We start from the raw sequence: 121,030 nt of genomic DNA, 5'->3' as shown, positions 1-121,030 counted from the left end.
TTATCAAGTTGTAGAACAAAAATGTGAACCTAGCTTTGTTTCACTTTATTTCATACTATTTCTGCAATTTACAAAAATACCCTAAGATAACAGGCACACCAAACTATCTGAAGGTTGGTTAAGGAAGACTTTGTATGTTGAGGTGGTAGAATCTGAGGGCAAACTAGAGTCCATATTGGTAGGAGGCAAGGGTATCTGTGAAGAACGAGCAGCAAATGTGAAGGCTTGAAAACACTTAATATGTTTGTATTACACTGATGACCACAGGAGCCACTAGATATTTTAAACAGAGGCGATATCCCATCTGCATCCAAGGTTGGTCTTCGTTTTTAAAGAATAAAGTGAATAAAAATTGAAAGAGATTTGTAGTAAATGCAGTGAGGAAGTCCAGTGAGAAAACTGGTGTCCACTAGATTTGAGACAAACATTTTATGATTTGTGAGAGAGAAAACACATTCATATGTTGTATGAACAATGTCATGGAAGAAATGCTGCAGTCTGAATCTAAAAATGTAGGCCAAGACTTCATGTGCCTTTTTGGGGGAAGACCATCCATAGCTTTTATCAAATGCTTTTAAGTATGTCACAATCGAGGAAGGGGACATTTAAACCTACATATGTACCAAGAATATTCAGGGAACAAACATTTAAAGACTCATGGGTGGGAAGTGAGAAATAACCACAACTGAAGAAGTAAAAACAAGCAACTGGGAAATTCTTTTTTCAGATAGGTAGTCAAAGAGGTCAAATACGGAAAACTGAACAACAGTTGAGTATGGGTGAGAGGTGACAAAAAGAGTTGCTATTCTATGAAATTTAGCTGGAGACATTTAATTGTAGTTATATAAACAGATGTTAGCACTTAGTTTACTAATGGAACTCACTGGAGAGACAGACTGAAGACAGAAATGATGGAGACCAGACTCAGCTGGAAAGAGATGTGGCAGACTAGCACAAGAAGACGTAGAATGGAGGAGGGACAGTATTTCTTTTAGATGTTCACAGGTATCTGCAGGTGAAGTTGAAAATTCAGTTCCTAGTTTTTGATGTAGATGTCAGGTAGTGACTTAGAAGGATGACCCTTCAATTTGGCTGTGCATTAGAATCATGGTGAATGCTAAGAAGAGACTGCTTACCTCCAGTCTTATTTAGTAGATTCTCAGAGACACCTCTCACGTAAAAAGCTCCAGTTACACCAAAACCAATGTTCTATGTCAATTACATCCCCATTAAAAAGCTGTATAGTTAATTCTAGTAAACAGCCAGATCTGACAACTGATCTAGAAATCAGCAGCACCTACTTTTTTGCCTGTTAAGAAAATGGGAGAGTTAACACATACCATTACGAACTAGAACCATTACTCTACACGAGAGTATAGCAAGGAAAGCTAAAGGAGGCCCCAGGGAAGATGGAATATTGTCTTTTTTTTTTGGTCTTGACTCACAGCATGCAGGGTGTTAGTTTCCTGATCAGAGATGGAACTTGTGCCCCTGCAATGGAAGTATAGAGTCTTAACCACTGGACTGCCAGGGAAGTTCCTGGAGTACTGTCTTTTGAAGTAAGAGTTGGAAGTTTGTGAGAATAAATAAAAGGAATATTTCACTGTTTATACCCTCTTTACAATATCCTCTGATTTTAACATAAGTTACTTACTTTTAACTTCCAACTTTCATTTTCTGTAAAATACTACAAAGTAATCTGTTATTCAGCTAACAATAAGCTTTGGGGAGAAAAATAAGGACCTCATTATATATTAAAAATGTAACAAAATACTGAATGATATCAAGTGTGCCAAATCTAAAACTAGTAAACAACAAAAACGATTTACAAATATAGAACTAGTAGTTACCAGTGGGGAAGTGGGAAGGAGAAACAGCAAGGTTAACAGTAAGGGATTCAGAGGTACACCACCTATGTATACAGTAAACTGCAAGCAAACGGTATACAGCACAAGGAATATGGCCAACCAACACTGATAACTGTAAATGAAATAAAGCCCTTACCACAAAAACTGTGCATCACTGTTGTACATCTAACACTGAATGTCAAATATACCTTAATTAAAAACAAAACAAAGGTTCTCATAGAATAGTTCAACCTAAAATAGACAATTTTAGATTTTCATTATATTTTCCTGGATGGCTTTATTCAGAATAATCAGAAAGACAGAATAAGGCATCTAGGCATTGTCTGCAAATGGAAAGATCTAGCTGACTAAACAGGCAGTCTGGAGGTGGAGATGGAAAATCAGGTTACTGTCAAGAACAGCCTGACCTATTGTAGGTGTAGGAATTTTCCTCACTCCTATATGGGGTCAGCTCTCTGAAATAATGGGCACTGCTGGGCAGGTGGGGAAGGAGAAGTTACAGAATAAGACCAAAAAAGCACCCATGGGGCAGCCCAGTGAGAGTTTAGAGGGGAGCACCAACGGGAAGCCTACAGGGTGTAAAGGCAGAAAGCAGAGATGGTTTCCAAAACCCACTTAATTCTTGTCCTGGGGTTGGCCCTACTCCCTCCTGTAGAACTGTATGGAAAGAGTTAGTTTACAGAGGATTAGAGGAACAACCTGCTTTATCACCCCACTTTGCAAAAAATGAGATAGCCAATTTTACTTTTAACCACAAATTTCCTACTTACAAAGGGTTCTGATTCTCTGGAATGCTGATACCCACTTCAGTGTTCTGAAATGTGTTTCACTTGAGAAACTTCCTTCAGTTAGTCCCTCACTTACCTTGAAATCCTGTAGTTTTATACAGCTGGCCTACTTCATTAAAATTGCTCTCCTGAATATTATCAACGACTCCTTGCTAAAAACAGCATCTTAATCATTCTTAGCTCATATACTTCTTAAAAGTTTGCTTTATATAAGAGTGCATGTTTTCCTGTGCTTCCTTATTTAGGAATATCTAAAAAATAAAAAATTGATACCAGACAAAAATAGTTTCTTTTCATATCTTATTCTATAAAGTAGCCACTGAGTTAACAATTTAGATCTTTACCAAACTTTGGAAAATTCTACAAAGTAATTTTTAGAAATTAGATGAGATCACATACATATTGTTTTGCCTCCTTTTTCATTTACTGTCTTACAACTATTTTCATTTTGATTAATGCATGGAGAGCTGCATTTCTCCTCACGTAATATTTCATTATATGAATATAACATAATCTATCCAGCCATTCTTTCCCTGATGTATATTCAAGTTTCTAATTTACAAAGTACTGCAACGGCTACTCAATATCTGGGTCAGGAAGATCCCTTGGAGAAGGGAATGGCTCCCTACTCCAGTATTCTTGCCTGGAAAATTCCATGGGCAGAGGGGCCTGGCAGGCTTATAGTCCACTGGGTCCTAAAGAGTTGGACAACACTGAGTGACTGAGCACACACACAAATAATTCACTTGTTTTCAAAGTCCCTCATATCTGTAATATGTTCTCCTTGTTCCCGTTTTCTTTCCTTTTCTTCCTCAGATTTGCTATTTGTTCTTTTCAAACACCAGCTACTATTATGATCAATTTTATTTCATTAATTTCTGCTTTTATCTTTAATTCCTTTTAAGTTTATTTTGGGAGATTTTACTTTTTCTGCTTCTCTGTTTGTTTTCTTTCCTGATTCTTTCCACCAAATGTATATCCTTTAAGAGTGTGCTGCCTTATTCCCTCAGTGTGTTTACCCATATGTGGCTACAAACATTGTATTAATTTGGAGTCAGTCATAGTGGGTTCTAACTCCCTATCACCTAGCTATGTGATCTTGGCCAAATGTTGGTTTCTTCACCTGTAAAAATAGAAATAATAATACAGATTAAGACTATTTACAAATCATTTAGCGTTAAGAGCTGCCCCATATTAATAACTCAATAGATGTCTGATAAGACAAAGGCCTCAGTTACTCCATTTACAAAAATGAGAGGACTAGGCTGACTAATCTCAAATTCCCTACCAACTGAAAAAACTTTTTTCTTTCTTTTTGGCTTCGCTGAGCAAATAGGATCTTAGTCCCCCAACCAGGGTTCAAACCGGTACCCTCTGCAGGGGAAGCACAGAATCTTAACCACTGGACTGTTAGGGAAGTCCCTGAAAAATTTTATTTTCAATCTGCTAGGTCATTTACCGGACAATCAACCAAACATCAACTCACTCATTCACCCAAACAACAGTTAGAAAGCACTTCCCTTGAACTAGGTATTCTAGATGTTAGGAATACCATGATGAACTAACCATATAGTTCCTACCTTCCAGGTCAGAGTCCCTAGCGGGTAGGAGTGAGCACCAACTGTTAAAAGGTAACTAATACAAGGTGCTACTTGGTCTAATAAAGACTGAAATAAAGACTGTGGGAATTCAGAGACTTTGAGGAGTATGCACAGCAAAATCCAGACAGGTTGGATACCTCATGTGGGGACTCACTACTTACTAGCTGTGTGTGCTGTGCTGTGCTTAGTCCCTCAGTTGGGTCCGACTCTTTGCGACCGCATGGACTGTAGCCCGCTAGGCTCCTCTGTCCATGAGATTCTCCAGGCAAGCACACTGGAGTGGATTGCCATGCCCTCCTCCAGGGGATCTTCCCAACCAAGGGATCAAACCCAGGTCTCCCGCACTGCAGGCGGATTCTTTACCGTCGGAGCCTGTGTACCCTCAAAAATTAACTTTGGCGTTAAACTTCTCTGTAGAAAGGAACAGTAATACCAACCTGGTAGGCTATATTAAACAACACATCATACGAACTCAACGAATGGAGGTTATTATTATTACAAGAGGCGATGAAAGGTAAAGAAAGGCATTTACTCTATTTCAAGAGAGGAAAGGCAGGGTTAGGGCAATTTCCCAATTGTGTTCACAAAACAAAACCTATGGCAAGGCAGCTAAGGATGGGGCGCCGTGGGGGGGGGAGGGGCTAAAAAAAAATTTCTGTATTTTCAGATGCTAGCACAACACCTGACCTGTGTTTGCTATAAACACGAATGGAAGAACACACGTCAAGCAACTGGACTGCAGAGAAAGACCTGGGCCAAATGTTCAAAGAAACCATTTTACAGTGAAACGAAATCTTGGGAGTCAGGAGATCTGGTGCAGTCTTTTGACTAACGACCTCTCTTTTCACACTGGCTTTGCAACTTACCTGCTGTATGGCCTTAACAAATTACTTATACCTCGAATCTCCTCATCTGTAAAACGGGGATAACACCTACCTTACAAAATTAGTGTGAGAAATAGTACCAAGCGATTATCAATGAGGCTGGCGGTGGGCACACTCAATAATGGGACAGCGCTGCAGCCGTTTAATTTCTCCATTAGGTCTTTTGTCCGTACTTATGACAGGGTAAGAATATATTTTCTCCAACGCTCCAACCGGCACCGAAAAAGGACACTAGGTTTCCAGAGGATGCAAGGCCCCGCCCGGTTCGCGGCACATATTCGGGCCACGGACGCCGACTGCAGTCCCGGAGCCTCTCCACCTGCGTCGCCGAGCCCTGGCGGGCGCAACCGATGCCAGGCCGTTATAGAGACGGGGCCGAGACAGGTTGGACGTGAGGCCGAGCGCCATTTCACCGAAACCCGTTCCACACCACCATGTCTAGAGGGGACGCCTCGAAAAACATGAGTACTTAAAAAAAAAAAGGGGCAAGGAAGCCGGAAGTGACGCACAGCAGCGAGGAACCGGAAATGACCGCACCACGCCGGAAGTTTACCCGTTTCCAGGGCGCCGGCTCCCCCCGCCCCCAGCTCCAACCAGGTAGCTGGTGGTCGGGACGCTGGAAAGCGACTCGGTGGAGCGGGTGCTCGCCGACGGCGGCCGCCGCCACAGCGAGTCGCGCGGAGTAGCAACCGAAGACGGCGGCCGCCGCACCAGCCAGCGCGTGTGGAGGATAAATGGCCGGCACGGTCGTCGCGGTGATCCGTCCGGGGAGAGAGTGAGCGAGGGCCAAGGCTCTCGTCTTAGCGAAGACAGACAAAGAATCCGCGAGGAGAGCGACCGCCGCTGCCGGGTACCGACGGGAAGAGGAAGTGAAGACGTCGGCTTCTCCCGCGATGACTCGAGAAGGGTCAGCGAAGACCTGGACCACGGCCGCAGCGTCTCTGAGGAGAGAGTCAGGGGAGCCTGCGGCCACCGTCCCGGCAACTCTTGGGAGAGACTGAGGGGAGGCCTCAGCAGCGACGCGAGCTTCAGTGAAGTCGGAAGCCACCCGACTAGTGACTCGGGGTCCGTCAGAGACGACCGTGGCCTCCGCCTCGGCGGGACTTGGGACGAAGTCCGGGAGGTTCGGGGCCCCCGAGCCAGCGACTCGGGCGAGAGGGGCAGTGACGACCGCCGCCGCCGCCGCCGCCGCCTCAGTGGCTCTTGGGAGGGCGCGAGTGTGGATGGCGGCCGCAGCCTCAGCAGTTCCTGGGAGGCGGTGAGTGAAGACCGCGGCTACTTGGCCAGCGACTCCTCCGCGGTGAGCGTCAGCGAAGACGCCAGCCGCCGCCGCTTCTGGGAGAGCGAAAGTGAGGGCGAAGGTTCCCGCTGCCGGGCCTCCTGGGGGAGGACGACGGAGGACGGCGGCCCCGGGCCTAGCGACGACGAGGGAGACAGCCGCTGCGGCAGTGGCTCGTGGGTGACAGCGAGCGAAGACCGCCGCAGCAGCGGGGGCCTGGACTCGACCCCGCCCCGGAGTCCGAGTCGCCGCACCATGCCCGGGGTGTCCGATTCGGGCCCGTCCAGCTCCTCCACGGAGACTGCGACCCCGTGTGAGTCGGACCGCTTCGCTGGCCCTTGTCTCTGCCACACTCCACTTTTCTCACTCCAGCCCCTTCTTGGCATTTCTCTTTCTCACCTGTCACTCATCTCTTTCCCCTTAATTGACCTATTTACAGTGGGTCCCAAAGCTCATCTGGTCATCTGGCCCCCATCTTTCCTCGTTTCGGCTTTCCTTACCTTTTTTTTTTTCTGGCTCCCATCTGCGCCCATTCCTGAGACTTCGTTCCTGTTGCTGCTGAGTCGCTTCAGTCGTGTCCGACTCTGTGCGACCCCGTAGACGGCAGCCCACCAGGCTCCCCCGTCCCTGGGATTCTCCAGGCAAGAACACTGGAGTGGGTTGCCATTTCCTTCTCCAATGCATGAAAGTGAAAGTGAAGTCGCTCAGTTGTGTCTGACTCTTAGCGACCCCATGGACTGCAGCCTAAAAGGCTCCTTCATCCATGGGATTTTCCAGGCAAGAGTACTGGAGTGGGGTGCCATTGCCTTTCCTAGGTGATAGCAATTCTTGTTAACATTTATGGACCCTTTTAAGTTCTTGGCGTCTCTGCGGCATTTGACTCTGTAAATAGTATTTGTTTGTTGTTATTTAGTCACTAAGTTGTGTCCAACTCTTTGCTACCCCATGGACTGTAGCCTGCCAGGCTCCTCTGCCCATGGGATTTCCCAGGACTCTGGAGTTGGTAGTCATTTCCTACTCCAGGGGATCTTCCCGAAGCAGATTATTGAACTCGAGTCTCCTGCCTTGGCCAGGCGGGTTTTTTTAATCTCTGAGCCACCATAGAAGCCCTGGAGATATTAGACTCACCTAATTTTCTTCTTTCGACTTTCCCAACTCTCCCTGTCTGTCTAGCTAGCTAGCTACTCACCCATCCATCCGTCCATCCTGGCTTTTCTTCTAGCCTCTCCATAAATGTTGCTTTTTTTTTCCTCTTGGATAGTGCCATCACTGATGCTTTTTGCCTTGTTATGTACTATGACTTCAACCCTACTGAGGATCTCCGAATCTGTTATTCAGTCATCCGGTAAATATTTATTGTCTACTGTGTGCTTTTTCTTAAGGATATGTGAGCAAAGAAGACAAACACATTCCTTCCTCCTAGTGGGGAAGATAAATACTGAGCAAGTAATTACTAGCGTAATGAGTTATAAGGAAGAATAGAGGGCCCCTGCCTTCAGTGTAGGGTAAAGTTGGGGATCAGAGAAAGCTGCCTACTACTGAGACACAGCTAACTGTGAGAGCTCAGCTCCAGACCTCTCCTTGGAGCTGCAGACTTACATGTACAGCTCCCCTTGTGGAACTCTTCCTTGGGCACCCCAAGATCAACACATTCAAAATATGATTTTGTATCATTATGTCCTCTCTGTCCTTTGGTGTTGGTTGTTTCAGTGGCACTGTACCCCTTGTGTAACTTAGTCATACACCTTGGAGTTGTCCTGTTATTCTTCCCTTATTTCACACACCAAATCCCTCCAAGTTCATTTCATCCTGTTTGCATAATATATGTTGAATCTGTTTCCTTTTCTGTTCCTACTGCCGTTCTCTTAGTTGAGGGTCTCAACCTCTCTGGTGGAGACTCCTGTAGATATCTTCCTATATGGTCTCCGTGAGTCTCTTCTCTTGCCGTTTTGCTCCCCAGTCCATTAATTCCCCTCACTGCAGCCAGCGTTACACATCTGATCATTCTTAGTCCTCTACTTAAAATCCTTTAATGACTCCCTGCTGTCTGTTCAGCTCTAACAAGTTCCAGCACAGCCTGCCTCTTGTCTAATTCTAGCCTCGTTTCCTTTCAACCTTATGCTTCCACAGTAGGGTGGGTATTTTTATAGTTTCTTGAACTGTCCAGGATGCCTTTCCCTGCATGCATTTCACCTGGCAAAGTCCTGCTAACCCTTGAAGATTCATCACAGGTGTTACCTTTTCTAGGAACCCTTTTCTGCTCTCCTTCCCTCCTATCCTAGCTGAGTTAGAAGTCTTCTGCTTCCATAAGTTCTTAGGAATATTTCTGTCGTTGCTCTTAACTACATTGTTTTGTAATTTGTATTTGTATATCTGTGAGTTCCTTGAGGATAGAGACCATGTCTTTTTAATCTTTTTATACTTATGATAGATGCCAGGTTAATGTTGAGTGGGTGGATGAGTGGATGAATGAATAAACTGCAATGGCATGTGGTGAGAAAAAAGGTTGTGAAATTAGATGGAGGCAAGTTATGGGAGGGCTTCCCAGGTGGTGCTAGTGGTAAAGAACCTACCTGCCAATGCAGGAGACATAATGAGATGCGGGATGGATCTCTGAGATGCAGGGGCAGGAGGGCATGAAAACCTGCTCCAGTATTCTTGCCTGGATAATCCCATGGACAGAGGAGCCTGGAGGGCTGCAACCATAGAGCCACAAAGTCAGACACAACTGAAGCGACTTAGCACGCAGCAAGTTATGGGAGGGCATAGACCGTCATACTGAGAGCCTCTAGATGAGCGCTGGATAACCAGAAGCAGTTTGGAGTGTGGAGGCATGCAGTGATCAGGATAGTGTCCTTGCATACGATGGATTAGAGTGTTCCTGTATAAAATGGATTAAAATGGATAGAATGTCATTTGTAGATCTTGCAGAACTTGTTTAAAGGAGAATAATGGAGATTTTGCTGGTGATCCAGTGGTTAAGGTGCTGCACTTTCACTGCAGGGGGCATGAATTTAGTCCCTGATCAGGCTGGTGGGCTGCAGTCCATGGGGTCGCTAAGAGTCGGACACGACTGAGCGACTTCACTTTCACTTTTCACTTTCATGCATTGGAGAAGGAAATGGCAACCCACTCCAGTGTTCTTGCCCGGAGAATCCCAGGGATGGGGGAGCCTGGTAGGCTGCCGTCTATGGGGTCGCACAGAGTTGGACACGACTGAAGCAACTTAGCAGCAGCAGCAGGGAACTAAGGCCCCACTGCTCATCTGGAGAACCAAACACAAACCTTTATGCCAAAGTTTAAAAGAAATAAATGAAGGAGAATAATGAAGGTCTGACTTAGGGGGATTAACATCATTAAACATCAAGTAGTTTGGTTTTTTGTGGGGTGCTTCCTTATTCCCTTGCCCGGATACATATATCTGAGTTGTTCTTCAGAGACTTGCTCCACTGTTTCCTCCTCTTCCTCCTTTATTTTACCTGTACTCTTACAATGTTACTGTCAGGTTTTTTGTTGTGTCGAATTTATCCCAATAGTTTTAAAAGCATCTGTGGAAAAAAAAAGTCTAAAATCCATGTCTGTTCATTGTATTATCATAGTGCCTGGCATATGGTAGAGGCTCTGAAAGGATTTTTGAGTAAAATGCATAGCATTTTGCTAACAGTTGGTGTAAGAAATGATTTCAGCTGTCAACTGATTTGAACTATTTACTTCCTTCTCCAACTACTGTCTGTTCATGCTTAGATACTTTTCGGTGCTTCTGGTTCACAATGCACGTTAAGATATTTCACGGGACAGTAAGGCTGACAATGCAGTCTTGATGTTTGGAACATGAAATTATAAAATATGACACTTCATGTATGAAGTAAAAGTTGTGACTTACCATCCCTTTCTTAGTGTAGGATATATGAGAAATATGAAAAACATTGATAAGATGTATCTGCCTATGTGAGATAAGGTTCTGGTTAAGTCTTTTCCACTGGAGAGTAGGCCTTTGTTACAGAGAATAGCTGGGCAGATTTCTAAATGGTCACTTCTCTCTTCCCTCTACCAAAGACATGAAGTGATTTTTTTTTTTGGTTTTTCACGGTGATAGCCTGGTGGAGTTTTGAAGGTAAAATGTATGAAAATGAGGAGGCCTCGTAAGACTGTGGCCCTGAGGAGTTTCTCACTCTTAGGCTAGTACATACCCGGCCCCCAACAGTTTGTCAAAATTACCACTTGAGTGCTTCTGGAAGTTTGTGGTTCCAGTGGCTTCTGCTCCAGGTGAGCTGAACTTGACCACATTTCTCTTGACCTGTCTCTCCAAATTCAGGGTGGCTGTTTGCCCTGAGACCAGAATTCTGATGAGTCTAAGAAAAGTTGATTTTCAGTTTGTTCAGCTTTTTTCCTGTATGAATGTAGGTGATGACTTCTGTGCTCTTTACATATTAGAGCTGAAAATGAAGTCTGATTAAGATGTTATTCATGAGTATCTTTGTAGTAAAATTATTTGGAAAGCCAAAGTGACTTTGTACTTCCGGTTCAATTGTTGGCTTTAGTCTTTTTTTATCTTAAATTTATTTTTTAATTGCAGGATAATTGCTTTACAGTGTTGTGCTGGTTTCTGCTGTACAACAATGGGAATGAGTCATACTTCTATTTATGTATATACCGCTACCTCTTAAACCTCCCTCCCGGCTCCAGGTCGGCACAAAACGCCGAGCTGGGTTCCCTGTGTTATAGAGCAGTTTTCTACTAGTTAGCTGCTTTACACGTGATAGATTATGTATGTCAATGCCTAGGCTTTTTTTAGTTTTGCAGTATGTTTTAAGCAATTTGGTTTTTCAGTAGGTGCCAGGAAGAAAGTGCATTTTGGCAGCATACACGATGCAGTGCGTGCTGGAGATGTAACGCAGCTTTCAGAAATCGTACGCCGTGGCGCCAGCATTAACGAAGTTGATACTCTCCATAAATTTACCCCTTTACATTGGGCAGCACATTCTGGCAGTTTGGAGGTAAGAAACTATAAATTATTAAACTGTGTAAGTTTGGAGCTGTTGGCAGCTTTGTAAATTTAGCAAACAGGACTGAGGTCTTAAGCTGGGCACCACAACTGTTTTTCTTTTTTAAAATTTTATTGAAGCATGGTTGATTTACAGTGTTAATTTCTGCTGCTTAGCAGAGTGATTCAGTTATACATATATACACAAATATTTTTCTTTTCAATTCACTGTAACATTTGGGTGTTCTGGTTAGCTTTGTAATAAATTGTATCCTAAAACTTCGTGGCATAAAATAACTATTTATTCTTAGGAGTCAATCAGGAATTTGGATGTCAGGGACACCTTTTCTCTGCCCTATGATGTTGGGGGCTCTAGCGAGAGGATTTAAAAGCTAGGGCTGGAATCTTCCAAAGGCTTGATCACACAGACATCTGGTAGTAGAGGCTGGCTGTGGGCCCTGGCCATCTTGATTCCTCTCCACACAGGCCTCTCTGTGGGGTCGCCACATGTGAACTAGTTTGTGATTCCTCTCAGTGTGGTGGCTGGATTCCAAAAGCAGCAAAGAAGGTGGCTTGCAGAGGACGACAGTGCACGCATAGCTCTATCAGATCCTGATATTCTTGCTGTAGTTGCTTCAGATTTTGGACAGAGATGGAATCTCATAGACGCATTTTAAGCCCCTGAGTGCCCCTCCCAGGTGTCATTCCTCTTCTTCCAACTGCAGAGGTAACTGTTGCTCTGAAGTGGGTGTTTATTATTACCATCTATGTTTTATGCTGTTATTACATATGATTAGATCATGGTTTTAAATGACAAGTTTTATGTGAATGTCATATTATTTGGATCATTCTGCAGCTTGCTTTTTTTTGTTTAACAATGTATTTTTGACTTAACGAGCTGGTTACATATATGTACTCTGCTGCTGCTGCTGAAACGCTTCAGTCTTGTCCGACTCTGTGCAACCCCATAGACGGCAGCCCACCAGGCTCCCCCGTCCCTGGGATTCTCCAGGCAAGAATACTGGAGTGGGTTGTCATGTCCTTCTCCCTATATGTACTCTAGTTAATTTCTTTCAGCCATGTTGTAGTAGTCTATTCTTAGGTAAATATCAGAATGTATTCATTTTTTGATTGATGGCTATTTCATTGGCTTTAGTTTCTCAATAGTACAAGCAGTGCTTAGTGAATATTTTAATGCATAAATTCCTTTCTTTATTGATATATCTTATCAAAGTATAGGTGATTTGCAATGTATTCATTTCTGCTGTGCAGCAGTGATTCAGTTATGCTTGTATATATACATTCTTTTCATTTCTTTCCCATTATGGTTTATCACAGGATATTGAATATAGTTCCCTGTGCTACACAGCAGGACCCTGTTGTTTATCCATTCTAAATGTGATAGTTTGCGTCTGTTAGTCCCTAACTCCGAATCCTTCCCTCCGCCCCGCCCCCTCTTGGCAAGGGTAAGTCTGTTCTCTGTGGCTGTGAGTCTATTTCTGTTTCATGTGCTGTGTGCCTAGTCACTCAGTTGTGTTCAACTCTTTGCAACCCCACGGACTGTAGCCCGCCAGGCTCCTCTGTCCATGGGATTTTCCAGGCAAGAATGCTGGAGTGGGTTGCCATGCACTCCTGCAGGGAATCTCCGCAGCCCAGGGATGGAACCCAGGTCTCCCGCATTGCAGGCAAATTCTATTTCGTAGATAAGTTTATTTGTATGCACAACTTTTTATTCTTGGGCTGTGTACAAAGCCAACTGGAATTTTTCTCATGATTCTCACTATTATGTGTGGGGAGCTTATTTTAGCTATTACATTTCCCTGTTGCCTATGCATCTCCTGCCACACAGTCTGCTTTCTATGAATATGGAGTCTCTGTGTGATTTCCTGTTTGTTTGGGCTTTTCTGTTTCTTGGAACCAAATATGGTCCAAAGAATCTCTCTCCACCAGGTTGTGTGCCCCACTTGAATTGTGGAGATTTCTCCTTTGCCTTTTAGCGGCTCCCTCTCACTTGGGAAGAATGTGCCTGATGGGTCTGTTTGTGCCTGCAGCCCTGAGTGGGGATTTTCTCTGCTGTTTCCTCCCACATCCCTGATTGATCCACACTTTGGCAGCTTTCCCATCTATTTTGTGGTTTCAGATGTCTCTTAGCTTCATCAACGATGGGATTTTCTTGCCTTTTTGTTAGAAATGATTTTGAAGAGAAGAGGAAATACTGATTTTAGTCTGCCAAATTAGTGGTTTTCTTTATGCCCTGCCAGTGGACTTCTCTCTTCTATGTTACACTTTCTCCCTAGGCCATTTTTAGACTTCCTTGTCTTGATCTTTTCTGTATAATAATTCACAGAAATGTTTTCTCTCCAGAATTTGAATTCTGGTTTCTGCATACAGTGCTTATCAGCAGCTCATGCATACCTGACTGGCATCTCAAATTCAGTTGGTTTAAAACTAAACCATTATTCTTTTCACTCCTTTTCTTAGCTTTCCAGGCTAATGTTCTTTGAATCATTATTGAGTTGTCTCAGGGTTTTACAGAAGCAAAACTCAGTATAAGCATTTGTCTAGATGAAGTGCTTCATGGTGCATATTGATGTAGTGAGAACTGATACTAAGAGGTTTGTTGGTTCTCTCCCATCTTTGACTCTCAGAATTGTCCTCTCCACCTTCATAGCCACTGCTTTAGAGCTACTTGATTTCCTTCTTTCTTGGCTCATCTACCTCTAGTTATAACTGACACACAAGATTACTGCTCTAAAACAGAAGCAGTAAACCTTTCTTAAAGAAAGTGGAAGTGTGAAAATGTTAATCACTCCGTCATGTCCGACTCTTTGTGACTCCGTGGACTGTAGCCCACCAGGCTCTTTTGTCCATGGAATTCTCCAGACAAGAATACTGAAGTGAGGTGCCATTTCCTTCTCCAGAAAACCTTCCTTAAGTCCCTGTAGTGCCTCTCTACTCTGCAGTATAAAGCTTGAGCTGTTTCATACAGTAGACTACCTCTTCAACCTCTACACCTGTCAGACTTGCTTTATGCTCCAGTGCAAGTGACTGTCATTTCCCAAACTAGTCTCCTGTTTCATTACTGTAGACTGTGTATGAGCCATTTCATTTGCCTGGTCTCACCTCTTCCCAGTTGAAATCCAGCTCAAGTAGCACCTACTTGGCAGAGCCTTCTGTGTGTTCCCCTTCAGTATCATCCAACTAGCAATGTTTCCCTCAATTTTATACACATTTGAAAAATTCTATTTATCATATGGAATTGTATTCTCTGTTAGATTTTGAACTCTTTGAAGGTACCATTTTTTCATTTGAGTTTTATTTATCTTTTTTTCCTCAGTATCTAGTATAGTGTCTGGCATATTGGAGTCACATTGTGGATTCCCAATGAATGTTGTATTGCTGAGTTTGTTGAATTAAATTTATATTTTTAGCGTCTAGCACAGTGTATAGCAACTGTTGAAGAAATGTTTGTTGAATTTTAACAAAATTAAATAAAAAAGTTTTGGTGCATTTCTTTGTTGCCATTTAAGGATCATCTCCTCCTTCTCTACTTCAGTGTTGCACTAATACCTTTACATTCTGTTATCCTTTTTGAGATTTCTTAAGGCTTGTGGGACTTATGTTGGTAGTGTAAAATGATAACTAAATTAATAACTGGTGAAAACTGTGCTTTATTAGACTTCATTTTTTTTCTTCTATCAGATGAAATCAGCTTTTGAGCCCCTGTAGTTCAGTTCAGCCGCTCAGTTGTGTCCGACTCTTTGTGACTCCATGTACTGTAGCCCACCAGGCTTCCCTGTCCATCACCAACTCTCAGAGCTTGCTCAAACTCATGTCCATCAAGTTGCCATCCAACCATCTCATCCTCTGTCATCCCCTTCTCCTCCTGTCTTCAGTCTTTCCCAGCATTTGGGTCTTTTCAAATGAGTCAGCTCTTGACATCAGGTGGCCAAAGTATTGGAGTTTCAGCTTCAACATCAGTCCTTCCAATGAGTATTCAGGACTGATTTCCTTTAGGATGGACTGGTTGGATCTCCTTGCAGTCCAGGGGAGTCTAAAGAGTCTTCTCCAACACCACACTTCAAAAGCACCAATTCTTCAGCACTCACCTTTCTTTAAAAGGTCCAACTTTCACATCCATACATGACTACTAGAAAACCATGGCCTTGACTAGATGGACCTTTGTAGGTAATGTCTTTGCTTTTTGATGTGCTGTCTAGGTTGGTCATAGCTTTTCTTCCAAAGAGCAGGCATCTTTTAATTTCATGGCTGCAATCACCATCTGCAGTGATTTTGGAACCCAAGAAAATAAAGCCTATCACTGTTTCCACTGTTTCCCCATCTATTTGCCATGAAGTGATGGGACTGGATGCCATGATTTTAAGTTTTTTGAATGTTGAGTTTTAAGCCAACTTTTTCACCCTCCTCTTTCACTTTTATCAAGAGGCTCTTTACTTCCTTTTCAGTTTCTGCCATAAAGTAAACTTTTAGTTCAGATATATTTTGCCCCTTCAGAATTTTCTTTTTTTAAAAGAGTTCTCTTTTTTTTTTTCTATTTGATGAATCATTGTTGTCATCATACTTTAATTTATTAAACATAAATTCTTTAAAAAATTTCTTTTCATTCTCTGAAGCTATTTATTACAGTTTTGAAGACTAAGTTGAGCATCTGTATCCTCTCAGAGAAAGTTTCTATTTACTTCATTTTCCTGCGTATATACTACACATTCTTGTTTTTTAATTAGATCCCATTTGTTTGTTTTTGCTTTTATTTCTTTTCCCTTGGGAGACTGACCTAAGATAAAACACTGATACCATTGATGTCATGGAATGTTTTCTCTGTGTTCTCTTGTGGCAGTTTTATGGTGTTATATCTTATTTTTTTAAGTCATTAAGCCATTTTGAGTTTATTTTTGTATATGGTGTGAGAGCGTGTTCTAACTTCATTGATTTAATGAGGCTGTCAAACTGTCAACATCACTTGTTGAAGAGATTGCCTTTTCCTCATTGCACGTTCTGGTGGATGCTCAAGGTTGTATATCGCAACACCTCTGGGTTCACATTCTACTTCCTGTATCCCTCTTCCCTGGGGTGCTTGTTCTGTGCTTGTATGTTGGTTTGCTTGGACTAATTTTGTGGAATCTGTTTCCCTCACAGTGTGTGTCCACTGTTCTTTTTTTTTTTTAATTCTTTTATTTTAAAATATTTATTTATTTAGTTTGGATGCGTGGCTTGAGAGATCTTAATAAGTAGTTTTCCAGCTGGAGATTGAATTTGTGCTCCCTGCAGTGAAAGAGCTGAGTCCTAACCAGTGGATCACCAGGAATTTCCCTCTTATTTTTATCTTTAAGTCTGGCTTCATAGGGGTCACCCCTGGGACAGCATAGCTTAGTGGTCAGCCAGTGATTAATCAGAGGCTGCACTTAAATACCTTGAGCAACTAAGGCGACCACCTTGCTAATGATTCTGTGTATGGCTTGTGGAGTGTCTTCAAAGTCCAAGCAGTTTACAAGTCAGCTTGCCTTTTTTTTTTTCCATGTGTTTTCAGGCCTTAGCCAGGAATGTCCAGCCAGCTTGGGACTTCTTCAATCTTTCCTGGCTATGAACGATGTTGTACATATACCCAACTTTTTAGGCCAGAAAGGATAAGTGGAATCTTAGCAAGGCCTTTGAATGTTGACTTTTAAGCCAGCTTTTTCACTCTCCTCTCACTTTCATCAACATTCAAAATCTTAGCAACTTAGGTTGTCTCATTTCTTGAAATTTTCTGTTAATTTTCTAGGAGGATTTTAGTTTTGTGTTTGCCCCAACCAGTGTCATGACTGGTTCTGATGTTGGCTTTCCTAGATTGTTGCCACTGAGGAGTAGATTTGTTTTTAAAATGTACCTGGGCAGGGACCTCTCAGTCTCTTTAGCAGGGCAGTGGAGCTGTCCACCTGGGTAGAACTCCTGTGTCATGAAGCTGGGGCTAAGGATGCTTGTAGTCCCAGGCTAATATGCCACAGGCTCCTCCTGTTTTTAGAATCAGCAGATATTTCTTGATACATGCTTCTCATTTCGTTATATGCCTTGCAGAGTCCTTAAATTTTTTTTTGGCCATGGCTGCTTGCCATGCAGAATCTTAGTTCCCCAACCAGGGATCCAACTCATGTCCACTGCAGTGGAAGTGCAGAGTCCTAACCACTCGGCTGCCAAATTGTTGTTTTTGACAGTTTTGTCGAGCTTTGTCATTTGTTTCTTGGGGAGGATTTACTAAGCTCCTCCCTTAGTCATTTCTGAAGTCCTGCTGATTGGTCAGTTGATTATTGATAGAGATGCAAATATAGTCCAGTAGAAAACAGTATTTTTATTAAATGGTGTTGGCACAACTGGACAGTCGTATGTAAGAAAGTGAACCTTAATGCATACTTGGTACTGTATATGAAAATGTACTGAGAACAGATCATAAACAAATGTGACACTTAACCTTAATAAAACTTCTAGATGAAAACATAGGAAATATTTGCAAATCATAAATATGACTAAGAACTTGTAGCCAAATGTATGATTCTCACAATTAAGTAGTAAAATAAAAAACCCAATTAAAAATGGGCAAATGGTTTCAGTAGACGCTTTCTCAAAGAGTATATATGACTGGTAATGAGCACATGAAAAAAGTGTTCAACATCATTAGCCAGTAGGAAAATGCTAATTAAAACCACAGTTAGATGCCACTGCCGTCTCTGGGATCGCACAGAGTCGGACACGACTGAAGCGACCTAGCAGCAGCAGCAGCAGCAGCAGTAGCAGCGCACCTATTAGAATGGCAAAACAAAAAGAAAAACATAACCCAGAAAAATGATAATACCAAATATGGACAAGGATATGGAGCAACGAGAAGTCTCGTACACTACTGGTAGAAGTGTAAACTGATACAGCCACTTTGGAGAACAGTTTGGCAGTTTCTTGTAAAGTGAAACAAATACTTATCTGTGTCCTAGCAATCTCACTTGTACATATTTACCCAGGATAGAGACCTTGTACCTGAATGTTTACAGTGGTTTTATTCTGCACTACCTATGCAGTGTTAGCATACACTCCATAAATATTTGTTGAGTAAAAACGGATGACTTACTGTGATTATTAGTGAGGTTGAGCACCTCCCTCATATTTTATCAGCCATTAATCTCCATGATAGACAGATGATACCTAAGTTACTACCCTTTCCAAAAAATGATATAATGACTGATGTGACAGTGTGTCTGAATGACACAAGAAAGAAACTTCTTGAAGGTAGACGACAAAGTTGAAAATATAAAGACAGTGACACCATGTGTGGCACAGACCTCTAGTACTCTATTTGTTGAGACTTAAGTTAATTTTAAAAGATCTTAAGACTTATTTGGCTCCCTCCCTTTGTTTAATATGCTACTTATTTTCTTTTGTTATTCAGTCACTAACTCATGTCTGACTCTTGGTGATCTCATCAACTGCAGCAAGCCAGGCTTCCCTGTCCTTCATTATCTCCTAGAGTTTGCTTACATTCATGTCCATTGAATTGGTGATGCTGTCTAACCATCTCATCCTCTGTTGTCCCCTTCTCCTGCCTTCAGTCTTTCCCAGCATCAGGGTCTTTTCAAATGAGTCAGCTCTTGACATCAGGTGGCCAAAGTATTGGAGTTTCAGCTTCAGCATCAGTCCTTCCAATGAATATTCAGGACTGATTTCCTTTAGGATGGACTGGTTAGATCTCCTTGCAGTCCAAGGGACTCTCAAGAGTCTTCTCCAACACCACAGTTTGAAAGCATCAGTTCTTTGGCACTCAGCTTCACAGTCCAACTTTCACATCCATACATGACTACTGGAAAAACCATAGCTTTGACTAGACAGCCCTTTTTTGGCAAAGTAATGTCTCTGCTTTTTAATAAGCTGCCTAGGTTGGTCATAACTTTTCTTCCAAGGAGCAAGCATCTTTTAATTTCGTGGCTGCAGTCCTCGTCCACAGTGATTTTGGAGCCCAAGAAAATAAAGTCAGCCACTGTTTCCCCATCTATTTGCCATGAAGTGATGGGACCAGATGCCATGATCTTTGTTTTCTGAATGCTGAGCTTTAAGCCAACTCTTTTACTCTCCTCTTTCACTTTCATCAAGAGGCTCTTTAGTTCTTCTGCCGTAAGGTGTCATCTGCATATCTGAGGTTATTGATATTTCTCCCGGCAGTCTTGATTCCAGCTTGTGCTTCCTCCAGCCCAGCATTTCTCATGATGTACTCTGCATAGAAGTTAAAGAAGCAGGGTGACAATATACAGCGTTGACATACTCCTTTCCTGATTTGGAACCAGTCTGTTGTTCCATGTCCATTTCTAACTGTTGCTTCCTGACCTGCTTACACATTTCTCAAGAGGCAGGTCAGGTGGTCTGGTATTCCCATATCTTTCAGAATTTTCCAGTTTGTTGTGATCCACACAGTCAAAGGCTTGGGCATAGTTAATAAAGTAGAAGTAGATGTTTTTGTGGAACTTTCTTGCTTTTTTGATGATCCAGTGGATGTTGGCAATTTGATCTCTGGTTCCTCTGCCTTTTCTAAATCCAGCTTGTACATCTGGAGTTTTCGGTTCCCTACTGCTGAAGCCTATTTGTGAAGGATTTTAAGCTACTAGCACATGAAACAGAGAAGGCAATGGCACCCCACTCCAGTACTCTTGCCTGGAAAATCCTATGGATGGAGGAGCCTGGTAGGCTGCAGACCATGGGGTCACTAAGAGTCAAGATACGACTGAGCGACTTCCCTTTCACTTTTCACTTTCATGCATTGGAGAAGGAAATGGCAGCCCACTTCAGTGTTTTTGCCTGGAGAATCCCAGGGATGGGGGAGCCTGGTGGGCTGCTGTCCGTGGGTTCGCACAGAGTCGGACATGACTGAAGTGACTTAGCAGTAGCAGCGGCACATGAAAGGAGCTCGATTTTTGTACAGTAGTTTGAACATTCTTTGGCATTGCCCTTCTTTGGGATTGGAATGATAACTAACCTTTTCCAGTCCTAGGGCCACTGCTCAGTTTTCCAAATGTGCTGATATATTGAATGCAGCACTTCACCAGCATCATCTTTAGCATTTGAAATAGCTCAGCTGAGATTCCATCACCTCCACTAGCTGTGTTTGTAATATTGCTTCCTAAGACCCACTTGACTTCGCACTCCAGGATATCTGGGTCTAAGTGAGTGACTACACTATTGTGGTTTTTGGGTTTAAGGCGTGTTTTGTAGTTCTGTGTATTCTTGCCACCTCCTCTTAATATCTTCTACTTCTGTTAGGTCCTTATCATTTCTGTCCATTATCATGCCTATCTTTGCATGAAATGCTTCCTTGATAGCTCCAGTTTTCTTGAAGAGATCTCTAATCTTCTCCATTCTATTGTTTTCCTCTCTTTCTTTGCATTGTTCATTTAAGAAGGCCTTCTTATCTCTCCTTACTATTCTCGGCAACTCTGCATTCAGTTGGGTGTATCTTTCCCTTTCTCCCTTGCCTGTCACTTTCTCTTTTTTTTTCAGCTGTTTGTAAACCCTTCGTAGACAATCACTTTGCCTTCTTGCATTTCTATTTCTTCTGGATGGTTTTTTGTCACTGCCTTCTCAGAATAACAGTGTTTGCTCTGATACAGAATTTTCTGGACCCATTTCGAAACCTATGGCAGAGGTTGTAAATTGGCAGCTGTTGAATGAATTTAACCACAGATATGTTTTGTTTGGCTTGTAAAGTATTGGTCAAACATAAGATTTGGACCAGCGTTTCATTCAGTGCAAAAACTGACTGGGATAGAGTAGCATTTCACCTTAAGGACAAGGAAGGTGGTCTCCAGTTTTCCCCATCTCCTACCACTCCGTATTGTTTACCCACCATGAGGCCAAATGTGGGCTACCGTATCATTGTGATTGTGCTTTTGTTTTCCTTCTACCTGCGCCCTCACTCACTTGCGATGCTTCTCAGGCTGTAGTATTTTATGATGGTAGACTAACTTGAATGATATAAAAATGTTAAATGCCTGCTAAAATGGTTAACATGGTTAACATGGTTGTTTTCTTAATGTAGTGTCTTCATTGGCTCCTCTGGCATGGAGCTGATGTCTCCCAAGTAACTGCGAGAGGCTGGACAGCAGCTCACATATCTGCTATCAGGGGACAGGATGCTTGCATGCAGGTAATAATAACTTGGTCACTTTTTCTGTTTTTCTTATAATTTTGTTTATTTATTTATGGCTGTTTTGGGTCTTCATTGCTGTATGTGCTTTTCTCTCGTGGTGAGTGGGGGCTACTCTGGTTGCGGCGTGCAGACTTCTCATTGACGTGGCCTCTCTTGTTGGGGGGCACAGGCTCTAGGGTGACCAGGCTTCGGCAGTTGGGGCTCCCAGGCTCTAGAGCACAGGCTTAGTAGTTGTGGCTCATGGGCTTAGTTGCTCCACGACACGTGGGATCTTCCTGGATCAGAGATCGAACCCATGTCTCCTGCATTGGCAGGCAGATTCTTTACCACTGAGCCACCAGGGAAACCCTTGGTTACTTTTTTTAAAAGTCAATACATTTAATTGCTTTAGAAATTACTTCCCTAGTGACTCAGTGGTAAAGAATCTACCGGTTAATGTAGGATATGCAGGTTCAATCCCTGGGTTAAGACAATCTTCTGGAGAAGAAATAGCAGCCCACTCCAGTGTTCTTACCTGGGAAATTCCATGGACAGAGAAGCCTGGCGGACTGTAGTTCATGGGGTAAAAGAGTCTGACAGGACTGAGCAATTAAACAACAACAAAACCAATCACTCAAACAGATTGTGTAAGATCCAAAATTATTTTATCTCTAAAGTAGTTGGCTATCTGTTTGGGTTGTTTTAAGGGCTGTTACAGTCATGTCCAGATTATCATGCCTAAAATTCCTCATTTAATGTGTTTCCTCAGCTAGAGTTACACATTAATATGTGTCAGGATCTAGTTTATTGGAGTAAGTAGATTGAATAAATGTAGTGAAATGGATTGAAATTTGGAGGAATACAAAATCTTATAAGCAAACAGTCCCTAACTGTAAGAAGCCTGAGATTCTATTTGCAGTGACAGGACCTTTACTCACTGAGTTACAAAACAGTACACATCATAGTCTTCAAGTAAGATTCTCATGAAAGTATAGATGAGAAAAACTGTAGAACTTGAGATAGAGGAATCATAAATGGAGGGAATGAAACTTCCAAATGAAACTAATCCTAAAAGATTGGGTTGATTTTAAGAAGATAAGTTGTGAAGAAGCATTATAGGTAGGGAATGTGAAAAGAAAAATAGTGATTAAATTTATCGAACACTTTTTGTCAATCACAGTTTCCCATGCATCACTTAATTTAATACAATGGTGTTTTGAGTTTCCTTTCATGTAGATTAGGAAACAGATTCAGAGTTAAGTATGTTGCCTATGTTAGTGAAAAAGCCAAAGTTTGAATTCAGACTTTGTCCTATTAATATCTATGCTATAATTCTGTGTGAAATCTTTGAATTGGAAAAGTGTGGTGTGTTCAAGGAATATACTGTTGTATGAGTTTGACTGAGTGTAGATGGTTTGTTATTTGAACTGTTCTGAACTAAGTTTAGATAAGCCAGATTTGTAAAATGTCTTAGTAATAGAATAAAGATTCATTTGTATAGGAAAGAGACTTTTATATGTGTGTATATATGTGTGCATATATATGGACATATACACATATGCCCATGGATATTAACAGGGAAATGTGGTAATGAAAACAGTATTTTAGGAAGTTATTTTAGCAAGATGCATCCAGGATTATCTAGAATGAATAGAGTTTGGAAGTAAGAAAATCAGAGACTTTGGGTCTAATCACTAACCATAGAGAATAAGATTAGTTGGTTGCAATGAGAAACAAACAAAATGATTTAAAACATCTTACAAAGCAAGCACTGACAAAGTATAGTGAGACTGTAAGGTTTTGAGTCAGAATGATGGATAATTATGGCACTATAGATATGGCACTATCTGAAAGGCAGGGGAGATTTGGGAGGAAGGATGTTGAGTTCAATTTGGCCCATGTTGAGTTTTAAGGTGCCTGTCGGTCATTCAGGTACAGATGGTCCAGGCAGTTGAAAAGGGCACTGGAGAGCAAGATTTCAGGAGAAATAAAGCTAGAGAAGAGTGTCTGGAGAATTGAGAATTGAGTTTTGAAACATGTTACTAGTAGGGATAGAAGCAAGTAGTGAAATGAGTAAAGAATTCAGAGGAGAAAGACAGAGAGCCAGGATGCATTGACTGCAAGTGAAGGAAGAAGCTGAAGAAGTCAGGTAGTGTATCAGTTACAGAATAAAACTAAGAGGAACAACACTTAAGGGAATGCCGTTGAGTTTGAGAACTCTATAGTGGGAGGTTGGCTATATTTCTGGAATGACAGAGATAGCATGCAGTTTGTAGGTGGACTTTACATTCAGGCATTGAGGTATTTAATTTGAAAAGTAGGCAATGAAAGGAAGGTACAAATACGGTAGTGACTTAAGGGAGTATCAGGGTCAAATGAAGGTTTACTTGATGCTTGCCTTCCTCTAAGCACTAGTTTAAGCCATTCTCTCTGCCTTGTTTGTCCTTTTCTTCCTCAAAGTGATCTGTTCATTCTTAGAGCTTTTGTGATGCTTTTGGGTACTGTGCTGTGCATTTGTTACTTACCAAGGACTGCTTTTCTAGTTGATCTTTGTCTCTACATATATCCTGATTCCCTAAGTTAGTACATCTTCGTATTCTTTGTAGTGATGTAGTAAGCCCTTGGTATGTGTTTTGTGATGATTATTGACTAGTTTGTTAACGAGAGTCAGCCAAAATCACGGAAACTATTCTTCTTAAAACTCTTGGTAGGAATTATGACTAAGTAAACTTTAGCTGAGATACTGGTAAATATAGGCTGGTTAGAAAAGAAAAAGGTCTGAGGGAGATAAAATTGAAAAATATTAGCTAATAATTTTTAAACTAATTACTCTGTATATTATATAGAGGGACATGTTGTGTATATTCTATAACCCATATATAGAAGCTGGGCCAAGTGTAAATTCATATGGAATCTCCTCAGATGCAGTTAGAAGTTTGATTTGGAGCTTAGAACTGGTCACTTTAATAGTGAAGTCCTTTTATTATATTAAAAACCTGTTAAAAGTTAATTAAAATAATAGATTAAATCTAAATAATAGATTAAAATCTATTAAAAGTTAATAAAAGATTCTGCTTTTGGAATAGAGAAAGTTTAAATTTCAGTTTTATTAGCTTAGCATTAAATTATTTAAGTTAGTGGTTCTTAATCTGTGCTCATGAAAAGTTTGTTTTATGAGTTATATGTACATACTCAAATCAAAATGTGAAATCGGTTATGAGTGTTTCCTGCTGCTGCTGCTAAGTTGCTTCACTTGTGTCCGACTCTGTGCGACCCCATACACAGCAGCCCACCAGGCTCCGCCGTCCCTGGGATTCTCCAGGCAAGAACACTGTCTCTTAGGTAATGTTAAAAAGGATTTCAAGCTTTTTCTTAGGACTTTCTGAGAATTCTTTAGACTTTGTGTGTAGCACACATGAAAAAAAGTTGTGTAATAGCTTAGCTATAGATTAATAAATTGCTTGCCTTTAAATCTGCATCTGCACGATTTAGCGTCTGTGTTCACATACATTCCTTCTTATTTCTCTGCCTTCAGGCTCTTATAATCAATGGAGCCAACCTGGCAGCTCAAGATGATCGTGGATGCACTCCTTTACACCTTGCTGCAACACACGGACATTCTTTCACTTTACAAATAATGCTCCGAAGTGGCGTGGTGAGATGTTCCTGTTAATATGTGAGAATGTATAATCATATAGATGGACTAACATTTGGTAGTCTGGTTATCTCTTTCTGACTTTTTATATCCTTCATAAGACTCTGGACGTAATTTGATCTCTCTCTTTAACGTTCCCATCTTTAAACATGGGAGGAATAATTTAATTAAATCTTCAGCAACGAAAAAAACAGCTTAGTGGTACAAAATATTTCAGAGGCCATCGGTCCTTCATATGAGTTCAAAGTTTACCAGGGAAGATTCTAAGGCTTCCAAACACATCTTAACCAGCAATTGTAACCTTTCTGAATTGGTATGTGTTTACCTGTTTCTTTTGTAACTCTTAGTTCATGAACTAATTTAAAAAGTGATTTATATCTCCAAAAATTTCATTGATTGTAATATTTATTTTTAAAATTACCCAGTGGTTATAAAAAATAACTACTTATAAGAATTAAATATTTTTCATTAACTCTTGGATTATGTTCCCAAGAAATGATTTGATCATTTGAATCCATCTTTCATTTTGTTGGTCAGGAACTTGTGACCTGTAAAATGACTAGTTAAGTACCTCTTTAGAAACAGTTTCTATGTGGCAAGTTATAATCTTTTAAAAAAATCTTTTATAATCTTTTAAAAAATATCATTAGTATTTTATTTTAGCTCATATGTTCAAATCAGTGGTTGCAATAAATATTTGTTATATTTAGTGTTTGCCTTGCAGTTTTAATAACAGCTTCTGGTTCTCATTTGTAGAATTAAGCTGCTAGACTTAGTGTTTTTGCTGCAAAATGGAAAGAAACTGAATCCTTGTGAATGTTACCTGTAGGATCCCAGTGTGACTGATAAGAGAGAGTGGAAACCTGTGCATTATGCAGCTTTTCATGGGCGGCTTGGCTGCTTGCAGCTTCTCGTGAAATGGGGATGTAGTGTAGAAGACGTGGACTACAACGGAAACCTTCCAGGTATTTGCAAAAGCAGACATTGTGACTTTTCATTAATATAAACTTGTCAAATGTTTGAATCATGTTTAAGACGTTTAAACTGTCATCATTCTAATAGTTCCTAACAAAACTGAAGTAGTAAAATATATTTGACGTGAACATTAAAAAAAATGTATTTATTTATTTGGTTTTAGTCATTCTTTTGAGTATATAGTAATATCTCTTTGTGGTTTTAATTTGTATTTTCCCTGATGACTAGGGATGTAGAACATCTTTTCATATGTTTAATGGCTATTTAGTTATTTTCTTCTGTGAAATACCAGTGTGAAACTTCTGCATTTTTTTTTTAATTTTATTAAACTGTCCATCCTTTTTGTAATTGAATTGTAGGGGTCTTTATATATGCTAGATACAAGCTCTTTGTCACAGGTGTTGCAACTATCTTTCCCATTTAACTATCTTTTCTATGTCTTGCCTTTTCATTCTTATAAGATATCTTTTGATGAATAGAAGTTTTAATTTTAATGTTTAATAAGCTCTTCCTTTATGGTTAGTGTTTTCTGAATCTTATTAAAAAGTCTTTTCCTACTATGTGGTCTTGAAGACACTCTTTTCTGTGTGTATGTGTGCGTGTGTGTGTAAAAGTTTTCCTCCCTTGGCCACACCGTGTGGCTTGAGGTATCTTAGTTCCCTGACGAGGGATTAAATCTGGACTCTGCAGTGAAAACATAGAGTCCTAACCACTGGATCATCAGGGAATTCCCAAGGACACTCTTATGTTATCTTCTAGGAGTTTTATTATTTCATTTTACATTTCAATCCCCAGCCCACCTATCACCGACCTTTCTGTAATGCAAGGTAAGAGGCGGTTTCATTTTTATTTAGTACTTTATTGAATTTGCCTGATCACTTTGTTTGTCTATTGTTGTCTGCTCATTGAAAAAACATTCACCTTTTATTTCTTTAAAACTATACATTCTAAAAGATCTATAGTTATTTTATAACCATTTATAGTATATTTTTAATAGTATAACATAGAGGTTAAGAATGTGGCCTCAGGACTATACTGCTTATATTCAGATCTCTCTCTTAAAAATTATTAATTCAAAATTTATTTTTAAAGCATCTGTGTGTCAGTCCGTAGGTGCTAGGGATATCACTGCAAATAAAACAGACAAAAGTCTCTGCCTTTGTGTGGTGGTAAGGGGGGAGATAGACCCTAATAATAATAATAAAAATGAATAAAGAAAGGCAATGCCAAAGAATGTTCAACTGCTAAACTAAGTCGCTTCTGTCGTGTCCGACTCTGTGTGAGCCATAGACGGCAGCCCACCAGGCTCTGCCATCCCTAGGATTCTCCAGGCAAGAGCGCTGGAGTGGGTTGCCATTGCCTTCTCCAATGCATGAAAGTGAAAAGTGAAAGTGAAGTCACTCAGTCGTGTCCAACTCTTAGCAACCCCATGGACTGCAGCCTACCAGGCTCCTCCGTCCATGGGATTTTCCAGGCAAGAGTACTGGAGTGGGTTGCCATTACCTTCTCTGAAGAATGCTCAAACTACTGCACAATTGCACTCATCTCACATGCTAGTAAAGTGATGCTTAAAATTCTCCAAGCCAGGCTTCAGCAATACGTGAACCGTGAACTTTCAGATGTTCAAGGTGGTTTTAGAAAAGGCAGAGGAACCAGAGATCAAATTGCCAACATCTGCTGGATCATGGAAAAAGCAAGAGAGTTCAGAAAAACATCTATTTCTGCTTTATTGACTTTGCCAAAGCCTTTGACTGTGTGGATCACAATAAACTGTGGAAAATTCTGAAAGAGATGGGAATACCAGACCACCTGACCTGCCTCTTGAGAAACCTGTATTCAGGTCAGGAAGCAACAGTTAGAACTGGACATGGAACAACAGACTGGTTCCAAATAGTAAAAGGAGTATGTCAAGGCTGTCACCCTGCTTATTTAACTTCTATGCAGAGTACATCATGAGAAATGCTGGGCTAGAAGAAGCACAAGCTGGAATCAAGATTGCTGGGAGAAATACCAACAACCTCAGGTATGCTGAGGACACTACCCTTATGGCAGAAAGTGAAGAAGAACTAAAAAGCCTCTTGATGACAGTGAAACAGGAGAGTGAAAAAGTTGGCTTAAAGCTCAGCATTCAGAAAACGAAGATCATGGCATCTGGTCCCATCACTTCATGGCAAATAGATGGGGAAACAGTGGAAACAGTGTCAGACTTTATTTTTCTGGGCTCCAAAATCACTGCAGATGGTGATTGCAGGCATGAAATTAAAAGACACTTACTCCTTGGAAGGAAAGTTATGACCAACCTAGATAGCATATTAAAAAGCAGAGACATTACTTTGCCAACAAAGGTCCATCTAGTCAAGGCTATGGTTTTTCCAGTAATCATGTATGGATGTGAGAGTTGGACTGTGAAGAAGGCTGAGCGCCAAAGAATTGGTGCTTTTGAACTGTGGTGTTGGAGAAGACTCTTGAGAGTCCCTTGGACTGCAAGGAGATCCAACCAGTCCATCCTAAAGGAGATCAGCCCTGGGTGTTCATTGGAAGGAATGACACTAAAGCTGAAACTCCAGTACTTTGGCCACTTGATGCAAAGAGCTGACTCATTTGAAAAGACCCTGATGCTGGGAAAGATTGAGGGCAGGAGGAGAAGGGGACGACAGAGGATAAGATAGTTGGATGGCATCACCGACTCAATGGACATGGGTTTGGGTGGACTCTGGGAGTTGGTGATGGACAGGAAGGCCTGGCATGCTGTGGTTCATGGGGTCCCAAAGAGTCAGACACGACTGAGTGACTGAACTGAACTGAATGAACAAAACATATATTAAATAAAGATATGTGTTTAGGTTAAATTGCAAAGGGAAGTAGACTGTTACAAGGGATGAAGTTAAAATAGGCTGGTGAGAGAAGCCTTCATGAAGAGTTGACAGTTGAGTGAAGACTTGGAGTTGAGAGAACAGGTCTTGATATCCTGGAGGAGAAACATTTTAGGAAGAACTTCAGCAAGTGTAAAGGTCTTGAGGCAGCGTCATGCCTGGGTGTATTTGTGTAACAGTGAGAAGTAACACCAAGTCAATGTAGTTCAAACAGAAGTGAGGAGGTTCGTAACAGATGATGAGGTTGAGAGGTGACAGGAGCCATTGAAGGATTTTTACATACAGGTGATCTGTTTAAGAACATCATTTTTGGCTATTATGTTCATAATACTAGATTGTAATGAGGATGCTCATTGGCATGAGCATTTAGGAGCTTGATGCTGTAATTTAGGCTACAATTTCTTAGCCAGAGTAAAGGCAGCAAAGATAGTGGAGGCAGCAAAGATCATGAGAAATAATTGGGGTTTGTGTATCTTTTAAAAATAGAGCCAATAATATTTGCTGATTGATTAGATGTGGGGAGTGACAGAAAGAGGACTCAGGGTTTTGGCCTGACCTTCACAGAAAGGAGAGCATTTCTAGTAACTGAGATGGGGAGAGTTGTGTATGTATGTAAAAAAGGGTAAGGAGTTCAGTTTTTGACCTGTAAAGTTAGAAATTCCCATAGTACATTTCAGTGTATACAGTGAGTAAGTAGTTAGAGGAATCTGAACTTTCAGGGGGAGTTTTCTAATGGGAGGTTCAGCTGAGAAATTTTATAGTGGCACGTGCCAGCGAAGTGTCTTTCGGATATTGTTACTTAATGGATTCTCCTGAGTTTTGCTGGTCACTTGGGCACTGCCCTATTTGTCCAGAGCCAAGATTTATACATGAATTGGACTGTTTCCCAATGTTCACTTCTCAAGAGGTGTAAAGCCTCTCCTGTTCTTTGTAATTATTGCCTCTAAGCTTGTAGTACTCCAGAACCACTCCCTATTTTTTGCAGATTTTGGGGGTATGGCTCTCCAGTCTAATTCATTATATTTTCTTTCAGGGATTCCCTAACATAAAAACATTTTTCAAAATTTATTTAGTTTTAGTTTATTTTCGTGGCGCTGAGTCTTCATTGCAGTGCGTGGGCTTCTTACTGTTGTAGAGCAGGGGCTGTAGGGTGGGTGGGCTTAGTTGCCTGGAGGCATGTGGGATCTTTCTAGACCAGGGATCAAAACTGATGTCCCCTGCATTGCAAGGCAGGTTCTTAACCACTGGGCCAGCAGGGAAGCACCCCCTGCCCCCTTAGCATTTCTTGTCTGTTCATGGTATTCTTGTCTGTTTTTCTTGTCATTATGGCTTTAAGAAGTGTCTTTCCTATTATTTTCAAGAATTTAAGAGAAGGAATGGGGGAGAATAGACTGCAGTTTTCATCCAGTTTTCTTGTTTATAATAAAAATAATGTTTATAGAAAAGTGACAAAATGCATAGTGATAAAAATAACATCACCCCTGTTTGCATAATGACTATTTTGGTTTATTTCTTCCACTTTTTCCCAAAATATTGAGATAACTCACCTATCACCTATATTACATAGAGGGCTTCCCTGGTAGAGGGAGAAGGGGATGACAGGATGAGATGGTTAGATGGCATCACTGACTCAAATGGACATGAGTTTGAGTAAACTACGGGAGCTGGTGATGGACAGGGAGGCCTGGTGTGCTGCAGTCCATGGGGTCGCAGAGTCGGACACGACTGATATTGTATACAAAGTGTTTTTTTTCATATAAGCTGCACAATTTCGATTTCACTTTCCATGAAAATTTTTTGAGATCTGCGCTTTGGTGACCCTAATTTAGCTTTTCTAGTATAACTAGTGTAACTGTTCAACCATTTAGCCTACTGCTGTGGCCTGACTTGGAGGCTAGCTAAGGATATGTATGCTGAAAAAACGGTCTGTTATCCTTGCATCCAGAGTACATCTCTGTTATATAAGAGTGTGTGTGTGTGCATGCTTAGGTGTCTGACTCTTTGCAACCCCATGGACTGTAGCCCACCAGGCTCCTCTGTCTATGAAATTTTTGAGGCAAGAATACTGGAGTGGGTTGCCATGCCCTTCTTTGGGGGATCTTCCCAACCCAGGGAAGGTGGTAGGTGGATTCTTTATCACTGCGCCACCTGGGAAGCCCCGTTATTTAGAGTAAAGATAGTCATTTCCCTAGGAGAACTAGAATTAATGTGTTGTTTCTTTTTTCAAGTTATTTTATTGTCAATCTAAAATTAAATTGGTATTTTTCCTCTCACCTCTAGTTCACTTAGCAGCCATGGAAGGCCACCTTCACTGTTTTAAATTTCTACTCAGTAGAATGAGCAGTGCCTCCCAAGGTTTGAAAGCCTTCAATGATAATGGAGAAAATGTATTGGACCTGGCCCAGAGGTTCTTCAAGCAGAACATTTTACAGTTTATCCGGGGGGCTGAGTATGAAGGAAATGATCCAACAGATCAGGAAAGTAAGTAATAAATCTGAAGTGTTTTAGCATTTAAAAAGCAGAATAGAGAAGAAAAGGAAAGGAGTTATAAGGTAAATGTTATATTAAAATATGTTGCATATCATTGTTCACACAGTTCATCCAGATTCTCTTCTTTGTATGAAATATTTTAAGCAGATATATATAGAGATTAATGTAACATAATGAACATCCTTTGTACCACTAGATTTAAGAATAAAATATTAGGTTAGATATACTTGAAGTTTCCTGTTTTTCTCAATACCATTCATTCCCTTTTTCTCCATCCTCAGAGGTAACCATTATTTTAGATTTATAATTCCATTCTGTGGTTTTATATTTAGTATATATGTACTCACAAACATATGCAGTATCATTTTGTGAATTTTTAGAGTAGGGAACTAAACTCTTGTAACTAATGAGAAATCCTAAAATTCAACAGCTTAAATGATATAGAAGTTTATTTTTTTATGGGATAGCTTCAGTTGGAGAGTGAATCTTGTTCTGTGTAGTCAATCAGAGACCTGTTGTCATCCTAACCAGCTCTCTCTCTAAGTGTTGCTAATCCAGCAGGAGGTGGGGAGAGAACAAAGTATAAGCTAGGATTTTCAAAGTCTAATTTGCAGTCATCACTTTTTTTAACATCCTGTTGGCAAGAGGTTAATCAGTCACATGGCCACACTCAGCTGTGGGGGAAGCCTGGAGAATTCAGTAACCAGCTGAGAACCCTCAGCTCTGCTACAACTCTTGTTGCTATGAAAGGAAGGAGGTTTTAGTGGATAAATTGTAGTCTTTGAAACTTTTTTTTTAAGATTGATTTATTTTTGGCTGCTCTGGATCTTTGTTGCTGTGCGCAGGCTGTTTCTAATTGTGACGAGCTGGGGCCACTCTTCACTGCAGTGCAAGGGCTTCTTTAGTTGCAGGGCGCTGGGCTCTAGGTGCAGGGGCTTGCGTAGCTGCAGCATGCAGGCTCAGTAGTTGCGGTTCAGAGGCTCTAGAGCACAGCCTCAGTAGTTGTGATGCACGGGCTTGCTCCACAGCATGTGAGACCTTCCTGGACCAGGGATGAACCCGTGTCCCCGGAATTGGCAGGTGGATTCTTCACCACCAGGGAAGTCCCTGAAACTTCTTTTAAAACTTTATAAAAATGGCATAAAACAGTATGTTTTCTCTGACTTCTTTGCCAAATGTTATGATTTTTTGAGGCTTATTAGACAGATAGATGTATTCTAGTTTATTCTTTTAAGCTTTTGTGTAGTATGGCATTTAATAAAAACATTATTATTCCATTCTCCAGTTTGATATTTAGACTGTTTATTTACAGTTTTCAGTGTTACAATCCATGTGGTGATAAATACTCTTAAAAGTGTCCTTGTGTACATGTACAAGATATTCTGTAGAGAAGTGCCTCACTAGCTTTTTCACACATAGCCTATACTGAAAATGATACTTGTGTGGCACACTGGTACCAGTGGATGAAACTTCTGAGGTGTACTGCCTGTCTACTCTGAAGACTGAGAGTTGAGAACTCTGCCTTGGTAAACACTTGGGAAATTCTACTTTAGGTTTTCTTTGGTGGAATATGCCCATCTTCAGTATAAATAGGTATAAATGCTGCATTCTTCGTCAAAGTGGTTGTAGTAATTTACACTCTGATCAGCAATGTTTGGTGAGAATTTAGGCAAACAATATTCAGTATTGTCAGACTTAAAAATTTTTGCCACTTAGTTGGGTATGAAGAGGTTTAACTTGTGTTTTAATTTGCATTTTTTTGATTACTAATAAGCTTGAACATTGTTTCATAAAGTTACTGGCTGTTCTAGTTTACTTTTCTATGAATTGCCTGTAGAATTGTTATTTGTCCTTTTCTAAATTACTTGAGTTCTTTTATATAGTTCTGATACCTATCTTTTATTAATTTTATCTGATATATTTTCTTTCACAGTGTGACTTCTATTTTCACAAATGATGTCCTTTTTTAAAAAAAAGCAACTTTATTAAAATATGATTTATGTACAATAAACTATATTTAAAGTATGCAGTTTGAGTTTTACTATATATCATGAAACCACCATCACAATCAAGATGCAAAGCACTTTCATTACATCAAATATATTTTCATACCCTCTCATCCCTTCTTTCACCCTGGCCTACACAACCACTGATTTGTTTTCTGTCGCTATAGATTAGTTTGGGTTTTCTAATGGAACTCTTTGGAGATTCATTTGTATTATGTATTTCAGTAGTTCATTACTTTTTATTATTTAGTAGTATTCCATTGTATGGATGGCCCATATTTTGTTTGTGCATTCTGTCTGATTGATAAGTTTTGATTACTATAGCTTTATAGTAAGACTGGTAATCAGCTACTATATTTTCAACTTTGTGCTTTTAAAAATACTCTTTGAGTATTCTAGGTTGTTTTCTTTCCATATATAAAATTGAGAATAGCTATTGCAGGGTTGTTAAGAGGGCAAAATGAGGCAGTCCTTATAAGTGCTTACTACCAACCTTGACATTCAGGAAGGGTCCAGTGTGTGTAATGGTTATCATTAAAAACATTTTATTAAGTACTTGCTATGTGCTAGGCACCAGGGCAGGTGCATTCACACCTGTAGATGTATACACACACATAGATACTCTATCTGCTTCCAGTTTCTTTTGTTTTCATCACTTCCTTGTAAACAAAGGGAGTGGTCTGTGCAAATGTAGAACTTAAGACCAAGTATATCTTTATGCAAAGGGTTGAAAATGACCTACTCCTTGTCTTTTGTGGTGGCCTGAGAGAAACAGGGAAGATGACAGGAATAGTTCTGGTACAGTATAGTCCTTTGATATCCCAAGGCATGGAAAGGCACATAATTAATAATAATCTTATTACTTTTCATTGTATCAACTGAACTAATTCTAATATAACATTCTCATAATATTGAAACCTGAAATGTGTGACTGATTAAGGCAGGGAAAAACAATGAATTCCTGTGTTTACTGAAATACTAAATTTTTTTACTTATAGCGTTAGCATTTCCAGGTCATATGGCTGCCTTTAAGGGTGATTTGGAAATGCTTAAGAAATTAATAGAAGATGGAGTAATTAATATTAATGAACGTGATAATAATGGATCAACTCTTATGCATAAAGGTAAGTTATGATTGCTGCTTCAGTTTTGACACAATTTCTGTTGAGTTACTTACCTGTTACAATAATTATTCATTAGAAGCACATGAAAATGTAAAATTTTTCCTGATATGCTGAGAGGTATCAGTCTGCCTTATATGGTATCAGTTCAGTTCAGTCGCTCAGTCGTGTCCAACTCTTTGCGACCCCATGAATCGCAGCACACCAGGCCTCCCTGTCCATCACCAACTCCCGGAGTTCACTCAGACTCACATCCATTGAGTCAGGGATTCCATCCAGCCATCTCATCCTCTGTCATCCCCTTCTCCTCCTGCCCCCAATCCCTCCCAGCATCAGAGTCTTTTCCAGTGAGTAAACTCTTCACATGAGATGGCCAAAGTACTGGAGTTTCAGCTTCAGCATCATTCCTTCCAAAGAACACCCAGGGCTGATCTCCTTCAGAATGGACTGGTTGGATCTCCTTGCAGTCCAAGGGACTCTCAAGAGTCTTTTCCAACACCACAGTTCAAAAGCATCAATTCTTCGGTGCTCAGCTTTCTTCACAGTACAACTCTCACATCCATACATGACCACTGGAAAAACCATAGCCTTGACTAGACGGACCTTTGTTGGCAAAGTAATGTCTCTGCTTTTGAATATTCTGTCTAGATTGGTCATAAGTTTTCTTCCAAGGAGTAAGTGTCTTTTAATTTCATGGCTGCAGTCACCATCTGCAGTGATTCTGGAGCCCAGAAAAATAAAGTCTGACACTGTTTCCACTGTTTCCCCATCTATTTTCCCATGAAGTGATGGGACCAGATGCCATGATCTTCGTTTTCTGAATGTTGAGCTTTAAGCCAACTTTTTCACTCTCCTCTTACACTGTCATCAAGAGGCTTTTTAGTTCCTCTTCACTTTCTGCCATAAGGGTGGTGTCATCTGCATATCTGAGGTTATTGATATTTCTCCCAGCAATCTTGATTCCAGCTTGTGCATCTTCCAGCCCAGCGTTTCTCATGATGTACTCTGCATAGAAGTTAAATAAGCAGGGTGACAATATACAGCCTTGATGTACTCCTTTTCTATTTGGAACCAGTCTGTTGTTCCATGTCCAGTTCTAACTGTTGCTTCCTGGCCTGCATATAGGTTTTGCAGGAGGCAGGTCATGTGGTCTGGTATTCCCATCTCTTTCAGAATTTTCCACAGTTTATTGTGATCCACACAGTCAAAGGCTTTGGCATAGTCAATAAAGCAGAAATAGACGTTTTCTGGAACTCTCTTGCTTTTTTGATGATCCAGCTGATGTTGGCAGTTTGATCTCTGGTTCCTTTTCTAAAACCAGCTTGAACATCAGGAAGTTCATGGTTTACATATTGCTGAAGCCTGGCTTGGAGAATTTTGAGCATTACTTTACTAGCATGTGAGATGAGTGCAATTGTGCGGTAGTTTGAGCATTCTTTGGCATTGCCTTTCTTTGGGATTGGAATGAAAACTGACCTTTTCCAGTCCTGTGGCCACTGCTGAGTTTTCCAAATTGGCTGGCATATTGAGTGCAGCACTTTCACAGCATCATCTTTCAGGATTTGAAATAGCTCCACTGGAATGCCATCACCTCCACTAGCTTTATTCGTAGTGATGCTTTCTAAGGCCCACTTGACTTCACATTCCAGGATGTCTGGCTCTAGGTGAGTGATCATACCATCGTGGTTATCTGAGTGGTAAAGATCTTTTTTGTACAGTTCTTCTGTGTATTCTTGCCAGAATTGTCAACTCAGTGGTGGGAATATATACTGTAGGATTTATTCTTGACAATCTTACTTTCATTTATAAAATAAAAAACCAAATCTTTAACCTACTGCATGTGAATTTCCATTCTATTTCATTTGTGATATGTCATAAGTTTCTTCATAATCAATGGCATATAATTCTTTTAAAGATCTTAGTGTAAAAAGTAGGCTTATTAATATAGTCTTTTGTTTAAATTGGACTTTATTTTGTACATTACTTCTGGGAGTCCCAGTTGCAGATTGTGTTTCTCTTGGCTCTGTTGTTAGCTTAATCATTAAAGTTCATGTAAGTCATATTGTGTCTCAAGTATAGAATTTAAGCACCGTGTTTTATCAGAGAGAGAGGGTCAGTGGAGCAGAAGGAAGAGGAACATGAAAAGGGGTTTCTCCTCACATAGAAAAGTCCTCACTTCGGTAAACGTTCTACCCTAGGCTTGGAGAATTTCATTCCACCTATCTCTGCTGAATGTTTAGGTGTAAAACACTTTACCATGACTTTTGTGAATGGGGAGGAGATTCAAAATGTTCATAGAATATTTTTTAAAATGTGGTACCCTGGAGCAAAGTTCCATATCATATCCTATATATATAAAACTGGTTTCTGTTGCTAATGTTTATGTGGGGTGTCATTGCTGTAGCATTGTAGCAAAGATGGGCATCTTGAGGTCTGGGAAATCCCATAGTGTTCTCTTTTTTAAATATATATATATATTTATTTTTTTGGCTGTGCCAGGTCTTAGTTGCCACGTGTGGGATCTTTAGTTATAGCATGAGAAATCCTTGGTTGCAGCATGTGGGACCTGGTTCCCTCATCAGGGATTGAACCCTAGGCCCTCTGCATTGGGAGTGTGGAGCCTTAGCCACTGGACCATCAGGGAAGTCCCCTGCAGTATTCTGTGTTAGCTGGTTTTAGATTTGCTGAGAGAAATCCCAGTCTCTTGAAGAGCCAGCACTGAGTTTTGGTGATGAGTCAAGCGGAGACGGGGAGGACGAGAGCCTTGCAGGCCTCTGTAAGCTGGCTGCAGTGCTGTAGTGGGGGCATTGCCATGTCACTGGGTCTGGCTTTGTGTCCTTTCCTCACCGTTGCCAATATTGGAGGCAGACTGACTTTTAAAGCATCAGAGTCATACCAAAAATTCCTCTTCTTTGACTCATTTTACAGAGGCATGTATATATTCAGCAGGGCTTCCCAGGTGCCTCAGTAGTAAAAGAATCCACCTGCCATTGCAGGAGATGCTGGAGACGCTAGCTCGATCCCTGGGTTGGGAAGATCCCCTGCAGAAGGAAATGGCAACCCACTCTAGTATTCTTGCCTGGAGAATCCCATGGACAGAGGAGCCTGGTGGGCTATAGTCCATGGGATCACAAAGAGTCAGACATGACTAAGTGAATGAACACACAGCACATTATTCAAATATATATGCAGAATTACACATCATTGACCTAAAGGGTTAAAACAGTTGGAAAGTTAAGACAACAAGGAAGAGTTCTCCAAAGTGGTCATCTTCATCCATTCATTCACTTAAAAGATAAACATTTATGGAGTCCCATATAGGGTCACAAAGAGTCAGACACAGCTGAGCAACTGAGCACACACGTATGTATTCAGCACCAACCACATGCCTGCACCGTGAAGATAGTATGAGATTTAGACTGTATTGCTAAGGAGCTACCTGCTTATACAGTGAACACCTAGAGATTTGTATAAGTCAGGATGTAATCAGTGGCAAAAAGTATTGGGCTGTCAAAATACATTCAATAGGAATTCAGGAGTAGATGTTAAGGAACAGAAGTTTCTTCGGGTTAAATTACAGAAGTGTCATGGGAATATAGATGTAATATGTTAGTAAACACTAAACAAGGTGTAAAACTGTCATCATATTTAATCCTTATTGTAGTTTTATGAAGTAGTAGTGTATTATTATTATAAATATGACAGCAAGGAAATTGAGGTCCAGAGGGATCAGATTTTTTTTTAATGTTCATTAAAAAAATTGAAGTTTAGTTGATTTACAATGTTTCAGATATATAACAAAATAATTAAGTTATATTTACATATATGTATATATTCTTTTTCAGATTTTTTTCTTTGTAGATTATTACAAGATATGCCATACAGTAGGTCCTTGTTATTTATTTGTTTTATATACTATAAATCTATCTGTTAATTCCAAATTTCCAGTTTATACCACCGCCATCAGGTTTCTTGACTGAGGTTGCACAACTAGTAAGAGCAGAGCTGAGATTTCATTCATTTTCTTCATCATTTATTCATCAACTCTGTAGACGTTTATTAGTTCTGTATGCCAGCCACTTTCTAAGTTCTGTCCTGTCCTCCAGTCTGTTGTTTAGTGAATCTAAACTCAAATCTTTTTAGATTATTGAACTCGCCACCCCCCACCGCCCCACAGTTTCCCTGACTCTTGAGATGGATTGGGGAGGAAGGGAGAAGTTAGATGAGCATATAATTGGGTGATGGGTACCAGGTGTGAAAACATATAAGCTGAGTTGTGGAGGTGAAAATTAATATTGAGTGTATGTGTTTTAAGGAAAACTAACGAACAGTTTAGGTAATCATCGAGGAGCCTGTAAATTCTGAGTTGTGAAGGTCAGAGGCATAAACTATCTATACAAGATGACAAAAGATTTTTCAGTCTTTCACATTCACACAGATTATACTCACATTTTGGCCTGATACAGGATTGGTCAGGAGCTGTGAGTACAGTCAATGAGCGCTGGATAAGGGTTAGCACAAAGTATAGATTATAGTTGCAAATCCATTACTTACTGGCTGTGTGATGTTAAATAAATATCCTCTGTGAGCTTCAGCTTTTTTGTATCTGTATGTAAAGTTCCTACATAAGGGCTGAGCAGAGCAAACATTTGATTAAATATGTGTCTAATGAATAAGTGAAATAGAGAAGAGAACATCTGGCCTACCTACTTTTGTTGATATTGTAAGGATTAGTATTTACAGAAGTATTCTCTAGTGGTACTGTCCAAAATTTTAGGGAATTGTTTACTGATAACAGTAACTTTTCTCTGTGTGTGTGCATTTTGTTTTGTTTGTTTTTTACAGCTGCTGGGCAAGGCCATATAGAGTGTTTGCAATGGCTGATTAAAATGGGAGCAGACAATAACATTACCAACAAAGCAAGGGAGAAACCCAGTGATGTGGCTAAGAGGTATCTCTATCTATTTTGCTTCTGTCTTTGTTTTTAAAATTTTGCATTTATTCTGCTATACTCAGAATTCTATCTCTGAAGATTTCTGAAATTATAGGACTCAGTCAAATGCTGATGGCATTATAATTTTCAAACTAAAGTGATGTTTGACAACGTATCAGCTCTTCTCTCTAAAGCAGTAATTTTCAGTTGGGAGATAGTATCGTCCCCTTTCTTTGTGGGGTGGTGAATTTGGAAATGTGTGCAGAGGGGTGTTGTCACAATGACGGAGACCATCACTGATGTTTCATGAGGTCAGTCCAAGAATGCCAGACATTCTACAGTGCTCAGAACAGTGGTATACAATGAAGAATTGTCCCACTCAAATGCTGGTACCTGTTGAGAAATGCTGTGTGATGGAAAGGAATAATCAAAAGGAGGTGCATGGATTTTGAAACAGAGTTTAATATTTGTATTTGAATTAAATGTAACACCCATTATTCCTCACTTTGAGCTCATTTCAGAGGTCCTCAAGGATACTTAGTTCATTCGTTTGTTCATTTGATTGTTTTTCATTCCGCTTAACCATGTTCCAAGTGCTGTGGTTAGCATTAGAGTTACTAAGATGAAAAAACTTAGTCCTTGCTCTCAACAACCTTATGGTCTTGTGGAGAGATAAATGTGTCAATGTGACTTTTATTGATTATACTTACGTTATCAGTACATGTTATATACAGGATCTTCCAGGGATCGAACCTGGGTCTCCTGCATTGTGGGCAGATTCTTCACCGTCTGAGCCACCAAAGGAGTCCTATATGAAGTGCAGTGAAAGACATAGAAGAAAGAGTGCCCGAGTATTTCTTTTTGAAAGTTGTGGGGGAAAAATGTTAATACAGATGGTGATAAGAGTTATGAAGGAAACTGCAGGGTGTCAGAATTTATATAGAAGTCTGGGAAAATTTTTTTCTTAGTGAAAGCAATATTTATGCTGACACTTGAAGGAGAAAGAGTTGAAAGATAACGCCTTGTGTCTTTGAGGAATGTATGTGGCTTGGAACAACTTGAGTCTAAAACAGGAGTGTGGGCTAAAGCTGCACATGAGGCTTGACAGTTTGCAAGGGCCTAATTATTCATTAAGTTGCCATGCAGTTTTTGTTAGTGAGGCCGTGTTCCATAAAATTTTTGTCACTGTAGGATCTTTTTGAAGCCTTGGAATGTGGTTTTGTTTTACTGCATACTAGCATCATTATCTGGAGAAGGCAATGGCACCCCACTCCACTACTCTTGCCTGGAAAATCCCATGGATGGAGGAGTCTGGTAGGCTGCAGTCCATGGGGTCGCTAAGAGTCAGACACGACTGAGCAACTTCACTTTGACTTTTCACTTTCATGCATTGGAGAAGGAAATGGCAACCCACTCCAGTGTTCTTGCCTGGAGAATCCCAGGGACGGGGGAGCCTGGTGGGCTGCCGTCTATGGGGTCGCACAGGGTCGGACATGACTAAAGCAACTTAGCAGCAGCAGCAGCAGCATCATCAACTCAGGCTAACTTTTGTCTTTATTTTTAAAAATACACTTATCAGTAAAGCACACATATTTGTACAGCACAAACTGATGAATTCTGATACATGTATATACCTGTGAAATCATAATCACAACCAAGATAGTGAACTTATCCTTCACCCCCCACAAAATCTTGTACACCTTTGTAATCTCTCTTTTCCACTGCTTTCCACTGCTGCTTCCCCAAGCAAACATGAATTTGCTTTCTTTCACTAGTGATTAGTTTGCATTTGCTAGAATTTTATATAAATGGAAACGTACAGTATATACTCATACTCTTATGTGTGTGGCTTTTTTCACTGAGCATAATTATTTTGAAGTTCATTCATGTGTAGTGGTTCATCTCTTTCTTGTTGCAGTGTAGTATTCCATTGGCTGTGGAATTCCATAGTATTCCAGAGTTTGATTATCCCCTAACCTGTTGAAGGACGTCTTATTTGTATCTACTTTTTGTGATAATGAATACAGCTGCTATATATATTTACATACAGATTTTTTGTGTGAACGCAAGTATTCAGTTCACTTGGGTAATACTTAGGAGTAGGACTGCTGAGTCAGATGCTAAAGTGAAAGTGAAGTCGCTTAGTCGTGTCCGACTCTTTGCAGCCCCATGGACTGTCGCCTACTAGGCTCCTCCATCCATGGGATTTTCCAGGCAAGAGTACTAGAGTGGGTTGCCATTGCCTTCTCCAGAGTATCTTCCTGACCCAGGGATCGAACCCAGGTCTCCCGCATTGTCAGCAAGATGCTTTACCGTCTGAGCCACCAGGGAAGTCAGATGCTAAGGGAGTGTTTATCTTTTTAAGGAACTGTCACAGTGCCTTCCAAAGTGACCACACCAATTTGCATTTCACAAGCAATGGATGAGCGTTTCTGTTACCCCTTGTCTTGCCAGCATTTAATATTGCTAGATGTTTTGATTTTTATAATTACAGTAGGTGTGTACTACTATCTCATTGTGGCTTTTGTTTTTTCCTAATGAAAAATGATTTGATGCATCTTTTCATATTCATATTTGACATTTGTTTGTTTTCCTTTGGCAAAGTTACTGTTCAGATCTTTTGTCCAGTATTAAAACTTGGGTAGTGTTTTTTTTTTATTGTTGAGTTTTAAGAGCTCTTTCTATATTCTGGATACTAATTCTTTCTCAGATTTTTGTTTTGTGAAGATTTTCTCTCAGTTGTGGTTTGTTTTATCATCCTCTTAATAATGAAGAGCAAAAATAATTTAAAAATATTTATTAATTTATTTGACTGTGCTGGGTCTTAGTTGTGTCTTGCAGGATCTTCAGCCTTTGTTGTAGCATGTAGGATTCTTTAAAAAAATAGTTGCAGCATATGGGATCTTTTAGTTGCAGGCATGCAGAATCTTTAATTATGGCATGTGGACTCTTGGTTGCGACATGTGGGATCTAGTTCTCTGACCAGGGATGGAACCTGGGCCCCTGCACTGGGAGTGTGGAGTCTTAGCCACTCACCACCAGGGAAGTCCCAAGAATAAAAAAAAATTTTTTTTTTTATCAGTTTGCTCTTTTTTGGGTTACACTTTTGGTATCATATCTAAGAAATCTTTGATTTAACACCAAGTCACAGAAATTTCTTCTTTTGTTTTCTTTTAGACATTGTGCAGTTTTAGGTTTTACACTGATGTCTGTGATCCATGTTGAGTTAATTTTTGTATATGGTATGAGGTATGCATCTAAGTTCTTTTTTTTTTTTTTTGCATGTGGGTATCTATTTGTTCTAGCACCATTTGTTGAAAAAGCTGTCTTTTCTCCTGAATTGCCTTTGTGTCTTTGTCCAAGTTAGTGTCCATGTATACATGGGCTTGTTTCTGTGCCCTATATTTTATCCATGGATCTGTTTGTCTATATCAGTGTCACGAGTGATTGTAATGTGTGGCCCACATTTTTTTGTCATTCATCTACTAAAATGCTAAGTGTGAGTGTGGTGTTATAGAAGTACCCTTGAACGTGTTGTAAAGCAGTACTCAGTAAGTGCTAGCTGTTAAGTTACAGTCTAATAATAGATATAATGAATTTTTGTAACCTTACAACTTCCTGTGTTTATTACTGTATCATTAATGATTTGCAATACCTGGTGAAAGGTGAGGATATATGTGTGCATGTGGTTATGTGTGTGGGGAAAAAAATAGGGATTTTAGGTTTTTGTGTTTAGTGAGTAATTCTTCATCTCCTAAGAGAAAGCAATAAAACATTTTAATTAGCAAAACCTTGGGAAAAAATATGCAGATTACATACAGTCACAGCAACAACTTGAAAACCAAGAGTATATTACTAGCTTCATAGAGGTGTAGAGAAGATCAAAGAAAATAGGAAATGTGGACAGAAAAGTCATTATTTTTCCATTAAATTTCAAAGCCATGCTGAGTGTTTGAGGGTTGAGGAAGGATGAAGATTAAGGGGGCTAGAGCTGTAGTTTTCCCTAAAACTGGAACCAGAACTAATTCTACAGTCTAAAGTAGGCCATCAGGAAAAGGTAGTGAACTCAGGTAGATCAAGTACGGTGGCTCTGGGCTTTCTGCTCAGTTGGGCAGCTCTGTCTGGGCCCACACCAAATGTTCTTTTGATAGTAGATCACCTCTTTCAGTTGGATTTTTGCCACTAAAAATTACGGAATCTGGGAGCACTAGCAGCCCAGTGGTTAGGACTCTGCACTCTCACTCCTGAGGGCCTGGGTTCAATCCCTGGTTGGGGAACTAAGATTCCACATGCCATATAAATTGGCCTCTCCCCCAAATGTGGAATCAGCCTTCACTATGACTGCTTGCCCTTCGTTCCCACTGTTTGAGTTTCCTGCATAGCTGGATGTGTGTCACGCTGTCACTGACCTTCAGATACTATTTTGCTTCTTTAGTGGTGGGTCGAGCTGGTGAGATGATGTAGAGTGTAATTCCTTAAATTAAGTACAAGCTGTGACTTAAATTTGGAAAAGATTATGGATCCTGTTAATTACTAATTCTTCTCTACAGGTTTGCCCATTTAGCAGCAGTAAAGCTATTAGAAGGACTACAGAAATATGATATAGATGATGAGAATGAAATTAATGAAAATGATATTAGGTTTTTTATAAGACACGGTGTTGAGGGAAGCACTGATGCCAAAGATGATTTAGGTCTCAGTGAGTCGGATAGAACAGATGCCAGAGGTAAGTGTGCCAGCTCTTTCATGATTTTCCCTTTACAAAAAAATACTGTAGCCAGTTTTTACCACAAATTTGTGAAATTATTCTAAAGATAATTACCGTCTACAAAGTAAAATACTTTGGTATTTGGGGGAGAAGTAGTACAGATTTTTGTACTAGGGGTTGTTGAACGTGATCTCAGTCCCTCCATGAGGAAAGTGATATTTTCATGCCACATAACCCTAATTTCACTTCTCATGGTGTCTGTCAGAGAACCATGGCTCATATGAGTGGATGAGAAGAACTGTTTCAATGGCACTCTTGCGTAATGAGGAGAAAGATAAGAAAGATCTGTTTGAGTGGAGGCTAACCAAAGCAGAGGCAGGTGTAGTAAAGTGAGCAGTGCTTGGGTGTGGATTCAGACATCAGGGCTTCACCTCTTTCTAGCTGTGTTACTCTGAACCTTGGTTTCCTTATCTGTAAAAATAAGAGTATTATAACGTCACCGTCACAGAGTGCACTAACGAATGGGATGTGCCTAGCTCATGGTAGAAGCTTAGTAAATGTCAGTTCCCTTCCTCTTCTTTTTTAAAAAAAAAATAATGATTTATTCGTTCGTTTGGCTGTGCCCAGTCTTTGTTGCTGTTTGGGCTTTTCTCTAGTTGCAGTGCAGGGGCTTCTCATTGTGGTGGCTTCTCTTGTGGAGCTCAGGCTCTAGAGCGTCTGGGCTTCAGTAGTAGCAGCAGTGGGTTCAGTAACTGTGGCTCCCAAGCTCTAGAGCCCAGGCTCAGTAGTTGTGCTGCATGGGCTTAGTTGTCCCTCAACATGTGGGTCCTCCTGGACCAGGGATTGAACCTGTGTCTCTTGCATTGATAGGCTGCTTCTTCACCACTGAGCCACCAGGGAAGCCCAGTTCCCTTCTTCCTGATCTCTGGGAAGTATTTTCAGTTATTCTGACAGGAAGAGCTAGTTGTACCAAACCTGTATTCTCTGAGAAAAGTTTCTAATTCATGTCTAAATAAAAGAAATTCTTTTTAAAGAACTCCCGGAACACTGTTAGATAGAACCTCATTCTCCAGGGGATGGTAGAAACCTCTTTTCTGGTGAATGCAGCGTGAAGATGCTGATACCAGGGGCTCCCAACAAGCAGCCCACCTGGATCACCTCACAGCAAGGCTCAGAGTCAATGATCTCTTCAGAGTTTCCTGACAGCTTTATTTTAAATAGCTTTATTGAGATGTAATTCACATACCATTTAATCTACCTATTTAAGTGTACAATTAAGATTTTAGTGTATTCAGATTTGTGCAGCCATTATTACAATAAAATTTGTAGTATTTCTGTCACCCTCAAAAGAAACCTGACACCCATTACCGCTACCTTCTTTTCCTTACCCCCAGACCATCCCTCAAATTAGGCATCTGCTAACCTACTCTCTGTCTGTGTAGGTTTGTCTGTTCTGGGCATTTCATATGAGTGGGATGATACCATCTGTGGTTTTTTCTGACTAGTGACTTTTCTGTCACTTAGCACGTTTTCAAGCTTCATGTATTTTGTAACGTGGATCATTACTTCACATTTTTTTTTTTTTACTGCTAAATATACTTTATATATCCATTTATCAGTTGTTGGTCATTTGAGTTGTTTCCATATTTTGGTTATTAAGAATAATCCTGCTGTGAACATTCATATACATGTTTTTGTGTGGACGTGTATTTTCATTTCCTTGGATACACCTAGGAGTTGGAATTGCTGCATCAGCTGGTAAAAGTATGTCTGGCATTTTGTAGAATTTCAAAATGTTTTCCAAAGTGGCCACACCATTTTACATTCCCACCAACCATATGTGAGGGTTCTAGTTTCTCCACATCTTACCAGTCCTTGTGGTCTGTCTAATTGATTATATTAATAGTTGATTAGAATAATGGTGTGATCACTAACCTAGAGCCAGACATCCTGGAATGTGAAGTCAAGTGGGCCTTAGAAAGCATCACTATGAACAAAACTAGTGGAGGTGATGGAATTCCAGTGGAGCTGTTTCAAATCCTGAAAGATGATGCTGTGAAAGTGCTGCACTCAATATGCCAGCAAATTTGGAAAACTCAGCAGTGGCCACAGGACTGGAAAAGGTCAGTTTTCATTCCAATCCCAAAGAAAGGCAATGCCAAAGAATGCTCAAACTACTGCACAGTTGCACTCATCTCACACGCTAGTAAAATTAGCATCAAAATTCTCCAAGGCAGGCTTCAGCAATACATGAACCATGAACTTCCTGATGTTCAAGCTGGTTTTAGAAAAGGCAGAGGAAGCAGAGATCAAATTGCCAACATCCGCTGGATCCTGGAAAAAGCAAGAGAGTTCCAGAAAAACATCTATTTCTGCTTTATTGACTATGCCAAAGCCTTTAACTGTGTGGATCACAATAAACTGTGGAAAATTCTTCAAGAGATGGGAATACGAGACCACATGACCTGCCTCCTGCAAAACCTATATGCAGTTCAGGAAGCAGCAGTTAGAACTGGACATGGAACAACAGACTGGTTCCAAATAGGAAAAGGAGTATGTCAGGGCTGTATATTGTCACCCTGCTTATTTAACTTATATGCAGAGTACATCATGAGAAACGCTGGACTGGAAGAAAGCACAGGCTGGAATCAAGATTGCCAGGAGAAATATCAATCACCTCAGATATGCAGATGACACCACCCTTATGGCAGAAAGTGAAGAGGAACTAAAAAGCCTCTTGATGAAAGTGAAAGAGGAGAGTGAAGAATTTGGCTTAAAGCTCAACATTCAGAAAACCAAGATCATGGCATCTGGTCCCATCACTTCATGGCAAATAGATGGGGAAACAGTGGAAACAGTGTCAGACTTTATTTTTCTGGGCTCCAGAATCACTGCAGATGGTGACTGCAGCCATGAAATTAAAAGATGCTTACTCCTTGGAAGGAAAGTTATTACCAATCTATATAGCATATTGAAAAGCAGAGACATGACTGCCGACTAAGGTCCGTCTAGTCAAGGCTATGGTTTTTCCAGTGGTCATGTATGGATGTGAGAGTTGGACTGTGAAGAAAGCTGAGCACCGAAGAATTGATGCTTTTGAACTGTGGTGTTGGAGAAGACTGTTGAGAGTCCCTTGGACTGCAAGGAGATCCAACCAGTCCATTCTAAAGTAGATCAGTCCTGGGTGTTCATTGGAAGGAATGATGCTAAAGCTGAAGCTCCAGTACTTTGGCCACCTCATGTGAAGAGTTGACTCATTGGAAAAGACTCTGATGCTGGGAGGGATTGGGGGCAGGAGGAAAAGGGGACAACAGAAGATGAGATGGCTGGATGGCATCACCGACTCGATGGACGTGAGTCTGAGTGAACTCCGGGAGTGGTGATGGACAGGGAGGCCTGGCGTGCTGTGATTTATGGGGTCGCAAAGAGTCAGACAAGACTGAGCCACTGAACTGAACTGAAGAGAATTTCCAGATTTAAGTCCCGTGTCACACACGTGATTTGCGGGTATTTTCTCCTGTTCCATGGGTTGTCTTTTTTCTTGATGATGTCCTTTGCAGTGCACATGCTTTTCATTTTGATGAAATCCAGTTTATCTATTTTTTGTTTTGTTTGTGCTTAGATTTCTTTTTGTTGATTGTACTGAGAATTAGCAAGGACTTACTAGAATTTCCAAAAATGAACTGGTGATTTGTAGAATTTCAGTGTCTTCTGAAATTATTTGAGCAGGAGATATTTGTGAAGTATCATTGAAGATATCAGTGAATCACAAAATTTTTAAAAGATGTTTTGGGAAAGACCATGAATGAAACTGGAACAAGTCTCTTCTTGGAACACTAGGTTTTGCAAGACCACCTGCCGGGGACTGGTTGGATTTCTTGTCATTTCAGAATTCTTGGAACTGAGTTTCAGTTCAGAGCATTCTTTAGTGAGTCAGGTTTAGGGTCATGGTATCATAGAACCCTGGAACCATTTGAGGTTTGGCTCCTGGCTCAACACTCCTGTCACGTCATCCAGTCATCCAGCATCCAGTTACTTTCAGTGAAGACACTCACTGCTGCCCAGGTGGCCCATTTCTACCTTCTGACAGGGTTCTTGTGAGGATTAAAATGTACAAGGCACTTAGCGTAGTGTCCTGACCATCATAGGCACTCCACAAATGCACGGTAATTCTTACCAAATTTATTTCAAGTTTCACCTTTGTTAAGATCTCTCTTCCTGGAGCTAATCCTGATTAGGCGTAGCTCTTAGAATCCCACAGAACAGCTTTTTCAAAACATAGCCTTCAAATATTAAAGATTAGATAAACAGTCACAATTCTTTCAATCTTATGTAACAAAAAAAAGTCTCCTTATTTGCTTGCTGGTGGTTACGGTGGATCCCAAACCTGTCTGCACATCTGCATTGTCAGAGGAGCTCCTACGGGGTATGAAGACCTGAATTTGTAGGACTGACACGGGTTCAAACATATGCATTTTAAAAAGTGCCCAAGTTGATTCTGATGTGTGCAGTTTGGAACCTGCAGCTCTAACCAACTGAGAGATAAATCAGAGGAAGTGATTTGTTAACCTAGTTGTATGGCAGAGTTTCTCAGCTTCTGTACTATTGACATTTTGGGCCAGATCCTTATTTGTTGAGGGGGTTCTCGTGTATATTTTAAGATCTTTAGTAGCATCCTGACCCTCTACATGCCAATAGCCTGTTTCCCTTCATCCTCCAGCAAGTTAAAAGGTCTCCAGATATTGTCGCATACTCCTTGAAGGAGAAAATCAACCCAGGTTGAGAGCTAGTACCACAAAGGATAGAAAAATCTTACTTTTTAATAGTTGGAGAATACCTCAAAGCAGCTATCTGCAAACTTCCTTCTCAGTATCATCTTTTGAAGGTACTACAAGTGACTAATGACAAAATTTGGGGATTGTATTAGTTCTGCTTTATCTTAAGGAAATCAAGCATATTTCAGTTTTTCTAATTTTCTGACATAATTAGATTATGTGTGGTCGGTACTCCTAAAACACTGCTGGCCAGCCTCCCTCCCTCCCTCCCTGTTCGTAATAATAGCAGTAACAGTGATACATCCTCCAGCATCAGTATTGGCCAGTTAGGTATTTCACTGTTTGTTCACCCTAATACTCTGCTACTGGTGTTTATCCTTCTATGTAGACACCTCCCTCCTTCCCTCCCCTTCCCCTGACCTTGCAGACACGGCTCTAGAGGAAGAATATGCTTCAGGGCCAGCCTCCTGTGAGCACATGGGCTGTTACCTGTCTAAACTAGGTTGCTATTCAACTCTGTCTTGCAGTGAGAGCTTATAAGAAAATCGTAGAATTGAGACACCTCCTTGAAATTGCTGAGAGCAACTATAAACAGTTGGGAGGAATAACAGAAGAAGATATAAAGCAGAAGAAAGAACAGCTCGAGTCTGCAAAGTAATGTCTTCAAAACTCTAGTGATTTGTTTTCACTTACCTTTCTAAATGCCATGTGAGGGTTTGTTGCTGAACAACTTGTTTTTTCATCCCACCAAAGGGTTTGAGTTTCCAATCTGTTTTCCTCTTAAACTCTCAGATGGAGAAGATGTTAAGATTTTTTAAAAATTGTAGTAAAATATGCGTAACATAAAATGTGTCACCTTAACTGTTTTAAAGGTAGAATTCAGTCATGTTATGTACATTGACATTTTCACACAACTGTTCTCCAGAACTTTCTATCTTGCAAAACTAAAACATTATAAGGAGAAGTTGTTGTTTTTGAGACAGCTATTTCGAGATTTTCAGCCAACACAGTCTCTAGCCATCCCTGTCATATTGGACTTCTGCTCACAAGTGTGTGACCCAGTCCTGTGTTCATGGATGGTGGTGTCCCCCAGAATGCTCGCAAGCCTGGAGGCAGTGAGGGCCCCCTCGCCTTTCACTTCTGCACCCAAGGTCGGCTCTCAGCACATCTGGCCCCTCTCTAGTTGATGAACAGCTGCTGAGACCGAGGGTGTCAAGTGCTTATTCCTCCCACTCTGCTCTGCTAGTCTGTCTCCTTTCCACATTGCACAGAGAACGCAGGCAGACAGGAGGGAGACTTCTGCTTTTAGCAAACGTGGGTCTTTAAAGAGCGGAGCACATGGGTTCTTTGCTTTCCCTGCCCTTTCCTTTCATTGGATTCTCTCCCTCCTCGTTAGAGCCTCCTATTTCCCTTTCATTCATCCTCTTCTGCATCTAGTCTCAGTAAGAGATCTGGTAATTTATTCAAAGTAACATCTAAGTTTTTGATAAGCTATCTTTCCATGGATATTTGAAAGTTGTGGTAGACCAAAAAAATTTTTATTTTAATCAGAGTGTCTTTGTATTTCATAAATCACATCATACAAGTAGCTATCCACTGCCTCTGTAAAGTCTTTGAGATGTAGAATGTTTTTAGTATTGGCCTCGGCCTAAGAGCCTAGCTAAAATTTCTTAGATCCCTTGTAGTCTGGAAAAGTACTTTACAGTGGAGCAATTATTTCCTAGATAATGAGCTTTAAATTTTGTTCCCTTTACTTCTGAGACAGATTACTATACTGCTTGTACTGTTGATACTTCTGAGCTCTGCTGTATGCTAGACACTAGGTAAGCCTCTCATATATATTGTTTTATGCAACCTTCGTACTTCCATGAGCTATTCTCTCACTATGTGGATTAGGAAACCAAGATGTAACTTACAGGTGAAGAGACTTGCATGAAGTCACAGAGGACTAAGGGTGAGGGGTGGAGCCAAGATCTGGCCTGAATCTATTGACTCCAAATCTATTAGCCAAGGTCATTACAATTTTAATAGCCTTCTTGTTATTGTTGTTCAGTCACTAAGTCGTGTCTGACTCTTTGTGACCCCATAGACTGTAGCATGCCAGGCTCCTCTGTCCGCCATTAACTCCAAGAGTTTGCTCAGATTCATGTCCATTGAGTTGGTGATACTATCTAACCATCTCATCCTCTTGCCTCCTTATCCTTTTGCCTTCAGCCTTTCCCAGCTTCAGGGTCTTTTTCAATGAGTTGACTCTTTGCATCAGGTGGCCAAAGTATTGAAGCTTCAGCATCAGTCCTACCAATGAATATTCAGGGTTGGTTTCCTTTAGGATTGATTAGTTTGATCTTCTTGCAGTCCAGGGGACTCTTGAGAGTCTTCTCCAGCACCACAATTTGAAAGCATCAATTCTTTGGTGCTCAGTTTTCTTTATGGTCCAACTCTCACATTCGTACATGATTACTGGAGAAACCATAGCTTTGATTATATGGACCTTTGTTGGCAAAGTGATCTCTGCTTTTTAATACACTGCCTAGGTTTGTCATAACTTTCCTTCTAAGGAGCAAGCGCCTTTTAATTTCATGGCTGCAGTCATCGTCCACAGTGATTTTTAAGCCCCCCAAAATAAAATCTGTCACTGCTTCTACTTTTCTCCCCTTCTATTTGCCATAAAGTGATGGGACCAGATGCCCTGGTCTTCCTTTTTTTTAAAGTTGATTTTCTAAATTAGTTTAATTGGAGAATAATTACAATATTGTGATGGTTTTCCCCATACATTGGGACTTTCCATGTGGCGCTAGGGTAAAGAACCTGCCTGTCAATGCATGAGATGTAAAAGACACAGGTTCGATCCCTGGGTCAGGAAGATCCCCTGGGGGAGGGCATGGCAACCCATTCCAGTGTTCTTGCCTGAAGAATCCCATGGACAGAGGAGTCTGGCAGGCTACAGTCCATAGGGTTGCACAGAGTTGGACACGACTGTGTGAGAATAATTGGAGAATAATTACTTTATAACATTGTGATGGTTTTTCCCATACATTGACATGAATCAGCCATGGGTCCCCCCATCCTGAACCCTCCTCCCACCTTTCTCCCACCCCGTCCCTATGGTTTGTCCCAGAGCACCAGCTTTGAGTGCCCTGCTTCTTGCATCAAACTTGCAGTGGTCATCTATTTCACATATGGTAATATACATGTTTCAGGGCTATTCTCTCCAATCACTGCACCCTTGCCTTCTCCGACAGAGTCCAAAAGTCTGTTTGCATCTGTGTCTCTTTTGCTGCCTTGCATATAGGATTGTTGTTACCATCTTTCTGAATTCCACATATGTGTTAATATACAGTATTGGTGTTTCTCTTTCTGACTTCACTCTATTATAGGTTCCAGTTTTATCCACTTCATTGGAACTGACTTAAATGTGTTCCTTTTTATAGCGGAGTAATATTCCATTGTGTATATATACCACAACTTCCTTATTCATTCTTCTGCTGATGGACATCCATGTCCTAGCTGTTGTAAACAGTGCTGCAGTGAACATTGGGGTACATGTGTCTCTTTCAATTCTGGTTTGCTCAGTGTGAATGCCCAGCAGTGGGATTGCTGGGTTGTATGGCAGTTCTATTCCCAGTTTTTTAAGGAATCTCCACACTGTTCTCCATAGTGGCTGTGCTAGTTTGCATTCCCACCGATAGTATAAGAGAGTTCCCTTTTCTCCACACCGTCTCCAGCATTTATTGTTGGTAGACTTTTTGATAACAGCCATTTTGACTGGCTTGAGATGATATCTCATTGTAGTTTTGCTTTGCGTTTCTCTAGTAATGAGTGATGTTGACCATCTTTTCATGTGTTTGTTAGCCATCTGTATGTCGTCTTTGGAGAAATGTTTGTTTAGGTCTTTTTTGCCACTTTTTGATTGGGTTGTTTGTTTTTCTGGTATTGAGCTGCATGAGCTGCTTGTATATTTTGGAGATTAATTCTTTGTTAGTTGCTTCATTTGCTATTATTTTCTTCCATTCTGAGGGCTGTGTTTTCACCTTGCTTATAGTTTCCCTCATTGCTCAGAAGCTTTTAAGTTTAATTAGGTCCCACTTGTTTATTTTTGTTTTTGTCTCCATTACTCTGGGAGGTGGGTCATAGAGGATCTTGCTGTGATTTATGTCATCGAATGTTCTGCCTATGTTTTCCTCTAAGAGTTTTATAGTTTCTGGTCTTACATTTGGATATTTAATCCATTTTGAGTTTATTTTTGTGTATGGTGTTAGAAAGTGTTCTAATTTCATTCTTTTATATGTGGTTGACCAGTTTTCCCAGCACTGTTTGTTAAAGAGATTGTCTTTTCCCCATTGTATATTTTTGCCTCCTTTGTCAAAGATAAGGTGTCCACAGGTGCTTGGGTTTACTACTGGGCTTTCTGTTTTGTTCCATTGATCTCTATTTCTGTCTTGTGCCAGTACCATCCTGTCTTGATGACTGTAGCTTTGTAGTGTCATCTGAAGTCAGGAAGGTTGTTGATTCCTCTAGTTCCATTCTTCTTTCTCAAGATTGCTTTGGTTATTCGAGGTATTTTGTGTTTCCATACAAACTGTGAAATTATATGTTCTAGTTCTGTGAAAAATACTGTTGGTAGCTTGATAGGGATTGCATTGAATCTATAGATTGTTCTGGGTAGTATACTTATTTTCACTATATTGATTCTTCCAATCCACAAACGTGGTATATTTCTCCATCTGTTTGTGTCATCTTTGATTTCTTTCATCAATGTTTTATAGTTTTCTATATATTGGTCTTTTGTTTCTTTAGGAAAATTTATTCCTGAGTATTTTATTCTTTTTGTTGCAGTGGTGAATGGGATTGTTTCCTTAATTTCTCTATTTTTTCATTGTTAGTATATAGGATTGCAAGGGATTTCTGTGTATTACTTTTATATCCTGCAACTTTACTGTATTTTGATTAGTTCTAGTAATTTTCTGGTGGCATCTTTAGGGTTTTCTTTGTAGAGGATCATGTCATCTGCAAACAGTGCAAGTTTTACTTCTTCTTTTCGAGTCTGGATTCCTTTTATTTCTTTTTCTTCTCTAATTGCTGTGGCTAGGACTTCCAAAACTACGTTGAATAGTAGTGGGCAACCATGTCTTATTCCTGATTTTAGAGGAAATGTTTTCAGTTTTTCTCCATTGAGAATTAATGTTTGTTGGGGTTTGTCATATGTAGCTTTTTTCATGTTGAGGTATATTCCTTTTGTGTCTGCTTTCTGGAGAGTTTTTATCATAAATGGGTGTTGAGTTTTGTCAAAGGCTTTCTCTGCATCTTTTGAGATAATCATACAGTTTTTAATCTTTCAGTTTGTTAATATGGTGTATCACATTGATTGACTTGCGAATATTGAAGAATCTGTTCATCCTTGGGATAAAGCCCACTTGATCATGATGTATGATCTTTTTAATATGTTGTTGGTTTCTGTTTGCTAGAACTTTGTTGAGGATTTTTGCATCTATGTTCATCAGTGATATTGGCCTGTAATTTTCTTTTTTTGTGGCGTCTTTGTCTGGTTTTCGTATTAGGGTGACGGTGGCCTCATAGAACGAGTTTGAGAGTTGCTTCCCTCTGCAATTTCCTGGAAGAGTTTGAGTAGGATAGGTGTTAGCTCTTCTCTAAATTTTTGGTAGCATTCACCTGTGAAGCCATCTGGTCCTGGGGTTTGTTTGTTGGAAGATTTTTGATTACAGTTTTGATTTCTGTGCTTGTGATTGATCTGTTCAGATTTTCTATTTCTTCCTGATTCAGTTTTGGAAGGTTATACTTTTCTAAGAATTTGTCCATTTGTTCCATAATGTTAAGTTTTAAACCAGCTTTTTCACACTCCCCTTTCACTCTCATCAAGAGACTCTTTAGTTCCTCTTCACTTTCTGTCATTAGAGTGGTATCATCTGCATATCTGAGGTTGTTGATATTTCTCCTAGTGACCTTGATTCCAGCTTGTGCTTCATCCAGCCCAGATGTTATATTCTGCATATAAATTAAATAAGTGAAGTGAAGTGAAGTCACTCAGTCGTGTCTGACTCTTTGTGACCCCATGGACTGTAGCCCACCAGGCTCCTCCATCCATGGAATTTTCTAGGCAAGAATACTGGAGTGGGTTGCCATTTCCTTCTTCAGGGGATCTTCCCAACCCAGGGATTGAACCCAGGTCTCCTGCATTGCAGGCAGATGCTTTACCATCTGAGCCACCAGGGAATAGGGTGACAATATACAGCTTTGATGTCCTCCTTTCCCAGTTTTGAACCAGTCAGTTGTTCCATGTCTGATTCTAACTGTTGCTTCTTGACCCACATACAGGTTTCTCAGGAGACAGATAAGGTGGTCTGACACTCCCATCTCTTTAAGAATTTTCCACAGCTTGTTGTGATCCACACAGTCAAAGGTATTAGTGTAGTCAATGAAGCAGAAGTAGATGTTTTTCTGGAATTCCCTTGCTTTTTCCATGATCCATCCACTTGTTTGTTCCCCACTAGTACATCCTAAGACATTTATTCTTTGGATACAAACTCCTGATACTAGGTGTAAATGTAAAGAAAACCTGGCTAAGAATTGGTCAAGGAATGTCCTTTTGATTTTTTAATTAGTTAGATGAAACTTGGAATCAGTCATGGGGCTTAGTTTCTTTTTCCTGTTTTCTGAATTCTAGGTTTCCATAGTTATGTTGTTCTTTCCTATCCCCAGCCTCAACCCCACTCACTTCCATACTAGAGCTACTATTGTTTATTCTTAGATTGCCCTCTTTGAGACTGCCTTGGGAGTTCTGGTCCCCTCATCATCCCAATAAGGCAGAAAATAACTCTGGTTCAAATCTTAGCATCACTAGTCTGGGTTTATTTTTGTTTATTTTCACATCGTCCTGATACGTCTCCCAACTCCTTGTCCCTGCTCCTTCCTCTCCCACTCTCATACCCTGTGGTTTGTTAATCATGTTAAAACCTAAGCAGATAAATCTCACCTATTGTTCACTGAAAGAAGCCAGGCCCACAAACGTATATAATGTACAACTTCATTTATGAGCAGCTGCTGCTGCTGCTAAGTCGCCTCAGTCGTGTCTGACTCAGTGCGACCCCAGGGACGGCAGCCCACCAGGCTCCCCTGTCCCTGGGATTCTCCAGGCAAGAACACTGGAGTGGGGTGCCATTTCCTTCTCCAATGCATGAAAGTGAAAAGTAAAAGTGAAGTTGCTCAGTCGTGTCCGACTCCTAGCAACCCCATGGACTGCAGCCTACCAGGCTCCTCCGTCCATGGGAGTTGCCAGGCAAGAGTACTGGAGTGGGTTGCCATTGCCTTCTCCAGTTTATGAGCAGAGACAAAGCTAATCTAACATGATAGGTGTTCAGAAGTTTGGGTGTTTGTTCAAAGCGAAGATTGCCTGGGCAGAATGTGAGGAACTTTCTGAGATGACAGAAGTGTTTTGTATCTTGGTAGTCATGGTGGATGCAAAGGTGTACACATTATTGGAAACTCATTGAAGGGAATTCCCTGGTGGTCCAGTGGTTAAAGAGCCTGTGCTTCCACTGCAGGGGGCACATGCTGCACGGCCTGGCCATGAAACAAGAAAAGAAAAGAAACTCATTGAATTGTTTACTTGATATTTGTGTAATCACACAAAGTGAATTCTACATCATTAGAGAGAAAGCTGAACAAAGCAAAAGAAATCTAAGTTATTATAGTCCTGCTCTCTCTCTGTTGAGACCCTCCAATGGCTTCCTGTTTCACTGAGTGAAGCCTGGTCCTCCCTGTGACCTGTACAACACTGCTTGTTCTGGCTTCTTTTACCTCTCGGACTCTACTCCAGTCATACTCGCTTCCAGTTTTCTTCTAGTTCCCCAGGCATTTCTCTGCCTCAGGACCTTTGCACTTGCTGTTCTGTCTGGGATGCTCTTTCCCTGGATGTCCACTTAATTATCTCCTATTTCCTTTGGAATTCTGCTCACAAGCCCCCTTCTCAGTAAGGCGTTCCCTGGTCACTGTGTATGAAATATTAACCCCTTCCTCTACAACATCGTCTATGACTATCTTGCTCTATTTTTTCCCTCCCTAGCATTTATTACCTTCCAACATACTTATATTTAAGTACATATATTTTCTTATTTATTTTCTTTACTGTCTTTCTCTCCTGCCTAAGAAAGCCCCATGAGGGCAGAAACGGCCTACTTTGTTCACTACTTTATTTCCTGGATCTAGATCAGTGTGAGCTCACAGACTTTTAATACATATTTGTTGAATACATGATTTATTTGCCTTAAATGTAATGTATGGATACTTTTCACTATTACCAGAAATAATTACTAGTTGATATTGGTTGATTGAAAACAAAATTTTTTGACAGGACTGTCAAAGAGCTGCAGGGCCAGCTCGAGTATGAACGACTACGCAGAGAGAAGTTAGAATGTCAGCTGGATGAGTATCGAGTGGAGGTGGATCAACTCAAGGAGATGCTGGAAAAAACTCAGGTCCCCAACTTTGTGGCTGTGGTTGGTATCCTTCTCAACACGTTTATGTTTCTCAAGAGACAGGATATAAGAGTAGCTAAGAGTACAAGCTTTGGATGGCACTATTTCGGTTTGAATTCCAGCTACAACCATTTTTTGGTTTGGACAAGTCATTTAACCTTTCTCTGCCTTAGGTATAAATTGGAGATAATTTATAATTTCTAGAGTGTTCTAAGAATGAAAGGAATATATATGTGTGTGTGTATACATATATAAGAGATTAATTAAGAGATTATTAATTTGTACAAAATAAAAAGAAGCCAGGAAGTTTTTATTATAAATCATATTTGAGGTGGTATAGCTCTAGAACAAAATTAATTCACCCATGAGGACTTTATTTTTTTTTTTTCCTTTGTCTTAATTCCTTTTATTTTTTTATTTTTTATTTTTTTATTACAATTTTTTTTATTTTTTTAATTTTAAAATCTTTAATTCTTACATGTGTTCCCAACCATGAGGACTTTAATAACCACTTTAAAAATACTAAAATAATATATGTCCTTGTTGTTAAATGTTAAAAGCAGGGCAGATGCTCCTTCCCATTCTGAGTTGCATTCTCCAGAAGAAGCTGCTGTGGTTTGGTCTCGTATTAGACAACATTTTATTCACCTGCAGGCACGTGTGTGTATTTCTATATGCAAATACAAACATTTTCTCTGGGTTTTGGTATCTCATCTGTGCTTAATTTTCCAGGGGATATAATTAATCATCATAATCAACCGATTCTCTTCTTTTGCCATGATCGTCTGATCTCATGTTTAGCCCCTGGGGACACTTTAGTATGGAGAGGCTGGCTGGGGAAGTCCTTCGGTGTTGTCTTCTGGACACACACCTTTTATAAACTACCACACTCCGGATCCGCCACCTGTCCACCTTGTGGTGGGAAATCTACCAGCTCCGGTCTCCTCAGAGCAGGGACGTACACTGTTCTTTACTAGATGCCTGTATCTTTTGCTGCACACCTTTTGAGTCAATACAAATTGATGGTCTGCATAGGACATTTTTGGGGCTTTAGCTGTTTATGATTACTCTTTTCTTGCCCAGAAACATGTGTTCCCAGGGTGAGTTTGACATCACGCTCTAGAGCACCTCCTCCCTAAGACCTTGCTCTCTACCAGCAATGTGTAGCTCTCAGGAGTGCCGACTTGTGATCCTGTGCTCTGGGCCCATTGGGTTCTGTGGTCCTGTAGGTTCCACCAGTTTTTGTAAATGAGCAAATGTCACTGACCTCTCATGGAAACTGCTTATTTTCTGTTCTGCAAAAGTTTCTGGGTCTCAATTTCCTCATCTGTAAAATGGGGATAACACCTACCCCATGGGGTATTGATGTTAGATGAAATACTGTGTGAAAATCCTGAGGTATCTTCTGTCTCCAGTATTCATAGTATTACATTCTCCCTTCCTCATATCCTTTCCTATTTTTATCCTTTCTTTCTTTCCATTTTCTGCATTTGAGTTGTGTAAACATAGTGGATAAATGTGTAGAGCCCTATGCATCTGAGAGGAGAAGGAATTAGTTTATTTTGGAGTCTAAACATATAAATAAAATGAACTTTGGATTCTGTACTTACTTTTATAGAGGCTTCAAGAAGCTCTCACTAAATCTTTCTCCTGCCACCTGCTGATAAAGAGACCCATGATTGGGTCGCCATCTTAAGATTTTGTAAAATAATCTATAAAAGAATCTGCAATAGTATAATTTTTAGCCAGAAAATAATTTCTTAGGCTAGTTAGCACTTAAATCATTTCTTTATAACTGGTTTTGATAATAACTTTCTGTAGTGCTTTCTCATATACTATGTCAGCTTATATTAACCCACCTCACAAGCTTGTTGTTTTCTATTCTCTTACATGTAGCCTACCTTTTCCTGGACTTGCCTAACACTTTCCCACCCCCAGGCCTTTGTTCGTTTTGTTTTCATTTGTAAAGTTCATCACACTGCACACTCTTTGGGGTGCTCTTTGATACGTGGCTTCCCTGATGGCTCAGCTGGTAAAGAATCTGCCTGCAAAGCAGGAGACCTGGATTTGATCCCTGGGTCAGGAAGATCCCCTGGAGAAGGGCATGGCAACCCACTCCAGTGTTGCCTGGAAAATTCTTTGGACAAAGGAACCTGGCAGGCTACAGTCCATGGGGTTGGACATGACTGAGCAACTAACACTTCTAATATGTGTATTGTACTTAAAATGTTTACTTAAAAAACTTAAACTAGATGGGAACTCTTAATAGCTTCGGTAGAGATGTCTGTCCACAGATTGAGGCAGCACTGAACTCCTCATGCTTCCGTCTAAAACCAGTGTCATTTGGGAGGTCGTTGGTGTAAAGCTTTGGGCCATGCTTGCTAATCTAGAATGGCCAATGTGGAACTGGTAACGTTCCATGATTACTTTCAGGTTTAACTTTCTCTTGTTTTCTACCTACAAGGCTGTTGAATGTGGTTGGACTTTGATATGTTCTCTGCTGGGCTTTTCTCTGTCCTGACATCCTAGCCTGTGAGCCCATTAATGGTCCGTGGAACAATCTGAGAGCTTAAGTGAGTTTATCCATGCTGAGCTATTACTGTAAGGAAGTTCTAGAAGTTTGTGATTTGTCTTTGTATTGGTTATACTCTTTGACACTCTATTAAGACTTTCCTCACAATCAAGAAAGTGGGATTTACTTCGTTTTAGTTGCGTGTGCTTCCCAGAACTTCTTAGGTTGCATGGAACTTTGTAAAAACAAGAATCCCATATGCCTGTGTCACCAGTTTCATGTGCAGTGGTGTTGGGCTCTTCAACAAACCTGTATATTCTTTCAAATGGAAACTGGTTAATATTTAGAATACATACATTTTCATAGAGGGGTTGTTGGCTAATGTACACTTAGAATTGCTTTTGGTGCCTAAGCATCCTGATTTATGTGTTTAATCTCTCAGTACTGCAGTTCTTTTCTCCCAAGTTTGGGAGAAAACACATATTAGGGAGAAAAATGTTTCTGGCTATAATTTATGATGAGGAAATGACTAATCTTGGTGAAGAATGTTCCCCAAATGCAAAAACATTTGGAATCTGGAACTTTCAGTGAACACTTACTGGAGGCCTGTTGGGTGCCAAGCACCTATTTTCTTTTGAACTAGTTTATGGTAAGGCTTGGTTTGATAGAACAAGTTACCTATTTGATGTTAGTTGAGGCTTTGGTATTTAATCACTTTCTAGAGTATTTGGGATTGTTAAAAACCTCCTTTAGGAGTTAGCATATATGAAAAATGAAGGAAAATAAATGTTACGGTTAGCAAAAGTCTGGTAACGCTATTAAGCACTAGAAAATTGGCTCTCTCTGACAGGTAGCTTCCTGTCTTTCCCTACATTTTTTGTTTTCTTTCTCTGATTCTTAGTTGGGTGAGGTTAAACTCCTGCCCTACCTCAGTATTTTTCTTTGATGTACATCTTCGCATTCATCCCGATGATCTTGAGGTCCTCCTGTAACCTGGGGGTCAATTGAGCATCTATTTTCCATCTGCTACTCCACCAGACTCCTGAGTGGGAACCAGCTCTCATGCCTATTTGTATACCTACAGCATGGTATATACAGTACATAGTACAGTTGTAGGAACTCAGTGAGCAAATTTTTTGCTGGAAGACAGAATTGAAGAATGGTTGTAACATGATCTTAGGTGTCAGACAAAATTTGGACTTAGTGTTGTGACCTTGGGAAAGTTGTTTAATGTCTCGGACTTCTGTCTGTGTATCTCTAAAATGTTGGTAATGCAACCTGCTTCACCTGTTGTATGTGTAAAGTATGAAGTACAGGGGCACCATCTGCTAAACCCCACTGAAAGGTTTGTTGTTCTTGGTCTTCAGACTGGTTGGTTGGCAAGCTTTTTCAAGAGAAAGGGTTATATTACTCTACGCACACCAGTGCGTGGCCACTGTAAGGGACGGCGAGCAGATTCTCCATCTATTCCTCGCTCAAGTTTGCAGCTGAGGAAAAGGAACAGATGTGTGATTTTGTTTTCCTAACAGCAGTTTGCTTCTGTGTTCACACGCTCGTATGAGTTAAGCTGACTGACCTCATTAGCAAAGGTGTAGGTGGGAACACCTTGGGGACTGCCGCCTCTAGTAGTGGGCTCTCCTCATAAGACATGCGCCTTGTGATGTTCCTGAAACTCCTGCTGCATTCAGATCTGTCCTGCTCAACTGAACAGAGCATTTTTGACTAGAAGAATTATTCAAAGATGACTGACATATATGAGTATCCAGTGTTTCTAGTCTTCTCTTCCTCCTGCCCAGAGCCTTTATTAAGTGAGTCTTCTGTGCTAGATACTGACAATACCATGATGGATGAGAAATATTCAGAAGTAGTACACAACAGGGCAAAGCACAAGACAAGACAAGAGCGGTTAGGGCATGTGTGAACAGAGAAGGACGTGCGGGACCCTGGAATGTGACTCCTAGCAGAGTGGGGCTTGCTAAGAATCCAAAGGGTGGCATATTAACTTTGTGTTATTTCCTTTAGTAACATGCTGTGTAATGTTGGTCTAAGAGAGAAGCAGGAATGACAAGGTGTTCGGTACTCAGGGTGTGTGAGGGGAAGGCAGGGCTGGCTGATGCCTCCCAGGTTGATAAGTCAGCACATTATGATGCTCTGATGCTTCAGATGTAAGAAGTTATTTACACAAAATTCTAAAAGAGATGTAAACTGGAGTTGAAAATTATTAGCGTGGTTTTTTTTTTTTTGAAACAGATAATGTAGAAAGATGAAAATGTGTCTAGCATAGAAATCCTAATATCTAATTTGGCCATCTTTTCCTTTGTAGGAAGATGACATTTCCTGTGAGTTAAGCAAAGAGAAGAGACGAGTGAAGAAGAAGGTGTCTTCTGGAGGAGTTTTTGTGAAAAGGTACTAAGAGATAGCTTTAAATAAACTTGCTTGATTTTTTTCTATTTTTAAATAGATATAAATGTAAATCTATATAAATTCATCTCAGAATTACTCTGATGTGCAGTTATTCCAATTCTGAAGGCAGAAATATATTACGTAGTATCAAAGGGATTAAAATTACATGGACTCAGTTGTATTTCCCCTCCCAATATACTTTTTATATATTTATGTAGGCAACCCAAAACTTTGTATTTGTGAATTATTAATTTTCCAAGTATTTACATAAACTTTAAAATATAATGCAGTTAATAATAAAAAGGTTTACTTATAGATATTAAAGATTATTAAAAGTTCTGTTATGGCTTCATAATAAATTATATTTCTTCTGCTTTCTAGAGAGTACTATTTTACCAGTGTAGGCATAGCTTTTTTCCCCCCAACTTTTCAAATGACTTTTTAAAATTAATTTATTTTATTGAGGTATAGTTGATACACAATGTTTATTTCTTCTGTACAACAAAGTGGTCCAGCTACATAAATATACACCCATTCTTTTTCATATTCTTTCCCATTGTGGTTTATTACAGGATATTGAATAAGAGTTTCCTGTGGTACACAGTAGTACATTATTGTCTGCCCCTTCTGTCTATATAGATAATAGTTTGCATCTGCCAGTCCCAAACTCCCAATCCATCCCTCTCCCACCCGTCCTTCCCTTGGCAACACAGGTTTATTCTAAGTTGGTGAGTCTGTATCTGCGTCATAGTTAGGATCATTTGTGTCATATATGTACATTCCACATATAAGTGACATGTCTCTAGCATGCTTCATTTAGTATGATAACTTCTAGGTTCATCCATGTTGCTGCAAATGGCACTATTCCATTCTTTTTTATAGCTGAGTAGTGAAGCCGTTCATTTGCTTTTAGACACTTGTTTCCACATCTTGGTGGTTGTGAATAGCATTGCTGTGAACAGAGAGGGGTATGCACCTTTCTGAATTATAGTTTTGTCTGCCTGTATGCCCAGGAGTGGGGTTGCTGGATCATATGGCAACTCTAGTTTTTTGAGGAACCTCCATGCTGTTTTCCATAGTGGCTGCACCAATTTACATTCCCACCAAGAGTGTAGGACAGTTCCCTTTTCCTCCAGCATTTATTTGTAAATTTTAAACACATGTATTTACTTTTGGCTGCTCTGGGCCTTCTTCGATGTGTGTGGGCTTTGTCTAGTTGCAGTGAGCAGGGGCTGCCCGACGTCATGGTGCACAGGCTTCCTGTTGTGGACCATGGGCTCTAGGGCTCACGGGCTTAGCCGCCCTGCGACTTGCAGGATCTTCCCAGGCCCGGGATTGAACCCATGTCTCCTGCATTGACAGGCAGATTCTTAATCACTGGACCACCAGGGGAGTCCTGTAGATTTTCTTAGTGATTGTCATTCTGACCAGTGAGTGGTGGTACTTCATAGTAGCTTTAATTTCTCTAATAATTAGTCATGTTGAGCGTCTTTCATGTGCTTGCTTTAGTCATATATATGTCAAATGGCTTGACTGTTAAAGAACATCTGAACTTGGGAGAAAAAGACTAGTAAGTGTTATTTATTTGTTTTCTAAATGTTTGCTTATTGGACTGTGCCGGGTCTTAGTTGCAGCATGTGGGATCTAGTTCCCTGACCAGGGGTTGAACCTGGGCCTCCTGCATTGGGAGCTCAGTCTTAGCCACTGGACCACCAGGGAAGTTACAAGACTAATAAGTTTTAGAAAAGGACAACTTTATAATAACAACCAAATATCTCCAGGGAAATTTACATAAAATGAAAATCAGCTCTTGTAAAAAGAAAAAATAGGTAATATGTGTTTGCTAAAAATACACATCTAAATAATCTGCTTTAGAATTCAGCCGTTGTTCTGTCTTGCAAGCTTTATAAGAAAGGAATAGACAAGGTTGATTGGACAGGATGATAATCGTATCTAATGATAATCAAGCCCAAAGCCCTTGCTTCACTGGCAGCAGCCTTCTCACCACACCCCAGACTGTCCAGCCTCTAGGCCCTGGCAGATACTTTACATGGTGCTGAAGGCCATTTTGGCCAAGTATCACCAGGACTTGAATGCCCGGACATGAGTGTGTTTGGTTGCTAAGACTTGTTTAGGCTTGTCAAGGGCTATAAGCAAGAGTTAAAAAGTGGCTTACTTATCCTTTCTATAACCCTTATAGTCATTATTGTGCAATAGGCTTTCACTCTGTAGTAAAAATGGTTGTCAGCATTTATTGGGCACTTTGTATGTGATCTGTGTAAGTTCTTCACATGTATTACTGCTTAATTCCCACCACAGCTTATATGATGGAGGTATAGTACTTGATACATGGAGGTTAAGGAATTCGCCCAGAGTCACACAGCAACATGGAGCTAGGATTCTAACCTTAGGAGGGAAATTTCAGCGTCTGCATTCTTCTTTACCACAACCGGAATTCCCAAGTCCAGCATTTCCCTCCCCTTCGGGGACTTCACACAGCCTTACTTTTTCCTTCAAGCCTGTAACTGTAAGGTAATCCCGCCCTGGAACGGTTTCTTCTGTTCGCTCAGTTTTCTCACACTTTGTTGTATTACTTGTTCCACTTTTCTCAGGGCCATATCTCCGTCTGTACCAGTGAGGCAGGAAATACCGGAGAGCGTTTTAACAGAAGCACACACCCTTGTGGCAGAGGTTCCCTGGTTGTCTCCCAATTTCTCTTCTTTTTCCAAAGTATTAAGATTTACCCGGGCTTGTGGCTCCTCAGGCTAAGGGCTGACTTCTCAGTTTCCTTTGCAGCAGATGCCAGGTTGTGGCCGATAAGAGCATGAGCAGAAATGCCATGTATAACCTTGTGGTCATGTCCCTGAAGGGAAAGGGTTTACCCACATCTTGCCCCTTTCTTCTTCTGCAATGCGGTACAGCATTGAGTCACTGGACACCGCCAGGAATGAACCTGGACACATGAAAAGAAGAGCCTGGATAGAACTGCTAAGTACTAGAGAAATGCAAATCAAAACTAGAGTGAGTTATCAAAGAACTCAACTTGGAGATTCTTCTTCTGATTAAGGGTATAAAATCTGGAGTTAAAGTCTGTGTGACTTACCCACTGTGTGACCTTGGCAGCTTCACCGGTGTGACCTTAATTTCACTTAGCTTGTTTCTTTAGCTGTAAAATGAGGATAACCACCTGCCTAAGAGGACTGCTATGACGAACAGGTGAGTTGGTATATATTATTTAGCATATTCATGTTGTATAGTCAGTGTGGCTGTTTTACAGAATGACAGTCACTAATCTCAGTGTTTATGCATAGCCATTTCCACTGCCTCATTTTTTCCTTTATATTGAGAAAATATTGGGACTCCAGTTCAGAATAGCTTGAAGGACAGGATCATGGAGCTCACTTCCTCCCACAAATACATGAAAAAATGCATCAACAAGTGGAACAGTTCTCACAGAATACCTACAAATGCTAGCAGATCTCACAGAACCAAAGCTCCAATCCCCATGTAACTGGGAGGATGAAGGGAAAGGGAGAAGAGGAATTGGGACGGGACCTGCACGTCTGGGAGCCGGCTGTGGAAGAGCACTCCCTAGGCAGGAGCCTCCTGCGGGGCCGGCAGGCTGGCCGGGACAGGGACAGGTAGGGGACCTCAGGGGCTGGAGGGTGGGGTGGAGTTGGCCCACAGCACCGAAGGGCACAGAGGGACCAACACGGAAGGTCCTGGCCACGTCCCCACACTTCCAGCCCAAGACGCATGCCTGCTGGCGTGCGTGGCATCTGGGTGCGGAAACCTGGGCTTCAGCCGAGTCCTGAGGAGAAGACTCAGTCTGCCTGCGCAGGGAGAGCCCAGTGGGTCTGGAGCAGGGTCCAGGCCACGACTGCTTGTGCACACGTGCAGGTGGGGCTGCAGGCCGCGCTGACGGCTGGCTGTCCCGGGGCGGTGCTGGGATGCACTCCAGCAGGCTCCTGCTCTGGTGGACTTTTCGACTAGAACCGCACGCGTGCGTGCACCTGAGGTCCTCTGGGCCACTCGTGGGCTCCAGGGCTGCAGCTCCAGTGGCTTGCATGCTGGTGGCTTGCTGAGTACCTGTGCTCTGAACTAATCACCAGGGCTTGATCCCACAGGAGCAGAATGGAATGAGCGGTGTGTGTAGAAAGGCTGGTCCCAGACAGGAGTGGGGAGAAGTGGCTGGGCTACCGGGGCCTGCTTCTCCTTTAATCTCACTGAACCACCTGTGGCAGGGCAGCTGAGGGATTCCACTGTTGTGCTATTGGAGCTTCCTTCACATGGAGGGAAGACATAGTCCCCCTTAAAATTTTAGTGTATTTTAAATTGTGCAAATGAGTAATTTACCTGTTTACTGTCTATCTTCAACTGAGATTCTCAGTTCCATGGGAAGCTCTGCATGTGGGGACCAGCATGCCCATAGCAGGCATTATTTAAGTGAGTAAATGTACTGTAGAATTTATTACAATATGATCTTTACTTATTTATATACAAATTTATTTATAATGTGCTAAGAATTTTCTTAGTCAAGTGAATTCTGAGACATTTTAAATCAGAATACAAGATAATGTGTACAGAAAGTTTTGTTTTGCAAACAAGTCAGCCGTTAGATCTTTGAAACAAATTTAGTTGGAAAGTGTCTGATTCTCACTCACTAGACCATATATATATGGGCTGGTCTTTTGACTGCTCTATAATTTGGATTCCCTATTTATAACTAAACAAATGATGGAGGTCATTTTGAGTAACTAATGGCTCATCAAACTTTAAAGTTTTGCCAAGGCATTATGAAACCTTGAAATATTTAGTACATCTTGGCCTTGGCTTCTTATCTGGCTAAAACTGAAGGTTTGAGATGAAATGGTATTTTGTACTTTCCTTGAAATATATATCCTATTAATAGACACCATTATCAAAGAAAATAGACCCAGTAACGGCAAAACAAAAATATAAAATTCCCCATGATTTTCTTGAGAGTAGGGATTACATGCCAGTAGACATGTGAAGAAGTGAAGTGAAGTCACTCAGTTGTGTCCGACTCATTGCGACCCCATGGACTGTAGCCTACCGGGCCATCCATGGGATTTTTCCAAGCAGGAGTACTGGAGTGGGTTGCCATTTCCTTCTCCAGGGATTGAACCCGGGTCTCCCGCATTGTAGGCAGACACTTTACTGTCTAAGCCACATGTGCTGGATTTTAAAAAGCTTTGTTTATGTAGTAAATTTAAGATGTTTCCCAAGAAGCAGGGATAAACTGGTATTTGTGAATTAGAAATTAACAGCTCTACGGATTTTATACTGAATGTCACATACTTGAACTAGGGCACATTTGTTTTAAAATTTATTGTTTCAGTTCATCACCAAAAAAACCCAGCTCTAGTTATATGATAAGGTGCTTTTAAAATCCAAACAACTTTATTATTGTATATATTTTATATGAATACAGTATCAAGCATGTGGGCTTGGGAATAGTTTTCAGATCTGCAACAGATATGAAAGAAACCCTGTATGATGTACAGTTCAAGTAAACATACGAAAAAACTAGTTCAGTTTCTATGAGCTATCAAAAGCATAAAGACAAAAGCCCTATCACAAATCAATCAAGTCCGGAATGGCCTCTTTCAACATAATAAAGACATACATGAAAAACAAAGACAAAATACACCTTTCCATTCTAAAGTATTTCCTTTTAGTCCATATGTACTTTAAATAATCGTGTATTTGGTTCCTACTGTAACTTTAAATGTTCAGAGTAAATCCATCCAGGCAGTGTTCCAAGAGTCAAAGCAGCAGGAGTAGGAGCATGCACAGCTTCAGCAGCTCCACTGTTATTTCCAGAGTCGATAGAATCCCAATGCTATTGCCAGGCAAGTAAACACTGAGGCTGTGAAGAGAAGAAGCCGTGTTATAGGTCATGCATTTGAGGTTATCCTGCAGAGACAAACAGAATAATGTCATTTTCAAGTTAATTTGAAAGCAAAAAAAAAAAAAAAATCAGGAAATCCAGCCAATTTTCTACCTTAGGTTTTTCATCCCCTAGAAAATTAAGCTAACGATAAAGGATATCCATTAGGGCATGATTAATACCAATTCTTCTTCGAAGCTTCCTATATTTTACATAAGGATGACAGTAATTTAAAAGTATGGATGGTACGTCCATTAGAATCTATAAACAGTGTTTCAAGTCATTATTAATATTACCATTATTAACAATACTACTTTAAATAATTACAAATTAATTTTAGATATAATTTTTAAGTGAAAAACTTTCCTTGCCGACATTAAAAAATTAAGTCATTAAGCTAGAACAGACATCCACATATCCATAAGACAAATTCAATTCTTAAAAGTACATTAAAAGTGATTTCATAATTATTAAAAATTTATTAAGAAAAATGAATTTTTAATGAAAACTCTTCAAAAACAACTCAGTGAGGTAGAAGAAAAGGCAGAAAAAACACCAGACTTTTAAAATAGTTCATACCACCTGTTGTCTGTGTTACATCACTCTAAACAGAAAACCTTTCTGTTTTCAAGGTGGTGAATCTGGGTGAGGCTTTTGGACTCCCTAGTTTTTTAGTTTGTTTAAAAAGCCATGATTTTAGAGACTCTGAGATGAAAAGGAAACTTCAATATTAAAGACATAAGAAACAGCCATTCTTAGTAAAGCTATTCTATTTTTAATGTGTAAATTAATTATATATTATCCCATTTGATCCCACTACTAAAACTTGGTTAATGACAAGAGTTCCCTAATTTTAAGGAATGGGATTAGGTCTAAGTCACAATGGGAAGCTGGACATTTGAGGAGAAAGAGTAACACTTAAAGAATTTCTTGCCTTGTCGTCACTGGTCAATTACACATTCTCTCATTTGATCCTGCTGCTATTTACCGTGGTCCAGGTAGTGTGCTGAAGAATTCCATATATTACCTTATTTAGCCATAATTAAAACCCTGTGAAGTTGGTGACAGAATTCCCGTCGTATAGATGAGGCAACAAGCTCAGAGCTGTACTGTGAGCAAGCAGTGGAAGCAGGACTCAAGGCTGTGTGTCCCTGACTCTAAAGTAGTTGCTGTTGCTTAAAAAGAGCAGTGCCTTCAGAACAAGTAGTTGTAAATCCTCAGTGAAAAAAGGAAAGGAACATAACTTAGGAAATCTAACTTTCTAAACAGACTTGCTGATTTCTTTTCCCACCGCCACTAAGTCTGTTAGTCTGCCTCGTGTATGTCCACTACTGAATGAAAAGCTTTCTGGAGACCATCACCATGCTCAGACTAACTGCGACACTGAGTAGGTAAATACACTAGAAGAAGCTGAGTGGAACAGAAGCTCTTCCTAATGGGGTGCTTCGAGATCTATTTTCAAAGTGGGAAAGATCACTCCAAACCAGGCTGATCTGGAATTTCCCCTGAGCATTACTACTCAACAGATCTCTGGTTCCAGAGACTTTTGCTATGGTTTTTGAAACTCATTTTAGCCTTAGAATCCTTTTCTTCAAATAGATCTTCAGCAGAAGCCCAATAGTTGAAAAAGGCAGAAACTAAGTCATTCAAGTTGAGGAGAAGAAGGGGGTGTGGAGGTGAGCATCATCAGTAGGGGGCTGGGGGCTTCATCTTTACTCCTGCTGTTGCTCCAATATAATGAGTGCCTGCCCAGAAAAATCACTGATGCTATAAAGCAGCGATTTTATTTTGGACAACAATAACATAAAATCTTTAAAGTGTGTATTTTTTGATCCCAGTTTTTAGATGTGCATAAGCAATTAATTATATAGAAATTCTAGCATGAAGGCACAAGGATGTAATGTGTGTATGTGTATTTATTCACACATGTACATGGCTATTTGGTGCAATATTATTTTTAATAATGAAAACTTCAGAGCAGAATGTCTATAAATAGCTATTTAGGTAAATTACGGTATTTTCATATTATACAATACTACGATTTCTAGTAAAAAGATATCTATGTATTCTTATGGAAACATGTTCAAGACATTTGGTTAAATTTTTTAAAAGTTGTAGCCTGTAGAATATCATCTAGTTACTATTTTTAAAATCTATACTGTTCACATACAGAAGGAAAAGCCTAGGAAAGATATATACTACTAATAGTAAATACATATGGGGAGGAGAAGGCTTTCATTTTTACTATATTGCCTTTGAATTATACGACCAATTTAGGATGAAAATATATTACTTTTTTATAAAAAAGAAAAATACTATTCGAGGGCTTTCTTCCTAACTCCTTGGGGCTCTATAAATTGGTCAGGTCACAAGGTTCTTGAGGAACTCAGTATGTGACACACTAATTCTGGGCAGTATCCCTGCTTCCTCAGTTGGATTCAAGAATGGAGGTAATTTCTACCCCTTTGTTTGCTGTGGTATTTAATAGCCCGTATCTATTTTGGTGATCTGTACCTAAAAAATACTCATTTTTTTTCATCGTGGAATACCTAGTTTAATCTTTGTATCATTTTGTATGGCTGTTTGTGTTTCTTTGATTTCTGTACACTTTTTCCTACTCAGAAGATACAGAGCTGCCTATTAAACTTATATTTTCCAAGCACTGCAGGGGACCAAACAATAAATCTGTTAAAGCTCCTCATTTTGTGTCACAGGGCTACCTTGGGAGGTAGGAGCGAATAGGTCTGAAAATCAAATGATAGCAATTCCTTTCTCTGACAACACAGTCTTACCTGCAAGATAACGAATTGTCTCAAGCTTGTTGGATTCCATCAGGGTTTTTAAAGAAGCAATTTCAGTGTCAATTTTGTTACCAGTCTCTGAAATAATACCTCTGGTTTTGGTATCCTGTAGTAATTAAGAATGAGATAATTAGATTTTGTCTCTGTGTATCATGGACAGAAATGTTGACTTTAGAAACCCTCATTTAGGGGCTAATTTTGTGTTAACAAAAGTTTTAAGTGGGGAAACATAGCTTAAAAAAAGCACAGCGATATAAAAACTACATGAACATTATAAACTGACAAAAACTATTCCTTTTACTTTGATATTTAGAGACTACTAGGATTATCACATTCTGGGCACATTCCACTAAAAACCTCACAGAAGTTACAGGCATACCTCATTTTACTACATTTAGCAAATTCTGCATTTTTTAAAAAAACAGATTGAAGGTTTGTGGCAACTTTGAGGCAGGTAGGTTTATCAGCACTATTTTTCCATAAGTATTTGCTCACTTCATGTCTCTGTGTCACATTTTGGTAATTCTCACAATACTTCAAACATTTTCGTTATTACTATATTTATTGTGATTTGTGATCAGTGACTTTTGACGTTATTATTGCAAAAAGATTACTACTCGGTAATGGCTCAGAAGATAACCAGTTAACATCTTTTTAGTGATTCTTATTTTTTAATTAAGGTATGGATATTGTTTATTGAGAGATAATGCATACTTAATAAATACAGTATAGTGTAAATGTAAATTTTATAAGATCTGGGAAACTGAAAAATTGCTATGACTCACTTTTTTACAATATTTGCTTTATTGCTGTGTCTGGAACTGGACTTGGAGTGTCTCTAAGGTATGCCTGTATTTGAGACCTAAATATACAAGGATAAACTAAGAAGCAAAAATGTCAGTCACAGAACTATCACTTTATGGGTATAAAGTCCTTAAGATATAATAGTTAAAACTTTAAGTATCTTTTACAAAAGGAAAAACCAACCAGATTTATGGTAAACTGACACCAATATTAAAGACCATGGCAGATACGCTTGTTAACACTGAATGTTTCATGCACAGGGGCTAATAAAGGGTAGGAAAAGAAGGTGATACTTAGAGCTCAGAAATTAGCTGTGAGAGAATTTGATTTCATCTCCTCTACCTGGCCAAGAAGTTAGAGAAGGGAACAAACAGACTGCTTGGAAAGGCAAATGGTACCTGTACTTCTACTGAATTATAATCAAGAATGATGTCTCTCATGTTAGAATGTAGACCAAGTACCTTATAACTTTTAAAAAAGCAAAGGACTAGGCTGAGTCAGAAAGCTAGGTTTTATTCAGCCATAGAGATTAAGTAATGTATTACAGTTTAGGATTACTGAGAGATAAACAGTATTTATGAGCATGGAGTTTCGAATCCATGTTCACGTCCTGGCTCTACCACTTACTAGCTCTGTGACCTTTACCTCTCAAGGCCTCACTTTCCGAACTGGTAAAATGGGAGTAAGAGTGCCTGCCTCACCAAGAGGTTGATACAATAACTAAATAAATAGAAAGTAAGTAAAGTAGGATCTAACATATAATAAGCACTCAATAAATATTTACTTAAAAAATAATGTAAGAGAACTACTTGAATCTAGTACTTAACTTAAATACTATGACTCCTTTTCTTTTTGAAAAAGAGTTCTCTTCCATGTAAAAATAGTTGAAAAAAAAGTGCTCCCTGGAAAGCTTGATTCCGAGTCACAAGTCACAGCTCCAGTACTACCACCCACCTAGCGGCAGCTTCCCCCGAAGTACTGGTTACCTCTAGTAGCAGTGATGAGGAAATGACGGGCTGTATAGGGCCAGCTTGTTCAAGTCCTGACTTACAGAGTGACACACGTGATGGGAGCTACATAGTGATACACGTGAGGGTAGCTACACAGTGACACTCGTGAGAGTGACTCGTGTGAGGGCAGCATGACAGCTGTAGGAAAACAGAGGAACTGTTACCCAGTAGCTTACATTTCTGGTAAATTCTGTGGTTGCTTCCATAAGTTTCTTTTCTTGATCTGTAAACTAAAGGATATGACTTATCAGGAGGTTGGAGAAAAAAAAAAACTAAATGGAATTTAAAAGGAGTAAGTGACCAAAAAAGTACATTTAAAAGCACATTACCATATCTGTTACTCTGCTCCTTTCTAGGTTGATATCCAGTTTGTTATCTGCTCTGATTCGACTAGTTTCATTCTTTAAAAGAAAATAAAAATATTTTAAAAGTGATTTTGTCATGAATATCTGAAATTTACATATTCTGAAGTGGGGAAAAAAGTTTCACTTACTATCAGTTGCTGTTTAACTTGTTCTAATTCAATTTTCATTTTCTAGGTATAAAGAAAGATCACACACAATTGGTGTTAAACCAAAAGTCCATATGATTTATCAAAAACAATCAGAAACCCTGCAAAAGCAAAAATTGGACAATCTATGGATTTCTAATATAAAATCTGATTATAAATAAAGAAAAAAAAACTAATAGTTCATCTTATTAGAAAATAATATGAACAAGACATTCAGTTCAGTTCAGTCACTCAGTCGTGTCCGACTCTTCGACATTAGAAAATGTTTTTATGTTTTAATATAGAAGTCCCACCAATCAATGCGGGAATATGTCCCAAGACCCCCAGTGGAAGCCTGAAACCTTGACTAGTACTGAAAGCTATGTGCATATGTGCATACTATGTTTTTTTCTTACATTAACTGGTGGGTAGCATACACAGTGTGAATACTCTGGACAAAGAGATAATTCATGTCCTGTGGGGATGAAGCAGGATGGTGAAAGATATTCTCCTACTCAGAAGAGTGTGCAATTTAAAACATATGAATTGTTTATTTCTGGAATTTTCTACTTAATGTTTTCAGATTGTGTTGACTACACATAACCACAACTGTGGAAAGCAAAAATGCAGATAAACAGGGACCTACTGTAGTCTGCTTTAAAAAAAAGTAGGCTGATATTCTAGTATTTTAGGCTAGTGGGCAACAAAGTTCTGACTGAATTACAGAAACATTTTTCTTTTAAGTGACAAAAATAATTATAGAACCCTCCCTCACCCCAAGCCACATTACTCTCAGCTCTGAAATCATTATTCTAAACCACACTAGAAATTTTGTAAAATATGTACCTCAAAGATTTCCTCCTTTATGTGACCCATATAAAATACAACTCTCTTTTTTTAAAAAAAACTATTCTTTAAGTATGCAAAACACTGACTTATACATAGGAAGATTAGGTATGGTTAAACACGTAGTAGACTTTTACCTGAAACTTATTTAATAACCACATGAAACTGTTTTGGAGTCATATTCACCAAGTAGAATACTTGTGAAATCAGTATTTTATTATTAATAAATTGAGACTTGTGTCACCTGGTTCTCTGCTCGCAGATTTGCAAATTCACTTTTCTCTAGGATGACCATATCTTTCCTGATGGAGTCCAAATGAGCCATGAGCTGTTGTACTGTTATTTCCTGAAATGCAAAATTAAAATTATCTATCTAGTGATCTATATAATACCATCCCCTTACATGGAACTTCATGAAACTTAAAAGTGGGGTGCTCTCTGTCCTGCTTCTAATGTCTGTGCCAGAAGCTTTCTCTTTTTATACTTTAATAAAACTCTGCCACACACAAACACGCACACAAAATTATCTTTCTACAAGGTATACTGTTGCTTGGCTAAGTAAAAAAAATTTAAGCATATGAAACCTATATATCTGAGACAGCAAAATGAAAAGCAGGAGATTCAAGGAGGAGGATTCCCCAGTGAAGAGAAACTAATGTCTAGGTCTTTTCAATGAAAGAATCCCAATAAATTGCTTACTTAACCTCTAAGAGTTCTTCAACAAATAATCTTGTTTATTTGAAAAATATCTATGTGGGAAGATATCTCAGATATCTATCTAAGCAGGGCAGTGTGGCTCCAATGAATGTTCGGATGTGCAGAAGTTTTGCTTTAAATAGTATTCCTATATAGAAGTATTTTTCTTTATGTACAGTTGACATCCCTGACTAGTACCATCCTTAACTGTCATCTCTTATACAATTCTGCTTGAAATATGAACGAGGGGCACTTCCCTGGTGGTCCAGTGGTTGAGAATCTGCCCTGCAGTGTGGGGCGACATGGGTTCGATCCCTGGTCAGGGAACTAAGACCTCCCATGCCTTAGGGCAGCTAAGCCTGTGTGCCACAACTACTGAGCCTGTGCACTGCAACTAAGACTGGACACAGCTAAATAAATAAATACTTAAAAAAAAAGAAATATTAAGGAGAATTACCTCAAAAGTCATACAGAAGAGGCTTCAAGGGGCTGTCAGTCTTGTTCCCCCAAAATATGATTATGAAGGATTTCTAAGGCATTAACTATATTATTATTTTTGTTTTAATCTTTAATAAACATTTTACTACAGAATAAATATACTTATTCTGTATTAATATAATAAAGAATAGTAAGGAGAGATAAAAAAAGATCACTTCCTAAGGGATCAATGCAAAGAAATAGAGGAAAACAACAGAGTGGGACAGCATCTTAGCCAGGTGATATATGAAGTCCTTCCCAGCCATGCAGGGCTTCTCCTGCAATGCAGGAGACCTGGGTCCGATCTTTGGGCCGGGAAGATCCCCTGGAGAAGTGGTATGGCTACCCACTCCAGTATTCTTGCCTGGAGAATTCCATGGACAGAGGGGCCTGGATTGGACAGTCCATGGAGTCCCAAAGAGTCGGACACGACTGAGTGACTCACACTTCCCTGTCATGTAAGTCCCTTCCAGCTCTCCAAGTTTGTGAAAATTAGCCAGAACACACACACGACTGCAGTCAAGTGGTCAGCTCCTCTTCTGTGGTGGGCTTCTATGGGGAAAAGCTTGTTTCACTAACCGTCTACCACCATCTCATGACTCAAATAAAATAATTACCTTACACAATGAAAGATCTGACATTTCATTCTGTGTGTTACCATAATTTTGTGATGACCATTCTAACTCCTCAATTTCTCTGGATACTGACTTTACTAAAGGATTCTGGTCCCTTTAGAGAGAACAATAAGGAAGATGCAGGTGTGTACAGAAGGTGGGTTATGAAAGATTATCTTAATGAGACTATCAGAAGTGATAAAAATGGAAATATTACCTGCTGAGCTTGAGTGACCATCTCCTTATAGATAGTATCGAGGCTGACATTTGATAAAGTGGTTAATGCTGATACAATGGTTTCTGCTTGTGCTTTGTCAAATCCTATAAACAGCAAATAGGTATTTATTTTTTTTAATAAGTGCACATCCATCTCAAATAGACTTCCATCATTTAAATTTTCATAAAGTTGACTCTTGAACAACATGGATTTGAACTGACTAGGTCCACTTAAGGCTTCCCTGGTGGCTCAGAGTTAAAGCGTCTGCCTGCAGTGCGGGTGACCTGGGTTCCATCTCTGGGTTGGAAAGATTCCCGGGAGAAGGAAATGGCACCCCACTCCAGTATTCTTGCCTGGAGAATCCCATGGATGGAGGAGCCTGGTGGGCTACAGTCCACGGGGTCGCAAAGAGTCAGACACGACTGAGCGACTTCACTCACTTAGGTCCACTTAGATGCAGATTTTTCTCAATAGTAAATACTAACATACCACACAATCTGTGGTCGGTTGAACCCATGGATGAGGAATTGTGCCACTATAAAGTTACAGGCAGATTTTCAACTGCTCAGGCGGTTGGTGTCCCTAACCTCTGTGGTGTTCAAGGGTCAACTGAATCCTTTTGAAAAGACAAAAAGGTTATAATTAAAAACCAACAGATTATACCAAGTTACTCTCTAAAAGCACTCTCCAATTTTAATTCCACTGATCCATTTCCCCATATCTACATCAACATTGGTATTACTGGTCTTTTTTCTTTTTTTAGTATATAATTGGTATAAAAATGGTATTGCATTGTTATTTTTATACTTAAAAATTGCATTTAAATATCTTTACACATGGGCTTCCCTGGTAGTTCAGCTGGTAAAGAATCTACCTGTAATATAAGAGACCTGGGTTTGATCCCTGGGTTGAGAAGATCCCCTGGAGAAGGGATAGGCCACCCACTCCAGTATTCTTCTGGGTTTCCTGGGAGGCTCAGACAGTAAAGAATTTGCCTGCAATGAAGGAGACCTGGGTTCGATCCCTGGGTGGGGAAGATCCCCTGGAGGAAGGCATGGCAACCCACTCCAGTATTCTTGCCTGGAGAATCCCCATGGACAGAGGAGCCTGGAGGGCCACAGTCCATAGGGCTGCAGAGTCAAACACAGCTGAGCGACTAAGCACCACAGCACATCTTTTCATACATTTATTTTTCTGTGAGCTATTGATGGCCTCTGTCCATTTTTCTATAAAACTGCTTAACTTTTCTTACTGATTCATATGAATTCTTTGTATATTAAAGCAAAAGGCTCATTGTCACATGTGTTGCTAACATTTTTAACCTTATAGATATCCTTTGATACACAGATTTAAATATTTCTGTGGTCACATGTCTTTACTTTCATTGCCTTTCAGTCTTATGTCTTGCTTCCTTACTCTATAAAAGTCTAAAAATATTTCTATAATATTTTTTAGTTTTTTCTTTTACATTTAGCTTTTAATCGATCTAGAATTTATTTTCTGTAAAGAAATGTATTCCAATAGCCAGTCATTTATCACAACTCATTTACTGAAGTCCCTCCTTTCCCTAATTTGTATGCCTTTTTTATTGCTTTCTAAGATATATATACACACACACCTTACAATGATATATATATTCATATATGCTTACACACTCATTTCTGAATGTCACTTTATTCCTTTAAGTCAACTCTTCTATTCCTATAGTATCACATACTTTAAGTAACTGTTTTGATATCTGGTAATTTTTTGTGACTGTTCTTTGATTTTTTAAATTTTTAATAGAAAATAAAAATGTTTTTTTTTTCTGTTGTGTTTGTACTTCCACATAAACTTAATATCAGCCTAGAAACAGTGGTTGTTTTTTGTAAATAATTGGAATTATTCTGTACACATAATCTTATATAATGCTGTTTAATCTGAACATATCTTGAGCATTTCTCTTTTCAGTAAATATTCTTTAAGTTATACCATTTTCATGACTAAAATAGTATACTTATGGACAGGTTTTATATTTAAATAATGACTTGTAATGGTTGATAACAGTCATATTGTCTTGACTAGGTAATCTATTATGAGTGTTAACATTCTCCTTTCAAGAGGGATCCACGTTTCTCACCATGAGCTTCCAAGTCCAGAACCAATGCATGTGTATCAAAAGTTAATTTCCTTTGTTCTAAAGGAGTTATGTCCACTCGCCTCATATCATATCCTTCCTTGGTTGTGGTGGTGAAGAAGTCTGAAAAGAGAATTATTTCTCTGTAGTGACAGAAGCATCACACTCTAGCTTCTACAGCATTTCCCCCCGTAAACCTATAATATAGTTCCAGCTCTTCTGCTCAGGAATTCTGTAATTTAAAGCAAGGTAACTCCTGAGTCCACTGTTCTTTTATCTGAAAAGTCTCCAACATTATTCTGTACCTAGAAAACAATCAATAAATGTTTTCTTTTAGTATTCTGAAATTTTAAGAGTCAGTTTAACATCATAATATAATATACATCAAGGACTTCGGATATTACTGCCACGAAAGTGCCCAACTCTCCTCAGTGCAGAAGTCTGTCACAGAGCTATGATAATTGTTTAAACATATGTCCCCATCTAAAGTAGTTTTCTATCCTCCCACTCTTAAATATCCACATTTTATTTCCTACACAGTTCTTAGTTCTAATTGGAAATTATCTTATTTACCGTTTGTCACTCTGAAACAAAATGTCAGCTCCATGAGGCCTCGACTGTTTCTCACTACTGTATCTCTAGTACCTAAAACTGGAGAAGGAAATGGCAACGCACTCCAGTATTCTTGCCTAGAAAATCCCATGCACAAAGCCTGAGCCTGCTGGGCGAAGTCCATGGGGCTGCAAAGAGTCAGACACGACTTAGCAGCTGAGCACAGTACCTAAAACAGTGCTTGGCAAATAGTTGGGTCATGACATTTTACTGTTGAATCAGTCAGTGAACTGGATTTAAAATCCTGGCGTATTTCGTGGTATCAACAGAAAAGACCTAAGAAGTTTTTCTTAGCTTTGAAATAAATGTCCTATTTCAATAAACTCTCAATTTTTAACCTAGACACAAAATGGTCCTGTTTTACCTACTGCTGATGATTTTATTAAAAAGTGAACTCTGACCATACAAAACTTTATTGCTATTATTATGTATTAAGTAAAATAACTGCTAATTAGCATAAACACCAGTTAAACACAAGGTACTATGCTAGATACTTTATATACTACCAAGGCAAGGTGGTATTATCCTTCTTTTTAGATAAGAAGATCAAGTCTAGGAAAAGTAAAGCCTAAGGTTTTGCCTAAGGTCACAGAGTCTCTGGCAGAATTGGGGTTCAGACTGGAAACGCCCTGTTTCCTCATGCTGTCCTTTTTATCCTAAGTCACTTAAGACATCTAGGCACTTAAAAGACAAAGCTGCAACCTCAAGTATCACTTATTCTGCTAGTACAGTGTGTGGCAAATGTGATTCCTTCCCATGTATCTTGCCAGTCAAAAAATATCTGAGTGCTAGGCATGTGTTGGGGACAGGGGATGATGAGCAAAACCAGACACAACAGATGTCTTCATTGACTTTGTAGACCGGAAGGCAGGAAACAGATTTTTTCTTTTTTAATCTAAACTCTAAGTTCAAATAATGAAAGAGTAATGTCCAGTCCTTTAGACTAATTCATTCAAGCACTCACATGAGTTCTGGTAACCAGATACAAAAGGAAGCAGATGTAAAGGTGGATCAGTTTGCACGTGTGCACACACACACACACACAGAGACACACATTAGCACAGTGGTCAGCAATCTTCCTGGCTTTGTCTGGAACAGGGGTCCCCAACCCCTAGGCCACGGTCCGGGTGCCAGGCCGTGCGGCAGGAGAGGCAGGTGAGCGAGTGAAGCGTCATCTGTATTTACAGCCTCTCCCCCTGCTCGCGTTACCACCTGAGCTCTGCTCTCATATCGGGGTGGCGTTAGACTCCATCCTCGTAGGAGTGCAAACCCTACTGTGAACTGTGCACGTGAGGGATCTAGGTTCCCTGTGAGAAACTAACACCTGATGATCTGGTGGAGAAGTGAGGCGGTGATGCCAGTGCTGTGGAGCGGCTGCAAATACCGGTTACCATTCACAGCGGCTTGAGTGCACAGAGACCATAATAAGTCAGCTGCCTGCAGACTCATGAAAACCGTATCAGGGAATGGCAGCTGACAGTTAAGCTGCATCTGGTGGCAAGCTTTAAGTCAGAATCCAGGATTCTAGTCCATGCGTGGCCTGTCCATGATTCACCACTTCTGCATTTGATCGTCTTACCTCTTCCTTATCTTCTGAATTTTAAAACGTGTTCATATCTGCTGATTCTTGCATCTGTCAGTTCTAGCTTGGTTTCAAATGGCTGATTTTTCGTCTTCATTATGGGGTGTTCTCTCTTCATTATGATTTTTTCATGCTTGGTGATTTCTGATTGAATGCTACAAAGACTGTTACCTTGTTTGGTGGTGGATATATCTGTATTATAAATATTCTTGAACTTCACTCGGGAAGGCATTGAAATTACTTAGAATTGGTTTGACTTTTCTCCTTACATACATATAAATGTATGTGTATGTGTGTGTGTGTATATATGTGTGTGTGTGTATATATAAATATATGAAACATCCAGGAAGATTAAAAAAAACATCTGGAGAGTGGTAGGTTCTATAATACTGCTACAAAGGTAGGAGAGTAGATACAGGGAACAGGGCGAATGGACGAGAAAACTAGACTGACCCAGACTGTGAGGATCATGGCTTACAGTGCAACGGCATTTAAAGTTTATCCTATAGGCCAGAGGTTCTCAACCTTATTTGTGTATCAGATTCAGCCATGAAGATTTTGAGAGATAAATATACCTAAATAAGTTTTAGAGCTACTTGTGTAGTAGTTTTGAGGTATAGTCCAAGCCTATAATGCTTTAAAATCTTAACAGGCAGGACTAATGCAGTCAGATTTCTAAGTCAAAGCAGCCACTGTTGGTCAAAGTTCTATGAAAACAGTAACAAAATGAACATGCTCTTCAACATTTGTATTGCGTGTGTTTTCTAGCTCTTCAAAGAATCAAAGTGGAATAAAAAACGTAAAACTGAAGCAAACCGTGGAGTCCACACATAGCTGCTGCTCTTCATCCCTCACTCTGACAGTGGTCTGCTTTCTTTCCTAAGTAGTAAACCTGCAGAGGCAGCTGGCTTGTAATATTTTGTGCGGACGTGTGAGTTACGTGTAAATCAGATGCAAAGAAACAGAATCATTTCTTAGACGGCCCAACTGAAGAATATTTATCTTAGGGGAGACATCAAGATAGCAAAATAGAAGAGGGTCGAGCTCACAGAACACACAATTCTCACAAAACACCCACTGAACACTAGCATATCTCACACACTCAAAGTTTCAAGAAAGATCATCATGTAATGTGGTAGGATTAAAGGGGAAGAGAGAGAAAGAGAAAAAGGAATTGGGATGGAACTGGTGCAAGAAAAAAAATTCCCTCCCTCTGGGAACCCCCATCACTGGCTAGGCCATCAGCTGGGACAGAGAGGGTGCTGAGAGGCTCGGGGAAGCAGCAGAGGCCTGCGGAAGGCAGACGGAGCTGGTCCTGGCCACCTCACTGCGCCCCCCAGCCTAAGACACGCATGTGCCGGTGCGCCTGGGGGCGGACAGATTCTGGAGAGGACTGCCCTGTCAGCCCAACGGGGCTGCAGTGTGGTCTGGGTCGCAACTGCCAGTGTGCACAGGATGAAGCCTGGTCTGCCACAGAAGCCCCACGGTAAATCCAAGCGTGAGGGGAGGGGCAGCCTCAGTTTCGGCATGCCCACAGCAGGTGTGGCTCTGACTCGACTAGCGTGGGGAACACACAAGTGCCAGCAGGCTGCCCACACCCAGAGGTAGGGCTGAAATCTGAGCACGTCCCCACAGATGCGTGACTGGCAGACTGATGATGCTGGTGTCTTTGTAAGCTCAGGAGCCAATTACATTAGAAAACTCATTTGCTGAGATGAAAACCAAACTACAGGAATAAACTAAATAATGCAGAAGAACAAAGAAGTGATCTGGAAGATGGAATACTGGAAATCACCCAATCAAAACAGCAGACAAAGGTCAAATGAAGAAAGATGAAAGCAACTTAAAGACCTATGGGATAATATAAAGTATGCCAATCTATGCATTATAAGGATCCCAGAAGGAGAAGAAAGAGAAAAGGGGATTGAAAATGTAGTTGAAAAAATGAAAAAATTATGGCCGAAAACCTCCCAAACCTAAAGAATGAAACAGATATCCAAATACAGGAAGCACAGAGGATCCCAACCAAGATAAACAGACCTACACCAAGATACTTTATAATTAAAATGGCAAAAGTTAAAAAAAGGATTTTAAGGGCAGCATAAGAAAAAGAATTAGGTATAAGGGAACCCCCTTAAGGCTACTGGCTTATTTCTCTGGTGGCAAGACATATTCAAAATAAGGGAAAACCGTGCAACCTAGGATACTCTACCTAGCAGCATTACCATTTAGAATAGAAAGAGAGAGAAAGAATTCCTCAGACAAGCAGAAACTAAAGGAATATAGCAATACTAGACCTATCCTAAAAAGAAAAAAAGTTCCTAAATAGAGAAGCAGGAATCTAGAGAAAAGAGAAGCTCAACACTAGGAAAGTAAATCACTTAAATAAACCAGTACACAGATTAAGAAAAAAAATTTAAGAAAGTGAGAGGGTAACAGGCAGGAAGGCCAGGGGTCTTCAGACAGAGGAAATAGGCTGCAAGTGTCAGACATTTTTTCTCTCTCTTTCAAGCGGCAGGAGGAAACAAAAAGTGTTAGATTTTTTTCCCTTTCTTTACACAAATTTAAAAAGGTTTCTTTTAAATTCTGTATTGCCATAACAACACTTAGTTACACCTGAACTTAACTTTTCTCAAACCTTGAGCTAACCAATGCATTTTTCTTACAAAAATGTTTATCTTAAGCTATTCAACTAAGACTCAGAACCGACTTGACAAACCAGTATGTTTTACTCATGCAAGTGTTCTCTGGAGCTATGTTAGTGGGACTGTATTTGCTTGGAAACCTGCCTTTCTTCAAGATTCATGCCAATCATTTTATGGCCTGGGACAACTCACCTTGTGCCAACGTTATCTCAGAATGCATGCTGTAGGTGAGGGGCCTGGGGCCAGTCTCTGAGTTTTGAGACATTTCCTTTCTCTAATTAGCAGTCTGCTGGTAGCTTAGAACATCCGGCTAAAGACTAGCAGGGGGGCACTCTTTCTGCCCTCTTCTGATGTCTATGTCAGAAGCTTTGTCTATCTCTTTTATACTTTAATAAAACTTTATTACACAAAAGCTCTGAGCTATCAAGCCTCGTCACTGGCCCCAGGGTTAATTCTTCTCCTCCATAGGCCAAGAATCCCGGAGTCTTTCACAGCAACAACCTTTCAAAAGTAACTATAACTACCATGAACAGAAAAGGATAAACATGAAGACATAAAAATAGGACATCAAACACAAAATGTGGGCAAAGGGAGTATGAAAATGTTGATCTTTTAGACCATGTTTGAGCTTATATGACTACCAATCTAAAGCAAGAAGATACAGTAATGGATTAACAAACTTGGAAACCAGGTAACCACAAATCAAAAGCATACAATAGATACGCAAACACCAAGAAGAAAGGTAGTCAAGCATAATACAAAAGAAAACCATCAAGCCACAAAAGGAAACACAAAAAGCAAGAAAGAAACAAATACAAAATCAACTGGAAAACAAGGTTTAAAATGGCAATAAATACATATCTATCAATAATTACCTTGAATGTCAATGGACTAAATGCTCCAATCAAAAGACTTAAGGTTGGCAGACTGGATAATAAAACAAGAACCAACATTATGCTGTCTACAAGAAACCCACTTTAGGGCAAAGACACACACAGATTGAAAGGGTGGGGACGGAAAAAGACACTTCATACAAATGGAAATGACAGGCAGGCGGGAGCAGCAAAACTCCTATCAGACAGAAATGACTTTAAAACAAAGGCTGTAATGAAAGATAAAGGACACTATATGATGATAAAAGGGTCAATATAATAAAGGGATATTACACTAGCTAACATATACACACCCAATATAGGAGCACCTAATACATAAAACAAATACTGTCACAGTCGAGAAACTGGCAGGAGTATAGTAATAGAAGACTTTAACACTGCACTGACATCAGTGGGCAGACCTTCCAGACAGAAAATCACCAAGGCAACAGAGATCCTCAAGAACACAACACAACAGTTAGAAGCAATTGATATCTTTAGGATATTACATCCCCCCCCACACATGATTTTCAAGCACACATGAATATTCTCTAGGACATATTAGGATACAAAGCAAGCCTCAATAAATATAAGAGGATAGAAATTATTTCAAGCATCTTTTTTGATCAATTATGGTAAGAAATTAGCAATCAACCCCAGGGTCGGGGTGGGGTGGCAAGGGGTGGAGAAAAGGAAAAGATTACATGGAGAATAAACAATATGCTACTAAAAAAATAGGTCAACAATGAAATCAAAAGGGAAATATAAAAATACTTGAGACAAACGATAATGAAAACACAACCAAGCAAAATCTATGGATACAGCAAAAGCGGCTCTAAGAGGGAAGTTCACAGAAAAACAGGCCTTCCTCAAAAAAAACAAAAAGAAAGACAAGAAAACAAGAGAAATTTCAAAAAAACTTAAGCCACCACCTGAAAGAATTAGAAAAAGAAGAGCAAACAAAACCTAAAGTCAGTAGGAGGAAGTAAATAATAAAGATCAAAGAAAATGAGGAATTCTCAGGTGGTCCACTGGTTAGAACTCTAACAAGTCATGTGGTGTGGTCAAAACAAGATAAGAATAATCTAAAACAGACAAAACCCCCCAAAAGTTGGTTTTTTGAAAGGATAAACAATATCAACATATCTGGTCAGACTCACCAAGAAGAAAAGGGAGAGGATCCAGATAAACAGAAAAAGAAATGAAAGAGGAGAAATAACAACTGAAACTGCAGAAATACAAAAAACTGTAAAAGAATACTTTGAATAATTATATGCCAATAAATTGGACAACCTAGAAGTGAACAAGTTTCTAGAAACACGGAGCCCCTCAAAACTGAATCAAGAGATAATATGAACAAAACAACTGCTTGAATGTGAATTAGAATGTATAATTAAAAACACTCCCTGCAAACAAAAGTTCAGGATGGGATGGTTACACTGGAGAATTCTACCAAACATACAAAGAAGAACTTACACTGATCCTTCTCAAACTCTTCCAAAAGACTGAAGAAGAGGGAACACTCCAAAGGTCATCCTATGAAGTCACTATCACCCTGATACCAAAACCAGACAAAGACATTACCAAAAAAGAAAATTACAGGCCAGTATCTCTGATGAATATAGATGCAGAAATTCTCAACAAAATATTAGCAAACTGGATCCAACAACACATAAAAGGATCATATATCATGATCAAATTGGTTTCACTCAGGAACACAAAGATGGTCCAACACACACCAATCAATGTACATTTCTTTACACTAACAATGAAATATCAGAAAAGGAAAGTCAGAAAACAGTCCTTTTAAAAGCCGCATCAAAAAAACAAAAACAAAACAAAACTTAGGAATAAACTTGACCAAGGATGTGAAAGAGTTATATGCTGAGAATTATAAAACACTAATAAAACTGAAGGTGATTCAAAGAAATGGAAAGAAACCCCATACTCTTGGATTAAAAGAATATTGTTAAAATGACCATACTATCCAAAGCAATATACAGATTTAATACGATCCCTACCAAATTACCCATGACGTTTTTCACAGAACTAGAACAAATAATTTTAAAATTTATATAGAACTACACACACACACACACCCCCCTCAGAATTGCCAAATTAATCCTGAAGAAAACAAAGCTGGAGGCATAACCCTCTGAGACGTCAAACAATACTATGAAGCTACAGAAATTCCAACGGTGCGGCACTGGCACAGAAACAGACATATGGATCAATGGAGCAGGACACAGAGCCCGGAAATAAACCCACAGCCATATGATGAATTGTCTTTGACAACTGATGCAAGAATACACAACGGGAAAAAGAGTCTTTTCAGCAAGTGGTGTTGGGAAATCTGGTAAATCAATGAAATTAGAACACTCCCTACACAAGAAAATATTCAAAATGGCTTAAAGACTTAAATGTAAGACAAGATACCATTAAACTCCCGGAAAAGAACACAGACAAAACATTTTCTGACAAATTTTATCAGTGTTTTCTTAGGTCAGTCTTCCAAGGCAACAGAAATAAAAGCAAAAATAAACAAGTGGAACCTAATCAAAATTATAAGCTTTTGGAAAAGGAAACCATAGGAAACCATAAACAAACCCTAAACAAACTGAAAAGACAACCATAAACAAAGAAAACCATAAACAAACTGAAAAGACAACCTATGGACTGGAAGAAGAAATCTGCAAATGATGCAACCAACAAGGGATTAATTTCCAAAATACAAACATCTCAAACAACTCAATGGCAAAAATAATAATAATTAAAAAATGTGTGGACGACATAAAGACATTTTCCCAAAGACATACAGATGACCAAAAGGCACAGGAAAGGACATTCAACACTGCTAATTATTAGAGAAGTGCACATAGAAACTACAGGGTATCACCTCACACCAGTCAGGATGGCCATCATCAAAAGCCTACAATAATAAAGGGAGAGGAGAGGGTGTGGAGAATAGGGAACCCTCCTGTGAGTTGGTAGAAGTGTAAACTGGTATAGCCACTGTGGAGGACAGTATGCAGGTTCCTTAAAAAGCTAAAAATAGAGTTACCATATGACCCAGCAATCCCACTCCTGGGCATATACCCAGAGAAAATCAGAATTCGAAAAGATACATGCACCCCAGTATTCTCTGCAGCACTGTTTACAATAGCCGGGATGTGGAAGCAACGTAAATGTCCATCAGCAGAGGAGTGGATAAACAAGATGAGGCAGAGACACACACACGAACAGAATACTACTCAGTCAGAAAAAAGGGACATAGTGCCATTTGCAACAACATGCATTACCTAGAAAATGTCATACCAAGTGAAGACACACACAGGCAAATACTGTATGATATCGCTTATATGTGGAATTTGAGAAAATGGAGCAAATGAACTTATTTATAAAACAGAAATAGGTGTAGAAAAAAAACTTGTGGTTACCAGGGGGGAGAGGGGAAGGATAAATCAGGAGATTGGGATTGACATATACATACTACTATATATAAAACAGATACTATTAAGAACCTACTGTATAGCACAGGGAACTCAGTACTCTATAATGACCTATAGAGTCTAAGAAAGACTGGATATATGTATCGCTATAGGGGCTTCCCAGGTGGTGCTAATGGTAAAGAACCCACCTGCCAATGCAGGAAACTCGAGAGACTCAGGTTTGACCCCTGGCTTAGGAAGATCCCCTGGAAGAGTGCATGGCAGCTCACTCCAGTATTCTTGCCTAGAGAATCCAATGGACACAGGAGCCTGGTGGGGCTACAGTTCACGGGATCACAAAGAGTCAGACACAACTGAAGAGACAGCACACATGCACATGTGTAACTAATCCACTATGCTATACAGCAGAAACTGACACAGCACTGTAAATCAACTATATTCTAATAAAAATGTAAAAAGAATTTTTAAACAAAAAGAGATTATATACAAAACAGAATATTACTCAGCCATAAAAAGTGTGAAATAATGCCATCTGCAGCAACGTGGATGGACCTACAGACTATCACACTAAATGAAGTAAGCCAGAGAAAGACAACTATCATATGCTATCACCCACATGCAGCATCTAATAAATGATACAGACAAACTTACTTACAAAACAGAAACAGGCTCACAGACATGGAATAGAAACTTAAGGGGAATGAGTGTGAGAAGGGATAAATTAAGGGTTTGGCATCAGCAGATACAAATTGCTATGTATAAAATCAAATCAACTAGGTTTCAATAAGAATTTTCAAAACAGAAATAAAGTATAATGGTAAAGAATCTGAAAAAGAACATATAGTATAGATGTGTATATATATAACACCACAGTGGAAACTAACACAACCTTGTAAATCAACTATACTTGAATTAAATTTAAAAATTAAAAAATATTACTAACTTTAGAGTTGCAACACTTCAGTGACATAGCTGATTATTAATATATATTTTTACATGCTGGTCTGTTGACATATGCTTTTCTAGTTCCATCAAGATGATCAGGATTAATATATTAAATAATAAACCAACACAAGATCTATGCGACTGACTTCTTAGGGACAACCAAGAAATCTGTTTTTAGAAGCTCAGTGTTTTTGATGTTCTGCTAAGTAAGAGAAATAGTAATGAACTAGGAAACCAGCACCAGTGGTCACAAAACTTCCACAACATCTTCCTGTGCCTTATTTTATCTTTAAAACGGTAATTCAACTAGATGAAAACTAAGATCCTTCCCTGAGTCAGAGGTCAAGGTTTTCGAATTCCTTGAATACTGACTTGAGGCAAGCTTAAACTACTTGAACATAGTAAACATTAAATAAATATTTGTTTAGTAATGAGGGACCCAAATTATATTAACTCTGAAAGTTTACAAAAAATTGAGACTGGGGTGATTTCCCAGGGTTCAAAAAACATCCGTTTTCTACATCATAATGTGTATGTATGCTAAACTCCATGGGGTCTCAAAAGAGTTGGACATGACTGAGCGACTAAATACACACACAAACTAAATACCTTTGTTCAGTCGCTCAGTCCTGTCCGACTTTTTGCAGCCCAGTGGACTGCAGCAGGCCAGACTTCCCTGTCCTTCACCATCTCTGCAGCTTGCTCAGACTTATGTCCATTGTGTCAGTGATGCCATCCAACCAGCTCATCCTAAGTAAGTACAAATACCGTGCCAAGGACCCTGGGCACTAAACAGCAGTCTTAGAGATGGGGGAGGCGGGGGGGGGGGGGGGGGGGGAGGCGGGGGGGGGGGAGGCGGCAGGGGGGGGGAGGCCGGGGGGGGGGGAGGCGGGGGGGGGGGAGGCGGGGGAGGCGGGGGGGGGGGGGGGGGGGGAGGCGGGGGGGGGGGAGGCGGCAGGGGGGGGGAGGCCGGGGGGGGGAGGCGGGGGGGGGGGGAGGCGGGGGGGGGGGAGGCGGGGGGGGGGAGGCCGGGGGGGGGAGGCGGGGGGGGGGGAGGCGGGGGGGGGGGGAGGCGGTCAATAACTGCAGTCTTGCTGTGTGACTAAAATGAAACGAACAAAACAGCTCAAAGTTGTGGTGCTGGACATCTCAGTTCCCCCTGCACTTAAGATTTAAGGTGAATAGAGAACGCTGAGGTTAGTACGAAGTAACTACTCTGCAGACAACCCCAAAGGGTTTAAAAATTGTGGGGAAAAGATTCTGGAAACGACTCTCAATAAATTCAGTTGTCCAGCACACACTGGTGACAGGCGCACCTGCCCGTCAACCACTGTAGCTTCCCGTGATCACGTTCCTTCTTCTTGAAAGGCGATTGCCAAGTACTGAAAACCACAGCGTAAATAAAGCGTTTGTTGTTCAGTCGCTCAGTCGAGTCTGACTCGTTGCGACCCTACGGGCTGCAGCATGCCAAGCTTCCCTGTCCTTCACCGTCTCTCGGAGTTTGCTCCCGAGTACCGAAAAATATGGTTTTTCCAGTGGTCATGTATGGATGTGAGAGTTAGACTGTGAAGAAAGCTGAGCGCCGAAGAATTCATGCTTTTGAACTGTGGTGTTGGAGAAGACTCCTGAGAGTCCCTTGGACTGCAAGGAGATCCAACCAGTCCATTCTAGAGGAGATCAGCCCTGGCTGTTCCTTGGAAGGAATGATGCTAAAGCTGAAACTCCAGTACTTTGATCACCTCATGCAAAGAGTTGACTCATTGGAAAAGACTCTGATGCTGGGAGGGATTGGGGGCAGGAGGAGAAGGGGACGACCCAGGATGAGATGGCTGGATGGCATCACCGACTCGATGGACGTGAGTCTGAGTATCTCCGGGAGCTGGTGATGGACGGGGAGGCCTGGCGTGCCGCGATTCATGGGGTCGCAGAGAGTCGGACACGACTGAGCGACTGAACTGAACCGAACCGAAAACTACAGCGAAAATAAAGCGGACCTGAAGTGAAACGGGCGCTGTAGATTACCAAATGACCTGGGCTCGAGGTAGGCACCCGAGTAACACAGTCTAAGTTTGAACAAACCGCGAAAGGTGACGGCCCTCTCCGGGCACAAACTACACGCCTGCGAAGGGGCGGGGACGACCAGCCTCCCTTGACAGAGAAGGGTTCAGAGGGACACCTGGCGGGGCTCGAGCGCAAGAGCCAGGCGGGAAGACAGGCCTTCGGAGGCTCGCGCTCCCGTTCTCGGCCCTCGCGCCTCCCGCCTCAACTCCTCGGGGCGAGGCTCAGCAGCCGGGTTGCCAGGCCCCGGAGCGGGCTGGAGAGAGGCGGCGGCACCCTCGCCTTCGTCTCGCCCAAGCCGGCACCACCTCCCCACAGCGAACACAGGCATCGGGCGACACGGTGCCTTTCCTCACCTCTCCGCAGGGCCGGCGAAAAACGCCCACAGGGGCTCAAAACCTCAGAACGCAGGAGCGGCCGAACCCAGCGGCCCCACATTTCACGGGTTTTCCAGCCGGAGGCAGCCGGGTGAGAAGACGGGGCGAATCCCGCTCAGCCTTTCGGGCAACGTAGTTCTGGCGCCAAGAGGATGCCGGGAAATGTAGTTTTCGGCCCGTAGCACCTCCAACGCGCTTCCCAGCACAGGCTCGCACCGCGCCGTCTCGCGAAGTTGGGCCTCTCCACAGACGGACCCGTAGCTCAGCAGCATGGTTTACAGCGGCTCCGCTTCTCTCACCGCCCCACCCCAACCCGTGCACGCCGTTACCGCCCTAAGAAGTGGGATCTTGTTTGAGAACCTCCCGACGCCCGTTCTCTGGCAATGAGGTGTACAGCTAAACGGCCGACTCCCGCCAGAGAGCCAGCGGCCATCACCTCTTTGGGTTAGGGAACGACAGAGTAACGTCCAACCCCGCGGCAACCTGGGACGTGCAGGCCTTGGCCGCTGAGCATGCCGGGAGTTGCGCAGAGCGCTTCTGGGAAGTGTAGTTCCCCCGAGGCTCTCGTTTCTAATTTCTTGCTGCTGCAAAGCTTGCCGCTTCGCCCTCTAGTGTACGGGAAGACCATATGTGGTTTAGTTGCTGTCTTGAGGGAAATTGAATTCTCTCGTTTCTTGGGACGACCTGATTTATATATCACCATTTTATCTCGCTCAGACCTCAGTTACTCCAGAGTTTTCCCCACATGGTAAAATGTTGAAAACAGCAGCACGCAGTAGTTGTGGGGTTCAGATGCAGGGATGTATTCTTTGTAAATTCTTCTCTGTTAGCTTAAACGGTGAAGAATCTGCCCGCAATGCGGGAGACCTGGGTTCAGTCCCTGGGTGGGGAAGATCCCCTGGAGGAGGGCATGGCAACCCACTCCAGTACTCTTGCCTGGAGAATCCCACGGACAGAGGAGCCTGGTGGGCTACAGCCCATGGGGTCGCGAAGAGTTGGACGCACTGAGCGACTAACACAACAAAGTGGTAAACAATCGTCAGGTTTTAGCGGCTTAATTATTCTTACAAGAATGTAAAGTTACCACTCAATCATCAGATTTGTTTTCAGAGCTTTGTGTCAGCCGCATGACAAGCACCGTTCTAAGCACTGAGACACATTAAAAGAACAGGAGTCCCTTCGCTGTACAACTGAAACTACGACGACATTGTTAACCGGCTATACCCCAATGCAAAATAAACAGTTTAAAGTAGGCGGGAAAAAAGAAAACACAATTCCCGACAGGGCTTTAACAGTGTATGGAGAGGAAATATAAGTGATTATTTAAAAATTGAAAAACAAAGAACAACCCCTCCTCAAAAAGAGTTTAATTTCACAGTTTAAAAAAATAAAATAGAACAGAAGGACATACCATTATTACCTGTTAAAGATTTTCTAAAAAATAATGATCAATTCTACCAAATAAACCATCAGATACTGTCACTCAAGCTACTGGCAGGAGTTTATGTTAGTACAAGGTATTTGGAAAACAATGTAATAATATATATAAACTAAAAATTGAATAGCTAGTTTCACTTCTAAGGATTTACTCTAAAAAAAATAACCTTGTAGCTAAGATTTTTTTTAAGTTTTTATTATTATTTATTTATTTGGCTGCACAAGGGATATTTTAACTGTGGCATGTGGGATCTACTTCCCAGACCAGGGATTGAACTTGGGGCCCCTCCATTGGGAGCACAGCATCATAGCCACTGGGCCACCAGGGAAGTCCTTGAGGCTAAGATTTTTTTTAAAAAATTTAGCTCTTGCAGTGTAATATACAATAATGACAAATTAGAAATAATCTGGTGACTCAGATGGTAAAGAATCTACCTGGAATGCTGGAGACCTGGGTTCAATCCCTGGGTTGGGAAGATCCCCTGGAGGAGGGCATGGCAATCCACTCCAGTATTCTTGCCTGGAGAATCCCCATGGACAGAGGAGCTTGGTGGGCTACAGTCCATGAGGTGGCAAAGAGTTGGACACGACTGAGCAACTAAGCACAGCACAGAAATAATCAAAATGTTCAAAATGATTCAGTAACCTGCAGAAATATTCCTAATTGGAATATTATGCAATCATTAAGTATTAAAAAAACTTAGTGAGAAGAAAATGTCTAATTTATGTACGTATATAAATATAGTCCCAATATGATTTTAAGTCTGTTAAATGATATAAGTAAAGTCAACAGGTATTATTAATAAAAATAACTCCAGCTGCTCTTTAGGAGCTCTCAGTATACGGGAAGATACAGACCAGTAAGTGAGAACACAAAATTTTTATTTACGTTAAATTCAATAATGGTTATGAAAAAGTGTACCTCTTTAATATTAATACATATTATAATTTGTATTACTATAAAATTCTCTTTCCAATGTACATACACAGTATTGATGTTGGGCCAATCATATTCCTTTTTGTGGAATTAGCGATTGAATTCAGGGATTCTTAATCATCTTCTGAAGTTTGCTGAAACTACAGCAAGTGAATTTGGGAGCCCACACAGCCTCATTTTGCCAAAGAAGTACAGAGGCAGGAGCGGGGATAGCAGATGGAATGCGTCCAGGTGGTATTCAGTCAATAGATTTAGCCACTTCCTGAGTCCCTTGGACAGCAAGGAGATCCTTGCTGTCTACCTTAAAGGAAATCAGTCCTGAATATTCAGTGGAAGGACTGATGCTGAAGCTGAAACTCTGATATTTTGGCCACCTGATGCTAATAACTGACTCATTTGAAAAGCCCCTGATGCTGGGAAAGATTGAGGGCAGGAGGAGAAGGGGACGACAGAGGATGAGCTGGCTGGATGGCATCACTGACTCGATGGACATGAGTTTGAGTAAACTCTGGGATTTGGTGATGGACAGGGAGGCCTGGCGTGCTGCAGTCCACGGGGTCACAAAGAGTTGGACACGAGTGAGCGACTGAACTGAACTGAGACCTGGGCAGCCCAGGTGGCGCTAATGGTAAAGAACTCACCTGCCAACGCAGGAGATGTAAGAGCCGTGGTTTGATCCCTGGGTTGGGAAGATCCCCTGGAGGAGGGCATGGCAACTCACTCCTGTGTTCTTGCCTGGAGATTCCCATGGACAGAGGAGCCTGGTGGGCTACAGTCCATGGGGTCGCAAAGAGCTGGACACGACTGAAGTGACTGTGCATGCATGTGAGACCTGCCTAAAGCTCTGTGTTCCCAGACTCTCCACTGCTCCTATTATTTGTCTGCTGAAAATCTTATTTGATAAGAAATATTTTTCCATAAACATGTTAATATTTTTTCTTGTGTTAAGAGGAATAAAGGAGCTAATGCAGATAAAATACTTAGCACAGAATATGGTACATATAAATACTCAACGAGTTGCAGCTATTTTTAGTACTAACGCCTGTTGACTTTGCTCAATGTTGGGAGGCCACTCTCCACGGGTTTGTCAAGACTCTGCATGGCTGGCCCACAGAGGCCTGGCTGCCTTTTGTTATGGCTCTCTTTTTAAGGACGAGAGAACTTTGCAAGACGGTATAATGAACAGTCTTGGGAAGTACAGTGTCTCCCTCTGGAGTGAAAGGCTTCAAGTTTACTGCCTGTTATAAAAGATTTGGGTTTTTCTAGCTCACGGTTCATCTCTGTAATGCAATCCATTGCACGCACAGGCACACACCGGGGCCCATCTGTATCATGCCATGAGACTTGGGAAGGGGAACTGAGGCAAATATGCAGGTGCTGAAGTGGTTTGTTAGCCTCAGGTCTTCTGCCAGCATCCGGGCAACTGTGGCAGGCTAACATTATCTTGCAGATAGGTAAGATCTCGGACCCTTCATAGCTCCTGATGATCACTGCCCTTCACTGAATAATAAAACCTTTTTCATTCTTTTGATTTTGCTCACAAAGATATCTGCCCACCTTAGTTTAAGCCTAGCTGTTGTGAGGAATGTAAAGAAACATAACTCAGTTCAACAACTATTTGAGTTCCTACTATATGCAAAGATTTCTGCTCTTCCAGAACTTATAACCAGGAGAACAGAACAAGCATGCTAATCCCTTGCACACAAGGCAGTCATGGATTGTGAAAAAGTGAAAGTGTTAGTTCCTCAGTCGTGTCCCACTCTTTGCAACCCCATGGACTGTATGTAACCCAACAGGCTCCCTCTGTCCATGGAATTCTCCAGGCAAGAATATTGGAGCGGGTTGCCATACTCTTCTCCAGGGGATCTTCCCGACCTAGGGATTGAACCCACATCTGTCTCCTGCATTGTAGCAGATTCTTGACCGCCTGAACCACTAAGGGAAGTAGAGCCGTTTAAATGGTACAGAAAAAATAATACTTTAGTTCACTTGAGGATGATACTTTTTGGTCATGGTTAGCAAGAGGAGATAAGATTTGACCCCTGCTTTTAAAGGTATTAGTAGGTAGAGATTGTCGGGATGAGGCCTGGGAGAGAGTGCGGGAATAAGCAAGGACATTTAATTAATCTCTGTGCTTCTTCCCACTTTGGAGCATCTGTCCGTGGTGTTCTCTCAAGTTGGACCCCTTTCTCCTCCTCTTTACCTGGTTCATTCCTTCCTATCCTTCAGATCTTAGTTTAAATCCCACCTATTTGTGTGTGTGTGTGTGGGTTCTCTGCTCTCTCTACACACAGACCTCGTGTATTGGTTATGGACTCCTATAATACCACCCCCTGCCGGGCTTCCCTGATAGCTCAGTTGGTAAAGAATCCACCTGCAATGCAGGAGACCCTGGTTTGATTCCTGGGTCAGGAAGATCCACTGGAGAAGGGATAGGCTACCCACTCCAGTATTCTTGGGCTTCCCTGATAGCTCAGTTGGTAAAGAATCCGCCTGCAATGCAGGAGACCCTGGTTTGATCCCTGGGTTGGAAAGATCCCCTGGAGAAGGGAAAGGCTACCCACTCCAGTATTCTGGCCTGGAGAATTCCATGGACTGTATAGTCCATGGGGTCGCAAAAAGTTGGACACGACTGAGCGACTTTCCAACCTTCCCACGTCACGGCACTTCTTCTACGTAGCCTCTGTGATGGCAGAGACACATCTGTCATCGTTTTCACCAACACCTACCATAATGCCTGGCCCATAACGAGCCTTTGAGAAATAAGTGTTTAATGAATGAATAAACCTTCAAAATATAGTCACAGTTTGGTGAGAAGACTTGATAGATCAGGGCACTGGAGTCATTTGGAAGACTGAGAGGAACTGGGACAGATAAAACTGAGGAAAAAAAAGAAAAAAGGACCAAGGAATTTGGATTTTACATAGTAGACTGTCGGGAGATTTCAAAAGCTTCTGAGCCCAAAGGGATAAAAGTTTGAGCACTTTCTAGAAAGCACCATGAGCCATTCACTAGTGCAGGCTAAAGAATCACTGCTGCCCCCAGTGTCTGATGAGGGTGTCTGGCCATGAAAATGCTCCATCTTGAAAGCAACCTAGTTAATCCGTACCTAGGAGGCCAATAGATTATCAAGGAAGAGGGTCCTGATTTTTTCACTGTGAAAGGCCACATTTATTATGTTAAACACTTTAAAACGTACCTTGCACTCTTTACCCACCACATGTACAAAATCATTACTTATTTTCCTATTTTCAATTAATTCCAGACATAGGTAGCTACCGTTTGGCAAATGGGAGATAAGCAGTGACAATCTAAACCCTAGTCGATAAATTCCAGCTGAAGGTAAAAAGTATATGCCAATTTCTTTGGCGGGTTCCTGTTTCATCTCCAGCGACAGCACAGTTTCTTTAGGCATTCTGAACTCCTGGACACTTGACTCCAGTACCCTCTCCTCTGACGCCTAGAAGTCTGGGGACCCAGCACGTTACGTGCATGAGATGGCCAGAGGTCCTCCAGCTCTATGAATGCAGCGCTTGTGAATTTAAGAAGAGTGGATGCAGCCTGGGCCACTGACATCGGTCAGTGCTTCTCTCTTTGAATAGATGTTGTAAAGGAAGCCCAGTGTCATTTTTCAGGCAGGGGGATGAGGCGCTGAGACTGGTGAGCCCCGGTGGACTCCATTTCCTTCCTTAGCTTAGCTTACTCGGAGCTCTTGACACTAGAGGGCGGATTTGGACTGAACAGAAGACAATGCTCTGCCCTATTTCTGCAACGCATTTTACAGTTTTTGTGTAATCCTTGAGTCCGAGGAGCCCATTGTCACAAAAGCTTTGTGTTATGTTAATATCACATTTTTTCATGGTTTGAAAGTGACCACCAGTCCTTGTCCCCCACACATCTGGGGAGAAATTTTTTCCTGATTGTACTAGGGGCCTGGCAATGTCACCCCGTTACAAGTTTGCTGATTACAATGAATTAAAGAAAGAATAATGGAAAGAAAAGAGAAAAAGAACTGCTAAAACGTTATTTCCCTTGCTATGTTACATCATATTTGATAGTGTCTCTCATTGATTTTTCATTGATTCCTTCAACTAATCCTTATTAAGCCGTGTTTATGGTGCTGGGCACTGTGCTAAGCCATGAGAATGCAGAAATAAGACACAGTCCTGCCTTCTGTAGAGGATATCCAATCACCTCTGGGTCTTCTATGGGAAAATGTCCACCCCCTTTCACAAAGAATTCCCCATCCACTTCAAAAAGAAGTGGGTCTTCCCTCAAAAGGTTAAACACAGAATTACTGTATGACCCTGCAATCCCATTCCTAGATGTCTATTCAAAGAATTAAAGCAGATACTCAAACAAATACATGTATACACATATTCATAGCACTACTAGTCATATTAGCCAAAAGAACAGTCCAAATGTGTCTGGATGACACATTTGACAAAGAACGAATGGATAAATAAATTGTGGTATATATGTATGTGTGTGTGTGTGTAAATATGGGCTTCCCTGGTGGCTCAGAGGTTAAAGCGTCTGCCTGCAATGCGGGAGACCTGGGTTCGATCCCTGGGTTGGATATATGTGTGTGTGTGTGTGTGTGTGTGTGTGTGTGTGTGTGTGTGTGTGCTTCCCTAGTAGCGCAGTGGTAAAGAATTCACCAGCAATGCAGGAGACGCAGGAGACTTGGGTTCGATCCCTGGGTCGGGAAGATCCCGTAGAGGAGGGCATGGTAACCCACTCTAGTATTCCAGCTTGGAGAATCCCATGGACAGAGGAGCCTGGCGGGCTGCAGTCCTTAGGTCCCAAAGAGTCAGACACAACTGAAGTTACTGAGCGTAGCACACACGGCAGGCATATATGAATGAAAGGGATGGATGGCGTATATATATATGAAGAGGGTGGATGTTTTCCCGAGGATAAAGGCATCCTCTACAGAGTAACAGAATATGTGCAGGTTGGGTATGGGAGAATGTGGAATGGAGAACCGGCACCTCTCCGGACGGCTGTGGGCAGGAGACACGGGAGGCAGCCTGGGGCAGAGGACCTCCGTGTGGCCGGAGACTCTGAAGACGGCACTGCATCCGGAGGTGGAGCCTTGAAAGGCCAAGCGACACGTGTCATACTGCTCAGCTGTCAGGAGCTGTAGAAAGGCAAGCAGAACTGTGAACCTCTGTAAGGTGGAGCAGTTCGCAGATATTTGCACTGATGTGTTAGGAATCATGGCCTCTAGAACCATAAAAATAGTGACTTTGTGATTCTGTCCGCACTTACGGCCTGAACTTGGATCTAGGGCATAAAGGGAGGCATCTATAAAGTAAGCCGCAGGGGGATTTCCTGGCTGTCCGGGGTTAAGGCTTTACCTCCGCAGGAAGGGGGTGCAGGTTCAGTCGCTGGTCAGGGAGCTGGGATCCCACAGGCCTTGCAGCCAAAAAACAAAAGCATAAAAGAGAAACAGTATTGTAACAAATTCAGTAGACTTTAAAAATGGTCCACATTGGAAATTCTTAAAAAAAAAAAAAGTTACCAGGATATATTGTACAACACATGGATAATAGTCAATATTTTATCATAAATATAAATGGAGCATGACCTCTAAAAATTGTGAATACTATATTGTATACCTGTAACTTATATAATATTGTACATCAACTATACTTCAATTAAAACAATTGAAAACATCTTTAAAAAGAGAAACAGAGAGGCTGAGAATTCTCAAAATTTCAAAACTAGCAGGTGGCCATTAGAGATATGTGTGGGACATGTGTCCTGTGGACTCAGAAAAGGATTATAATGAAGAATCAGGATGACAAATGAAGACCTTCCAGATAGAAAGAGGGCAGAAATGTTCTTTGGACATACCTGGCTAAGCATCAAAGGGTTCCACGATTCCTGAAGTTACCTTCCCATCCCACAGTGTTGTATGTTTATGCTTAAATAATTTGCATAATAATTTGTATGTAGTTTACTTCATAGGTTAGTCTTGTTTATTCTCAACTTTTTTCCAGCCATGAAAAGGTTCCAAACTTTGAATCATGCAGATAAGATTCTGATGTCCAGAATGGGCAGATGAATTATGCAGCTTACAGATACAAAAATGCAATCTGAATATAGGTTTTTTCCTATATAGGCCTTGACGGAAACACTATTTATGTTGTCATCTTGGTCAAATGGTTGCTGAGATGTCAGTATGGCATTTGACAAGACAGCTGCCTCTTAAGTACAAGTGTGTGTGTGTGTGTGTGTGTGTGTGTGTGTGTGTGTGTTAGTGGCTCAGTTGTGTCCCACTCTTTGTCACCCTTTGGACTGTAGCCCGCCAGGCTCCTCTGCCCATGGGATTTTCCAGGCAAGAATAATGGAGTGGGTTGCCATTTCCTCCTCCAGGGGGATCTTCCCTACCTGGGGATCAAACCCACATCTCCTGTGCTCCTGCATTGCATGTGAATTCTTTACCCCTTGAGCCGTACAGGAAGCCCTCTTAAGTACGTGGGCACATGTTAAAGGTCTAGTCCTTGTTGCTGTTGTCCAGTCGCTCAGTCACGTCCGACTCTCTTCGACCCCATGGACTGCAGCAAGCCAGGCCTCCCTGTCCTTCACTACCTTCAGCAGTTTGCTCAGATTCATGTCCATTGAGTTGGTGAAGCCATCCAACCATCTCATCCTCTGTCTAGTCCTCTTCCAGTTTAAGCTGTCCAGACAGTTGTCATGGTCACCCCTAAATTTAGCAGCACAGCACAGAAGAGAAACATGTCCTCTTGGAAATTTATATCCTCTTGGAAGGGTAGGCACTGAAGGCTTTCACATCTGGGTCTGAAGCATAAAGTCTGTGTCTTTGGAAAATAAGTCGTTTCTTCACAGAAAGTTCCAACAAGGAGGAGAAAACCCTGAAACCCATCTTGCCTTTGCTTATAAATGATCAAACAGTAATTATCACCTTTAAGGGGTAATTGTTCAATTGTACCAGAGTGGGATGCTCCAGCCCTCTTTCTTCTGCTGACGCAAATGGAATTGCTCTGAGGATGGAATGGTGCTCCCAGCACAGCTTGCTTTGAGCTGGTTCTTTTTATAGTGAAACTCGGGTCAGGGAAAGGTGCTGTGTGGGCTGGCCTCCTCGGGTCTGCTGGGGTGTCAGCTTCTGAAGCTCTTTCCTCCTCACGGCTGAGCCCTTTGATAGGCCCCTGCAGCCATAGACCCAGCCCCCAAAGGAGCTCCCGCCTTGACCTAAGGCATGAGGACTTGGACCTTTCTTGTCTGATCCTAGGACCTGGACAGGAAGCCTGGTGGTTCTCAGGTAAGCTGCAAGGCAGATGAAGTGGGCAATCTGTCCTGAGATGCTTTCATGAGGGCAGGATGAGGCCCCTAGCGCTGCAGTTATAGGGCTCCCCCGTGGGGAAGAGGGGAAGGAAGGAAGATGTCACACGCTGAGCAACTGCTGTGCTCCAGGCGCTGTGCAGAGCCCTGGCTCTTAGTCACCTCGGTTAGGCAGCGAATCCCAGGTAGGGGAGGTACAGTGGGCAGAAACGATGTGGATACAGTGTCCAGAGTCTTCCAGGTGAGCAGTCCTCATCTGGCAGTGCTAAGGTTGTGAGCTCTGCTGTCAGGCTCACTGTCTGGAGAAGTAACTAGCAAAAACCAGCCAAGAGAGCAGGACCCAAAGTAGACACCAATCCTGAGAACAACTCGTGAGCAGCTGGGGCGTGTGCTTGTTAAGTCACTTCAGTCATGTCTGACTCTGGGATCCCACGGACTGCAGCCACCAGGCTCCTCTGGCTGGGATTCTCCAGCCAAGAATACTGGAGTGGGTTCCCATGCCCTCCTCCAGGGGAGCTTCCCGACCCAGGGATTGGACCTGCACCTTTTACGTCTCCTGGATTGGCAAACATGTTCTTTACCATTAGTGCCACTGGGGAAGTCCCAAGCAGTTTGGGTGAACTTAGATAAAACGGTTGTGGGACTGAGTATTCTAACACATATACACGGAATCTAGAAAAATGGTACTGAAGAATTTATGTACAGGGCAGCAGTGGAGAAACAGACATAGAGAATAGACTTATGGAGCTGGGGAGAGGGGAGGAGAGGGTGAGATGTATGGAGAGAGTAACATGGAAACTTACATTACCGTATGCAAAATAGACAGCCAAGGGGAATTTGCCTTGTGGCTCAGGAAACTCAAACAGGGGCTCTATATCAACCTGGAGGGGAGGGATGGAGAGGGAGATGAGAGGGAGGTTCAAAAGGGAGGGGATATATGTGGCTGATTCACGATGAAGTTTGACATAAAACAGCAAAATTCTGTAAAGCAATTATCCTTCAATAAAAAATAAATTAAAATGGTTGTGGGATTGAGACACTGGGTGGGAGCCCAGGAATTTTTCTCCCCCTAGTTGTAGATTGTCATGGGAAGCAGGCAGGGGAATGGAGAGAAATGAGGCAGGAGCGAGACCTGGAAGGATCCTGTATGTCGCACAGAGAGGTCTCGACTTTCTCCTAGGGCTCCAGGGGGAGACTGGAGGGTCTTAAAGCTAGTGGGAAAGAATGTGCCTGCCAATGCCGGAGACTCAAGAGACTCAAGTTTGATCCCCGGGTCAGGAAAATCCCCTGGAGGAGGGCATGGCAACCCACTCCAGTCTTCTTGCCTGGAGAATCCCATGGTCAGAGGAGCCTGAAGGGTACAGTTCATGGGGTCGCAAAGAGTGTGATTTCATTTGGAAGTGGGATCTCGTGTTGGCTGCCCTGTTGAGATAGGAAGAGGAAGAGGCAGAGTACAAAGGTTGCCAGTGGACACCAGACTCCATGCTGGACTTATACTATCTTTGCTAGAAATTTTTTGGTTGCTAGTGGTAGAAATTCCCCTTGAGTACCAACCATGTCATGCACCCTTCTCTAACAGTCTCGGGGCAGATAGCTCCAGATGCCGACTGGAACTGCTGAAATGGGGGCTTGAATAGAACCAGGGCTCTAGCCGTCTCATTTTTTCTCACTTCTGCCTGCCAGCTCTCCAAGGTAGAGCAGAGCAGTAGTCCCCAACCTTCTTGGCCCCTGGGACAAAATTTTGTGAAAGACAATTTCTCCATGGTTGGGGGCGGGAATGGTTTCAGGATGGTTCAAGCACATTACATTTATTACACTGCTGCCAATATGACAGGAGGCGGGGCTCAGGCGGTGATGTGGGCGATTGGGGGGGCAGCTGTAAATACAGATGAAGCTTCTCTCCCTCACCCACCACCGACCTCTTGCTGTGCCGCCCAGTTCCTAAGGAGCCAGTACAGGTTTGTGGCCTGGAGGCGGGGACCCATGGAATAGAGGCTATGATAATGGATTCTGGAGCCAAATGACCTTAGGCTTTGTTCCTTAATAGCTATGTGATATCCAGCAAGTTACTTAACCCTGCTTTGTCTCAGTTTCCTTCTTTGTAAACAAAGATAATCATGTTGTCTCCTCCTGGGGTTGTTGTAAGGGCTAAGTAGATTATGGACTAAATGGACCACATGTGCATAAAGGACTTGGCGTAGTGCCTGGTACATAGAAGGTACTTAAAAAGTATTAGCTGTTATTATGATTATTTAGTAGCAATCTGGCTTTTTTTTTTTTTTTTTAATGAGAGGAAAACAGCCTCTGACAGCTCTGAAGTTTTGCATCTGGCTTTGGCTACCAGAGACGGATTGAATTTTCTCTGGACTTTCTCTGCAAGTCCAGACACTGATGGGAAAAGATCCACAAGCCAGCTTGAATTTGTTTTTTGTTGTTGCTGTTCGGGTCACTAAGTCATAGCCGATTCTTTGCAACCCCAGGGACAGCAGCACATCAGGCTTCCTTGTCCTTCACTATCTCCCAGAGTTTGCTCAAGCTCATGTCCATCGAGTCAGTGATGCCATCCAACCACCTCATCCCCTGTCACCTCCTTCTCCTCCTGCCTTCAATCTTTGCCAGCATCACAGTCTTTTCCAATGAGTCAGCTCTGCACATGAGGTGGACAAAGTATTGGAGCTTCAGCTTCAGTCCTTCCAATGAATGTTGCTGCTGCTGCTGCTAAGTCACTTCAGTCGTGTCTGACTCTGTAAGACCCCATGGACGGCAGCCCACCAGGCTCCCCCGTCCCTGGGATCCTCCAGGCAAGAATACTGGAGTGGGTTGCCATTTCCTTCTCCAATGCATGAAAGTGAAAAGTGAAAGTGAATTTGCTAACAATGAATATTCAGGGTTAATGTCCTTTAAGATTGACTGGTTGGATCTCCTTGCAGTCCAAGGGATTCTCAAGAGTCTTCTCCAGTACCACAGTTCAAAAGCATCAGTTCTTCAGTGCTCAGCCATCCTTATGGTCCAGCTCTCACATTCATACATGACTCTTGGAAAAATCATAGCTTTGACTATACGCACCTTTGTCAGAAAAATGACATCCCTGCTTTTTAATATGCTGTCTAGGTTTGTCATAGCTTTCCTTTCACGGAGCACACATCTTTTAATTTATTTTACTCATAAGCAAATCAGCCTGCCCCAAAAGTCAAAAGCCATCATCGCTCCACTTTGACCTGCAGTTCCAAAGATAGGTACAAGGACCACCAGGACCAAGCCCCTGGCTCCTCTAGTAGAGGAAAAAGCAGAATCCCCAACTCCCCCAGGTGATGGGTAGTGTGATGGAGGCGCTCACCGAATCCACTAGATTCTCTCATTTCAGAGGAAACATGCCAAGGCCTTTGGGCCTCTGAACCTGAGAACTCTATAGTTTCATACTCCCTCACAGAATTCAGAAAAAATATTAATACATCAGGCTCAATTGATATATGTGGCAAAGAGCGTGCTTGGCTCCTGAGGTCTCGAGCTCCCACTTGACAGCTGGTGATTGAGCCCTGGGCTCCAGTCATCCGTGATCAGCCCTGCCCCTGGGCCTTTGGCCATCCTCCCTACTCGGCCTTCCTCTTTCCCGTTTTAGAGGACCTCGCCTACCTCTCCTGATGTCTCCAGACTCCTTTGCTGGGGTTCAGGGACTAGACTCTAATCCTTTACCCACCCCTTCTCTAAGAGAGTGGGATAAAGGTGAGAGTGGACAGGAGTCACCACCACGGTCTGTCCCCTTCCTCGTCCGGGATCTTGTTTACACTAAACCCTCTCACCAGCCTCTTGATTCCATGATCCGTTCCTGTACTCCAGACTGACAGCGACTGTGATTCAAATTCTGTCCTCAACAAAACTCCAAGTTAACCCTGTCTTGGACCTCAGGGTAGTTTGAAACTGTTCGAAATGGAGGGCATTAAAATCTGTCAATGACAAAAATGTCCATAATACGGATGTGGAGAAGTCCACCCCATCTCTACGCATCGATTGAAGTTTTTGTTGTTGTTGTTGCTGCTGTTGATTTTGACATGGCCGGAAAGCAGTGTGGGTGGTCAGAGTGGGGAGGGTGCAGCGGGAGAGGGCAGGCCATGTTTTGGAGCTAGTAAGGGTTAGATGTGTCTGAGCCTCAGGGTAAATGGAGAGATTAGTAGGAGACAAAGTTGGAATGGCCACGAGTCCTCAGAATCTTTAAAACAAATAGTGTTCTCTTCCCCAACAGCTGCATAGGGTTAAGATTCCGGGTATCCCTTGAATGGCAGTCAGCAATGAGTAAGAGTCTTTGTTATGAAGAAATAGTGTTGAGTTGGTGGGAAGTGTATGTGCTGTCCTTGTGGAAGTCAAGCTGATCGTGGTGTGCAGTATGGTGGGTTACAGTAGCCTGAAAAATCCCTCACCTCATGAAACGTTTGCTTGTTCTCATTTCACTCTCCAGAAGATGCTCTGAGTGGTGCTCGGTGAACAGTTGCAGGAGGAAGATAAGCTCCCTGCAAGGGAGCTTCCCAGCCAGAAGGGCCTCCCTTCGCAGGCCTTCTTGGATTCCCTGTCTCTGGCGGGAGCTGTGATGATACGTGTGGGAGCTTGAATTTGGGGAGTAAGTTTGGAAAGTGGAAGTCCAGGGGCGGTCTTAGAGGATGTGCAGGGCTCAGGCAGGGTTCAGAGTTAGAAACAACAGAATCTCTTCACCTGGTCCCTGTGCTTGAGGAGTTCCCAGTGCACAGAGGGTCAGGGCCCAGACAAGCTGAGGGCTGTGACGGAGCTACGCATGGGGAACTTGACCTCACAGAAAAGCCTGGGATGAGAGAAGACTCGCCGGGAAGGCAACGATGTGCTGAATCTTGAGGGATATGTAGGAGCCGGCAGGTGTAAAAGGTCAGGCAGGGTATTCTCGGCAGGGGGAAAACATGAACAGGGATACAAATAAGAGACAGTGATGGTGATGATAGAAACAGCAGCTCAGCGTCTTGAGTGTGCCCCACAAACCAGGCTTTGTTCTAAGAACTGTATGCATTAGGCCATTTACTCCTTACAAAATCCCGGTGAGACAGGGATTCCGTTCTTTTAATTTTACAAAGAGGAAGCAAAATCAGAATCGTTAATGAATTCCATGAAGGTCTCAGAGCTGGTGAGTAGCAGAGCATAACTGGGCTAACTTGTCACTTGTCTAAGCAGCTAAGACTTTGACTCAACAAGGGTCCAAGCAAAGAGAACAGGCAGCTCAGGCTCAGAAGACCCCAACTTCCCAATGGTTTTCAGGGAAGGATTTTAAAAGAAAGTTGAGGGAGAGGGTTTCAGGGTACCTGATCAGCTGGTGGACATTCTTCTGATTGGTTGGTGGTGAGGTAACTGGGTAGTATTTCTGATGTCAACATCATCTACCTTCTGGTTCCAAAGGGTCTGGGGTCTAGGTGCTGGTGGTTGTGTGTGTGTGTGTGTGTGTGTGTGTGTGTGCACTCAGTCATGTCCAACTCTTTGTGACCCCATGGACTAGTAGCCCACCATACTCTTCTGTCCATGGGATTTTCCAGGGAGGAATGCTGGAGTGAGTTGCCGTTTCCTCTCCAGGAGGAACTTCCTGGGCCAAGCATCGAACCCGTGTCTCCTGCATTGGCAGGCGGATTCTTTACCACTGTGCCACCTGGGAAGTCCCAGCATGTGGTTCACTTCCTCTTCCTTGTGGGGGTTTGAGTATCTGCAAAACAACTCAAGGACATGGCTTAGGATATGATCTTTAGCACTTGAGGAGGGACCGAAGGTCCTTGACTTTGCTTTATGGCTAAAACTCTTACTATTTTCTCTTGCTTGACTATGTTCCTTCCTTTCTGCCTTTTTCTCACTTCTCTGAGTAAATTTGCTCTTTGGAAATTGGGGAAGGCTTAGGAGGCTAAAGCTTTTCTATAAACAAACTTTTCTACAAAGCTTGGTCCCTGGGAAACCTCCGTAAGGCCCTGCTTGTTTTCACTTTGAGCCCCTGATCCAGGCTGTGTAGACCAAGCGGTGTTCTGTGTGGCCCAGTCTGCGTTCGCTTGCGGTCTCATAGCAGTAAAGCGTGTTCTTCAGCTAGACTTCGCCGCACACCTATTTCCCTCAGGAGTCTTGTGTGTTGGTAGAAAGATGGGGTATTATGTCCAACCACGTGCTTTGATACGTTGTTCAAAATACACACCCTTTGGGATTCCCCGGCAGTCCAATGGTTAAGACTTTGCCTTCCAGTGCAGAGGGTGTGGGTTCAATCCCTGGTAGGGAAGCTAGGATCTTTCATGCCTCTTGGCCAACCCCCACCCCCCAAAAACATAAAAACAGAAGCAGTATGGTAACAAGATTTACCAAAGACTCAAAAATAAATAAAAAATAGGAATTAAAAAAAGAAAATACACACCCTTTTTCATTTATTTCTTGTGATATTTCTGTAACTAAGTATTCTCATTCCCATTTTACAGATGAGAGAACTGAGATTTAGTGAAGTTAAATAGCTTGCTCATAGTTTTATAACTAACTATGGTCATAATTGGAATGAGAGTTCCCACTGGTTTTTCGGACCCTCTCCACCACAGTCAGCAAATGAAATAAGTAAAGCAAAATGTTTTCAAGGAGCTGGTTGGGAAGTTATTCCTAACAGGATCTTACCCTGGCTGTCCTTTTAATATTTTTATCTTCTTTGGGTAAAAACAGCACAGATTTATGATTTCAACTGCTGCAAGATCTGTTCCTAAATGAAAATAGCCATGACATCTTTTTACACAAATATATATACATCCTTCCTGAACTGATATGTTTTTACCAGCCTCCAGATACTGGAGTGAAGTGGTTTTAGGAAAATTGTTTTTGGCAGCACTTGCTTTTGAAATAAATGCATTATTGTTATTTTTAAAATCCTTTTGATAAAGCTCCTTAGTCAAAGCAGAGATTTACTTAACTGAATTTTCCTGCAGAGGTGTTAGATATTACGGCAGTTGCAGCCTCTCAGAATATAGTCATCATGTTCTCCCAGCTGAGGTGAAAAAAAAAAAAGAGTCAAAAGAATTCCACTATCTCAAGAAAACAATTATCTATATTTTGGCTTATTTATTTGCAATATTTTTTCCTATGAATTCTTTTCTTTAAAGCATAATTGCCATTAACAACAGTGTATATACAATTATAGCCTACTTTTAAAAAATGTAATATTATCTGTTTATTAACTGCTTACTATAAATTCTTCATGGTCACCATTTCTCATGTGGGTACAGAAACTTTGAGCCTTCTTTTATAAACAATATAAAATGTTTACATTTTTAAAGATAGATTAGCAGAATTGACGTTGTTGGATCAGAGTGTATGCATTTATTATTGCTCTTTAGATATATTGCCAAATTGTTTTATAAATAAGTTGTATAAATTTATTCTGGCAGTTGCAGTATGGAAAGTACCAGTTTCCCTGTAGCCTAGTAAGCACTAGATCTTATGACAAAACCTATTTTTTTCTTTTCTAATTTTACATATAAAATAGCACCTCACAATCATTTTAGTCTTTATCTCTTTGATTATTAATGAGGTTGATTATTTTTCTAGATACCTTTTTACTAGTTGTTAGTCCTTTTGTATGAAGTTCATGTTCATACTCTTCATCCGATTATTAATTGGGCTCAAATTAAAAAAAAAATTCTGTATGTAGTATATCGTATAGGATTTTTCACTAATCTACTGCTGCTGCTGCTGCTAAGTTACTTCAGTCGTGTCCGACTCTGTGTGACCCCATAGACGGCAGCCCACCAGGCTCCCCCATCCCTGGGATTCTCCAGGCAAGAACACTGGAGTGGGTTGCCATTTCCTTCAGTAAATGACAGGAAGTTGTAGGTAGCAAATAAAACGTGATATTGATTGTGTTCTGCACGCCAGACTGTGTCAGGTATCCATTAATCCTCACTGCTTTAAAGGAGAAACTATTACAGCTCTTTTCCAGAGGGCTTAGTGGACCTGCCCTGGTCATGTGGACATCGGTGGCAGAGGCAGGCTCCAGCCCAGGTCTGGGACGGAGCCCAGGTCTGGGACGGAGCCCAGATCCCGTGATCATCCCATGGACTGTGCGATGGCGGCGGGTCCCTTCTGCCAGCAGGGCCTCAGTTTCCTCATTAGAGCTTGAGAGGTAGACCAGATGTCCTCTAGGACTCGGTCTAACTTGAGAGGGGAAGGAGGGTGCTGGGGGGCTGTAGCTGCTCCCCACGGGCTCCCCCAGTCCTGGCGGACCGAAGAGGAGGTCAGAACTGGAAGGAGGCCTCCGGATCTCTCTCCTAAGAAAACAGGGAATGCGGCTTTCTATTAAACACACTTCCTACCAAGATACGCTGCTTTGCTTTTCAAGTGTGCCCTTTCAGCTTCCTCCAGACCCTGAGACTTTTGCCATGAAAGGGAACAAGGGAAAGCCCTACTGTGCACATGAAATAGTCTGCATGAGCGGTCCTGTCCTAAGGTCATGTGAAACGTTAGAGTTGCCTCTAAACAGAGAACTTAATCTTCCAAATAGTCATGGCCTTCCTGGAGCTGTTCGAGTGGATTGAATGCTTCTAGTAGGAAAAGTGTGGTGTGGTTGTTTTTTTTTTTAATGCCCAAACTTAATTAAAAGCAAATGAACTAACAACACCAGCTCTAGGCGTGGGATGGAGATGAGAGGAGAAACACCACCCACACAGAGTGCAGAAGAAATTGAGAAGTTGTTTACATCTGAGCGAGCTTCTGTTTTCTTATCTCTACCATGAAAATAATACCATTCTTCATTGATTCTAAGACACATTTTCTTTTTAATTTTACTGGCTGTGAAATTGGGATGCATGGATTAAAATGGTGGGAACTTTTCTTTCTTAGTGGTACATAAATCAATGGAACTTTGTATAACGGAAGATGTCTCATACAGGATTTTGTGAATTACATGAGATAATATATACTTTGCACATTCACACAGAGGGTAAGGTTTATACTAAGTAGGATCAGAGAGGTTAAGCGATTTGCCCAAGGCCACACAGCTGATAGATGGTAGAGCTGAGATATGAGCCTAGATAGTCTGACTCCAGTGCTTGTGTGCCTAACCAATATACTATACTGCTTCTTATGTTAACTGATTTATTATTTGCCCCCCTCCACCACCTGCAGTTTTACGGAATTTTAAGGGGGAGGTAAATATGTGTGCTTATTCTTAAATTTTGGGCTCATCTTTGTGCATCTCTCATGGAAGCTCAGATTCTTCTGTATAAACCACTATAGTATAGTGGTTGAGAATGAGGCTAAACCAGTCCTAGTATAACAGGCTGTGAAGGTTATTTAATATAGTATCAGTGTTCTTTATTTGTGTAATTGGCATGATAATAGCGTTTTCTGTAGGATTGTTTTAAAGAGGGATAAATGCATTTAAAGCATTTGCACAGTGCTTGACACAGTGTAAAAAAGTAATATTTATCGAGCTATTATGTAATAGCATTACTAGAACTAATAATATAGCATAATCAGAATTATTTTTATTTCCTACATATGCATCTTTCGGGTCCTCTCAGCTCAGGTCAGATTCTAGAGCTTACACAGCAGGAGAGTAGGAGGGGCTGCTTTGGCTTAATGTCCTTTCCTAGGCTTCTGGAATATTGGTGATGCCAGACCTGGATCCTGTCATTTAGTAGAAACAAAGCTGACAGCAGTCTCACCCCGTGACCTTTTCCATCGTTTAAAACAGAGACAAAGGACACTCCCCCAAAGAGAAAAATTAGATTAGGCAATTTACCGATTCACGGAATTCATCAACTATCCTGTCCTTTCCCTTTCTGAAGAGCTATGTCCCCACCTACCTTCTGCAGGCCACGCCCTGGGCAGGCCAGCCTCCCTGTCTGCAGAATTCCCTGCCGTGGGAGACCCTGCCCAGGGCCTAGGATGCCACTGGAAGTCAAGGTAGAGGGCTCTTTCTGCTGCTAAATGGTGTAGCTGCAGTCTATTTCTGTTCTCTTGGTCTCAACAAGGCAGCTTGGACGGATGAGAGAGAGGCAGGGGCAGCTTTTGGTGTCAGAGTTCTCCCACTTACCTGCACCCAGTCTGCTCAGCCCTCCCCACGTCCCCAGAGAAGCAGAAGAAGAGGGACTGTGATTGACAGCTGGGAGAAAGCAGGGCTGGGAGCTGTGTCTCCCTCGTGCAGCACCCACGGAGAAGGTTCTAGCTTTTCTAGCCTGTGAATAGTCCTGGGCTTATTCTCAAGAGCATTCAGTTGGGACTCTAGAGAGAAGGCGAGGGGAGACTTCTGCTTTTTAATTTTTTTTTAAACACATTCATTTTATTATAAATGTTTGGAAATAAAAAAAGTAGGGAAATCTATAGAGTTCAGAATGAAATTATTCTCTAATACCATGTCCTAAAGATAGCCACTATTAACCATTTAGTGTATTTCTTTTCTATTGTGCTACAATGCTTTTTGGTTATACTCGAGACATCTTTCCAAATCAGTACATATAGTTCTATTTCATTCTTCTTACTAACTAAGTAATATTAAAGACTTAGGTAAGACATTCTCCTTTTATTATCTTATTTATTTTTTCTTTTGGCCAAACTACTTGCTATTCACGATCTTAGTTCCCTGACCAGGGATCGAACCTGTGTCCTGTGAAGAGGAAGCTCAGAGACTTGACCACTGGACTGCCAGGGAAGTCCCCAAACAGTCTCCTTGTAACTGGTGTTCCTATAATGGACACTTAAGTTGTATTCTTTTTTTTTTTTTTCTATTTTAAACAAAGCTGCACCAAAGATTCCTGTAGATATATCCTAGTGCATATGTGAGAATGTTCATAGGAAACTCCTAGAGGTGTAATGGCTGTTCCAAAGAGTTTACACATTTAAAATGTTGAGATAAATTGGCTATTTGTTGTTCAGTCGCTCAGTCGTGTCTGACTCTTTGTGACCCCATGCACTGCAGCACACCAGGCTTCCCTGTCCATCACCAATTCCTGGAGCTTGTTCAAACTCATGTCCATTGTGTTGTTGACACCATGCAACTATCTGGTCTTCTGTTGCTCCCTTCTCCTCCTGCCTTCTATCTTTTTCAGCATCAGGGTCTTTTCCAATGAGTCAGCTCTTCACTGATCACTCTGTGATTAGTTTCAAAAATTTGAATACTTTCAGGAGAGTGTTAATGTTCAATACCTCTTCCTAGCATTGTTGGTGTTATGTCACGAAGTCATGTCCAACTCTTTTGAGACCCGAGAGACTGTAATCTGCCAAGCTCCTCTGTCCATGGTATTTCCCAGGCAAGAATACTGGAGTGGGTTGTCGTTTCCTTTTCCAGGGGATCTTTCTGATGCAGGGATCAAACCCGCATCTCCTGCATTGGCAGGCGGATTCTTTACCATTTAGCCACCAGGGAAACCCTCTTATCATCATGCAACCTGTGAATTGCCTCAAGCAATAGCTCCTGGGTTCTACAGAGATTTGGACAAGTTTCAGTAATTCTTTCCCTGCACATCAACACACTTTTTTTGTGTGTTCCTGCTATGGATGCAAGGATGGGTGGTTGAATAATACTTCATACTCAGAGGAATTTAAAAATAGGAGAAGAGACAAGTAAATGAAAATTAAAAGATAACACGCTAGGTGTCAGGATGTGAGTAAATACTGAGAGGGCATGGAGAAGTAAGCAAATGCCTCTCTCTGGGGCCTTTGGGGAAGGTGTCTCAGAGGAAGGGGTTCTTGACATATGAGTAGGAGTTCTGGTAAAGAAGTGAGGAAGGGCCCTCTAGGCAGAGGGGCTAGCATGTGCAAAGCTGGGGGTGCTCATGTGCGGACTGTGGAACGGTTCCACGGCCTGTGGGGTGACCGGGGGCAGTGGGGAGAAGAAGTCAATTGAGAGAGATAAGCTGTAAAGGACTCTGAAGGCCCCAGGAAGGAGAGGGTGTCCCGATCAGGTGGTGAACGGCCAGAGGGCAAGAGCCTGGATTCAGGAACCGTGATTAAGAGACTGAGAGTGATTAAGGATGGGGTCAGGGTGACTGTGCTCAGGACAGAGAGGAGAGAGCAGGAGGAATGGAGAACATTTGCACACATTGCTCTGAGATCTCAGACGCAGCCTGGCTTGGTAAGAATCAGGTGTAGAGGCTGTCATCTGGGGCAAATTTATTACACTGGATGGCTAATAAAACGATATCGATTTCATTTTGTTTTGCAACAAGCAATCCCTCTGCTGGGAACAACATCAAATCTGATGTGTCCAAGTGGAATGAGCAATAAAACTGCTAGCTTGGTTCACCTGAAAACTGCTGTCTCAGGCTCAGAGCTGCTTGCACTCTGTGATGGGCCAAGGTGAGGTCTTTATTGGGCTATAATTCCTGTCTTGATTAGGAGGTCTGACCCTGACCTGGGCTACAGAGACTGGAGAGGTTGCAGGGAGAGAAAATTAAAGGGGAGGGCAATAACCTTGTGAAAGACGAAGCCAGGAGTTGCTGTCATTCATTCGCTCACTGAAGCTGCATGAGAATTTACTCTGTGCCCAGCAGATTGTGGGCCATTAGAGACACAAAGTATTTGTCCCCCAGGGACCTGGTCTAGGACCAAAGCCATAAAGCTTATGGACGGGTTTGTTTGGCCTGGTCAGATCTCATCTCCAATAAAACAACGGAGCTCAAGATGTTTGTTCTGGGAACCCTTCTTTTTTATCCTTTTCTTCATCCAACCCCGCCTCAGGCTTCCCCGTTGACAGTGTTGTAGTTCAGTGGCTAAGTCATGTCCAACTCTTTGGGACCCCATGGACTACAGCACACCAGGGTTCCCTGTCCTTCACTATTTCCCAAAGTTTGCTCGAACTCATGTCCATTGAGTCAGTGATACCATCCAACCATCTTCATCTTATGCCCCCTCTTCTCCTCCTGCCTTCAGTCTTTCCCAGAATCAGGGTCTTTTCTGATGAGTCAGTTCTTTGCATCAGGTGGCCAAAGTACTGGAGTTTCAGCTTCAGTATCAGTCCTTCCAATGAATATTCAGGGTTGATTTCCTTTAGGATGGACTGGTTTGATCTCCCTGTAGTCCAAGGGACTCTCAAGAGTCTTCTCCAACACCACAATTCAAAAGCATCAATTCTTTGGTGTTCAACCTTTTTTATGGTCCAACTCTCTCATGTGTACATGACTATTGGAAAATCATAGCTTTGACTATATGCACCTTTGTCAGCAAAGTGACGTCTCTGCTTTTTAATATGCTGTCTAGGTCTGTTATAGTTTTTCTTCCAAGGAGCAAGCGTCTTATAAATTCATGACTGCAGTCACCATCTGCAGTAATTTTGGAGCCCAAGAAAGTACAGTCTGTCATTGTTTCCATAATAGTGGGTTTTGCCAAGAGAACGCACTGATCATAGCAAACACCCTCTTCCAATAACACAAGAGAAGACTCTACACATGGACATCACCAGATGGTCAACACTGAAATCAGATTGATTCTATTCTTTGTAGCCAAAGATGGAGAACCTCTATGCAGTCAGCAAAAACAAGACCGGGAGCTGACTGTGGCTCAGATCGTGAACTCCTTATTGCCAAATTCAGACTTAAATTGAAGAAAGTAGGGAAAACCACTAGACCATTCAGGTATGGTGTAAATCAAATCCCTTATGATTATACAGTGGAAGTGAGAAATAGATTTAAGGGCCTAGATCTGATAGATAGAATGCCTGATGAACTATGGACTGAGGTTTGTGACATTGTACAGGAGACAGGGATCAAGACCATCCCCATGGAAAAGAAATGTAAAAAAGCAAAATGGCTGTCTGGGGAGGCCTTATAAATAGCTGTGAAAAGAAGAGAAGTGAAAGCAAAGGAGAAAAGGAAATATATAACCATCTGAATGCAGAGTTCCAAAGAATAGCAAGGAGAGATAAGAAAGCCTTCCTCAGCAATCAATGCAAAGAAATAGAGGCAAACAACAGAATGGGGAAGACTAGAGATCTCTTCAAGAAAATTAGAGATACCAAGGGAACATTTCATGCAAAGATGGGCTCGATAAAGGACAGAAATTGTATCCTAACAGAAGCAGAAGATATTAAGAAGAGGTGGCAAGAATACACAGAAGAACTCTACAAAAAAGATCTTCATGACCCAGATAATCACAATGGTGTGATCACTCACCTAGAGCCAGACATCCTGGAATGTGAAGTCAAGTGGGTCTTAGAAAGCATCACTACAAACAAAGCTAGTGGAGGTGACGGAATTCCAGTTGAGCTATTTCAAATCCTGAAAGATGATGCTGTGAAAGTGCTGCACTCAATATGCCAGCAAATTTGGAAAACTCTGCAGTGGCCACAGGACTGGAAAGGGTCAGTTTTCATTCCAGTCCCAAAGAAAGGCAATGCCAAAGAATGCTCATACTACCACACAGTTGGACTCATCTCACACGCTAGTAATGCTCCAGATTCTCCAAGCCATGCTTCAGCAATAAGTGAACCACGAACTTCCAGATGTTCAAACTGGTTTTAGAAAAGGCAGAGGAACCAGAGATCAAATTGCCAATATCCGCTGGATCATGGAAAAAGCAAGAGAGTTCCAGAAAAACATCTATTTCTGCTTTATTGACTATGCCAAAGCCTTTGACTGTGTGGATCATAATAAACTGTGGAAAATTCTTCAAGAGATGGGAATACCAGACCACCTGACCTGCCTCTTGAGAAACCAACATGCAGGTCAGGAAGCAACAGTTAGAACTGGACATGGAACAACAGACTGGTTCCAAATAGGAAAAGGAGTACGTCAAGGCTGTTTATTGTCACCCTGCTTATTTAACTTCAATGCAGAGTGCATCATGAGAAACGCTGGGCTGGAAGAAGCACAAGCTGGAATCAAGATGGCCAGGAGACATAATGCCAAAGAATGCTCAAACTACCACACAATTGCACTCATATCACACGTTAGCAAAGTAATGCTCAAAATTCTCCAAGCCAGGCTTCAGCAATACGTGAACCATGAAATTCCTGATGTTCAAGCTGGTTTTCGAAAAGGCAGAGGAAGCAGAGATCAAATTGCCAACATCCATTATATCATTGAAAAAGCAAGAGAGTTCCAGAAAAATATCTGCTTCTGCTTTATTGACTATGCCAAAGCCTTTGACTGTGTGGATCACAATCAACTGTGGAAAATTCTTCAAGAGATGGGAATACCAGACCACCTGACCTGCCCCTTGAGAAATCTGTATTCAGTTCAGGAAGCAACAGTTAGAACTGGACATGGAATAACAGACTGGTTCCAAATAGCAAAAGGAGTACATCAAGGCTGTATACTGTCACCCTGCTTATTTAACTTATATGCAGAGTACATCATGAGAAACGCTGGGCTGGAAGAAGCACAAGCTGGAATCAAGATTGCTGGGAGAAATATCAGTAACCTCAGATATGCAGATGACACCACCCTTATGGGAGAAAGTGAAGAGGAACTAAAAAGCCTCTTGATGAAAGTGAAAGAGGAGAGTGAAAAAGTTGGCTTAAAGCTCAACATTCAGAAAACCAAGATCATGGCATCAGGTCCCATCACTTCATGGGAAATAGATGGAGAAACAGTGGAAACAGTGTCAGACTTTATTTTTTGGGGCTGCAAAATCACTGCAGATGGTGACTGCAGCCATGAAATTAAAATACACTTACTCCTTGGAAGGAAAGTTATGACCAGCCTAGATAGCATATTCAAAAGCAGAGACATTACTTTGCTGACTAAGGTCCGTCTAGTCAAGGCTATGGTTTTTCCTGTGGTCATGTATGGATGTGAGAGTTGGACTGTGAAGAAGGCTGAGCGCTGAAGAACTGATGCTTTTGAACTGTGGTGTTGGAGAAGACTCTTGAGAGTCCCTTGGACTGCAAGGAGATCCAACCAGTCCATTCTAAAGGAGATCAGCCCTGGGTGTTCACTGGAAGGAATGATGCTAAAGCTGAAACTCCAGTACTTTGGCCACCTCATGAGAAGAGTTGACTCATTGGAAAAGACTCTGATGCTGGGAGGGATTGGGGGTAGGAGGAAAAGGGGACGACAGAGGATAAGATGGCTGGATGGCATCACTGACTCGATGGACGTGAATTTGAGTGAACTCCAGGAGTGGTGATGGACAGGGAGGCCTGGCGTGCTGCGATTCATGGGGTCGCAAAGAGTCGGACACAACTGAGCGACTGACCTGAACTGAACCTGTTGTCATTTCTGTTCTCAGCCAGCTCCTCCTCATTAAAGTGTCAACAGATGATCAGAGCATTTCTAATAATAGCTTAACGCAGGATCCATTCTGATTTCCAAGGTATGAGAGAGAAAACCTGGGAAAAATGACTGATCCTAGCCCCACTGCTCATTAGTCTTGTAATTTTGGAAAAATTGTTTAACTTTTCTGAGGCTCATTTTATTCACCTGAAAGTAGGAAGCTCCATAATTCCTGTCCTGCTCTTCTCATGGGATGGTTGGCAGGCTCAGTAGGACGTGCTTTGAAAATTGTCGAGAGTGATACAAAAGCAAGAGCCTGTAATGACTCCCCGTGCTCTCTGTTGCTCAGAGACCGAGATTGTTCCTGCAGGGGGCTCCCAATTTGCAGGCCACCCTGTTCTGTACCCAGCTTTCAAGGGAGTGGACACATCACAGTTTGGTTCACCTCCTGCCAATCAAAGATGGTGGGATCTGAGGCTATAATGGGGTTGAACTAATTTCTCCCAAGGAGATATCTGTGTGAAGGGCAAGATGAGTGAGACCTAAAAAGGAATCCCTGAAGATTTCTCTGTAGATGGCAGGATGAGAGTCATTACACTTGAGCTATAGCAGGAGAGATTAGGTCAAACATTGGGAAGAATATACTGGGTTAAGGGTTGGGAATCACTGGACTGTGCAACCTCAGAACTTTCTAAGACCTAGGTATTTCCCCTTCTGACATGTTGTGCGACTTTGGGCAAATTTACTAAATTTGCCATTTACTAAATTACCGGGGGTCTTGGGGCCTCCATTGCTTCTTAAGTGTTGTGCAGAGGTAATATGCTGTATGTGCCAAAATGTGGGCTGAACTGAATCTTCTTTTTGGGAACTTGTTCTGATAAGAAAGATGGAGGCAGCTCTTCTTGTTTAATTTGTCGGGTAGGAGAGAAGTTAGGCAACTAGAATCCTAGTATCCTGCCAAGCCCCATGGAGAATTCACTTTGAAGATAGTTAGAAAAAAACTTGGTAAAAAACTAGCTAGTGATTCTGAACAGAATGTAACTGCTGAACTGCTGAAATGCTCTTTGGGCTCAGTTGGAAGAGATGAAAAAGACTTTTAGCAGGCTGCATATCACCGTCTGGAATTTTCCCCTACAAAGTGTTTGGTAAAAAGAAAATTTTACCTAATTGTTCAGGACGAAGAGAACTAGTAAGGAGTTTGAGACTTATGCTTAAATATGAGGAGACGTATGCTTAAATATGAGAAGGCATGTCTATTGCCACTGATAAGCATATCTTTATAGAAGGGGATGACTTTAGCTCATACAGTAAAGAATCTACCTGCAATGCAGAAGACCTGGGTTCAATCCCAGGTTGGGAAGATCCCCTGGAGAAGGGAATGGCAACCCTCTTCAGTATTCTTACCTGGAGAATCCCAGGGACAGAGGAGGTTGGTGGGCTACAGTCTGTGTGGTCGCAGAGAGTCGGACACAACTGAGGGACTGTGGTTCTGATTCCCAGGTGGCGCTAGTGGCAAAGAATCTGCCTGCCAATACAGGAGATGCAAGATATTTGGGATCAATCCCTGGGTTGGGACAATCACCTGGAGGAGGAAATGGCACCCTACTCCAGAATTCTTGCCTGAACAATTCTATGGAGAGGGGAGCCTGGCGGGCTACAGTCCATGGGGCCACAAAGAATCAGACACAACTGAGAGACTGAGTGCACAGAGAAGGGGATTGAGTTTTTGATTGATTAATCACATCAGGGATGGAGAGGCTCCTGTCCTGTCTCTCATTAGGAACACTGGTGCTGAGACCTTCCCAAGTCACGGTCGTTGAGTGACATCCCAGGGAGCACGGTTGTGATGAATGGTGATGAAGATGATGGTGGTGGTGCTGGGAGCGGGCCTTCTCTGGAAACGTACAATGTGTCAGGCTCTGTGTTAAGTGTTTTGTATGGATGACCTCACTGAATTCTCATCACCACATGATGTCTTCTTAGCCTCACTTTATAGATGCAGAAACTGAGGTTAGTGAAGGTAAATACATTACTCAAGGTTGCCTTTCTAGAAAGTGGAAAAAACCCAGGCAATCTCACCCAAGAGCAACAACTAAACATAGTTTCTTAATCTGAATTATATTCTAGCTTCTGCTCTAATCATGACTGTAAGTTATAAGATATTTGAATTAAATTGAAGTAGTGTATGGAGATTTCTTTTCTTTTAATGCTGCCAGATGGCTGAGTTTTAAACCTCCTTGAAGAGAATCTCTGACCTTTCAAACTAAGGCATCTTACTGCTTGCAAGATACCTTACATTTTGGAAAAATAAATTCTTGGAATAAAGCCACAAGGTAGGTACTACTATCCCATTTAACAAATAAAGAAATTAAGGTTCAGACAATTAAAGTCAGTTTTCCTCAAATTTTAATGTATATATATAAACCCAGTGGGGACCTTGTTAAAGTCAGATTCTGATTCAGTAGCTTGCAGCTTGAGATTCTGCATTTCCAACAAGGAAATGTATTACGGAGATTGCTCATCAGGGAGCAAGATGGGTAACCTGCTAGGATGACATAGCACAAAGGAAGAAAATCCTTAAAGCCTAGTCTTTCAGCACCATTGGGTGGCTTCGGAGGTGTGGTATTGGTCATATTAAAAATACATGGTTTTTTCACCTTGCTTATAGTTTCCTTTGTTGTGCAGAAGCTTTTAATTTTAATTAGATCCCATTTGTTTATTTTTGCTTTTATTTCCAGTATTCCGGGAGGTGGATCATAGAGGATCCTGCTGTGATTTGTGTCGGAGAGTGTTTTGCCTATGTTCTCCTCTAGGAGTTTTATTGTTTCTGGTCTTACGTTTAGATCTTTAATCCATTTTGAGTTTATTTTTGTGTGTGGTGTTAGAAAGTGATCTAGTTTCATTCTTTTACAAGTGGTTGACCAGTTTTCCCAGCACCACTTCTGAATGGGAGAAAATAATAGCAAATGAAGCAACTGACAAACAACTAATCTCAAAAATATACAAGCAACTTATGCAGCTCAATTCCAGAAAAATAAACGACCCAATCAAAAAATGGGCCAAAGAACTAAATAGACATTTCTCCAAAGAAGACATACAGATGGCTAACAAACACATGAAAAGATGCTCAACATCACTCATTATCAGAGAAATGCAAATCAAAACCACAATGAGGTACCACTTCACACCAGTCAGAATGGCTGCGATCCAAAAATCTGCAAGCAATAAATGCTGGAAAGGGTGTGGAGAAAAGGGAACCCTCTTACACTGTTGGTGGGAATGCAAACTAGTACAGCCACTATGGAGAACAGAGTGGAGATTCCTTAAAAAACTGGAACTAGAACTGCCTTATGACCCAGCAATCCCACTGCTGGGCATACACACTGAGGAAACAAGAATTGAAAGAGACACATGTACCCCAATGTTCATCACAGCACTGTTTATAATAGCCAGGACATGGAAACAACCTATATGTCCATCAGCAGATGAATGGATAGGAAAGCTGTGGTACATATACACAATGGAGTATTACTCAGCCATTAAAAAGAATACATTTGAATCAGTTCTGATGAGATGGATGAAACTGGAGCCAATTATACAGAGTGAAGTAAGCCAGAAAGAAAAACACCAATACAGTATACTAACACATATATATGGAATTTAGAAAGATGGTAATGATGACCCTGTATGCGAGACAGCAAAAGAGACACAGATGTATAGAACAGACTTTTGGACTCTGAGGGAGAGGGAGAGGGTGGGATGATTTGGAAGAATGGCACTGAAACATGAATACTATCATGTAAGAAATGACTCGCCAGTCTATGTTCGATGCAGGATACAGGATGCTTGGGGCTGGTGCACGGGGATGATCCAGAGAGATGATATTGGTGGGGGGGGAGGTGGGAGGGGGGTTCAGGATTGGGAATGCATGTATATCCGTGGCGGATTCGTGTCAATGTATGGCAAAATCAATACAGTATTGTAAAGTAAAATAAAGTGAAAAAAAAAAAAAAAAGACACGGTTGCCCTTTTTCTGGCGGGACAGGCAGCTGGACAGACATCTAGACCTGAATCTGGCTTTGACAGCTTGTGCCTCTGGGTCATGCTTATCTCCCCTCTGAGCCTCAGTTTCTCTCTCTGCACAG

General features: G+C 41.3%; 2 protein-coding genes across 2 annotated transcripts; one reads left to right on the top strand and one right to left on the bottom strand.

The window, feature by feature from the left end:
- Positions 1 to 5,234: 5,234 nt before the first annotated feature.
- Positions 5,235 to 62,669, top strand: ANKRD42 (ankyrin repeat domain 42). Its single transcript, XM_052662378.1, has 13 exons — positions 5,235 to 5,525; positions 5,743 to 6,733; positions 11,254 to 11,417; positions 21,471 to 21,578; positions 25,096 to 25,212; positions 26,045 to 26,180; positions 31,344 to 31,544; positions 34,558 to 34,683; positions 39,526 to 39,631; positions 44,164 to 44,339; positions 49,624 to 49,750; positions 57,465 to 57,609; positions 62,424 to 62,669. The coding sequence occupies exons 1-13, from the start codon at positions 5,235 to 5,237 to the stop codon at positions 62,511 to 62,513; spliced, it is 2,778 nt and encodes a 925-aa protein (XP_052518338.1). The 3' UTR covers positions 62,514 to 62,669.
- Positions 62,670 to 67,974: 5,305 nt separating this feature from the next.
- CCDC90B (coiled-coil domain containing 90B) lies at positions 67,975 to 91,416 on the bottom strand. Its single transcript, XM_052661773.1, has 9 exons — positions 91,008 to 91,416; positions 78,492 to 78,611; positions 76,373 to 76,476; positions 74,613 to 74,714; positions 73,526 to 73,567; positions 73,362 to 73,433; positions 73,209 to 73,262; positions 71,210 to 71,324; positions 67,975 to 68,396 (listed from the first exon to the last, which is right to left on the bottom strand). Exons 1-9 carry the CDS (start codon positions 91,087 to 91,089, stop codon positions 68,341 to 68,343), a joined length of 747 nt encoding a protein of 248 aa, XP_052517733.1. The 5' UTR covers positions 91,090 to 91,416; the 3' UTR covers positions 67,975 to 68,340.
- Between the last annotated feature and the right edge of the window lie 29,614 nt (positions 91,417 to 121,030).

This window comes from Budorcas taxicolor, chromosome 25, assembly GCF_023091745.1.
Source record: "Budorcas taxicolor isolate Tak-1 chromosome 25, Takin1.1, whole genome shotgun sequence".
Lineage (NCBI taxonomy): Eukaryota > Metazoa > Chordata > Mammalia > Artiodactyla > Bovidae > Budorcas > Budorcas taxicolor.
This window is presented reverse-complemented; position numbering and strand designations above follow the sequence as displayed.

Bases quoted from the DNA above. Each gene is read 5' to 3' on its own strand.
- ANKRD42 (XM_052662378.1), top strand. From the start codon at position 5,235: ATGAGGCTGGCGGTGGGCACACTCAATAATGGGACAGCGCTGCAGCCG. The intron at 31,545-34,557 runs GTAAGTAATAAA...TTTTACTTATAG, and splicing joins TGATCCAACAGATCAGGAAA to CGTTAGCATTTCCAGGTCAT. The intron at 34,684-39,525 runs GTAAGTTATGAT...TGTTTTTTACAG, and splicing joins ATCAACTCTTATGCATAAAG to CTGCTGGGCAAGGCCATATA.
- CCDC90B (XM_052661773.1), bottom strand. From the start codon at position 91,089: ATGTGGGGCCGCTGGGTTCGGCCGCTCCTGCGTTCTGAGGTTTTGAGC. The intron at 76,477-78,491 runs GTGAGAAACGTG...TGCTGTTTATAG, and splicing joins TCTGGACTTGGAAGCTCATG to GATTTGACAAAGCACAAGCA. The intron at 73,263-73,361 runs GTAATGTGCTTT...CATATCCTTTAG, and splicing joins GGAGCAGAGTAACAGATATG to TTTACAGATCAAGAAAAGAA.